At 40.6% G+C, this 144,179-nt stretch overlaps 5 protein-coding genes across 5 annotated transcripts; all 5 read left to right on the top strand.

The window, feature by feature from the left end:
- Positions 1 to 11,478: 11,478 nt before the first annotated feature.
- Positions 11,479 to 23,212, top strand: LOC311110141 (up-regulator of cell proliferation-like). The gene is made up of 4 exons (XM_084188701.1): positions 11,479 to 11,747; positions 13,176 to 13,445; positions 16,156 to 16,425; positions 18,469 to 23,212. The coding sequence occupies exons 2-4, from the start codon at positions 13,397 to 13,399 to the stop codon at positions 22,104 to 22,106; spliced, it is 3,957 nt and encodes a 1,318-aa protein (XP_084044827.1). The 5' UTR covers positions 11,479 to 11,747; positions 13,176 to 13,396; the 3' UTR covers positions 22,107 to 23,212.
- On the top strand, positions 22,897 to 25,010 carry LOC311110227 (interferon-induced very large GTPase 1-like; the record flags this gene model as incomplete). Its single annotated transcript, XM_084188764.1, has 2 exons — positions 22,897 to 22,926; positions 23,114 to 25,010. 2 exons carry the CDS (start codon positions 22,897 to 22,899, stop codon positions 23,618 to 23,620), a joined length of 537 nt encoding a protein of 178 aa, XP_084044890.1. The 3' UTR covers positions 23,621 to 25,010.
- Positions 25,011 to 58,882: 33,872 nt separating this feature from the next.
- On the top strand, positions 58,883 to 59,761 carry LOC311110225 (GTPase IMAP family member 9-like; the record flags this gene model as incomplete). The annotated part of the gene is made up of 1 exon (XM_084188763.1): positions 58,883 to 59,761. One exon carries the CDS (start codon positions 58,883 to 58,885, stop codon positions 59,666 to 59,668), a length of 786 nt encoding a protein of 261 aa, XP_084044889.1. The 3' UTR covers positions 59,669 to 59,761.
- A 5,529-nt stretch (positions 59,762 to 65,290) lies between these two features.
- On the top strand, positions 65,291 to 78,645 carry LOC311110224 (interferon-induced very large GTPase 1-like; the record flags this gene model as incomplete). Its single annotated transcript, XM_084188762.1, is given in 9 exon segments — positions 65,291 to 65,399; positions 67,506 to 67,558; positions 68,018 to 68,067; positions 68,069 to 68,243; positions 68,380 to 68,428; positions 68,653 to 68,919; positions 72,978 to 73,238; positions 74,012 to 75,633; positions 75,637 to 78,645. Coding segments are annotated over 9 exon segments (5,595 nt in total).
- Positions 68,179 to 128,585, top strand: LOC311110138 (interferon-induced very large GTPase 1-like). Its single transcript, XM_084188700.1, is given in 8 exon segments — positions 68,179 to 68,243; positions 113,448 to 113,490; positions 113,687 to 113,956; positions 114,080 to 114,346; positions 119,962 to 120,231; positions 122,417 to 125,178; positions 125,181 to 125,243; positions 125,247 to 128,585. Coding segments are annotated over 5 exon segments (5,145 nt in total). The 5' UTR covers positions 68,179 to 68,243; positions 113,448 to 113,490; positions 113,687 to 113,956; positions 114,080 to 114,156; the 3' UTR covers positions 127,107 to 128,585.
- Positions 128,586 to 144,179: the final 15,594 nt, after the last annotated feature.

Genomic DNA, 144,179 nt, shown 5'->3' with positions numbered 1-144,179 from the left:
TTCATGTGGTTCTCACGAAGCTCACATGCTAGATCCATGATGAAATATCTCCTGCTGACTGTCTTGTCAAGGCTCATGCAACATGTTGACGTTAATAGCAGCAGGTTGTAGAACACCGCAACAGGCCAGCGGCGAGTACCTCCTTTTACAGTCTTGCTATCTGGTCGAGTGCCAACCTATTGCATAAAACAAAATAGAATAGAAAAGGTTTGAATTATATATATATATATATATATATATATATATATATATATATATATATATATATATTAATAATAGTAATAATCGTAATAGTAATAACAATAAATGAATGTAATGTTTTATAATAAAAGGAGCTCATATTAGGTGCTTGGCAGATGGAAAGGCTATCTGTAAATAATAATTTACTGCATATATAATCTATTAGGCTATTGTTATCATATGGAAACATATTTATATATTATACATAATATTAGCATCAACATACATTATTGATTAATTCCATTTCACATACAGTACCAGTCAAAAGTTTGGACACACTTACTCATTCTCTGGAGTGGGAAAATAGAAATGACATTACATTGACTACATAGAACTAGAGTTATCATATGACTCTCAACTACACGATTTGATCAGTCAAATGTACCCTGAGGATTCAACCCTGTGGATCATTGACCTCAAGGAGAGGAATAAGAAGTTATATACCAGCTGGTGGGGGAAATGGGGCTGATACAGGATATATATCAGCATAACCTGGTTTGGCCTTTTGGCATATTAACTAACACTGGCGTGCCAGAAACACACTTTAGAGAACAGCCATGTTGATGACACTACGCTGTCATCTATAAAGATACGTAAATATCCTGCATAGCATGACATAAATGTGCTATAGACATGCTATGAATATATTTAATTAATCCTATAATGTGTGGTTGGGACCTTTTTATAACACATTCATGAAATGCTTAAAAATGTGTAATGAACACTTTACGGATATGTAGTCAAAATAAATTGTTACTAACTAATCATAATGGATGTGTCAGCATGGGATGTAAAGGTACAGTATCTTCCCTGATGATAAATATATGATGGTGAATTCCCCAGATCTCATAATGCAATTTGGTGATGAAATCAATAAACAGCTTTTATAATATCTGAATTCATGCTTTCTTCCATTCATATGAGTCATTATGTCAAGGAGTTGATCTGCCTCTGCTTGCTTTAACTTTATAAGTACTACAGTGTAAAACACTTGTTATTGTGGAGAGCATTAATAATCACAACATTATTTTCAATTATATATTTTTCATTTTTGGGGGGTGTGGCGTCAACAATTTAACAGAGGCGCAGTGCTGTTACTAAATTAATATAGTGGAAACTCTTAATTTTTGTTACATTACAAATCCAACTTCTGTTGTTTGACTTCTGATTTTAGCTTATTTCTTCCCATATCAAAAGGAATCACAAACTGGCCTTTTCTACTTTTCAACTACTATTGTTATTTTACTCCTATAATATAACTTGTATTTCTGGAGTTAAACTGTAACACAAATCATGTATTTTCCCTCAGTACTTCCTTTCCCACACCAGCTGACTGTTGACTCAGTGGACACCACATCAGCTGCTGTTAGCTGGAGCCAGCCACCAGGACTGGACCAAACCCAACATCATTACCAGATCTCCTACCACTGTCCAGGGACAGAACCACACATCACTACCACATCTTCACACAGCATCACTCTCTCTGACCTGCAAGGTGGTACTCAGTACTCTGTCACTGTCTGCACTGTGCTGGAAAATGGAAAGAAAAGTCAACTGGTATTAACAACCCTCACCACAGGTAAGGAAATAAAATACCTAAATATTATTTCTGGTGTGAAAGTTTATTAAGCTTTGACGAATTATCAAAATGACTAATGTAAATGAACTAATCATAATGGATGTGTCAGCATTGGATGTAAAGGTACAGTATCTTCCCTGATGAGAAATTTATGATGGTGAATTCCCCAGATCTCATCATGCAGTTTGGTGATGAAATCAATAAACAGCTTTTATATTATCTGATTTCATGCTTTCTTCCCTTCCTGTGAGTCATTAAGTCAAGGAGTTGATCTGCCTCTGCTTGCTTTAACTTTATAAGTACTACAGTGTAAAACACTTGTTATTGTGGAGAGGATTTATGATCAAAGCATTTTCATATTTTTATTGTGGGGGGAGTGGCGACAACAATTTAGAGCCTGTACTGTGCCATTGCTAAATGGATATTGCAGAAATTCTTCATTTATTATTACGTTAAGGATGGATCGAAATCTACAGAATGGTTACCTCGAGAAAAATTGTGTAGGGTCATGCTTTTCAATTTCAGTTAAGTGGAGGGTTTAGTATTTTTTTTAAATCTAGTCCAGGGGAGGGTTATGGAATTTGTAATTGATTACATTTCAATATTTCTCAGTGTTTTAGAATTAGTTGCTTATTAGGTTATATATCAATGTGTGGCCGATGCCACCCCTCATCTCTGATTCTCTGCTGGGTGCGCAATATCAAGTGTGCCGATAGGCTATTTCGTATGGTCTCCATCAAATGATCCATAGCCTATAGGCTATAAGCTACAAAGTGCATGCTCAGAGAAGCACAGAGCACCGTTATATTTCTAAGATAGCTACTGGGATGGTGTAAATAAAACTAGGCTGCATTACACACTGCAGTGGATATCCCAACCCTCACCCCATGTGCTGCCTAACCAAGGGCTGTGCTGTGTAGGAGAGTCAAAGGCTTCTTCTGATTTATTTTATTTTATTAGACCTAGTCCAAAAAAGTAGTAACTACCTGTTTGACAGACGAATATAGGCTATAGGCTGTGTCGTGACGTGACTTTCATTAATAGGGTGACTGTTATTTATCGAATCAACTAACTATGTTTAATTGTCACTTGATTAAATTAAGGGAGAGAAAGCTCTGTAGACTGTTGCTTCTCTGTATTCTGATCTTGGGCTTCTCACGTCGGACCATCACATTATAGTCATGACAGCTGCTATATCCATAGATATAGACCAACGGACATGGGACAATAATCGACAAGGACAATGGCAAATATATAATATACTAATCAGGGGGAATGGGAACCAGGTGTGTGTAATGAGACAAGAAAGTCCGGGGTTGGTGGTAATGAACCAGATCAGTGACGCCTAGAAGGCCGGTGACGTAGACCTCCAGAGCTGGTGAATGGAATCATTTTCATTCATATATATTTTTGGGCGCGTGGCGTCAACAATTTAGCAGGGACGCAGCACCGTTGCTAATGAAAAAAAACAAAAAACAAAGCTGTCTTGAATGCGTATGTCTTCACACACCTGAGTTAACACACCTTTGGCAGCCATTACAGCTGTGAATTTGAATATTAATCCTTTATATCCTAGTTTGTTAAATAGCCTGCCCTATATTTGTTAAATATGTTCAACACATTTTCCACATTGTTCTAATTGCATTGCTTTTTAACTCGGCTTTGTGCCTTTCATATTTATTTTGATCCTGACAAACTACCCATAACCTGATGCTGCCGCCACAATACTTGAAAATACAGAGGGTTTCACTCTGTTTTGTGTTGTATTGGATTTGTCCCTGTAGTTTGTAATCTAGGCCAAAAAGTGTATTTATTTTCTGTGTTGTCTTGCAGTATTACTTAACGGCCTTGTTGCAAACAGAATGGATGATTTGGAGTGCATCTTTTAACACACCTTCAATTCACTTTGTCGTACAAGCCAGTAAAAAAGACATTACAGACAAAATACTTTAGAATTTACATACATTTGAAACATTAAACTGTAGCGTGTGTTTGTGTGTGTTTGTATGTGTGCATCTACACTACACTTGCCTCGAAGCAAGCATAAAAGGCATTTTGCTTGTCTGGTAGGCTTGCGTCGCTGGGCAGCTTGCGGCTGGGTTTCCATTTGTAGTCCGTAATAGTTTGCATGCGCCAAACCCAGATGGTGAAGCGTGATTCATCCCTCTAGAGAATGCGTTTCCACTGCTCCAGAGTCCAATGAAGGTGAGCTTTACACCCCTCCAGCCGGCATTGCGCATGGTGATCTTAGAATTGTGTGCGGCTGTTCGGCCCTGGAAAACCATTTCATGAAGCTGACGTTGCTTCCAGAGGCAGTTTGGAACTCGGTAGTGTGTGTTGCATCCGAGGACAGACAGACGATTTTTACACGCTACAAGCTTCAGCACTCGGCGGTCCCGTTCTGTGAGCTTGTGCATAGAAGACATTTAGCTTGTCTGGTAGGCTCGCGTCACTGGGCAGTTCTCAGCTGGGTCTCCCTTTGTAATCCGTGATAGTTTGCAAGCCCTGCCACATCCGACGAGCGTCAGAGCCGGTGTAGTAGAATCAGATTTTAGTCCTGTATTGAGACTTTGCCTGTGATGGTTTGTCGGAGTGCATAGCGGGATTGAAAATACAGAGGGTTTCACTGCCGTTTTACAGCCCTCTAACCAATTGTACTATTATGTGTGTTTTTCCGCGTTATTTATAATTTATTTTGTACATAATGTTTCTGCCATCGTCTATTATAACCAAAAAGAGCTTCTGGATATCAGGACAGCGATTACTCACCTCGTATTGGACGAAGATTTTTTCTTCAACGAGGCGGCCGCGAAGGATATCATACAGACACCCGACAAGGCCCAAATCCCCGTCATTCGCATGAGGAAGAGACGGAGATATCGTGGACGTAGATCGGGGTGCCTTGTAAGGATCCGACGGCGAGCGAGTAAACTGCCTCTTCCATCAATCCTATTAGCCAATCTTCAATCATTGGATAACAAATTGGATGACCTAAGATTACGGTTATCCTACCAACGGGACATTAAAAACTGTAATATCTTATGTTTTACCGAGTCGTGTCTGAACAACGACATGGATAACATACAGCTAGCGGGCTATACGCTACATCGGCAGGATAGAACGGCTGACTCCGGTAAGACAAGGGGTGGCGGTCTGTGTATATTTGTAAACAACAGCTGGTGTACTGCTCCTTTATTTGTCTGTTTGTGGCCCGCCTGTTAGCTTGCACAATCATTGCCATTCTCCTTTGACCTTTCTCATCACCGAGCTGTTTTCGCCCACAGGAATGCCGCTGACTGGATGTTTTTTGTTTGTCGCACTTTCTCGGCAAACCCTAGACACTGTTGTGCATGAAAGCCCAGGAGGGTTTCTGAGATACTAGATCTGGCACAAACGATCAAACCATGTTTACAGTTGCTTAGGTCACTCGTTTTGCGTATTCTAATTTTCAATGGAACAGTGACTGAATGCCTCGATGCCTGTCTGCCTGCGTTACGTACAGTGCCTTTCTAAAGTACTCACAACCCTTTACTCTGTCCACATTTTGTTGTGTTATAGCCTGAATTTAAAATGGATCAAATTGAGATGTTTTGCCACTGATCTACACCATATAGTGAAGTTTTGTTTGTAGATCCTTTTTGAAATTATTGAAAAATGAAAGGCTGAAATGTCTTGAGTCCGTAACTATTCAACCCCTTTTTTATGGCAAGCCTAAATAAGTTCAGGAGTAAAAATGTTCTTAACAAATCACATAATTAGTTGCATGGACTCATTCTGTGTTCAATAATAGTGACTAACATGATTTTATAATGACTACCCCATTTCTGTATCCCACACATACAGTTATCTGTAAGGTCCCTCAATCGAGTAGTGCATTTTAATCACATATTCAACCACAAAGACCAGGGAGGTTTTCCAATGCCTTGCAAAGAAGAGCACTGATTGGTAGATGGGTAAACATATATAAAAAAGCAGCTGCTGAATATCCCTTTGAGAAAAGTTAAGTTATTAATTAGGCTTTGGATGGTGTATCAATAGAACCAGTCACTGCAAACATACAGGCGTCCTTCCTAACTCAGTTGCTGATTTTAAAACAGTTACAGGGTTTAATGGTTGTGATATGAGAACTGAGGATGGAACAACAACATTGTAGTTACTCCACAATACTAACCTAAATGACAGAGTGAAAAGAAGGAAGCCTGTACAGAATAAAAATATTCCAAAACATTCATCCTGTTTGCAACAAGGCACTTCAGTAATACTGCGAAAGAACTGGCAAAGAAATTAACTTTTGTCCTGAATATAAGTGTTATATTTGGGGCATATCTAACATAACACATCACTGAGTACCACTCTTCATATTTTCAAGCATGGTGGTGGCTGCATCATGTTATGGGTATGCTTGTCATCGACAAGGATTAGGGAGTTTTTTAGGATGAAAAGAAAGAGAATACAGCTAATCACGCAAAGTCCTACAGGAAAACCTGGTTCATTCTTCTTTCCAACAGACACTGGGAGATGAATTCATCTTTCAGCAGGACAACAACCTAAAACACAAGGCCAAATAAACACTGGAGTTGCTTACCCAGACGATATTGAATGTTCCTGAGTGGCCTAGTTACCGTTTTGTCTTAAATCGTCTTATAAATCTATGGCAAAAATTGAAAATGGCTTTCTAGCAATCATCAACAACAAACCTGACAGAGCTTAAGGAATTTTACAAATAAGAAATGGCAAATATTGTACAATCCAGGTGTGCAAAGCTCTTAGAGACTTACCCCAAAAGACTCAGTGCTGTAATCAGTGCCAAAGGTGTTTCTAACATGTATTTTCTCAGGGGGGAATATTTATCTAATCAAGATATATTATTCTTTTATTTTCATAAAGTTTCAATAAATGTTAGAATTTTTCTTCCACTTTGACATTACATAGTATTTTGTGTAGATCATTGTCCAAAAAATGACAATTAAATACATTTTAATCGCACTTTGAAACACAACAAAATGTGTAAAGTTCAAGGGGTGTGAATACTTTTTGAAGGTACGGTAGCAAGCCATGGCCACGTGACCTTATGTCTTTAGGAGCGATCCATTTTCGGGAACGGGGTGGTGTACCTAATAAACTGGCCACTGAGTGAATGTTGCTCCAAGAGTTTTGCAAAGTTGGTGGAATCTTATTCAACATGATTCACAGCTTTAACGTCTGCCAAATGTGCTTAAAGCAAGTAAGAATGCTGGTGTGTCATTTTTAGAAAATGTATATTATTTAAAATCAGTGGTGCAAAAAGTTCCCAATTGTCATACTTGATTAAAAGTAAATATACCTTAATAGAAAATGACTCAAGTAAAAGTACAGTGAGGAAAAAAAGTATTTAGTCAGCCACCAATTGTGCAAGTTCTCCCACTTAAAAAGATGAGAGAGGCCTGTAATTTTCATCATAGGTACACGTCAACTAAAACAGACAAATTGAGAAAAAAATATCCAGAAAATCACATTGTAGGATTTTTAATGAATTTATTTGCAAATTATGGTGGAAAATAAGTATTTGGTCACCTACAAACAAGCAAGATTTCTGGCTCTCACAGACCTGTAAATTCTTCTTTAAGAGGCTCCTCTGTCCTCCACTCGTTACCTGTATTAATGGCACATGTTTGAACTTGTTATCAGTATAAAAGACACCTGTCCACAACCTCAAACAGTCACACTCCAAACTCTACTATGGCCAAGACCAAAGAGCTGTCAAAGGACACCAGAAACAGAATTGTAGACCTGCACCAGGCTGGGAAGACTGAATCTGCAATAGGTAAGCAGCTTGGTTTGAAGAAATCAACTGTGGGAGCAATTGTTAGTAAATGGAAGACATACAAGACCACTGATAATCTCCCTCGATCTGGGGCTCCACGCAAGATCTCACCCCGTGGGGTCAAAATGATCACAAGAACGGTGAGCAAAAATCCCAGAACCACACGGGGGGACCTAGTGAATGACCTGCAGAGAGCTGGGACCAAAGTAACAAAGCCTACCATCAGTAACACACTACGCCGCCAGGGACTCAAATCCTGCAGTGCCAGACGTGTCCCCCTGCTTAAGCCAGTACATGTCCAGGCCCGTCTGAAGTTTGCTAGAGTGCATTTGGATGATCCAGAAGAGGATTGGGTGAATGTCATATGGTCAGATGAAACCAAAATAGAACTTTTTGGTAAAAACTCAACTTGTCGTGTTTGGAGGACAAAGAATGCTGAGTTGCATCCAAAGAACACCATACCTACTGTGAAGCATGGGGGTGGAAACATCATGCTTTGGGGCTGTTTTTCTGCAAAGGGACCAGGACGACTGATCCGTGTAAAGGAAAGAATGAATGGGGCCATGTATCGTGAGATTTTGAGTGAAAACCTCCTTCCATCAGCAAGGGCATTGAAGATGAAACGTGGCTGGGTCTTTCAGCATGACAATGATCCCAAACACACCGCCCGGACAACGAAGGAGTGGCTTCGTAAGAAGCATTTCAAGGTCCTGGAGTGGCTTAGCCAGTCTCCAGATCTCAACCCCATAGAAAATCTTTAAAGTCCGTGTTGCCCAGCGACAGCCCCAAAACATCACTGCTCTAGAGGAGATCTGCATGGAGGAATGGGCCAAAATACCAGCAACAGTGTGTGAAAACCTTGTGAAGACTTACAGAAAACGTTTGACCTGTGTCATTGCCAACAAAGGGTATATAACAAAGTATTGAGAAACTTTTGTTATTGACCAAATACTTATTTTCCACCATAATTTGCAAATAAATTCATTAAAAATCCTACAATGTGATATTCTGGATTTTCCTTTCTCATTTTGTCTGTTAGTTAAAGCTACAATGTGTAACTTTTTCGGCAACCTGACCAAATTCACATAGAAAAGTGAGTTATAGATCTTTCATTCCCATTGATAGCAAGTCTTAGAAGCAGTAGATCAATTCTATGTGTGCTATTTCATGGTTCCCATTCTGATGTTTAGTTTTTGCATCTTTTACTTTCGGTTTTGTACACCAGCTTCAAGAAGCTGAATATACAATATTTGTGGTCAATTAAAATATATTTCACAACGGTTTAGATGATACAATGATGCTCTACACAATGATTGCTTGTTTTGTCACATAAACTGAAATTAGGAAACTATTAGAATCAGTTCAACTGGTGGCTGGAATACTCGGTTACTGCAGATGGCGCATTTTGTGTCCCATGTCAAATGTGTTGGCTCCAATGCTAACGCAGACAAGGCCTTCACCCAAAGCTGGGTATTCTAACTGGAAGAATGCCATTGATAGTTTCAAATGATTTGATAGGCACGCATCAAGCAAAGAGCATTTGAAATACACTGCACTGTGGAAAGAAAAACTAGTTTGACGTGCTATGGGACCATCGGTGTCAACACTTGTTAATGATGATTAGCTGGCAAGAAATGGCATGAATTTGTTAATTGTGGATATTATTGAGTTCCTTGTTTCATACCAGCAACCACTGAGGGGGACATTGGAAATGATAGAGTCAAGATGGGAGGGTGGCAGTGGACTTTTATGATGGAATTTATTCTCCAAAAAGACAAGGAACTTGCCAAGCTGTTTAGCGCCATACCCCACAATGCAGCCTGGTCTCATAGACTAGACGTAACATAGTATATTTACTTTTGGAACACTCAAATTATTATAATATGTTACGTTTGGTATGGTTACATAAGACAGATGGTTATTTGTTTATTTTGTATATTTGGTCGGGGTGGATGGGTAGGCGTATAATGTGAAAGTCTAGCAACCCAAAGGTTGCGAGTTAGAATCTCATCATGAACAACTTTAGCATTTTAGCTAATTAGCAACTTTTCAACTACTTACTACTTTTTTGCTACTTTGCAACTACTTAGCATGATAGCTAACCCTTCCCATAACCCTAACCTTAACCCTACCCTAACCTTAACCCTAACCCCTAACCCTAAACCTAGCCTAGCTAATGTTAGCCAGATAGCTAATGGTAGCTGCCTAGCTAGAATTTGTAGCATACTGTATCATACATTTTGCTGAATCGTAACATATTGTAAGTTTTGATAATTCGTAACAACTGTACATCTAGCAAATTCGTAACACATAATGCGAATTGTAATTCATAACATACCATACAAAATGGGTGATGGACATCCAGAAATTAATACATACCATACTAAATGGGGTGTCTCAGATTTACATACAGAATAATATGAAATGCTCTGAGACCAGGTTGCACAATGACACATAGCTGCAACTCTAATGAAAAGGTAAGAAAAAATCTAGCTGGTTGGTTTTTATCTAAATGTTGGTGGTATAGTCAGTGTTGTCATTTCAGCAAAAACTAGGGTATGGAATGACAAAATAACTTCCTTAGCAGCTTCGGTTTTCAACGGCCTTGCTTAGTGTGTAGCGCGCTGTCCATGGCACTGATAGAGCACAGCAGAGATTTTGTTCCAAACTATCACTTCTTGGTCATAAGCACTCCATGGCCTCTGGATTTAAACTGATGTTTATTGTGGTATAAGCCTAAGTGTGATATAAGCCGAAATCAATATAATTCCAATGCAAAAACCCAAGCTGCATGTCTGTATGGTATATCATAAATATAGTCTATAGATACATTCTATGATGGTTTTCTTGGTAGCCTATTAGTTTTCATGGTTGTAAATGGAGCTGTACGTATTGGAAACTTGTTTATGGTAGGCTGACATTGCTTAATTGATTATGTGGGTCAAATTTGATCCACAGAAGTGTATTGTGCCATTTCACAAGGTGTTGCTGAACTCATGAGTGGCATGATTGTCCATGTTGAAGTGGACCTATAGGCATATTTATTTGGCTAAACAGCTTTGCTTGGCTGCATCTCACTGTAATAGGCTGTAGGCTATGTTTTGGCTCTTTGGATCTCCATTCACCTGTTGTTTTACTGCGTTTGTTTACTGTTAATGTAACTAGCCTGAATATAGATGGTGTCATGCCTTTATCGATCTGATATTAATGTTACTTTGCCTACTACTTGTTACCCCTGTTTTGTTCTGTTCCCACTCATTCGTTCATATTTGCAGTTGTGTTGGTATTCTAAGCCAAACTTTTCAGTATTTTTCTTTGCCTGCATGAATAACTAGGATACTACTTTCAGCATTTAGTTAGCATTATTTTGGTAAGACAGCTGTGTGTACACTGCATTCACATAGGCTGTTTGTAATAGGTGAATTACCCTATCTATCTGGCAGCCTGTATTCTTTACCAAAACAGCATTGCTGTAGGGCGCTGTCCGTTGTGCTGATACAGAACAGCAGAGATAGGATAAAGATTTCACAAGCACGCAATGATCGGAGAGTCTCGACATTTTAACTTTATGTTTATTGTGGTATAACGTGTTTATATAAGCAGAATTCAATATAATTCCAACGCAAGAACGCCCAAAAAACTTGGCCCCCACGTTGCAGCAGCAACTCTTCATATTTGTTACATTACAAATCCAACTTTTGTTGTGTGACTTATGTTTTTAGCATATTTCTTACCCATATCAAAAGGAATTGCAAGACGGCCTTTACTACTTTTCAACTACTATTCAACTTTTTCCTCCTGTAGTATATTTCTGGAGATAAACTGTAACCCTGACATTAATGTATTTTCCCTCAGTACTGGCTTCACCAGACCAGATTAATGTTGACTCAGTGGACACCACATCAGCTGCTGTTAGTTGGAGCCAGCCACCAGGATTAGACCAAACCCAACATCATTACCAGTTCTCCTACCACTGTCCAGGGACAAAACCACACATCATTACCACATCTTCACACAGTATCACTCTCTCTGACCTGAAACCTGGTACTGAATACTCTGTCACTGTCTGCACTGAGTTGGAAAATGGAAAGCAAAGTCAACTGGTGTCTACAACCCTCACCACATGTAAGTACCCTACTAGAGTATTATGTCTGTTGTCGAACTGATTAGTTATCAAAATCACTGTAATGTGCATTAAATAATCATAATGGATTTGTCAGCATGCAATGTAAAGGTACAGTATCTTCCCTGATGAGATATATACGATGGTGAATTCCCAGATCTCATCATGCTGTTAGGTGCTGAAATCAATCACTTTAATTTTTTATCATATTTGAATTTATGCTTTCCTCCATTCCTGTCATTATGTCAAGGAGTTGATCTGCCTCTGCTTGCTTAAAACTTTATCAGTAGTACAGTGTAAAACACTTATTGTGTAGAGGATTCCTAATCACACCACTCTTTTCATTTATGTTTAAGTAATAAGGCATGATAACCTGGGGACTATAGTGTGAATAACTCTTGACTAAGTGCTGTTCTTATGAGGGTGTCATTCATGATAATTCCTGGTTTCGAGGGTCTTATTGCTTTTATAAAACAGTTTCCAACATATGAAAAAATATTCACAATATGTTTTCTTTAAAAATATAATTCGTTACATCCTGTACATCTAGCAAATTCATGAAATATGAAGTGAATTGTTAGCATTATTTTGGTAAGACCGCTGTGTATTGTGCCATTTCACAAGGTGTTGCTGAACTCATGAGCGGCATGATTGTCCATGTTGAAGTGGGCCTAAAGGCGTATTTATTTGGCTAAACAGCTGTGTTTGGCTGCATCTCACTGTAATAGGCTGTAGGCTATGTTTTGGCTCTTTGGATCTCCGTTAACCTGTTGTTTACTGCGTTTGTTTACTGTTAATGTAACTAGCCTGAATATAGATTGTGTCATGCCTTTATCGATCTGATATTTATGTTACTTGGCCTACTACTTGTTACCCCTGTTTTGTTCTGTTCCCACTCATTCGTTCACATTTGCAGTTGGGTTGGTATTCTAAGCCAAACTTTTCAGTATTTTTCTTGCATTGCGTGAATAACTAGGATACTACTTTCAGCATTTAGTTAGCATTATTTTGGTAAGACAGCTGTGTTTACGGTGCATTCACATAGGCTGTTTGTAATAGGTGAATTACCCTATCTATCTTGCAGCCTGTATTCTTTACCAAAACAGCATTGCTGTAGGGCGCTGTCCATTGTGCTGATACAGAACAGCAGAGATAGGCTAAAGATTTCAAAAGCATGCATTGATCTCAGAGTCTCGACATTTTAACTTATTTTTGTGGTATAGCGTGATTATATAAGTAGAATTCAATATAATTCCAATGCCAGAAACTCTTTATTTTTGTTACGTTACAAATCCAATGTTTGTGTGACTTCTGTTTTTAGAATATTTCTAAGCCATAGAGGAATTGCAACCTGGCCTTTTCTACTTTTCAACTACTATTCAACCTTTTCCTCCTGTAGTTCATTTCTGGAGTTGTGTATTTTCCCTTAGTACTTCCTGCTCCAGACCAGCTGACTGTTGACTCAGTGGACACCACATCAGCTGCTGTTAGCTGGAGCCAGCCACCAGGATTAGACCAAACCCAACATCATTACCATATTTCCTACCACTGTCCAGGGACAGAACCACACATCACTACCACATCCTCACACAGCATCACTCTCTCTGACCTGCAAGGTGGTACACAGTACTCTGTCACTGTCTGCACTGTGATGGAAAATGGAAAGCAAAGTCAACTGGTGTCAACAACCCTCACCACAAGTAAGGAAATACCCTACTTAAGGATTATTTCTAATGTCAAATTTTTTCAAATCACTCTAATGGATTTGTCAGCATGCAATGTATAACTCTTGAAAATATAGTCTGGGCAAAAGCCAGTTGTTAGTTATCCTCCTTGCCTCTTCTTGTAAAGTTGTATTTTGAAGCACACTTTTTTTACAAGCCCCAGGTGTGTCTGGGTCTACTGCTGTTGACTTCTTTATCTTCTAGAAGTCCTGCTCACTGATGGCTGCATGGTGCATTGTCTTGTCCTTCCTCTAGTTATGCACGCTCAAGTTTTCAGCTTTTTTGTTTCACAAGAAAAAATATATTGCCTCTTCAAAGTGATAGGCATGTTGTGTAAATCAAATGATACAAACCCCCCCAAAAAAACAATTTTAATTCCAGGTTGTAAGGCAACAAAATATGAAAAATGACAAGGCGGGTGAATACTTTCGCAAGCCATTGTAGCTGTGGTTACATAACCCTTTATCTCCACCTGTGCGTGCCAGTTGGTTATTTTGGGATTTCCTCCCCCTCCCATATCCTGTTCCCACCATACTTTTAAATCCATGTCTCCCCAAATGTTAAAATTAATTATTTACATTTAAATTACATTTACGTCATTTAGCAGACGCTCTTATCCAGAGCGACTTACAAATTGGTGCATTCACCTTATAGCCAGTGGGATAACCACTTTACAATGTTTTTGTGTTTTTTTTTATTTTTATATTTTGTTTAATGTATTTATTTATTTATTTTTTGGGGGGGGGGACTCCTCCATGTTTTGTTTGTGTTTGTAGCAGCTGCACTGCGCTGGTCTATGAATTAATAGAATTCTGAGTGTTTACAGGTTTCCAAGGTGAATTATTAGTTTCATGTTCATTCTCTAGGCTAGCCTGCTATGGCACGGTGGAGATCACAAAATAATTGCAACAGTAGGCAGGTTTGCATTGACCCCATTGTCTTATGTCCGATGGCGTCACTCCTACGAGACGCTTGTCCCTCAATCGATCAGTGCAGGTAGAATCAACTCGCTATCTGACATGAGACAATGCGTTGATCCGTGTTTATTCTACAAAAGCAATGTCGCAAATGAAAACATTGCGACATGTGTAATGGAAACAGCTATAGGAAAAATGTTCTAAAGATCGACAACTTCTGTATCCGTTCGACGGGTGGATTTTTATTTTGTCTAACTTTCTTTATTGCAAAACATTCTAATTGAAACTGTGTTTTTGGGAAAAAATTATGATTGCAGAATAAATTTGAAGGTACATGATGTCATCGCATAACTATGAAGCACCGTCTACATTTAATTCTAAATGCTTACTGCTAAATCCATTTTTCTATAAAAATGTTTCTTTGCAGGACAAGGATTGTCTTAACTTTCAAGAATGCCTGAATTGCTTCACTTTGCTTTTCTGGTTGGATGGTTGCAAGTTTCAACATCCAATTATTTCAGATCTACGCTACAGGACTGCAATTTTCACTGATAGAAATCCTATTAAATTACTACTATTTCTATTGCTATTCTATGGTTTCACTATGGTATATAGACTGTGATAATTATTAGAAAATATTAGTCAATTCTTTCATTCTATCCATGCTGGCTTTAGTGGCCTACCTGAGACATGAAACAGATATGTCTAAAGGGCATACAATTCTTCAACCGATAACATTTTACCTAGCTTGATAAGCTAGCTAACATTGCTAATAATAAAGTCAGCTATATGCCTAACATTGACAATATGGTCAAACTAGCTACATTATACATATTGACAAGGTTGTAGTTGTCAAATGTTTTCTTTGTTGTCATCTTTTGGTTGAAAAGTGAAAAGGTCAGTGGTGAAACGTCACAACTCAGCAACTCGGGCAGTTTCCCCACTTGTAATTCCAACATGGAGGGTCATTCAAGTAAAACTTCCCAGTCGATACTAGGAATTTCCAATAACTATGATAGCATGGAAACATGGCATTATTCGTTTTTTACTACAATATTTTGTTTTATATGTGACGTCATTACGTAAAGCTGGTTTTATCAAGACAGGGTCGTTCAATGGAAACGCACCCTAGCAGGCACTTGTCACATCTATTTTCTATGCAAACTTTCTAAATGTCGTCAAAAAATCACTGGACAAGTTAATGGAAATGTAGATACTGTTGCACAGGTCGTAAAGGCAGACAAAAAGGTTTAGACAAACCCCAACTGTTACAAACCAAATCCTAGCACAGTAGCATGGGATTGTGGGGAATAATGCCACATTCACATAGTCGGAACTAGGAACCTCGGAGTTAAAATGAACGTGGAGCTTCCTATTGGTTGATTCATCTTTCTGCAACGAGTTAGCAAGTCGGAAATGTCCAAGTTTCCTACTTCCGACTAGCACATGAATGTGGCTTTACTCTCTGCTATCAACCAATCAGCATCCAGGATCCAAACCAGTTTTATAGTTATTTATTTTTGTTGTGGTGGCAACAATTTAGCAGTGTTGCAAACACTATTACTAAATGAATATAGCAGAAACCCTTAATTTTTGTTACACTACAAATACAACTTCTGTTGTGACTTCTGTTTTTAGCTTATTTCTTCCCATATCAAAAGGAATTGCAAGCTAACCTTTTCTACTTTTCAACTACTATTCTACTTTTCCTCCTGTAGTTTATTTCTGGAGTTAAACTGTAGCACTAACAGTAATGTATTTTCCTTTAGTACTGCCTGCTCCAGACCAGCTGAATGTTGACTCAGTGAAGAACACATCAGCTGCTGTTAGCTGGAGCCAGCCACCAGGATTGGACCAAACCCAACATCATTACCAGATCTCCTACCACTGTCCAGGGACAGAACCACATATCACTACCACATCTTCACACATCATCACTCTCTCTGACCTGCAGAGTGGTACTCAATACTCAGTCACTGTCTACACTGTGCTGAAGAATGGAATGCAAAGTCAACTGGTATCAACAACCCTCACCACAAGTAAGGAAGTACACTACTTAAGTATTGTCTGGGAAAAAAACTGGTTAAATCAACTATATTTCAACATAATTTGTCAATGTATTGTGACATGGAATCTACATGGAAAATACATTGGATTTGAAAACGTAATCAACAATGTTGTTTTCAGGAGAAAAATTATACCACAGGATTGTCATCATGGTAACCAAATTTCAACATAGAAAAACCTTTTGTAAAATATGTTGAATTTGTACCTTTTAAAACAATGTTGGATCTTCAATGTAATATCCACTATCAGAATAAATAAACAATCGGCTGGGCAGCACCTCCTACTGGAGAATTGATCTACCCTTTTGTTTCCCAGGGTTTTAACCTTCTTAGCTATGATATTTGTCATTGAACAAAACATAAAAGTAAAAAAAATAGGACTAAATCACATCAAACTTTATTTAAAGCGAATTTAACGTTTGATTCAGTCATGTTCTTTAACTTAGATTTTTGGTTGAGATGGAGACGTGAATCCAACACATCAATGATTAATTTGTAGACAAACTGGAATTAAACCCAGACAGTGGCACAGATGGAACTATCCAGGCAGAAGATAAATCACCTTGAAATGTTGCTATTTGATTGCGTTGACAACCAAACACAATTCCATATTCCTTTTGAAATACAATAAATAGCCTATTAACTTGACGTCTTTAACTCAACCAAAAACAAAAGTGAAAGGATGGGATTAAGCCATTTGTTCAAATGGAACTAGTTACGTCTCCTTTAAAGCTAGAATCCTTAACTGAAACAATAACAAAGCAGACCAGCCCGCCTCAGTTTAAGTAAAAAGCTGAGGGATGGGCCTGGAGAAATGTAACCACTCAAATTCATAGACAAAGCTATGTCTGCAAGGACTGACTATCCATGAAATCAACATTATAGACAATGTTTTGAGGCTATACAGAGTTTGTTTACATTTAAATTGCTTTCAAACACTGGAGTAAAACAAGCTAATATTTTGGGTTCTTATGTGGTACAACAGTTTAACTAAGCTTTTGATGCTTTTATAATGTGTATTCTTCAAAAATCAATGGGTATATATAATTACTTTAAATGTCCCAAAATGGATGTAGCAACTAAGGATTCTAGCTTTAATGTTGATGTTTGGTTGTGTTGTCAACCAAACACAATTCCATATTACTTTTGTAATACAGTAAATAGTGTAAAGTTATCTGACTGTAACGTTCAACCTTAAAATGAGTAACACATCCATGGCCACATGTTGAGGTTACTGTAACTATACATTTCTTCTTATGTAATCATATAAAGTCTGCATGTTTAAGATAGCATGAAAAGGACATCGCAGGTCTGTGGAGATCTTCACAATTGCTGTAATAATCTGGTAGAATCTCGAATGGCATTGATAACTTGCACCATATACTTTTAATGTAATCTCAACTGCAATTCAGGTCACTAGGTTAAGCTATTACATTTACATTTTAGTCATTTAGCAGACGCTCTTATCCAGAGCGACTTACAGTTAGCGAATACATATATATATATATTTTTATACTGCCCCCCCGTGGGAATCAAACCCACAACCCTGGCGTTGCAAACGCCATGCTCTATCAACTGAGCTACATCTCTGCCGGCCATTCCCTCCCCTATCCTGGATGACGCTGGGCCTTAGACCACTGCGCCACTGTTTTTGTGTTGAATAAATAAACAAAATATCTCACATTGTATTCCCATTGGAATTTGGTTGTGCTTTTAGATGGTTGAAAGCATAGTGATAACACATTGGGATATAAAGTACATTTTGGCTGTCTTTTTGAATGGGTGAATGTAGGTTGTAATCTCATTGATCAACGTCTCAACCAAATACTACCCAATTATCCATGTTGAAATGATGTTGTTTGCCCAGTGGGTAGTTATCAAAATGACTCTATGAACTAATCATAATGGATGTGTCAGCATGGGATGTAAAGGTACAGTATCTTCCCTGATGGGAAATATATGATGGTGAATTCACTGGATCTTTCCTATTTCCTAATCTATCCTTTCTATTTACAGAACCCTGTCTCATGGAGCTGTTGTCAAAGACTGGACTAGAAGATCATTATGAAAACAAGCTGACGTTAAGGACTGTCATTGAGATAAATGCTACTACTACATCCGATGAACCACTTACCACTATGCAGTCACTTCCAGGGGCCTTCCTTAAGAAATTAATGATGGCAAATGTGAATGCTAGGAGTGTCAAATGTATGTCCACTGACCAGGAAGTTTTCTATTATGGTGTAGCCAACCTGGACACTGACTCTGATACCAGCAATGTAATTCATCCACTGGACCTGATAACTGCCCTGTTTCTGTGCTCAGATGGTTTCCTGCAGCAGGAGATGGTCCAGAAAATGTCCATGTGTCAGTTTGCTGTTCCTCTCCTGCTGCCAAACTGTGACACAGAACAAAGCACGTTGATGCTGTGGGCCCTGAGGGACATAGTGAAGAAGTTTAGATCCTCTTCCCAAACAGCCACAAAAGCTTTCGTGGAGGAGAGAATAGTTCTCTCTGATGTTCCTATGGTGTCTTTTGTTAGGCTAGGAGAGAGCAGCTTGTCCAAGTCTCAGATTTTGAACAAGTTGCTTAGTAACCCTCAACAGTACCATGATACATTTGTTCATCATGATATGGAATGTGGCGATGTCCCTCGGCAAATCTCAGATGGTCTAGTTGAAATCAGCTGGTACTTTCCATCTGGGAACAGAAACATAGACATGTTCACTAAGCCTGTCGCTGTGGCCAATTTCAGAGGAGACGTCAGGTCCTTTGAAAAACAGTTCTCCTTTCTGTGTCAAACATCAGCTGCAGTTTATATTTTCATTGATGACTTCGAGGCAGATCTCAAGGTTTTGGAAGGAACAAGCACAAAAGCAGAGTTATTTCTGGTTGTCAACTCTCAGAGAAAAAAATTCAAGGTGGATACATTGAAGAAAATGATCGCACAATACAGTATCAAAGAAACAAATGTGATTTTGAAAAAGAAGCAGAATGATGCAGAATTTGTCAAAACCCTGCAGTCAACTGTGGGTGACATCATCAAAAAAAGTAAAAACAAATTGACAATTGAAAACATGGCTGCCGTGGCTCGTCAGTTTGGGATTCTGATTGATGAAGACGGTGAGTGTCAGAGTGCCAGGAAGATGGCAGATGAAATCACCAGGAACATCACAGACACAATTAAATTCAAAGATGAACAGCTACCCTTACAAGGCCAAATCTGGAAAGAGCTTTCCCAGTTAGAAAAAGAGAGGTGTAGGCTGAGCAAAGCAGGGGATCAAGAAATTGAACACTACAAGAGCTCTCTGAAGAAAAAGGAGGAGGAGTTGAGAAAGAAGCAACATAAATTTGACATGTCAGATGCAATGACAAGCTTCATTTTCGGAATGTCAAAATCAGGACCTGAGCGATCCTATTTCCTCAAGTGGATGCGGATAAATCTGGACAATCTGTCACGTCAGAACCTGTCTGGTTTGCGGGACCATTACAAACATCTTTGCCAACTTTCTCCGGAGAAAAAAGATGACATTAAAGATTTGGATAAGCAATTATCTGACTGTTCATTAGGTCTTGAACACTTCCTGCGTGAGTTGGGCCAGTTATATGAAGCTGCCTGCTCCCTCCCTGAAAGTAGCCCACAAAGAAAACAGATGGAGCACCTCTCTGGATTGTGTGCTCAGATGCTGTTGGATGGTTTCCCCGTTGAGCTTGTGGATGGAGATGCATCAAATATCCCTCTGAAATGGATATCAGCTGTACTGACTCAGCTTCATACTCTTGTCCAATCCAACAGCAAGATCCGGGTGGTCACAGTTTTAGGGGTCCAAAGCACTGGGAAGTCCACTCTCCTCAACACCATGTTTGGGGTCCAGTTTGCTGTCAGCAGTGGAAGATGCACCAGAGGGGCCTTCATGCTACTGATTAAAGTCAACAAAGAACTCAAGGAGGAACTGAAATGTGACTTCATCATCGTCATCGACACAGAGGGGTTGAAATCACCAGAGCTAGCTCAACTAGATGATAGCCATGAACATGACAATGAACTGGCCATGCTGGTCATAGGACTCAGTGATGTCACTATTATCAACATCGCCATGGAGAACTCCACAGAGATGAAAGACATTCTACAGATTGTTGTTCATGCTTTTATCAGGATGAAGGAAGTGGGGAAGAAGCCAGTATGTCATTTTGTGCACCAGAATGTGTCAGACATGTCTGCTCATGACAACAACATGAGAGACAGGAAGAAGTTGTTGGAACAGCTGAATGAAATGACCCAGGCATCAGCCAGAATGGAGAAGAAGGAGAATATCACCAAGTTCACTGACGTGATGGACTATGATCCAGACACAAGCAGCTGCTACATCCCAGGACTCTGGCATGGGACTCCCCCTATGGCTCCAGTCAATGCTGGCTACAGTGAGGTGGTGTACAGCTTCAAAAAGACCTTGATGGAAGATTTCAGAAAATGCCAGAGAAATGATGACTTGACACATTTCTGGAAGTGGACACAAAGTTTGTGGGAGGCAGTGAAATTTGAGAGATTCATCTTCAGTTTCAGAAACAGCTTGGTTGCAGATGCATACTCCAGATTATGCTCGGAGTACAATGGTTGGGAATGGGCCTTCCAGAGGGAGATGTATACATGGATGGTGTGTGCTGAAACTAAAATATACAATATTGGCATGACAAATCAAAATCCCCAGAGGTCCATAAAATATGTGCAAAAAGACTTGATGAGAGAAGCATCTGAGAAGCTTGCAAAGGGAGAAAAGGAAATCCAAGACAATCTAGTAAAATACTTTAAAAAGCAAGATGGCCATGTCAATCTGGTGGAAAAATACAAGCAGGACTTTGTGTGTAGTGCTAAAACACTGAGACGAGAGACAGAAAACACAGTGAAGAACAAACTGCAAGGAGCTGTTGAAATCAAAGAGGGAATGACAGAACTGAACAACATCAAGAGCTCTCAGACAAGTAAAATGGAAAAGAAGGTTTTGACTCTGCTGCAGAACTGTACACAGAACAAATCTGGTCTATCAGATGAGGCCCTCAGTGAAGAGTTTGAAAACATGTGGAGGAACACTCTGTCTGAGATTCACTTCAAAACACTCCCAAGAAGAGATGTGGCTCAAGATGCCTTCCTCATGTTACTTGATAATCTGTTAACGAGGGGGAGTCATGTCAAAAGTCTGTTGGTTGGAACCAGACTGGTGGATTGTGGGAGAAAAGCCTTTGTTTTGGAATCAGAGAGTTGGTGGCAGCAGGCTAAAAGCATAGCAAAGCACGTGGGTCGCGACCATCGCAGGAATAAACTACAAGACCTCTGTGATGACATCATAAAACAGTGTCAGGAGTTTATAACCCAGAGGGTGAAAAGCAAAACAGATTACCATGACACTCACATCAAAGAACTGCTTAGAATAATTGACAAAACATTGCTACAACACACACAAGTTAAAGCCAGTGAGGAATGTGAGGTTTCTCTGAAGCTACACATCTGCGGCAGAGCAGCCAGAGCGTTTCAGAAGATGCATGATGATTTCATTGAAGTCAATGACCCAAGGAAATGTCTGGAAAATTCTAAGAACAAGTACCTTACTGAGTTCAGAGACTTGTTTCATAACCGACCAGTGTCTAAAGAAAGCTAAGGACTTCACAAGCTCTGTCTAGAGCCAGCTGTACAGGATTATGTGACCAGATTGATTGGTCCTGATGTGGTTGAGGAAGTGAAGACCAGTAAAGTGTTAGCGGATTACAGCACCCGAGGAGCTTTCCAGTTCTCCATTTTGAAACAGCTCCTGGCTGATGAAGGATATGAGAAATATAGAGAGTACATTAACCATTATGAAAGGTTTGTGAAGGACTGGCTGTTTGACCAAATTGTCCAACGACTTTCAAAGGAGAACAGTCTTTAGAAACTAGAGATAAAACATCTGTCAGAGGTAGTCAAATTCATAATTGCTGCCATTTCAAATGTCAGCAATACAGCTATTGTAAATGATAAAGATATTCATTGACATTTTTTGCAATGCTCTTGGAGAGAAGCATTCTTAAATATGCAAACACATAACAGTTTGCTGAATACCTCACATAGTTTGTGGGAGAAATGAAGCAGTCACTGGCAGCTGAGTACTGTCGTATAAATATTTGACTGAAAAGTAGTCAATTTAAAGATATTTCTCAAGAGACCGGAGCTTGTGAATCCAAGAATTAGACTTTATTGCATAATAAAGCCGAGCTTGCTCCATGGAACAACTGTCTCTCTTTTGCTTAGAGATCTCTTATATAACACACAAATGCACAGTCATGTATACATAGCTTACAAAGCTACTCCCCTTAAGATCACTGATTAACTTCTTTAACTGCCACGCCACTATTATCTTTCAAAGTCCAACAACACATGTTGTTTACTCCAAAAGACCATGGGCGCTTTTCCATATGGCCTCTTCCCCTTATCTCATTATATTGGTGACGTGGCTCAGACACTTTTAAAAATAAAATGCATACATTCATTAAAGCATGTTTACACATTATATTGACTATATTCCTTATTTAAACATGCATCTGGACTTATAAAATGTCAATCATGTTTACTATATTTTATCTTTGACATTTCCCAACATTTTCCTTAATGATACATAAAATATTACCATAGTACGAAAACGGAGGAGACATCAAAGAAAGACTCAGATCTCTTCCATTCAAGCCTCACGATGAGATGTTCACCAGTCTGTTTGGCTGTGGGAAGCAATGTCCCTTCTGTGGTGTACCTTGTGAAGCAGGAGGGATAGAGCACAACAAACACCATTCCTCCATTCACCGTTCACCAGGTATCTGTGGTTATAGGGATACTTATTCACAGAAATTAGTAATTGAGATATGTTCATCTCTTGTGGTTAGTTGCAAAGCAACATTCTCCAATGCTGTGACTGGAGGAAAGTTTCACCCCTGCAAGGACTACCAGACATATTACCCTGACTGGATCATAACTGGTGATGCCAGCGTGGAGGCGTCAGACTACTGGAAGTATGTGATGGCCACATTCCATGAGAGAATCGCTAAAGAAGTAAATGCACTTCCTGCTGATATCCCAGGGGACTGGAAGGCATTAACACCTGATGATACAATGAGAAGCTTAAAAATGTCATTCAACATGAAATGAAGTACTATATAATGACTTGTTGACCAAAAACATGATTGACTTTTCATAGACTTAACAACCAGGAATGACATATCACAGAATCAACATATGTAGAGCCAGTTGTCTCAATAAAGTTTTTGAAATAATGTGCAGATCCTGCAATACCCAATGCAATTTTGAAAATAGAAAAATGCAGCATGAAAAATATATTTATTCTATATGCATTCAGAAACTATATGACATCTTAGCAATTCACAGATCTGATGTTCCATAATGAAATACATAGCTAACACTTTGAATTTGATGTAAAAGGAATAACATTTTCTAATAGATGTAGATGTAAGCAAAGCGCTTTAAGGAAATTCAGAAATCTTACAAATAAGAAAAGTCAAGGTGAACACCAACAGGTTAACCAACAGATTCACAGTGTTTTACTTGATAATGTCCATAAATAAACACAATACACAGGTCTAGTCTGACATTGTTCATTTAGTTTCAATTATAATAATTATAGTTCTGTATTTTACTTACCATCTAACCTATGGCTTGATATGCCTTGATCAAATATTAATGATTAGAAGGGACTGCATGGTTCAGTACGAAACAGTTGTTTTTTGTTTTTATTTTAATTGTGAAAAAAAATATTTTTTGTTTCACATTTATTATACTTTCACCAATTTACTTAATCAAAAATGATTACTTACTAAGTAGATTAAAAATGTTTTTATTGGACCACACCTTAATAGTGATTTGTTCAATGACGTGGCCAGTTTTGAAGGTATTTCCCAGCGTCAATCTATTCAATTATTATTTTATTTTTAATGATGTTGATAACAATGATTATATGATGATTTTATGTTTGTTGTTGATGATGATGATTTTCTTCTTGTTGATGATAATTGAATTTTTTTGTTAAAGATGATTACATTTGTGCTATTGATTATTACATTTGTGTAGTTCATGACAACAAGTATGGTGGTTATGATAATAATGTGAGATTGAGGGAATTACTTTTCAGCCAATAGTTGATATTGTTTATATTTTTTTCTGCAGTGAACACATAGTTTACAGACATATTGTGAAATAATGCAAATGATGAATACAATTAACAAAACATTATTTGGTTGAAAACATTATTTGGTTTAAAAACTTTATTTGGTTTAAAATCATTATTTGGTTCACTTGGAATCTGTTTTGGCTATACCATTTTAATCAGCTGTATACAAATAAAGGCACACAATGTGTGTATCAAGTATCTAAGAGTGAAGTGCTGATCTAGGACCAGGCAAACCCTGTCCATGTAGTCTTATTCAATGTGATCTAAAAGGCTAAACATATCCTAAATTAGTGCTCTTGCTCTGAGACGCTTTATACTTTCAGCCCATGTTAATAAAAAAACAAACAGAATTGACCACTAGATAGTGGTGTTGGTATGTCATCTGTGGTAATGTAAACAGACCAATTGCTTAAAAATCCCTTCTCTCCTTGTCTCCTCCCCTGAATCTGCACTGATTGGCAGATCAGTGAAGGAGAGGAGCGATTTCTAGACGACTGAGAAAGAGCCAAAGTGTATAAGGGTAGTGTTGTGTGTTGAATAAAATAAGTAGTCCTTGGTTCTATAGTTTTGAAGACCAACATTTCAACCTGTATATATTCTCAATTATTCTAATCCAATATATACCCAGTATGTATCCAGTATATTCTATATATTATATGCATACACTGTGTGAATCAGTAGAATGTTTATACTGTGTTGGAATCCTCACTCCTGTTCAGAAATCAGAAACCACGCTTAAAACGTCCGCAGCCAAGCTGACAGAGAAATTCCTCTACCTGCTCATTCTGGACCAGTGAATACACTGACCAAGACATTCTGAAACCTGAGTTGTTGACTAGATCGAACCATGTATTTTTAAGTAGCATGTCAGCGCTCTTAGTACCATGTTAACTCTCTGTTAAACATCATATTTGGGTATAGTAGTTTTCACCTGTCAACTCTATAATTATCAGTTGTAGTGACGGCCAAGGAACTTTCCCATGTCGACCAATCAAACGTATGGGCGGTTTTGGGCCCACCAATTGTGTGTGAGTTGGCAACATAAAATACCTGTAGACATTTAAGGTGTTTGTTGAAGTGCAACCCTTCCACCATGGCGTATTAAAATAATATTGGACCAGGAGAACCTGTCATAGATTCCTTGAGTCGTCTCATCACTCCTCTATTCATCTGAATTCAATATTTAATCTTCAATTTAATTTGCAATTATTGAAAAACAACCAAACAGAATCTGCACCACTTGTTTACTAGTTTAATTATCTTTAATAATCACATCTAGTCATCACACCAGTAGTGGTGCGTGGGTAAAATCACTGGGGAAGTCAGAAAAAAGCAATATTACAACCTATGTGTTGTGATAATTGCGTTGTTTGCTCTATAACGTGTTAGTTCATATGCCTTGACACCGTGATATACAGTAGAAGTCAGAAGTTGACATACACCTTAGCCAAATACATTTAAACTCAGTTTTTCACAATTCCTGATGTTTAATCCTAGTAAAAAATCCCTGTCTTAGGTCAGTTAGGATCACCACTTAATTTTAAGAATGTGAAATGTCAGAATAATATATTTATTTATTTCAGATTTTATTACTTTCATCATATTCCCAGTTGGTCAGAAGTTTACATACACTCAATTAGTATTTGGTAGCATTGCCTTTAAATTGTTTAACTTGGGTCAAACGTTTCGGGTAGCCTTCCACAAGCTTCCCACAATAAGTTGGGTGAATTTTGGCCCATTCCTCCTGACAGAGCTGGTGTAACTGAGTCAGGTTTGTAGGCCTTCTTGCTCGCACACGCTTTTTCAGTTCTGCCCACATATTTTCTATAGGATTGAGGTAAGGGCTTTGTGATGGCCACTCCAATACCTTGACTTTGTTGTCCTTAAGCCATTTTGCCACAAAGTTGGAAGTATGCTTGGGGTCATTGTCCATTTGGAAGACCAATTTGCGACCAAGCGTTAACTTCCTGACTGTTGTCTTGAGATGTTGCTTCAAAATATCCACATCATTTTCCTTCCTCATGATACCATCTATTTTGTGAAGTGCACCAGGCCCTCCTGCAGCAAAGCACCCCTACAGCATGATGCTGCCACCCCCATGCTTCACGGTTGGGATGGTGTTCTTCGGCTTGCAAGCAACCCCCCTTTTCTTCCAAACATAACGATGGTCATTATGGCCAAACAGTTATATTTTTGTTTCATCAGACCAGAGGACATTTCTCCAAAAAGTACGATCTTTGTCCCCATGTGCAGTTGCAAACCGTAGTCTGGCTTTCTTATGGCGGTTTTGGAGCAGTGGCTTCTTCCTTGCTGAGCGGCCTTTCAGGTTATGTCGATATAGGACTTGTTTTACTGTGGATATAGATACTTTTGTACCTGTTTCCTCCAGCATCTTCACAAGGTCCTTTGCTGTTGTTCTGGGATTGATTTGCACTTTTCGCACCAAAGTACGTTAATCTCTAGGAGACAGAATGCGTCTCTTTCCTGAGCGGTATGACGGCTGCGTGGTCCCATGGTGTTTATACTTGCGTACTATTGTTTGTACAAATGAACGTGGTACCTTCAGGCGTTTGGAAATTGCTCCCAAGGATGAACCAGACTTGTGGAGGTCTACAATTGTTTTTCTGAGGTCTTGGCTGATTTCTTTAGATTTTCCCATGATGTCAAGCAAAGAGGCACTGAGTTTGAAGGTAGGCCTTGAAATACATCCACAGGTACACCGCCAATTGACTCAAATGATGTCAATTAGCCTATCAGAAGCTTCTAAAGCCATGACATCATTATCTAGAATTTTCCAAGCTGTTTAAAGGCACAGTCAATTTAGTGTATGTAAACTTCTGACCCACTGGAATTGTGATACAGTGAATTATAAGTGAAATGATCTGTCTGTAAACAATTGTTGGAAAAATTACTTGTGTCATGCACAAAGTAGATGTCCTAACCGACTTGCCAAAACTATAGTTTGTTAACAAGAAATATGTGGAGTGGTTGAAAAACGGGTTTTAATGACTCCAGCCTAAGTGTATGTAAACTTCCGACTTCAACTGCATAGGCCTAAAGGCCGAGACAATAAGAAGACACAGTGGCAGAATAAATTCAACCACACCTTTGTTTAATCACAACCCCGGATAGCAACCTATGTCCGGTGATCACACAGATAACTAGGTTCAACACTATCATTCTTCTCCAGTTCTTCTAACAGATCAGTTATCTGGTGATAGTATAGTGATCTGACATCTACATTACTATAACAGGTCAGTTATCTGGTGATGGTATAGTGTTCTGACATCTACACTACTATAACAGGTCAGTTATCTGGTGATGGTATAGTGTTCTGACATCTACACTACTATAACAGGTCAGTTATCTGGTGATAGTATAGTGTTCTGACATCTACACTACTATAACAGGTCAGTTATCTGGTGATGGTATAGTGTTCTGACATCTACACTACTATAACAGGTCAGTTATCTGGTGATGGTATAGTGTTCTGACATCTACACTACTATAACAGGTCAGTTATCTGGTGATAGTATAGTGTTCTGACATCTACACTACTATAACAGGTCAGTTATCTGGTGATGGTATAGTGTTCGGACATCTACACTACTATAACAGGTCAGATATCTGGTGATAGTATAGTGTTCTGACATCTACACTACTATAACAGGTCAGTTATCTGGTGATAGTATAGTGTTCTGACATCTACACTACTATAACAGGTCAGTTATCTGGTGATAGTATAGTGTTCTGACATCTACACTACTATAACAGGTCAGTTATCTGGTGATAGTATAGTGTTCTGACATCTACACTACTATAACAGGTCAGTTATCTGGTGATAGTATAGTGTTCTGACATCTACACTACTATAACAGGTCAGTTATCTGGTGATAGTATAGTGTTCTGACATCTACACTACTATAGCGACTCATGTTTCGCCATCAGGTAGAAGACTATGTCCCCTCTCTCTTGTCAGTCTCACCAGAAGAAAGGAAGGAGAGAGCAGGGACCGTGAGAGGTCGACCCTCTGCTGCTATCTCCCTTCCTCCGCTGAGACAAATGCTGTATTCAAACCAACTGGGAACTCGGAAATCTCAGACTTCTGACTTCAGTGTGTTCAGGACAACTGCAAACTCTGAAAAAAACGAGATCCGACTGGGATAAATATTTTAAAAGGTCATCCAACTCGTTATTCAAGTCGGAAACTCTGGCATCTTTCTAGAGCTCCGACTTTCCGACCTGAAGATCACTGGCGTCATATTTGTACTTCTTTTTTTTCCGAGTTCCAAGTTGTCTTGAAAGCACCATGACCATCAGATGCAGGTACTATCAGTCCAGTAAAATAAAATAAACTAATAATTTAAATGTATGTTACACCAACTGATCTATTTTGTTATCAAAGCTCAAGTTTTAAAATATAATATGGTCTGAGAATAACAATATTGTCAGGCTAGGCATATAGCCAATATGCTGTGATGTATTAGGCCTACTGCACAAACCTCATTCCTACACAACTGTTTTTATTAGGTTAATGTTACATTTTTTAAGTAGGCCTAATGTTTAAAACAAATCTGAGCAGTAGATCTCGGTTTGCTTTTTGACTGCGAAAGTGATCTTGACTCAGAAAAGTTTGGTGACTGACCACAGCCGTAAAGTGTTGTGCAACCAAATTCAGGAGGAAACTGAAGAGCGGATGGCTTGACTGCGCTTTGCGAGTGTCGGCTCACTTCACCGAAGTGTTTTGACCGCATGCTTATAGATTAAATTAGGCTACCAGCCTTATTGCAATACATTTCCCTATAATTACCTAAACAACCAAAAAGCCTATTTATAGCTTAATGCTTGAATTCATGAAATATTTTGTGCAAGTTCCTAATCCTAATTAGAGCATATAGACAAACAATTTCGAAAATGATTAGGCTAATACGCTTTGTTTTAATTCATCATATTTGACAATCAACAAAGTAGCCTAAAATTGTGTTTATCAATTTGATATCATATGTGCTATGCAAAATGGATTGAGTATCTTTGAAAATGTTTTAAGAAGAACAGATGGGAAAGTCGTTTGTCCTGAATTTATAATAGGGCCTATAATAATTTATAATAAATATAAATTATTCTGGCCAACCTAAATGTATTTCCTGAATGACAGAGTCGCAGACGAAATTGAAAGAACACTACAGTCATAGAGTTAGATAGAGGACTCATCATGACTATAACTCATTCCAGCATGGATATTGCCATTGAGGGCTTCCACTATGCTTCTGCCATTTTAAAGTAGTCAATTAGGTAGGGTTTCCTCTAGGTTGTAGCCTCAGTGACGCTGCCCATGATGTCACAGACGCTGTAATGGCACAGATATAAAGATGAGTCCTCTATCTATCTCCATGGCTACAGTCTTTGAGCTCAGTCCTATGCTAAAGCGATTTGACGCAACACCGGATGAGAGAACTCTGGCGGTTTACGTAGGATTCATAGCCAGAAAGTGTCCCAGCGTTTAAGAAAAATTATGCTGAGGAGAATTTCTGTCCACTCATACAGAAGTAATAAAGACCTAGTTCACAAATGTTGTGAGAATTTATATACACTACCTGTCAAAAGTTTGGACACACCTACTCATTCAAGGGTTTTTCTTTATTTTTTACTATTATTTACATTGTAGAATAATAGTGAAGACATCAAAACTATGAAATAGCACATATGGAATCATGTAGTAACCCAAAAAAGTGTTAAACAAATCAAAATATATTTTATATTTGAGTTTCTTCAAATAGCCACCCTTTGCCTTGATAACAGCTTTGCACACTCTTGAAATACTCTCAACCAGCTTCATGAGGTAGTCACCTGGAATACATTTCAATTAACAGGTGTGCCTTCTTAAAAGTTAATTTGTGGAATTTCTTTCCTTCTTAATGCGTTTGAGCCAATTAGTTGTGTTGTGACAAGGTAGGGGGGGTATATAGAAGATAGCCCTATTTCGTAAAAGACCAAGTCCATATTATGACAAGAACAGCTCAAATAAGCAAAGAGAAACGACAGTCCATCATTACTTTAAGACATGAATGTCAGTCAATACGGAACATTTCAAGAACTTTAAAAGTTTATTCAAGTGCAGTCGCAAAAACCATCAAGCGCTATGATGAAACTGTCTCTCATGAGGACCGCCACAGGAATGGAAGACCAATAGTTCCACTGCTGCTGAGGATAAGTTCATTAGAGTTACCAGCCTCAGAAATTGCAGCCCAAATAAATGCTTCACAGAGTTCAAGTAACAGACACATCTCAACATCAACTGTTCAGAGGAGACTGTGTGAATTTTTTTTATATTTTTTTTAATTATTTTTATTTAACCTTTATTTAACCAGGTAAGCCAGTTGAGAACAAGTTCTCATTTACAACTGCGACCTGGCCAAGATAAAGCAAAGCAGTGCGATAAAAACAACAACACAGAGTTACATATGGGGTAAAAAACATAAAGTCAAAAATACAACAGAAAATATATATACAGTGTGTGCAAATGTAGCAAGTTATGGAGGTAAGGCAATAAATAGACTATAGTGCAAAATAATTACAATAGTATTAACACTGGAATGCTAGATGTGCAAGAGATTATGTGCAAATAGAGATACTGGGGTGCAAAAGAGCAAAATAAATAACAATATAGGGATGAGGTAGTTGGGTGGGCTAATTTCAGATGGGCTGTGTACAGGTGCAGTGATCGGTAAGGTGCTCTGACAACTGATGCTTAAAGTTAGTGAGGGAGATAAGAGTCTCCAGCTTCAGAGATTTTTGCAATTCGTTCCAGTCATTGGCAGCAGAGATCTGGAAGGAATGGCGGCCAAAGGAGGTGTTGGCTTTGGGAATGACCATTGAGATATACCTGCTGGAGCGCAGACTACGGGTGGGTGCTGCTATGGTGACCAATGAGCTAAGATAAGGCGGGGATTTGCCTAGCAGTGATTTATAGATGGCCTGGAGCCAGTGGGTTTGACGACGAACATGTAGTGAGGACCAGCCAACAAGAGCGTACAGGTCACAGTGGTGGGTAGCGTATGGGGCTTTGGAGACAAAACGGATGGCACTGTGATAGACTACATCCAATTTGCTGAGTAGAGTGTTGGAGGCTATTTTGTAAATGACATCGCCGAAGTCAAGGATCGGTAGGATAGTCAGTTTTACGAGGGCATGTTTGGCAGCATGAGTGAAGGAGGCTTTGTTGCGAAATAGGAAGCCAATTCTAGATTTAACTTTGGATTGGAGATTCTTTATGTGAGTCTGGAAGGAGAGTTTACAGTCTAACCAGACACCTAGGTATTTGTAGTTGTCCACATACTCTAGGTCAGACCCGTCAAGAGTGGTGATTCTAGTCGGGTGGGCGGGTGCCAGCAGCGTTCGATTGAAAAGCATGCATTTAGTTTTACTAGTGTTTAAGAGCAGTTGGAGGCTACTGAAGGAGTGTTGTATGGCATTGAAGCTCGTTTGGAGGTTTGTTAACACAGTGTCCAATGAAGGGCCAGATGTATACAAAATGGTGTCGTCTGCGTAGAGGTGGATCTGAGAGTCACCAGCAGCAAGAGCGACATCATTGATATACACGGAGAAAAGTGTCGGCCCAAGAATTGAACCCTGTGGCACCCCCATAGAGACTGCCATAGGTCCAGACAACAGGCCCTCCGATTTGATACACTGAACTCTATCTGAGAAGTAGTTGGTGAACCAGGCGAGGCAGTCATTTGAGAAACCAAGGCTATTTAGTCTGCCAATAAGAATGCGGTGGTTGACAGAGTCGAAAGCCTTGGCCAGGTCGATGAAGACGGCTGCACAGTACTGTCTATTATCAATTGCGGTTATAATATCGTTTAGGACCTTGAGTGTGGCTGAAGTGCACCCATGACCAGCTCGGAAACCGGATTGCATAGCGGAGAAGGTACGGTGGTATTCGAAATGGTCGGTGATCTGTTTGTTAACTTGGCTTTCAAACACTTTCGAAAGGCAGGGCAGGATGGATATAGGTCTGTAGCAGTTTGGATCTAGATTGTCACCCCCTTTGAAGAGGGGGATGACTGCGGCAGCTTTCCAATCTCTGGGGATCTCAGATGTTATGAAAGAGAGGTTGAACAGACTAGTAATAGGGGTTGCGACAATTTCGGCGGCTAGTTTTAGAAAGAAAGGGTCCAGATTGTCTAGCCCAGCTGATTTGTAGGGGTCCAGATTTTGCAGCTCTTTCAAAACGTCTGCTGTCTGAATTTGTGTGAAGGAGAAGCGGGGGGGGGGGGGGCATGGGCAAGTTTCAGCGGAGGGTGCAGAGTTGGTGGCCGGGGTAGTGGTAGCCAGATGGAAAGCATGGCCAGCTGTAGCAAAATGCTTGTTGAAATTCTTGATTATTGTAGATTTATCGGTGCTGATAGTGTTTCCTAGCCTCAGTGCAGTGGGCAACTGGGAGGAAGTACTCTTATTCTCCATGGACTTTACAGTGTCCCAAAACTTTTTGGAGTTAGTGCTACAGGATGCAAATTTCTGTTTGAAAAAGTTTGCCTTTGCTTTCCTGACTGCTTGTGTATATTGGTTCCTAACTTCCCTGAAAAGTTGCATATCGCGGGGGCTATTTGATGCTAATGCAGTACGCCACAGGATGTTTTTGTGCTGGTCAAGGGCAGTCAAGTCTGAGGAGAACCAGGGGCAATATCGGTTCTTAGTTCTGTATTTTTTGAATGGGGCATGTTTATTTAAGATTGAGAGGAAATTACTTTTAAGGAACAACCAGGCATCCTCTACTGACGGAATGAGATCTATATCCATCCAGGATACCTGGGCCAGGTCAATTAGGAAGGCCTGCTCGCTAAAGTGTTTTAGGGAGCGTTTGACAGTGATGAGGGGTGGTCGTTTGACCGCGGACCCGTTACGGACGCAGGCAATAAGGCAGTGATCGCTGAGATCCTGGTTGAAGACAGCTGAGGTGTATTTAGAGGGTATGTTAGTCAGGATGATATCTATGAGGGTACCCATGTTTACGGATTTAGGGTTGTACCTGGTAGGTTCGTTGATAATTTGCGTGAGGTTGAGGGCATCTAGTTTGGATTGTAGGATGGCCGGGGTATTAAGCATATCCCAATTTAGGTCACCAAGCAGTACGAACTCTGAGGATAAATGGGGGGCAATCAATTCACATATGGTGTCCAGGGCACATCTGGGGGCTGAGGGGGTTTCTGTAGCAAGCGGCAACAGTGAGAGACTTATTTCTGGAAAGGTGGATTTTTAGAAGTAGAAGCTCAAACTGTTTGGGCACAGACCTGGATAGTATGATAGAGCTCTGCAGGCTATCTCTACAGTAGATTGCAACTCCACCCCCTTTGGCAGTTCTATCTAGACGGAAAATGTTATAGTTGGGGATGGAAATTTCAGAATTTTTGGTGGCCTTCCTGAGCCAGGATTCAGACACTGCTAGAACATCAGGGTTGGCGGAGTGTGCTAACGCAGTGAATAACTCAAACTTAGGAAGTAGACTTCTGATGTTTACGTGCAAGAAACCAAGACTTTTGCGATTACAGAAGTCAGCAAATGATAGCGCCTGGGGAGTAGGAGTGATACTGAGGGCTGCAGGGCCTGGGTTAGCCTCTACATCACCAGAGGAACAGAGGAGGACTAGAATAAGGATACGGCTAAAGGCTTTAAGAACTGGTCTTCTAGAGCGTCGGGTACATAGAATAAAGGGGGCAGATTTCCGGGTGTTGTAGAAAAGATTCAGGGCATTATGTACAGACAAGGATATGGAATAAGGCCTTCATGGTCGAATTTCTGCAAAGAAACCACTGCTAAAGGACACCAATAATAAAAAGAGACCTGCTTGGGCCAAGAAACACGAGCAATGGACATTAGACCAGTGGAAATGTGTCCTTTGGTCTGGAGTCCAAATTGGACATTTCTGGTTCCAACCGCTGTGTCTTTGTGAGACGCGGTGTAGGTGAACGGATGATCTCTGCATTTGTATTTCTCAACATAACGCATGGAGGAGGAGGTGTTATGGTGTGGGGGTGCTTTGCTGGTGACACTGTCTGTGATTTATTTAGAATTCAAGGCACACTTAACCAGCATGGCTACCACAGCATTCTGCAGCGATACGTCATGCCATCTGGTTTGGGACTATCATTTGTTTTTCAACAGGACAATGACCCAACACACCTCCAGGCTGTGTAAGGGCTATTTTACCAAGGAGAGTGATGGAGTGCTGCATCATATGACCTGGCCTCACAATCCCCCAACCTCAACCCAATTGAGATGGTTTGGGATGAGTCTGGATGGCAGAGTGAAGGAAAAGCAGCCAACAAGTGCTCAGCATATGTGGGAACTCCTTCAAGACTGTTGGAAAAGCATTCCAGGTGAAGCTGGTTGAGCTAATGCCAAGAGTGTGCAAAGCTGTCATCAAGGCAAGGGGTGGCTATTTGAAGAATCTCAAATATAAAATATATTTTTATTTGTTTAACACTTTTTGGGTTACTACATGATTCCATATGTGTTATTTCATAGTTTTGATGTCTTCACTATTATTCTACAATGTAGAAAATAGTAAAAATAAAGAAAAACCCTTGAATGAGTAGGTGTGTCCAAACTTTTGACTGTTACTGTATATATATTTTTCCATGTCCTCTCATACAGGAGTAATAAAGGTCTAGTTCACAAATGTTGTGAATTTGTTATTATTTTATTATTATTATTTCTTTCATTTGGATTTATCGGGGGAGGGGGGGGGGGGCGCAGCACCCTCAGCACCCCTACTTCCTGTGGCTATGCAGAGTGTTGAAGCTGGTCTCCATCATATAAACAGATAGAGGACTCACCTTTGTATCCGATTCTGTATGCATCTGTGACAGCATGGGCAGCACCATGAGGCAATTTCCATTCTTCACATAGTCACCAGGAGGGATCAGCTAATGATGTTGGAAGTCCCATCCAGTTGGCTACATTAAAATGGTGGAAGCCCTCAATGGCTTTGCCCATGCTAACACAGACTTTTGGCCACTAGAGCCCTCTATCATTCTCTATGGTCTCCACTGCCTAGCTCATGCAGAAAAGCTGCTCAATGAACAAAGGAATATTTGGCAGAAAAGAGGGGCAGAACACTGAGAGTTACGTTAATGATCTCTATCTACATGGGAGATGTGAATTTCAGGCTATTACCAAGAGTCATGTCGTCAGGTAGAAGCCACATTAGCCTAGCCAAAGTGTGCTCTATTTGATGTAGAAATCTAAAATAAACTTGACATGAAATAAAACGTTTAATCATTTTGAGACTACAGGAAATAGGTTGACTGCTATGTTAAACAACTGCAGTAATGGTTGCTTTGGTTGTCAACAGTCTTGTGGCTATTGTCGTCTTTTGACCATAGAAAAACAGGGATATCTAAAGTCAGAGACGGTAGAGAAAGCGAGACACCCCACTCCCTCATTTATTTGGATCAGTACAGGGCCACTCGAGTGGACTACTTATTGCCCCCGCCCCACGGAGGGGCTGCTCCAGGGCGAGACTTCTCACTGGCAAATTCTTTCTTGTCTGGCGGTGCGGGGTGGGACAATAAGTAGATTAGAGTCAGCTGTTCCCTCTCTCACGTGAGCCAGATATTATGGAGGAATCGTGAGCATGCCAGAAATTATGGAGGAACCGTGAGCATGCCAGATATTATGGAGGAACCGTGAGCATGCCAGATATTATGGAGGAACCGTGAGCATGCCAGATATTATGGAGGAGTAGGGTGGTGAGTTTTTAGTAAGTGGGTTAGATGGTAGGGTATTTAAATAGTGGAGTAGGGTGGTGGGTTTTTAGTGAGTGGGTTAGATGGTAGGGTATTTAAATAGTGGAGTAGGGGGGTGGGTTTTTAATGCGTCTAGAATTAGATCGTTTTTGTTTATTTATTAATTTATTATGATTTCTTTATAAAAACAATTCAGGCAAAGTATAAAGGGAGTTATACTCCAGTCTAGTAGGTGGCAGTAATGCAACATTTATTGGATGCCAACCGCCGTTAAACCTCATCGAAGAAGAAGCTAAAATTGTCCCAGGTGATGCATGCCCAGATGCTCCTCCCCTCCTGCCTGTCTTCCTCACCTCACCTCAGTAACGTCACCTTAGGCTTCCATCTTTTTATTATAACCGTGCCAGTACATGCTCCAGGCTAGGCTACTCTGAATGCAGCAGGAAAATGGTAAATCAACATGTTTTTATAAAAGTGTCAGATTAAGATATATTTTGATGATTGGCAGGTAGGCTAATTCTTATTCAAACTGGGGATGACTTTAGGACTCACAATGTCATAACAATTGCAATTCCTCTCAGGTAATTTGAACTGGTAAAAATCAAATGGCCCAGATCTTGCATAATGAGAGATTGCGCACAAGGAAGTTCACAAAAAGGGTTTCATTTGTTCTTAGCATACATGAAACAATTGTCAAATTGTTATTTTATTTTCTCACTTCTTGCAAAAAGAACTACAGGCAAACTTTCTGGCAGCGTTCCAGGTAGTTTTTTTGCAGTTGTGATGCGAGTCTCAGAAGATTGCAATATAATAATATGTCACATGAATGAGTTTCCTGATTTAATACATACTTCTCCAGGCATTGTGAGATCTGATAATGTTCGTATGCAGAAAAAGACGATCTTTCTCTCAATATATTTGTAGGCCTAACCCCCTCACATTCAAATCTGGACCAGAGCCAGTTCCACTGCTTTTTAACAATTCTTCCCCTCTAATCAGGGACTGATTTAGACCTGGGTCACCAGGTAGCTGCCATCAATTATAAGATATAACAGAAAAACAGCAGCAGTCCTCGTAGGGTACAATTTGAATACCCCTGGTCCCTAACCAGTTGCTATAGCTACATGTGAGGTTAATAGCTGTGTACATAATCCTAATAGGCCTACCTCTAAATGGACTACATTTGAACATTGTATTATTTTGTGGTCCTCTGTAGCTCAGCTGGTAGAGCACGGCGCTTGTAACGCCAAGGTAGTGGGTTCGATCCCCGGGACCACCCATACACAAAAATGTATGCACGCATGACTGTAAGTCGCTTTGGATAAAAGCGTCTGCTAAATGGCATATTATTATTATTATATTATTATTATTATTTTAGGGCAGGGGTATTCAAATCTGAAATGGTGCTGGTTTTGTTCTACCTGATAATTGATTGCACCCACCTGGTGTCCCAGGTCTAAATCAGTCCCTGATAGAGAAAATTAGAAGAAGGCAAAGGCAGTGGAACAGGCTTCGAGGTCCAGATTTGAATTTGAGTGTTTTAGGGCATGAACTGGTATGGTCAGATTTAATTCATTTAGTTGACATTCATCCAAGGACACCATTACTTGCATTACACACCCTCACTGCAGAAACATTTTCTCATGTAATCATGTGACTTATAGTTAGAACATTCCTGTAACTGCACCCTGCTACAAGCAGGAAACAAGTGGACAAACCAGAAATATAACATATCTGTTTAATAGTAACCCTGGATGATGAATGTATGAACCATCTTGTCATCTTTTTGGAACATTCTAATCTTAAGGACATGAACTGACAGAACAGGTTTAAGCAGAGTACAGTGCTATTGTTTTCAGGAAGGTGTCTCCATGGTTATAGGAGGGACAGTAGGCAGACTAAGGACAAGGGAAGGGCAGCCACCTGAGGACAATATTCACCGTTCTCTTGCAGTTAAATATGGCCTAAAATGGCAGAGTTGTAGTCTGTCTATAAAAAAAGGTGCTCTACAATTGTTAACTATAATTTCATAAAAAATTATTGACAAGAAATGGATCAACTAAATCACATGATGATGGTGCACCTTTATAAGTAGTCTATCCTAAATCAACTGATTTATCATACTAGCCTAATACAGCAGCCATCAGCATCATATTATGAGAGTATTATTATAACTACTGTAGTCTATAGTGATCATTACTGGGAGTCCAGTCCATATACTGATAACTGATGCACTCAGTACTCCATTTCATGTTTTATTCATGCACTAGTTAGGGACAGAGCTAGTGAACAGCAACGGGAGATTCTCAGTTGCAAAAAAAGTCTGTCCTTTCCTCGACTCCTCCATCTATCTTTCCGCCATAACCCAGAAACAGATAAGCGGTCAGTGGTTGAGGAAAGTGTAAATTGGTAGGTGAACGGACGAGTTTGCTATCCCCTCCTCAAGGTATTTTTTTAAAAAGTTGAAGCTCATTTATTGCATTTCTATAAAAAAAATTAAAAACGTTAAAACGCTATTTGGAGAACAGCAAAAACAAGCCTAAATGACCCCAGCCATTATCACCTTTGATGCTGTAGGGTCATTCACCTTAGTCGATCTACAAACACATAGCCTAGCTATTCAATTGTAACGTTAAACCCCTGAAAGAGGGGAGATATGTGAAATGATTCACACTAACATGTATCATCATTGAAGAAACAAAAAACGTATTACATTTTTAGAACAACATTGTTTGCATTTTAATGTAGGCCTATAGGGAGGACAGGCCATGTGGAGATGTTCTTATTGAAATATTTTTTTTGTTTTTTTTTGTTCGTAAATTGTTTTATATATCGTACCAGTCAAAGGTTTGGACACACCTACTCATTCAAGGGTTTTTCTTTATTTTTACTATTTTCTGCATTGTAAAATAATAGTGAAGACATCATAACTATGAAATAACACATGGAATCATGTAGTAACCAAAAAAGTGTTAAACAAATCAAACATATTTCATTTTTGAGATTCTTCAAAGTAGCCACACCTTGCCTTGATGACAGCTTTGCACACTCTTGGCATTCTCTCAACCAGCTTCATGACGTAGTCACCTGGAATGCATTTCAATGAATAGGTGTGCCTTGTTAAATGTTAATTTGTGGAATTTCTTTCCTTCTTAATGCGTTTGAGCCAATCAGTTGTGTTGTGACAAGGTAGGGGTGGTATACAGAAGAAAACCCTATTTGGTAAAAGATCAAGTCCATATTATGGCAAGAATAGCTCAAATAAGCAAAGAGAAACTACAGTCCATTATTTCTTTAAGAGGTCAGTCAATCCGGAAAATGTCAAGAACTTTGAAAGTTTCTTCAAGTGCAGTCACAAAAACCATCAAGTGCTATTATGAAATTGGCTCTCATGAGAACCGCCACAGGAAAGGAAGAGACAATAACTGTCGTTTCTCTTTGCTTATTTGAGCTGTTCTTGCCATATTATGGACTTGATCTTTTACCAAATAGGGCTATCTTCTGTATACCACCCCTACCTTGTCACAACACAACTGATTGGCTCAAACACATTAAGAAGGAAAGAAATTCCACAAATTAACTTTTAACAAGGCACTCCTGTTCATTGAAATGCATTCCAGGTGAATACCTCATGAAGCTGGTTGAGAGAATGCCAAGAGTGTGCAAAGCTGTCATCAAGGCAAAGGGTGGCTATTTTAAGAATCTCAAATATAAAATATATTCTGATTTGTTTAACACTTTTTTGTTTACTACATGATTCAATGTGTGTTATTTCATAGTTTGGATGTCTTCACTATTGTTATACAATGTAGAAAATAGTAATAATAAAGAAAAACCCTTGAATGAGTAGGTGTCCAAACTTTTGAATGGTACTGTATATATAAATATTTGTTCCATGTCTGCTCATACAGGAGTAATAAAGGCCTGTGTAACATGTTATTATTTTATTATAATTTCTTAAATTTTGATTTATCTGGGGGTGCTGCAGGACCCTCAGCACCCCTACTTCTCGCGGCTATGCGTGTCTCCATCATATAGACAGATAGAGGACTCACCTTTGTATCCGTGTCTGTATAGCATCTGTGACAGCATGGGCAGCACCATTGAGGCAATTTCCATTCTTCACATAGTAGTCCATTTTCTTCTTCACGATTGGCTGATCCCTCCTGATGACCCGGTTGGACATGACTCCAACTGGGTCATCAGGAAGGATCAGCCAATGAAGTTGGAAGTCCCATCCAGTTGGCTACATTAAAATGGTGGAAGTCCTCAATGGCGTTGCCCATACTAACACAGCCTTTTGGCCACTAGAGCCCTCTATCATTCTCTATGGTCTCCACCGCCTAGCTCATGCAGAAAAGCTGCTCAATGAACAAAGGAATTTTTGGCAGAAAAGAAGGGCAGAACACTGAGAGTTACGTTAATGATCTCTATCTACATGGGAGATGTGAATTTCAGGCTATTACCAAGAGTCATGTCGTCAGGTAGAAGCCACATTAGTCTAGCCAAAGTGTGCTCTATTTGATGTATAAATCTAAAATAACCTTTACATGAAATAAAACCTTTAATCATTTTGAGACTCCAGGAAATAGGTTGACTGCTATGTTAAACAACTGCAGTAATGGCTGCTTTGGTTGTTGACAGTCTTGTGGCTATTGACGTCTTTTGACCATAGAAAAACAGGGATATCTAAAGTCAGAGACGGTAGAGAAAGCGAGACACCCCACTTTCTCATTTATTTGGATCAGTATGGGGCCACTCGAGTGGACTACTTATTGCCCCCGCCCCACGGAGGGGCTGCTCCAGGGCGAGACTTCTCACTGGCAAATTATTTATTGTCCGGCGGTGCGGGGTGGGACAATAAGTAGATTAGAGCCAGCTGTTCCCTCTCTCACGTGAGCCAGATATTATGGAGGAATCGTGAGCATGCCAGATATTATGGAGGATCCGTGAGCATGCCAGATATTATGGAGGAACCGTGAGAATGCCAGATATTATGGAGGAGTAGGGTGGTGGGTTTTTAGTGAGTGGGTTAGATGGTAGGGTATTTAAATAGTGGAGTAGGGTGGTGGGTTTTTAGTGAGTGTAGAGTTAAATTGTATTTGTTGATTAATTTATTTATTATGATTTCTTTATTTAAAAAAATCAAGCAAAGTATAATGGAGTTATACTCCAGTCTAGTAGGTGGCAGTATTGCAACATTTATTGGATGCCAACCGCCGTTAAACCTCATCGAAGAAGAAGCTAAAATTGTCCCAGGTGATGCATGCCCAGATGCTCCTCCCCTCCCCTCTCCTCCTGCCTGTCTTCCTCACCTTACCTGAGTAACGTCACCTTAGGCTTCCACCTTTTGATTATGACCGTGTCAGTACATGCTCCAGTCTAGGCTACTCTGAATGCAGCTGGAAAATGGTAAGTATACATGTTTTATAAAAGTGTCAGGTTAATATATGTTTTGTTGACTGGCAGGTAGGCTAATTCTTATTCAAACTGGCGAAGACTTTAGGACTCACAATGTCATAACAATTGCAATTCCTCTCAGGTATTTTGAACGGGTAAAAATCAAATGGCCCAGATCTCGCATAATGAGAGATTGCGCACAGGGAAGTTCACAAAAAGGGTTTAATTTGTTGTTAGCATACATGAAACAATTGTCAAATGTTCATTTCTTTTTCACTACTTAAAAAAAAATCTACAGGCAAACTATCTGGCAGCGTTCCAGGTAGTCTTTTTTGCAGTTGTGCTGCGAGTCTGATTGCAATATAATAATATGTCACATTAATGAGTTTCCTGACATGATACATACTTCTCCAGGCGTTGTGAGATCTGATAATGTTTGTATGCAGAAAAAGACGATCTTCCTCTCAATATAGTTGTAGGCCTAACCCCCTCACATTCAAATCTGGACCAGAGCCAGTTCCATTGATTTTTAACAATTAGCTGCCATCAATTATCAGGTAGAACAGAAAACCAGCAGCAGTCCTCGTAGGGTAAAATTTGAATACCCCTGGCCCCTAATCTGTTGCTATAGCTACATGTGAGGTTAATAGCTGTGTACATAATCCTAATAGGCCTACCTCTAAATGGACTACATTTGAAAATTTTCTTATTTTAGGGCAGGGGTATTCAAATCATAAAATGGTGCTGGTTTTGTTCTACCTGATGACTGATTGCACCCACCTGGTGTCCCAGGTCTAAATCAGTCCCTGATAGAGAAAATTAGAAGAAGACAAAAGCAGTGGAACAGGCTTCGAGGTCCAGATTTGAATTTGAGTGTTTTAGGGCATGAACTGGTATGGTCAGATTTAATTCATTTAGTTGACATTCATCCAAGGACACCTTTACTTGCATTACCAACCCTCACTGCAGAAAACCTTTCTCATGAAATCATGTGACTTATAGTTAGAACATTCCTGTAACTGCACTCTGCTACAAGCAGGAAACAAGTGGACAAACCAGAAATATAACATATCTGTTTGATAGTAACCCTGGATGAGGAATGTCTGAACCATCTTGTCATCTTTTTGACTAACCACATTGGAACATTCTAAACTTTTAAGACATGAACTGGCAGAACAGGTTTAAGCAAAGTACAGTGTTATTGTTTTCAGGAAGGTGTCTCCATTTTTTAATTTTATTTTTAATTTGACCTTTATTTAACTAGGCAAGTCAGTTAAGAACAAATTCTTATTTACAATGACGGCCTACACCGGCCAAACCCGGACGACGCTGGGCCAAAATCGTGATAGGAGGGACAGTAGGCAGACTAAGGACAACGGCAGGGCAGCAACCTGAGGACAATATTCACCATTCTCTTGCAGTTAATATCGCCTAAAATGGCAGAGTTGTAGTCTGTCAATTAAAAAAAAGGTGCTCTACAATTGTTAACTATAATTTCAAAAAAAATTATTGACAAGAAATGGATCAACTAAAGCACATGATGATGGTGCACCTTTATAAGTAGTCTATTATAAATCTACTGATTTATCATACTAGCCTAATACAGCAGCCATCAGCATTATATTATGAGAGTATTATTATAACTACTGTAGTCTATAGTGATCATTACTGAAAGTCCATGTTTTCATTATACTGATAACTACTGCAGTCTATAGTGATCATTACTGGAAGTTCAGTCCATGTTTTCATTATACTTATAACTACTGTAGTCTATAGTGATCATTACTGGAAGTCCAATCCATGTTTTCATTATACTGATAACTACTGTAGTCTATAGCAATCATTACTGTGATTCCAGTCCTTGTTTTCATTATACTGATAACTGATGCACTCAGTACTCCATGCCATGTTTTATTCATGCACTAGTTAAGTACAGAGCTAGTGAACAACAAAGGGAGATTCTCAATTGCAAAAAAAAGTCTGTCCTTTCCTCGACTCCTCCATCTACCTTTCCACCCTAACCCGGAAACCGATAAGCGGTCAGTGGTTGAGGAAAGTGTAAATTGGTAGTATTTAAAAAAAAAAAGTTGAAGCTCATTTATTGCATTTCTATGCAATTAAAAAAACTTGAAAAAGCTATTTGGAGAACGACAAAAACAAGCCTAAATGACCCCAGCCATTATCACCTTGGCTGCTGTAGGTTCATTCACCTTAGTCGATCTACTAACACATAGCCTAGCAATTCAATTGTAACGTTAAACCCCTGAAAGACGGGAGATATGTGAAATGATTCAAACTAGCATGTATCATCATTGAGGAAACAAAAACGTATTACATTTTTAGAACAACATTGGTTGCATTTTAATGTAGGCCTATATGGAGGATAGGCCATGTGGAGATGTTCTTATTGAAAAATATTTTTAGTTTTTTTGTTCGTAAATTGTTTGATAACATTAGTTCAGATTTTCTTAGGGGACCCACATGGGGCCCGACCCCAAGTTTGGGAATCACTGTACTAACCTCTCTGCTTGCTTCCGCTCTCTCTGCCTCCTTTGCTTCCTACTGCATGTATTGCAGCCTACCTCAGACGCACCACTGAGCTCCACCTATTCCATTCCAGCCATTACCACGAGCCCATTCTCCCCAATTAAGGTTCCACCAATCTCCTGTGATAGCAGCGTCACTAGACTAGTTGCCTGACAGTGTGTTTGTGAGATGCCCGAACAAAAGGCAATTTAAAAACTGTCCCGCAACTCCTGCCGTGTTTACAGACATCCCCCAAACAAACAAAAACCGACTCTCTTCGAATGAGTGCACAACTGGCAAATAGACGCGTATAGATATGTCAGTCAGTCAGGTGGCTACAGTGGGGAAAAAAAGTATAAAATACTTATTTTCCACCATCATTTGCAAATAAATTCATTAAAAATCCTACAATGTGATTTTCTGGATTTTTTTGTCTGTCATAGTTAACGTGTACCTATGATGAAAATTACAGGCCTCTCTCATCTTTTTAAGTGGGTGAACTTGCACAATTGGTGGCTGACTAAATACTTTTTTCCCCACTGTATATTCCCCTCTAGTCATGGACTGATTTAGAACTGGGTCACCAGGTAGCTGCCATCAATTATCAGGTAGAACAGAAAACCAACAGTAGTCCAGACCTTGTAGGGTAAGATTTGAATACCCCTGGCCCCTAATCAGTTGCTATAGCTACATGTGAGGTTAATAGCTGTGTACATCATCCTAACAGGCCTACCTCTTCATGGACTACCTTTGAACATTTTCTTATTTTAGGGCAGGGGTATTCAAATCTTGAAATGGTGCTGGTTTTGTTCTACCTGATGACTGATTGCACCCACCTGGTGTCCCAGGTCTAAATCAGTCCCTGATAGAGGGGAAGAATGGGGGGAAAAGCAAATTCATAAAAATAAAATGTACATAAGTATTCAGAACCTTTACTCAGTATTTTGTTGAAGCACCTTTGGCAACGATTACAGCCTTAAGTCTTCTTGGGAATGACGCTACAAGCTTGGCACACCTGTATTTGGAGTGTTTCTCGCATTCTTTTCTGCAGATCATCTCAAGCTCTGTCAGGTTGGATGGGGAGCGTCGCTGCACAGATATTTTCAGGTCTCTCCAGCTATGTTTGATCGGGTTCAAGTCCGGACTCTGGCTGGGCCAATCAAGGACATTCCGAGACTTGTCCCGAAGCCACTCATGCGTTGTCTTAGCTGTGTGCTTAGGGTCGTTGTCCTGTTGGAAGGTGAACCTTCGTCCCAATCTGAGGTCCTTAGCGCTCTGGAGCACGTTTTCATAGAGGATCTCTATGTTCCGTTAATCTTTCCCTCATTCCTGGCTAGTCTCCCAGTCCCTGCCACTGAAAAACATCCCCAGAGCATGATGATGCCACCACCATGCTTCACCATAGGGATGGTGCCAGGTTTCCTCCAGAAGTGACGCTTGGCATTCAGGCCAAAGAGTACAATCTTGGTTTCATCAGACCAGAGAATCTTGTTTCTTATGGTCTGAGAGTCTTTTAGGCGCCTTTTGGGAAACGCCAAGCGGTCGGTCATGTAACTTTTTACTGAGGAGTGGCTTCCGTCTGGCCACTACCATAAAGGCCTGATTGGTGGAGGGCTGCAGAGATGGTTGTCCTTCTTGAAGGTTCTCCCATCTCCACAGAGGAACTCTGGAGCTCTGTCAGAGGGACCATCTGGTTCTTTGTCACCTCCCTGACCAAGGCCCTTCTCCCCCGATTGCTCATTTTGGCCGGGGCGGCCAACTCTAGGAAGAGTCTTGGTGGTTCCAAACTTCTTCAATTTAAGAATGATGGAGGCCACTGTGTTCTTGGGGACCTTCAATGCTGCAGAAATGTTTTGGTACCCTTCATCCAGATCTGTGCCTCGACACAATCCTGTCTCGGAGCTCTACGGACAATTCCTTTGACCTCATGGCTTGGTTTTTGCTTTGACATGCACTGTCAACTGTGGGACCTTACATAGACAGGTGTGTGCCTTTCCAAATCATGTCCAATCAATTGAACTTACCACAGGTGGACTCCAATCCAGTTGTAGAATCATCTCAAGGACGATCAATGGAAACAGGATGCACCTGAGCTCAATTTCGAGTCTCATAGCGAAGGGTCTGAATACTTATGTAAATACGTTTGCAATCATTTCTAAAAACCTGTTTTCGCTTTGTCATTATGGGGTATTGTGTGTAGATTGATGAGGAAAACAAATTATTTAATACATTTTAGAATAAGACTGTAACATAACAAAATGTGGAAAAAGTCAAGGGGTCTGAATACTTTCCCGAATGCACTGTACATCAAAAACATTTTCAATTGGGCAAAAGTCGGTCCTTTCCTCGACTCCTCCGTCCTCCTTTCCTCCATGACCCAGAAACCGATAAGTGGTTGAATGGTTGAGTAGGCAAATAGAGGAGTTTGTTGGCAGAATTGTTTCTCCCAATGTATCTACTCTATGTATCCCCATAATGCTTTCAGTAAAGTCCAACAAACGATATCAGACGCCCAACGTCCATTCTTATAAACATAAGATAATATAACATGAAGAGGGACGTAACAATGTCCATTTTACCAAAGCATTTGTAACAGTGGTTATAACAGCAGTGTTTTGTGTCTAAAAGGTTGTGTCAATATCTGGGACTTTTGTAATTTACAGATTGATATGGAACCAGTCATCTTCAGGATTGTGAGGCCTCCTCTCTGAGAGTTACAATGAGTTATCATCAGGGGGCTGAGGGTGGAGCCATCCATAAAGAAAGACAGAAGGATGGGTCACCAAACAAGGATTTTGATGAGACCATGGACCCTCATATGAGGTAGTTGGGTGTCTGGGGTGTGTGTGTCCAACTGAACATGTGTAGCACTTTTCATGATATTAGTTACAGTATCAGGATGACTGTTCATTATATAGTAATTACTGGCATTATAAGCAATATACACTGCTCAAAAAAATAAAGACACTTTAACAACACAATGTAACTCCAAATCAATCACACTTCTGTGAAATCAAACTGTCCACTTAGGAAGCAACACTGATTGACAATACATTTCACATGCTGTTGTGCAAATGGAATAGACAACAGGTGGAAATTATAGGCAATTAGCAAGACACCACCAATAAAGAAGTGGTTCTGCAGATGGTGACCACAGACCACTTCTCAGTTCCTATGCTTCCTGGCTGATGTTTTGGTCACTTTTGAATGCTGGCGGTGCTTTCACTCTACTGGTAGCATGAGACGGAGTCTACAACCCACACAAGTGGCTCAGGTAGTGCAGCTCATCCAGGATGGCACATCAATGCGAGCTGTGGCAAGAAGGTTTGCTGTGTCTGTCAGCGTAGTGTCCAGAGCATGGAGGCGCTACCAGGAGACAGGCCAGTACATCAGGAGACGTGGAGGAGGTCGTAGGAGGGCAACAACCCAGCAGCAGGACTGCTACCTCCGCCTTTGTGAAAGGAGGAGCAGTAGGAGCACTGCCAGAGCCCTGCAAAATGACCTCCAGCAGGCCACAAATGTGCATGTGTCTGCTCAAACGGTCAGAAACAGACTCCATGAGGGTGGTATGAGGGCCCGACGTCCACAGGTGGGGGTTGTGCTTACAGCCCAACACCGTGCAGGACGTTTGGCATTTGCCAGAGAACACCAAGATTGGCAAATTCGCCACTGGCGCCCTGTGCTCTTCACAGATGAAAGCAGGTTCACACTGAGCACATGTGACAGACGTGACAGAGTCTGGAGACGCCATGGAGAACGTTCTGCTGCCTGCAACATCCTCCAGCATGACCGGTTTGGCGGTGGGTCAGTCATGGTGTGGGGTGGCATTTCTTTGGGGGGCCGCACAGCCCTCCATGTGCTCGCCAGAGGTAGCCTGACTGCCATTAGGTACCGAGATGAGATCCTCAGACCCCTTGTGAGACCATATGCTGGTGCGGTTGGCCCTGGGTTCCTCTTAATGCAAGACAATGCTAGACCTCATGTGGCTGGAGTGTGTCAGCAGTTCCTGCAAGAGGAAGGCATTGATGCTATGGACTGGCCTGCCCGTTCCCCAGACCTGAATCCAATTGAGCATATCTGGGACATCATGTCTCGCTCCATCCACCAACGTCACGTTGCACCACAGACTGTCCAGGAGTTGGCGGATGCTTTAGTCCAGGTCTGGGAGGAGATCCCTCAGGAGACCATCCGCCACCTTACCAGGAGCATGCCCAGGCGTTGTAGGGAGGTCATACAGGCACGTGGAGGCCACACACACTACTGAGCCTCATTTTGACTTGTTTTAAGGACATTACATCAAAGTTGGATCAGCCTGTAGTGTGGTTTTCCACTTTAATTTTGAGTGTGACTCCAAATCCAGACCTCCATGGGTTGTTAAATTTGATTTCCATTGATAATTTTTGTGTGATTTTGTTGTCAGCACATTCAACTATGTAAAGAAAAAAGTATTTAATAAGATTATTTCATTCATTCAGATCTAGGATGTGTTATTTTAGTGTTCTTTTTTGAGCGGTGTATAATAGATTCCATTTGAATTTTGTAGGTGGTGCATTGTTTTAATTTCAACTGTATGCTGTCTCCAGTCATAAAAAATGTGGAACTCAGTTTCCCCTAATTTAACCCCTGCAGTATCTCAGTTAGTTCCATTCAATTTCCATCAAATTAGTACTCCGTGTTCCCCATATCACTATAAGAGAGTTCTCAAAAGCTAAAGCTTGAATCTACTCTGTTCACAGTGTCCATGTGCGTAAAACAGACTTTCCTACACTCAGCTGTGAGTCCAATAGAACACTGGAGAGTGACGGAGATCTAAGGTGCTTCTAATTATTAATTGTTGTGTATCGTTTTGATTACCTCACAATTCACAGTTAAGTCTCAGTTCAATGTTTTATCAAATAGTTGTATTGAACATTTATTTTAATTTTTTATGTTCACAGCAGCAATTTGAAGCATCTCCAGCTACGTACAACTAGTCATATGTCTATGAGTGGCCAGTCAGTGAATTCAAGCATAGACCCAAGTGATGATGGAGACCAAAGCATGGATAAAAGGTAAACCAACAGAGCCTATGCATTATTACATGACGTTGTATGACGTGTACAGTGACTTCAGGAAGTATTCACACCCCTTCACTTTTTGAACATTTTGTTGTTACAAGGTAGGATTAAAATGGATTACTTTGTCATTTTGTTGTCAACAATCTACAAAAAAAAATACTACACAAAATAATGTTAAAGTGAATAAATTCTAACAGAATTTTCGTAAAATTATAAATAAAACACTAATATATCTTGATTGGATAAATAATTTATTCAAACCCCTGAGTCTATTGCACATTAAAATCACCTTTGGCAGCATTTACAGCTGTAAGTCTTTTTGGGTAAGTCGTATGTGTCACGATCGTTATAAGAAGCGGACCAAGGCGCAGCGTGATAAGCGTACATTATTTTATTAAGCACACACACCCAAACAAAAACAACAAAACGATACGTGAAGTCCTCGGTCATACAACACAAACCTTAACGGAACAAGATCCCACAACTAACTAGTGCCAATCGGCTACCTAAGTATGGTCCCCAATCAGAGACAATGAGCTACAGCTGCCTCTGATTGGGAACCAACCGGCCAACATAGAAAACACGATCTAGAATCTAAACATAGAAAACACAACATAGAACAAACACACCCTGACTCCCGTACGGACTCGGGAGAGCCGAAGGTCGAGAGCCGTGCATTCCTCCAAAACACAACCCCGCCAAGCCGCACTGCTTCTTCACACAATGCACGCTTAACCCGGAAGCCAGCCGCACCAATGTGTCTGCAGCTAGCACTGCGATGCAGTTCCTTAGACCGCTGCGCCACTCGGGAGGCCCTCACATCATGTGATTTTAACCAGTTATGAGTAGGCATTGCCTACTAATTGTCTACTAATTGGTTGATGATGTCATTGGAAACGCTTATCTTCTATCTTGTTTACTCTAAAACATAGAAAAACGCAATTTTCACATATGATGATGTTGGGGTGGTGCTGGAGAAGATGAATATGGAGTTGAACATTTTTGACTTTTCTCTTTAAACTGGCATAATATGGGCATGTTATGTTATGCAATAGTCATCACACTGGATGAATGATCAACTAGCGGCACACATCTCAATATGTTTAACAGCCATTTTGTCTGTGAAAAACTGTCGTTATATACCCTCAACGTTCACTGCAATATAGAATAACCAATTATTTTACCTCATATTTTAAGCTGGTATAATATGGGCCTCGTGTGGTATACAGTGGTCATCACACTGGATTAATGATCTACTAGTGGCACACAAAAAAATGTCTACCAGCCATTATTACAGTAAAACATTTTTACATAGGGTCTTCCAAATTCACTGTAATATAACTACTTATAACGATTATAAAGATAAAGAATATGGGAGCCAAGTAAATGGAGCTATTTAACACTTTTTTAATTGATAATATTTCTATTGAAATACAAAGAAAGACATATCTCACTTAGATCTTGCTGTGAGTGTGTGTGTGTGCGTGTGTACTGTGTTTGCTTTCACAATTGAACATTTGCTAAACAGCACCCCCGTTAGGCTAGCCTCACTCTACCCCTGATATCAAAGTTATCTTTGATAAGGCACGAAAATTAAATAAACGATTTGCTATCATTTTGATTATGGAAGATTGAATAAGTGTGCTTCAAACGTTTTGCTTGGAATGCTTTGTAGCTATGATCTTTATCTTTGCATGAGAGTGCACCTGCTCAGTTTCCCTAACAGAAAATACATCCGACTCAGTTCCCTACCAGAAAACACGCTATCGTAATGCACTGGTCACCAATTGATCAACCGGTCGATCTTTAAGGCATTCCTAGTCGACCACCAAACATTTCTGCAGAAAAGCCAACTATGAAGGCTTGCCCCTTTTTTTGTATTCGTGTTGCGCAGTTGACGGAAGGACCACTTGATTCAGACGCCCTGCGCACCGGGTAGGCAAAGTGTTCCCAATATGAACCTTTTCATTTGTCTGAAAATACAAACTCCGCCTACCCGGCGAACTGGGAGATCTGTGGCTAAATCAAGTGGGCCTACTGCTCAAATCACTGTGTCTACAGCTAACAGAAAAGTTTGATACTAGCCTACATGAGATTTCATAACTTTTCAAAACCATGACCAGAGAGACTGTCAAAGAATACTGCAAATAGCTAATTTTTTACGAGTCAGTTCATGTTAAAGTTTTTATTCAGCACTGTTTTTTCTCAACACTATTACAAAACATTAAACGCGCTTCTCCTTACTACCACTCGCGCTGCTGCTGCAATGAATGAGTAGCCAAGTGTATCGATACCCCTGCGCTTTGGCATTATCCTTAGCAGCTCGTCGTGTCTAGTTTGATATCGAGGAGTATTTCACTTTCTCTGGTCATAGGAATGCGGTGCGACTCGAGTTTCGCCATCAGGTGGAAGACTGTGTCCCATCTCTCTGGTCAGTCTCACCGGAGGAAAGGAAGGAGAGAGCAGGGACCGTGAGAGGAGGGTCCTCTGCTGCTATTTCCCTCCCTTCACTGAGACTAATGCCGTGTTCACAACAACTGTGAACTTGGAAATCTCTGACTTCCGACTTCAGTGCGTTCAAGACAACTGGGAACTCGGGAAAAAACGAGATCCAACTGGGAAAAATATTTTTTAGTGAGTGGGTTAGATGGTAGGGTATTTCAACAGTGGAGTAGGGTGGTGGGTTTTTAGTGAGTGGGTTAGATGGTAGGGTATTTAAATAGTGGAGTAGGGTGGTGGGTTTTTAGTGATTGGGTTAGATGGTAGGGTATTTAAATAGTGGAGTAGGGTGGTGGGTTTTTAGTGAGTGGGTTAGATGGTAGGGTATTTAAATAGTGGAGTAGGGTGGTGGGTTTTTAGTGAGTGGGTTGGATGGTATGGTATTTAAAAAGTGGAGTAGGGTGGTGGGTTTTTAGTGATTGGGTTAGATGGTAGGGTATTTAAATAGTGGAGTAGGGTGGTGGGTTTTTAGTGATTGGGTTAGATGGTAGGGTATTTAAATAGTGGAGTAGGGTGGTGGGTTTTTTGTGAGTGGGTTAGATGGTAGGGTATTTAAATAGTGGATTAGGGAGGTGGGTTTTTTGTGATTGGGTTAGATGGTAGGGTATTTAAATAATGGATTAGGGTGGTGGGTTTTTTGTGATTGGGTTAGATGGTAGAGTATTTAAATAGTGGATTAGGGTGGTGGGTTTTTTGTGATTGGGTTAGATGGTAGGGTATTTAAATAGTGGATTAGGGTGGTGGGTTTTTTGTGATTGGGTTAGATGGTAGGGTATTTAAATAGTGGATTAGGGTGGTGGGTTTTTTGTGATTGGGTTAGATGGTAGGGTATTTAAATAGTGGAGTAGGGGGTGTTTATATATATTTTTTTATTTTTTATTTTTATTATGATTTCAATTCAGGCAAAGTATAAAGGAGTTATACTCCAGTCTAGTAGGTGGCAGTATTGCAACATTTATTGGATGCCAACCACCGTTAAACCTCATCGAAGAAGAAGCTAAAATTGTCCCAGGTGATGCATGCCCAGATGCTCCTCCCCTCCCCTCTCCTCCTGCCAGTCTTCCTCACCTCCCCTCAGTAACGTCACCTTAGGCTTCCACCTTTTTATTATGACCGTGTCAGTACATGCTCAAGTCTAGGCTACTTTGAATGCAGCTGGAAAATGGTAAGTATACATGTTTTATAAAAGTGTCAGGTTAATATATGTTTTGATGACTGGCAGGTAGGCTAATTTTTATTCAAACTGGGGAAGACTTTAGGACTCACAATGTCATAACAATTGCTATTACTCTCAGGTATTTTGAACTGGTACAAATCAAATGGCCCAGATCTCGCATAATGAGAGATTGCGCACAGGGAAGTTCACAAAAAGGGTTTCATTTGTTCTTAGCATATATAAAAAAATTGTCAAATGTTCATTTATTTTTCACTACTTAAAGAAAAATCTAGAAGGCAAACTATCTGGCAGCGTTCCAGGTAGTCTTTTTTGCAGTTGTGCTGCGAGTCTGATTGCAATATAATAATATGTCACATTAATGAGTTTCCTGACATGATACATACTTCTCCAGGCTTTGTGGGATCTGATATTGTTCGTATGCAGAAAAAGACGATCTTTCTCTCAATATAGTTGTAGGCCTAACCCCCTCACATTCAAAACTGGACCAGAGCCAGTTCCACTGCTTTTTAACAATTCTTCCTCTCTAATCAGGGACTGGTTTAGACCTGGGTCACCAGGTTGCTGCCATCAATTATCAGGTAGAACAGAAAACCAGCAGCAGTCCTCATAGGGTAAAATGTGAATACCCCTGGCCCCTAATCAGTTGCTATAGCTACATGTGAGGTTAATAGCTATGTACATAATCCTAATAGGCCTACCTCCTCATGGACTACCTTAGAACATTGTATTATTTTAGGGCAGGGGTATTCAAATCTGAAATGGTGCTGGTTTTGTTCTACCTGATGACTGATTGCACCCACCTGGTGTCCCAGGTCTAAATCAGTCCCTGACAGAGAAAATTAGAAGAAGACAAAAGCAGTGGAACAGGCTTCGAGGTCCAGATTTGAATTTGAGTGTTTTGGGGCATGAACTGGTATGGTCAGATTTAATTCATTTAATTGACATTCATCCAAGGACACCTTTACTTGCATTACCCACCCTCACTGCAGAAACATTTTCTCACGTAATCATGTGACTTATAGTTAGAACATTCCTGTAACTGCGCCCTGCTACAAGCAGGAAACAAGTGGACAAATCAGAAAAATAACATATCTGTTTGATAGTAACCCTGGATGATGAATGTGTGAACCATCTTGTCATCTTTTTTGACTAACCACATTGGAACAATCTAATCTTTAAGGACATGAACTGGCAGAACAGGTTTAAACAAAGTACAGTGCCATTGTTTTCAGGAAGGTGTCTCCATGGAGATAGGAGGGACAGTAGGCAGACTAAGGGCAAGGGAAGGGCAGCCACCTGAGGATGATATTCACTGTTCTCTTGCACTTAAATATGGCCTAAAATGGCGGAGTTGTAGTCTGTCTATAAAAATAAATTGCTCTATAATTGTTAACTATAATTTCATAAAAAATGACTGACAAGAAAAGGATCAACTAAAGCACATGATGATGGTGCACCTTTATAAGTAGTCTATCCTAAATCAACTGATTTATCATACTAGCCTAATACAGCAGCCATCAGCATTATATTATGAGAGTATTATTATAACTACTGTAGTCTATAGTGATCATTACTGGGAGTCCAGTCCATATACTGATAACTGATGCACTCAGTACTCCATTTCATGTTTTATTCATGCACTAGTTAGGGACAGAGCTAGTGAACAGCAACGGGAGATTCTCAATTGCAAAAAAAGTCTGTCCTTTCCTCGACTCCTCCATCTACCTTTCCACCATAACCCAGATACCGATAAGCGGTCAGTGGTTGAGGAAAGTGTAAATTGGTAGGTGAACGGACGAGTTTGCTATCCCCTCCTCAAGGTATTTTAAAAAAAAGTTGAAGCTCATTTATTGCATTTCTATAAAAATTTAAAAAAAAACTTTAAAAAGCTATTTGGAGAACGACAAAAACAAGCCTAAATGACCCCAGCCATTATCACCTTGGCTGCTGTAGGGTCATTCACCTTAGTCGATCTACTAACACATAGCCTAGCTATTCAATTGTAACGTTAAACCCCTGAAAGAGGGGAGATATGTGAAATGATTCACACTGACGTAGCATCAGCGAGGAAAAAAACGTATTACATTTTTAGAACTGCATTGGTTGCATTTTAATGTAGGCCTATAGGGAGGACAGGACATGTGGAGATGTTCTTATTGAAATAGTTTTTTGTTTTTTTGTTCGTAAATTGTTCTATATATCGTACCAGTCAAAAGTTTGGATACACCTACTCATTCAAGGGTTTTTCTTTATTTTTACTATTTTCTACATTGTAAAATAATAGTGAAGACATCATAACTATGAAATAACACATGGAATCATGTAGTAACCAAAAAAGTGTTAAACAAATCAAAACATATTTCATTTTTGAGATTCTTCAAAGTAGCCACACCTTGCCTTGATGACAGCTTTGCACACTCTTGGCATTCTCTCAACCAGCTTCATGACATAGTCACCTGGAATGCATTTCAATGAATAGGTGTGCCTTGTTAAAAGTTAATTTGTGGAATTTCTTTCCTTCTTAATGCGTTTGAGCCAATCAGTTGTGTTGTGACAAGGTAGGGGTGGTATACAGAAGAAAACCCTATTTGGTAAAAGATCAAGTCCATATTATGGCAATAATAGCTCAAATAAGCAAAGTTAATGCATGTAGTTGGCTAGAAGAAGATAAACTAAAATTCACATTATGTGGAAGAGAGGAATATAATACATTGTTGTTTTATTGTATTTCTTTGTGTGTTTAGCATGTCGTTTTTTAGTGTGTTTAGCATAGTGTTTTAGTAGTTTTTTTGTGTGTTTAGCATAGTGTTTTATTAGTTTTTTAGTGTGTTTATCATTGTGTTTTATTAGTTTTTTAGTGTGTTTTGCCTGACTGTCTTGTACTACTAGGGGCAGTCCAGAGAGAGCAGAGTCTATTTCCTCTGGTGTTCTATCAATGAAGAGTGACCAATCCATGATATACCCTATACATTTCAAAGGAGGGGTCTCTCTACGAAACAAAGGGTGAGATTCTCCTTTGCGCCCAGCTGGAAATAAAACCCTATGACATATTAATGCTAACCTCATGAAATAAAATATGTGACTTAGGGTGAAACAAAAATACACGTCATGATAACAGATAGTTATAGGTAGGTTACCATGTGTATTATTATCAGGCCATTATGTGTTAAACTGAATAGATGAGGGTCTTTTGATCAATGTATTTGATAAATGTTATTTTCCAATTCCCAACCAGGCCAGGAGAGGTACCCTGTGATATCTGCTCTGAGGTCAAAGCTGTGAAGTTCTGTCAGACCTGCAGTGTGTCCTACTGTGAGACCCACATCAGACAGCACTATACAATAGCAGCACTGCAGAGACACACAGTGGTGGATGTGACTGGAGACCTGGTGCAGAAACTCTGTCAACATGACTACAGTCCTCTGGAGGTGTTCTGCAGGACAGACCAGATGCTGATCTGCAGTCAGTGTGCAGAGACAAAGCACAAAGGACATGATACCATCTTCCGTAAGATAAAGAAAACTGGAAGACAGGTAGCTCCTGGTTTGTTTTCATACTCTTCATTGCAGATGTACAGTATATGCTCGATAAAGATAAAGGTTTATGTGTCAAGAGCAAAATAACATGTTTCACAGAAATGATTGACTCTTTCTTTGGTTTTCACAGCATAAGAATTTTTATGGAGACCAACACACAACGCTGACCTCAGATGATGGTAGGTAACACGGAATAAACTGATCTAAACAATATTATTTAATTTAAATCTACATTTAAGAGGATACATTTAGTAAGATATTAATTGTTGTCCCTTAACTGCTGGGATGAATAATACACATTTGTGTTTGTAATTTTATTTTCAATAAAGTCTGTTTTTCTCTCTCATTATTCCTTCACCAGTGCTGCCCCCTCCTGGTGACATCCAGGTCCTGTTGCTGACGTCAGACTCAGTGTCTCTGAGCTGGAGTTCTCCTCAGGGAGTTAAAGTTAAAGGACCACAGACATTCAGAGTGACCTGGGTGTGTGACGGGGAAACAAGCTCAACAAAAGTGAAAAGTGGGCATCATCTTAAAATAAGCAGTCTCCAACCTGGTGAAAAGTACCAGTTCAACGTGGCTACAGAGGGAGAAGATGGAAGCCAAAGCAGATGTGTCTCAGCATCCCTATCCACAGGTAAAGAGTTTGGTTTTAGTCATGTTTTACTGACATACTTTGTTGTGTTTTAAGAGAGGTATTGTTATGGATCTTCTTAAAACAAATATTGTTTTATGTTCCAGTGGTCCCACCCAGAGACTTAAAAGTAGACAATTTGAAAGAGACCTCCTTCACTCTCCACTGGTCCAAGGCTGAAGGATTGGAGAATGTCCCACAGCGCTTCCTTATATCCTACTGCAGCCCAGGAACAGACCTCCATGCAGAGAATACTAAAGACTGCCACAAAACATTCTCAAACCTGCAACCTGGTACTGAGCACACCGTCAGCGTCTCAACTGTACTGAACAATGGGGAACAGAGTGAACCTGTCTCTACAACTATCTGCACTAGTAAGAGATCTCTCTCACCTTGTTACAGATCATCATCTCTTTACCAGTAACCAGAACAGACAGTTTGTCAGTGGTGGAAAAAGTACCCAATTGTCATACTTGAGTAAAAGTAAAGATACCTTAATAGAAAATGACTCAAGTAAAAGTCACCCAGTAACATACTATTTGAGTAAAAGTCTAAAAGTATTTGCTTTTAAATGTACTTAAATATCAAAAGTAAATGTAATTGCTAAAATATACTTAAGTATTAAAAGTAAAAGTATAAATATTTTAAAATTCCTTAAATTAAGCAAACCAGACTGCACCATTTTCATATATATTTTTTTTAACGGATGGCCAGGGGCACGCTCCAACACTCAGACATCATTTACAAATGAAGCATGTGTGTTTATTGAGTCTGCCAGATAAGAGGCAGTAGGGATGACCAGGAATGTTCTCCTGATAAGTGTGTGAATTGGAACATTTTTTGTTATATTACAAATCAACTTCTGTTATGGCTTCTGTTTTTAAATTCTTCCAACATCAAAATAAATTACAGACATGTTTATCCCTGGACTTATTCTACTTCTCCTCCTGTAATATATCTTCTGGAGTTAAACTGTAGCCCTGACAATAATATATTTTACTTTAATACTTCCTGCTCAGACCATCTGACTGTTGACTCAGTGGACACCACGTCAGCTACTGTTAGCTGGAGCCAGCCACCAGGATTGGACCAAACCCAACATCATTACCAGATCTCCTACCACTGTCCAGGGACAGAACCACACATCACTACCACATCTTCACACAGCATCACTCTCTCTGACCTGCAACCTGCTACTAAATACTCAGTCAATGTCTGCACTGTGTTGGAAAATGGAAAGGAAAGTCAGCTGGTGTCAACAACCCTCACCACAAGTAAGGAAGTACCCTACTATCACTGGTGTCATGTATTGAAAGTGTAGGCCTCCTTGTTTCTTAAATATTTCCACTGATTCATAATGTCAGCGTTAATTTGGACAAAGTTTATATTCTACCGACCGTAAATGTTAGTTGTTGCAGCCATGAAGCAGTGTGAAACTGAAAAAGCAGCTTATTGTATAGTTTAGTATGCTGGCACAAGCAAGGGAACCTCTGCTAAAATGAAGGTGATGTTTCAGTTTAATACTTTCCCCTCTGAAATGAAAAAGAATGAGACAGAACTAACAAACTACAACAGAACTCGGAGGAATCAAGGATGTTAGAGGTCTAACATGGGTGATGTCATCCATTCACAAAATTATTTTACTGAAAAATGCAGTTTGTCAATGTGATAACAGGAATTACATCCAGGTTAGACTCACGTCCTTGTAATCCAACAGAACATGAGGTCCGGATTGTGCTGGTGGGGAAGACTGGAGCTGGGAAGAGTGCAACAGGAAACACCATCCTGGGTAGAAATGCTTTTAAGTCAAAAATGTCTCCCTACTCTGTGACATCCAAGTGTGACAAGAACGGAGGAGAGGTGGATGGACAAAAGGTTGCGGTTATCGACACCCCACGCTTGTTTGACAGCTACTATACCCAACAGGAGACACTGACAGAAATCAAGAGGTGTATCTCTCTCTCTTCTCCTGGTCCCCATGTGTTCCTGGTTGTGATCCCGCTGATTAGATTCACACCTGAGGAGATGAAAACAATGGAGATCATTCAGACAACCTTTGGAAAACAGGAAGCAAACTACACAATGGTCCTCTTCACCCATGGAGATCGACTGGAGGGAACGTCAATTAAAGACTGTGTGGATGATTCTCCAAATCTTCAGCATTTCATAAAACAATGCCATGGGGGATATCATGTCTTCAACAACAGAGATCAGAATCCCTCCCAGGTCACTGAGCTGCTTGACAAGATAAAGAAGATGGTGAAGATGAATGGAGGAAGATACTACACCACTGAGATGTTACAAGAGGCTGAGAGAGAGAATAAAGAGAGAGAGATTGAAGAGAAGAAGAGGATGCTGAAAGAGAACAAAGAGCAGAGACTCAGAAAGAGGGAATGGTGGAACTGGAAACATGGAAGCTCCAGCCATTACCACTAGCCCGTCCTCCCCAATTAAGGTGCCACCAACCTCCTGTGGTACATGCAACATTTAAAGATGTTTTAAATAAAAATAGTTTCTAGGAAAATAAATGAATAAATAAATACAACTATTTGAATTAACATTTATTCTAATTCTAGTGAAACGTCAACATGATTATTATGTAATCAGACTATGGACCTATACTCTTAGACTCTTAATCAATCATTACAGAAATACTAAAATTGAATTAGTTAACTAATTAATAAAAGTATGTACAAACAAATAGAGGGCGATAGAGAGTGAAAAGTAAGGAGACCGAGGGAGAGAGAGAGATGAGAGAGTGAATGGTGTAGAAAGAGCAGGTTGAGAGAAAATCTATTCTCTAATTAATCTCTGTGACCAATCTCTATATCATAAACACATTGACTATAATGAATATTGGGTCTCTGTACCTCTTTGAAAGCATCTCTGAGCTCCTTCACTCCTATCATGTCTGCTGTCTCTGCCAACATTTTAGGATCCATCAGCTCCACAAAGTCCTCTGCCTTGAGGAACAAAGGAGTTATTACAACTGTCACAGGGATGACGAAAAGCTGATACGAATACTGTATAATCAGGGGCAACCCGTCTGTTTTGAGCCCCATATTTTTAGCAAAACAAAAAAATTAAGCTTGCCTGTTTTGCATGTTATTTTGGCATTAATACGTGTCACATATCAGTTTGCAAACAATGTAAAAAATATATAATTGAGTTAATAAAGCCACATACAAACATTGTCTCCTTTTTGTTTTTTTTATTTTCTTGAGTAAGACAGCTCCAAAATGCAGGTGTTTCAGCCTAGCTCAGGGCTTTCTGTGGTGGTGGGGCAAGCCAGCAGAGAATACGGAGTGTTGCGCCGTGATTGGCTCAGTGTTCTGTCACTCATGGGGACACTACGTCGCCGCCAAGTCTAAGGGTAGAGCTAGACAATTCAAGCCCCTTGGGTGCTGCCATAGAGTTAAATTAGAAGTGCCCATCCAAGAAGGCTCAAGGTCATTGGCCACAGATAAAATGATGTCAAATCACGTTATATCTACAGCTTTGATTGGACTGATCACGTCAACATTATACTTTCAAATCTTAGCTAGCAGTCATCATCATGAATCAAGTCGACAATCTACTTGCAAATCCTTTTTAATCCTTGTCATATGAAGAGAAATAACGAAGCGAAATTATAGATAGAACGTATCAGTGCTCATCGGCCATTGGACATAAACATTACACAACAAGTTGGAAATCGCAAATTCAACAATGAGTGGTTTGGAAGGAATAAGTGGCTAACTGCAAGCATTGCAAAGCAATCATTAGCCTGCTATTCAGTGGAGTGGCTGTGTGGTCCCAAGTCTAAGATTAAGGGTATATTTTCCTAATTTAAAATTATAAACATTCAACATTGGCCATGCTGTCAATGAAGCATGATTTGTGCCGCGCTCAGAACAACTGTTAACTCGGAACTGCAAAATCGGACTTTAGTGAGTTCAAGTGAACTGGGAACTCGGGAAAAACGAGCTACGACTTTTTGAACTTTCATCCAACTCGGAATTGTAAATCCGGAACTCGGGCCTCTTTCTAGAGCTACGATCTGAAGATCAATGACATCATCATGATTCAACCTTTTTTTTGAGTTCCTCACCATAAATCCAGAGAATGCCAGACTTTGATGACAAAGTTTGATGACAAAATCACGTGATGACGTCACAGCACAACAAGGTGAGTCCAGAAATGTCTTGTATGCTGCTCCATAAACGATGTAATATGCCAGGGATATATGTATACAGTAGCTAACAAAGTAATACTAAGTGTATGTTGTATAGTAAGTTGTTAGTAGCCCATGTGCCTCACCCTAATAATCTGGTCTATTTCACCTCTTAATTTTGCCTACTGTTCTGACTTGGTGGTGCACATGTAGCCTATAGCCTGTTTTAGAGAAATGTAATCAAATATTGTAAGAGCTTTCATTGTCTGCTTATATGCCCCCTTTATTTATCCTACGGTTCTGACTTGGTGTACAGGGAGAACACTGTAAGAACGGCCCATGTTCTGAATTCTGTCGCTGTACATTTCAAAAGTGCTAAACAAATAGGTATATTGACTTTGTCCATCCTAGCTCGCCCATTAATGTCTTAATCGAAATTAAGGATTGCCACTTATCCACTTGTCGTCCCCTTATGCCATAGTTTGTACATTTCAATGGTTAGTAGAAACCACATTTGTTTAACCAAGTCAGCCATATCAGCTATGTTTTTTTTTTTTTAAGGCAGTAAATAAGGCTGAATGAACTGTTTCGCTGCCAGACAAGGCTCTGCTGATAGCCAGGTAAAGCAGTGGTGAGGTGTTGGGACAGATTTATGTAGGCCCTAACAGTTTGTGGGCACCGTTTGTCACCGTTATAGTGCAATTCATGTATTGTTTAGTGTTGTGTTGTGTAGTGGCTTTGCTGGCATGCATCCCACAATTATAATTTTTTTGCCCCACCAAGATGTACAGTGGGGAAAAAAAGTATTTAGTCAGCCACCAATTGTGCAAGTTCTCCCACTTAAAAAGATGAGAGGCCTGTAATTTTCATCATAGGTCCACGTCAGCTATGACAGACAAATGGATATTTTTTTCTCCAGAAAATCACATTGTAGGATTTTTTATGAATTTATTTGCAAATTATGGGTGAAAATAAGTATTTGGTCAATAACAAAAGTTTCTCAATACTTTGTTATATACCCTTTGTTGGCAATGACACAGGTCAAACGTTTTCTGTAAGTCTTCACAAGGTTTTCACACACTGTTGCTGGTATTTTGGCCCATTCCTCCATGCAGATCTCCTCTAGAGCAGTGATGTTTTGGGGCTGTCGCTGGGCAACACGGACTTTCAACTCCCTCCAAAGATTTTCTATGGGGTTGAGATCTGGAGACTGGCTAGGCCACTCCAGGACCTTGAAATGCTTCTTACGAAGCCACTCCTTCGTTGCCCGGGCGGTGTGTTTGGGATCATTGTCATGCTGAAAGACCCAGCCATGTTTCATCTTCAATGCCCTTGCTGATGGAAGGAGTTTTTCACTCAAAATCTCATGATACATGGCCCCATTCTTTCCTTTACACGGATCAGTCGTCCTGGTCCTTTTGCAGAAAAACAGCCCCAAAGCATGATGTTTCCACCCCCATGCTTCACAGTAGGTATGGTGTTCTTTGGATGCAACTCAGCATTCTTTGTCCTCCAAACACGACGAGTTGAGTTTTTACCAAAAAGTTATATTTTGGTTTCATCTGACCATATGACATTCTCCCAATCCTCTTCTGGATCATCCAAATGCACTCTAGCAAACTTCAGACGGGCCTGGACATGTACTGGCTTAAGCAGGGGGACACGTCTCTGGTCTCTGCAGGTCATTCACTAGGTCCCCCTGTGTGGTTCTGGGATTTTTGCTCACCGTTCTTGTGATCATTTTGACCCCACGGGGTGAGATCTTGCGTGGAGCCCCAGATCTAGGGAGATTATCAGTGGTCTTGTATGTCTTCCATTTCCTAATAATTGCTCCCACAGTTGATTTCTTCAAACCAAGCTGCTTACCTATTGCAGATTAAGTCTTCCCAGCCTGTTGCAGGTCTACAATTTTGTTTCTGGTGTCCTTTGACAGCTCTTTGGTCTTGGCCAAAGTGGAGTTTGGAGTGTGACTGTTTGAGGTTGTGGACAGGTGTCTTTTATACTGATAACAAGTTCAAACAGGTGCCATTAATACAGGTAACGAGTGGAGGACAGAGGAGCCTCTTAAAGAAGAAGTTACAGGTCTGTGAGAGCCAGAAATCTTGCTTGTTTGTAGGTGACCAAATACTTATTTTCCACCATAATTTGCAAATAAATTCATTAAAAATCCTACAATGTGATTTTCTGGATATTTTTTTCTCAATTTGTCTGTCATAGTTGACGTGTACCTATGATGAAAATTACAGGCCTCTCTCATCTTTTTAAGTGGGAGAACTTGCACCATTGGTGGCTGACTAAATACTTTTTTCCCCCACTGTATATATACATATCTCTTTTAAATATATTTTCCTTTACAACAACACTAAGACTTCTAATTCCAGCGTATACATACTATATCAATTTTTATGGACACAATGTATTTTACAATATTAGCGGAATCTTTTTTTAATACCACACAAATGACAGAATGGACAGAGAGACAGGCCTAAGTGTTCATCTTATCATATTTCTCCAAATCACTGTCTTGTTTGCAACGAAACTCCCTGTTTGCAAATCATTAAATCTGAGACGTCATTAGGAATCTGAGCTTGGTACTTTCAAAAGTTAGGCCTACCTTTCCACCCCAGACAGAGTAGGCCTACCACCGCAAAAAAAATGTAAGCGCTTACTGCTGGCTACACTTCTTCAGTGGTTTAACCGAATGAGAGAAGGTCACAAGTGTTTGCCTAAAAGCTGTCTGGGTTTAAACGTCTTCTATTATACAGAAAGTGAATAGCTTTTTTCCATCAAAAAATAAAATAAAAGGCCTATGATATACCCTCTCATACCCCTTCAATTCCAGTCTTGGTTTTAACTTAAAGCTGCAATATGTAATAATGTGAGTTATAGATCTGTCATCTGTCATTCTCATTGAAAGCAAGTGTAAGAAGTGATATATGTTCTGTGTGTGCTATTTCTATGCTTCCCAATCATAAGTTCATTTTTTTGCATCTTTTACTTCTGGTTTTGTACACAAGCTTCTAACAGCTGAACATAAAATATGTTTGGTTTTGGAAAATATATTCCACAGCAGTATAGATGGTACAATGACTCTCTACACAAAGACTGGTTGTTTTGTCACATAAGCTAAAATTAGGCGAACTATTCAAATTTTAGCAACCAGGAAATGCCAGAGCGATTTCTGTATAACAGCCCTTCACTGACACTGAGGTAGGCTATTTAAAGAGTGCATGGTGGGTGTGGAGGAATTGACCCAATCCATGGATATAGCAGCCTATAGCCTAATTTCGTCTGTCAAACAGGTAGGCCTACCTCTTATTTTTTAAATAGGAAGATTTCTCATTCTAAAATACTGAGAAATATTAAACTTTCCTCCATTACAAATTACATGGACTAGATTTTAAAAAATACTAAACCCTCCCCTTGACTGAAATTGAAAACGCATGACCCTTCCCCATTTTCCTCTAGGTAACCATTCTGTACATTTCGTTCTGTCCCTTATAATCATAAGATAATACAACATGAAGAGGAACGTTACAGTGTATTGTAGTTTTTACCAATGCTTTTGTCACTAAGTGGTTTAGGCTGCAAAACAACGGAAACCCCCAGAGCAGGGCAGCAGGATTTATTGTGTCTAAAAGGTTGTATCAATATCTGGAATTTACTCCTCTTATTTACAGATTTTGATTTGATTTGATATGGGACCAGACCAGTCATCTTCAGGATTGTGAGGCCTCCTCTCAGAGAGTTATAATGAGTTATCATCAGATTGATATGGGACTAGACCAGTCATCTTCAGGATTATGAGGCCTCCTCTCAGAGAGTTGTAATGAGTTATCATCAGATTGATATGGGACCAGACCAGTCCTCTTCAGGATTGTGAGGCCTCCTCTCAGAGAGTTATAATGAGTTATCATCAGTGGGCTGAGGGTGGAGCCCTCACTAAAGAAAGACAGAGGGATGGGTCACCAAACAAGGATCTTGATGAGACCATGGACCCTGATATGAAGAGGGGTGAGTCTAATTAATCTGTAGCACTTCTCATTGTGTCTGTTTCCGTTGCAGTTATCAGGATGACAGTTTATTATATAGTAATTACTGGCATTATAAGCAAGGTATAGTAATACGTTACATTTTAGTTTTGTAGGTTTCAATTTCAACTGTATGCTGTCTCCAGTGATAAAATGGTGGAGCTCAGTTTCCCCCAATTTAACCCCTTCAGTATGCCTATGCACTGCAGTCTTTCATTTCCATTAAACTAATACTCTGTGTTTACCATATCACTATCAGAAAGTTCTCAAAAGCTAAAGCTGCAGTACGACTCTGGTGTGTTCATAGTGTCCATGTGCATAAAATAACATCTCCAACGCCCAGCTGTGAGTCCACTAGAACACTGGAGAGTGCAGGAGAACTAAGGTGCTTCTAATGATCATTTTTTGTTTATCTGATCATTTTTTCTTGATTACCTTATAATTCACAGCTGAGTCACAGCTAATAAAAATAAAAATAACATTGACATTTTGAAGAAAAATGTGAGTACCTTTTTCAAACTTTTCACAGCAATGTGAAGCGTCTACGGCTACATACTGCTAGCCATATGTCTATGAGTGACCAGAGTAAACAGTCAGTGAATTCAAGCAAAGACCCAAGTGGTGATGGAGACCAAACCAAGGAATGAAAGGTAAACCAACAACACATGCTGTTGACATAGTATGTATAACATGACACATGTTTCTGGTATGTTTGATTGAATTGTGGGACTTTCTTTTACTGCTTGCAGGATCCATCTGGAGAGACCATTGTCACCAACCCCCAGTTATCTATCCATGAAGAGTGACCAATCTATGGCTAACCCTCTTGTATTCAAGCAGGGAAACTTAACTCAAAGAAAGGAGTGAGATAATCCATTTTATTCATGGCATTTTATCCAATTTGATGTCATTAATAATTTATTTACTTTTGATCCTTGTACTAGGCTATATCTGATTATGTGCAGTGGTAAATCGCAGAGTAATCAGTCATTTTGTCACTTTCTTCTTCAAGTCTATTCTATTCCTATTCTTATTGAAGGAAAGGGTGTTGTTAGTTGTAACCACCGCTAGAGGTCCCACTCGCCTAGTTATGAGGTCACTTCTTGTGTTGTCTTGCGCTAGAAAGTTCAGACAGACAGTTTAGGCAGTTTAACTGCAAGCAAACTAACTTAGTAAATTACACATTTACAAATGTCCTAATTAAAGCCAATTTTAATATTTGTTTTAAGATTATGCCCCACAAATTAAGAGGTTAATGTTCTTGGAGTGTGTATATAACATTTTCATGTTTAAATAGATTTTTTAAAGTATGCTAGAATATAAAATTGACATATAGCCACAGATAAAACAATGAGCCAGATGTTTCACCGGATGTATAAATGTGAAGCATCTGGTTGGCGTTTCCACTCACTACCAAATATGGTGAGGAAGCCCAGTGGCCGACAGTGGGAGAAGATGGAGTGAGATGGATTTTGGACTAAGTTTTGTAGACTTTATCTTTTGACAAACTTTCTAAAAATTGCATTGTTTAGATTGATTGCAAGGGCGAATATAGTTATTGCACAAGTCCACTTCACAGAGTAGGCGTTCCCTAATGCAAATACATGCTAGAATGCGCCAATTAGATCTCGCTAGCTCGTGCTTGGCTCTACCCACCTCCTTGCTTGTTCTGCCCACTTTTTGCATCATTTACTGTACTTGCAGGGTCTATCTGGAGAGAGCAGAGTCACCAACCCCGAGTTGTCTATCAATGAAGAGTGACCAATCAATGGTTATCCCTATTATTAAGGAGGAGGCCTCTACTCAAAAAGAGAAGTGAGATTATATCTTCCTTTGATTAATCTAGTAAACAATTAATGTCAGAATATTGTAATATACTTGACAACAATTTTAAGGACATATGACAGAGACAAAGAGGGCCTAAACTTGTGATGACTATATCTACCACTCAGGTTAGCCTGTATTTGCAGAAAGGAAAGAATTAGGACTGGAAATGGAAATGCTAAAATGTTCAATAAATCTAACAAGATAATGTATTTAAAAAAAGAAACATATTTTAAGGTTTGTAATTGTGCGGTCTTCCACTTAGCATCGGGCCAGGAGAGATGGTCTGTGATGTCTGTGTGTCAAGGCGTGCTGAAGGTGGGTGTGGTGTAGGAATCATGCGCAGGACGCAGAGGCTCAGTCCAAAGGCTTTAGTGCAATATATATTATATATATACAACAGAAGCACAATAAGCCCGAAGGCAAAATGCACGACGCACACAGGCGACAAAACAAATGACGCACAAACATGTGCAAACAACCCTCTCAAAAACACTGGAGGGAAAATGTAGCTCCAAACACGAAACAGAAGCGCAATCACACACAAACACAGACACACACAACGAGAACTAAATAGAACACTAACGAGGACTAACTAGACACAGGTGTACAACATTAAGACCAAACCAAACGAACATGAAACATAGATCGGTGGCAGCTAGTACTCCGGGGACGACGACCGCCGAAGCCTGCCCGAACCAGGAGGAGGAGCAGCCTCGGCCGAAACCGTGACACTGTGAGGTCAAAGCTTTGAAGTCCTATCTGACCTGCAACCAGTCCTACTGTGGGACCCACGTTAAGAAGCACTACACAGCACTTAAACTACAGACACACCCTGGTGGAGGTGACTGGAGACCTGGAGGAGAGACTCTGTCAGGAGCACCACAGAGCTCTGGAGGTGTTCTGCAGGACAGACCAGAAGCTGATCTGCAGTCTGTGTGTAGTAACAGAACACAAAGGACATGATGTAGTCTATGATGAGATAAAACAAGCAGGAAGACAGGTGGCTACTCTGAAGATGCTCTTTAAAGAAAATATTGCATTTGATAATAATGATGTTCAGTCATACAAGCTTTTTCATTGTATGCTCTGCATAATTCTTACAAATTGTTGATTCTCACTTGTTTTCACTGCTCAAGACTTTTGATAGAGAGCAGTGTCAAAGACTAAGGCTGGCCTCAGTTGACGGTAGGTGTACAATCAAGAAATACATTACCCAAACAATGTATTTTGAGACCTTTACATTGTGTTCAACAACATACATACAATTTTTTAAGACCACTAAAAGAGGAAGATTAATTTGTTTAGATTAATCATTCTTATTCCATAATGCTTGTATGATTAGAATGTAGCTTTCTTTGAAGTGTGTTTCAGTGCAAGTAAAGTCATTTTCTCTTCCATTATTTCTTTAGAAGTGCTGCCCCCTCCTGGTGATATCCAGTTCCTGTCAGTGACAGACTCTGTGTCTCTGACCTGGGGTCCTCCTGAGGGACTGACCGGACCACAGAAGTTCAGAGTGACCTGGGGATGTGATGGAGAAGAGAGCAGCCTGAGGGTGGAATATGGGTGTAATGTTGAAATAGATGGACTCCAGCCTGGTAAAAAGTACCAGTTCAGTGTGGCTACTGAGGGAGAAGATGGCAGACAAAGCAGATGGGTCTCAGCATCTTTATTCACAAGTACAGTAACTTGAGTTTGTCTTTGGTTATTTGCTTCTAGGGATGTTGTTTTTTCATGTGATGTCCAAACAAGACATTAACAATAGGCCTGTCCTAGATTTCCTTTTCTCAAACAAATTCTATTTCTTCCTAGTTGTCCCAGCACCCAGGGACTTACACATCAAACATTCAACAGCGACCTCCTTCACTGTCAGTTGGTCCAAGGCTGAAGGAATGGAGAAAGTCCCACAGAGCTTCCTCATATCCTACTGCCGTCCAGGAACAGAGCCCTGTGCAGCCAGTACTGAGGACTCTTACAGAACTCTCTCTGGCATGATACCTTGTACTCATTACACCATCAGTGTCTCTACTGTGCTGAAGAATGGAAAACAGAGCAAACCTCTCTCTACAACCATCTGTACAAGTAAGGCCTCATACCAACTCATGTTACTTCTGGGGACGAAAGTGGCCAAATCTGAACTACTATAGAAATAATAATTTTTGTGAAGAAAAATGGTGTGCTTGTTTCAGCTGTCCAAAATTATTTTTATGGTTGTCTTAGTCCACAAAGTTTAGAATTGTAATTGTTAGAGCCTTGTGTTGGAAAATGTAGACTAGTGTAGTAGTAGTTGTGAGTAGTTACTAAGTAGTTGTGGGATCCTTTATTGCAGGGATGGGCAAATGGCGGTCCGCGGGCCAGGGCCTTTTGTTGGCCTGCGGACCAATGAAAATGTTTAAATTCAGTCGGGGTCTCAACTTACTGTTGACAGTTAGAATAATAGAATACACAAAGTGCCATTTCGAAATGTGGTTGTGCATCAGAAGTCACACAATTAGCCCATGTCACCCCAAAGATTGTTGATTGGTAAGTTTGTCTAGCGGCCGGCTATCTAAATTTGTAGACCGGGGTGGGGCCCATCGATCATCAGTAATCATATTAAAAACTGCGAACATTTGCCTCCACCCTATTGGCAAAATGAGTAGAAATGCATGAAATGAGTTACAAAATTGCTAAATCTTCTCTCCGCCCCATGACGAAATGTGTAGAACTTCAGCAAACTTGCTTTAAAACTGAAACATTTTCTCAACGCCCCATGGCAAAATGTGCAGAATAGCAGGAAATTTACTTTAAAACTAAAATGTCCTCTTTGCTGTCATGAGGGGGGCTGCTAAAATGTTCTGCTTGCAAGGTGGGGGTGGGTGGGGGGGGGGGGGGGGGGGGTGTAAGGATGTGAGTGCGCAGACCCACGAGCCACTGCAGCCCCTCATGATGAGTTCAGTTTTTTTGTGGCCCCCACCCCCCTGAAAGTTGCCCATCCCTGCTTTAGTGGAATAGTAACAGCAGAATGGAAGACATCGCTCAGTTGGGTCCCGTATAGCTCAGTTTGTAGACCATGGGTTGTGGGTTGGGGACCAGTACGATAAAAAAAAAGGTATGCACTCACTACTGTAAGTCGCTCTGTATAAGAGTGTCTGCTAAATGACTAAAATGCAACAAAAAAATTGACAAGTGATCAGCTACTATTAACTATATTAAACCATTTCCCTAGTTATCCCTTCCCCGGTAGGGCTGAATGTGGACTCAGTGGAAACCACATCAGCTGCTGTTAGCTGGAGCCAGCCACCAGGATTGGACCAAACCCAACATCATTACCGGATCTCCTACCACTGTCCAGGGACAGAACCACACATCACTACCATATCTTCACACAGTATCACTCTCTCTGACCTGCTACTGAATATTCAGTCACTGTCTACACTGTGCTGGAAAATCAGGAGCAAAGTCAACCTATCGCAAACATCTTTCACCACAAGTAAGTATTTTGAAAACATAACTCTTCTTTCATTTTCATTTCAAGCAGCTCTTTCTGCTACAGTGGGGAAAAAAAGTATTTAGTCAGTCACCAATTGTGCAAGTTCTCCCACTTAAAAAGATGAGAGAGGCCTGTAATTTTCATCATAGGTACACGTCAACTATGACAGACAAAATGAGAAAAAAAAATCAAGAAAATCACATTGTAGGATTTTTAACGAATTTATTTGCAAATTATGGGGGAAAATAAGTAATTGGTCAATAACAAAAGTTTCTCAATACTTTGTTATATACCCTTTGTTGGCAATGACACAGGTCAAACGATTTCTGTAAGTCTTCACAAGGTTTTCACACACTGTTGCTGGTATTTGGGCCCATTCCTCCATGCAGATCTCCTCTAGAGCAGTGATGTTTTGGGGATGTCGCTGGGCAACACGGACTTTCAACTCCCTCCAAAGATTTTCTATGGGGTTGAGATCTGGAGACTGGCTAGGCCACTCCAGGACCTTGAAATGCTTCTTACGAAGCCACTCCTTCGTTGCCCGGGCGGTGTGTTTGGGATCATTGTCATGCTGAAAGACCCAGCCACGTTTCATCTTCAATGCCCTTGCTGATGGAAGGAGGTTTTCACTCAAAATCTCACGATATATGGCCCCATTCATTCTTTCCTTTACACGGATCAGTCGTCCTGGTCCCTTTGCAGAAAAACAGCCCCAAAGCATGATGTTTCCACTCCCATGCTTCACAGTAGGTATGGTGTTCTTTGGATGCAACTCAGCATTCTTTGTCCTCCAAACACGACGAGTTCAGTTTTTACCAAAAAGTTCTATTTTGGTTACATCTGACCATATGACATTCTCCCAATCCTCTTCTGGATCATCCAAATGCACTCTAGCAAACTTCAGACGGGCCTGGACATGTACTGGCTTAAGCAGGGGGACACGTCTGGCACTGCAGGATTTGAGTCCCTGGCGGCGTAGTGTGTTAATGATGGTTTGCTTTGTTACTTTGGTCCCAGCTCTCTGCAGGTCATTCACTAGGTCCCCCCGTGTGGTTCTGGGATTTTTGCTCACCGTTCTTGTGATCATTTTGACCCCACGGGGTGAGATCTTGCGTGGAGCCCCAGATCGAGGGAGATTATCAGTGGTCTTGTTTGTCTTCCATTTCCTAATAATTGCTCTCACAGTTGATTTCTTCAAACCAAGCTGCTTACCTATTGCAGATTCAGTCTTCCCAGCCTGGTGCAGGTCTACAATTTTGTTTCTGGTGTCCTTTGACAGCTCTTTGGTCTTGGCCATAGTGGAGTTTGGAGTGTGACTGTTTGAGGTTGTGGACAGGTGTCTTTTATACTGATAACAAGTTCAAACAGGTGCCATTAATACAGGTAACGAGTGGAGGACAGAGGAGCCTCTTAAATAAGAAGTTACAGGTCTGTGAGAGCCAGAAATCTTGCTTGTTTGTAGGTGACCAAATACTTATTTTCCACCATAATTTGCAAATAAATTCATTAAAAATCCTACAATGTGATTTTCTGGATATTTTTTTCTCAATTTGTCTGTCATAGTTGACGTGTACCTATGATGAAAATGACAGGCCTCTCTCATCTTTTTAAGTGGGAGAACTTGCACAATTGGTGGCTGACTAAATACTTTTTTCCCCACTGTACATGTTCTGTATATTCAAATGCATTCCCAAAACATTCCATTTCCATTTCAAATATCTTAGAAATCCCAGCACCTGACATGCTGACAATGGCCGTAGGCCAGATGCAAACTACAACCCTCACCGTAAGATGGAGCAAGGCTCACGGAATGGACCGAACCCCACATGGCTTCCATACATCATACTGCAGCCCAGGAACAGATTCTGCAGCCCAGGGAATACGTACTGAAGACTGCCATTCAACACTCTCTGACCTACGACCTGGAACACTGTCAGTGTCTCAACTGTACTGAACAATGGGGAACACAGTGAACCTGTCTCTGCAACCATCTGTACAGGTAAGACACCTATTGCATCCAGCTGCACCTCGTCTGTGTACCAGTAACTAGAACTCACAATTTTGTAACGTTACCAAGCTGTGATGAAGGACAGGAGATAGTGAAGGTTTTTATTTTATTTCATATTTACCAATCCGACTGTTCATAATTTTCTTCCCAAGCAATTGCAAAGACATGCTTAGCCCTGGTGTTAATCTACTGTAATATATATTTGTAATCACATTGTAACACTGACAACAAAACATTTTGTAATGTCGTTCTCCCAGCTCCAGACCAGCTGACTATTGACTGGGTAAGCATCACATCAGCTGCTGTTAGCTGGAGCCAGCCACCAGGACTGGACCAAACCCAACATCATTACCAGATCTCCTACCACTGTCCAGGGACAGAACCACACATTACTACCACATCTTCACACAGCATCACTCTCTCTGACCTGCAATGTGGCACTCAGTACTCTGTCACTGTCGTCTCTGTGCTGGAAAATGGAAAGGAAAGTGAACAGGTGTTAACAACCTTTAAAACAAGTATGTTCTAAGTTAAGGCTTGTTCTTGAGTAGCGCTTTGCAACCAAAAAAAACACTTTAAAATTACAAATAATTACATCATACATTATTTAAACTATACCGCAGAACTTAGTTTATTATGCGTTGTTTAAAGTACTTAGGTCAAGCTAATTGGCTGGTCCCAGTAGTGACCCACTACATTGGTAGTTGTTTTTGAATACCCCCAAGACATGCTCACCTCCCCTGTTATTGGTAATGTTGAGAGATTAGCATGTCTTGGGGGTATGATCTTCGACCCTCATTAACTTTCTCACTCATCATTATTCACGATTCATTCAGGATGATCCGTAAACATGGTAGCATCCACATTATTAAAATCATTAATGTTTTTGTTTTTAATAATCCAATCCAACTCTGTTTTGTGTTATTTCTGTTGTTACACAGACCCTGCTCCTCCAGGCAATCTTGTTATATCCTACTATAGTGCGACCTCTGCCAAACTGATCTGGGATAGTCCTGATGGCATGAAGCACATCCAGCACCACTTCAGGGTGACTTGGTGTGACAATGCCAGTCCAAGGGAGTCCTTCACTACCAAAGAGCTCTGTGGAGATGTTACTGGTCTGACACCAGGGACGGAGTACACCATTACTGTATTCACCATTGATGAGAGAAATAAGGAGAGTGACCCAATCTGTACTACCCTACATACAAGTAAGTAATCAATTGCAGCTTCAAGATTAAATAAACTAGAATATTTTAGAAAACTGAAACATTTCCCTTTGTTATTGCAGAGCTCACTCTGAAACTTTCTATGCAGAAGTTGGGACTGACACAGGATTTTGAGGAGAAACTGTCGTTGAATGCCGTGCTTGCAATCGATAGCCTAACGTTAGGAAAGAACCATCCTCTAACTCCTCAATCTCTACCATGGTGTTTTCTGAAAGAACTGATGAGGATGAACGTGTCAGCAAGGGAGGTAAAGTACATCACCACTGATAAGGAGGATCATATGAAGGTTAACCCTCTAGACCTTATCACAGCCCTGTTTCTTAATTCAGATGGTTTCCTCCAGCAGGAGATTGCCCTTAAAATGTCCATGTGTCAGTTTGCTGTTCCTCTCCTGCTGCCCAACTGTGACACAGAACAAAGCACTTTGATGCTGTGGGCCTTGAGGGACATAGTGAAGAAGTTCAGTCCCTCTTCACAAGCAGACTCAAAGTCCTTCATGGAGGAGAGAATTGTGGATTCTGATATTCATATGGTGTCCTTTGTTAGGCTAGGAGAGAGTAGCTTGTCTACGTCTCAGATTTTGAATAAGTTGCTCAATAACCCTCAACAGTACCATGACACATTTGTTCATCATAATATGGAATGTGGTGATGTTCCTCGGCAAATCTCAGATGGTCTGGTTGAAATCAGCTGGTACTTTCCATGTGGGAACAGAAACATAGACATGTTCACTAAGCCTGTGGCTGTTGCTAATCTCAGAGGAGACATCAGGTCCTTTGAAAAACAGTTCTCCTTTCTGTGTCAAACATCCGCTGCAGTTTACATTTTCAGTGATGAATTAGAGGCAGATTCTGAGATTTTGGAAGGCAGAATCGCAAAAGCAGAGTTATTTCTGGTTGTCAACTCTCCAAGAAAAACATTCACAGAAGACACATTGAGAAAATTCAACACAGAATTCAGTATCAAGCCAACAAATGTGATTGTTAAGGAAAATAAAAATGATGTAGAATTTGTGAAAACCTTGCAGTCATCTGTCGGTGACATCACCGAAACAAGTCCTAAGAGATTGACAATTGAAAACATGGCTGACGTAGCTCGTCAGAGTGGGATTCTGGTTGATGAAGACGTCGATGAGTGTCAGAATGCCAGGAAGATAGCAGATGAAATCACTAGCAACATGAAAGACACAGTACAATTCAAAGACAAGCAACTACCCTTACAAGGGAAAGTCTGGAAAGATCTTTCCCAGTTGGAGAAAGAGAGATGTAGACTGAGAAAAGCAAGGGGTCAAGAAATTGAACACTACAAGAGCTCTCTGAAGAGAAAGGAGAAAGAACTGAGAGAGAAACAACAAATATTTGATACTAAAGAAGAAATGTCAAAGTTCATAACTGGCATGTCAAGTTCAAAAGCGAAGCGATCCTATTTCCTCAAATGGATGCGGATTAATTTGGACAATCTGTCACGGCAGAACTTGTCTGGTTTACGTGAGCGTTACAAAAAACTGGGCCAAAATCATCCAGAGCAAAAACACACAGCAAATTTGGATAGGCAAATATATGACTGTTCCTTGGGACTTGAACACATCCTTCGTGAGATGGGCCAGCTGTATGAATCATCATGCTTCCTCCCTGAAAGTAGCCTACAATGGAAAAAGATGGAGCACCTCCCTGGATTGTGTGCTTAGATGCTGTTGGATGGCTTTCCCATTGAGCTTGTGGACGGTGATACATCAAATATCCCTCTGAAATGGATATCAGCTGTTCTGACTCAGCTTCATACTCTAGTTCATTCCAACAGCAAGATCCGGGTGGTCTCAGTTTTAGGGGTCCAAGGCACTGGGAAGTCCACTCTCCTTAACACCATGTTTGGGGTCCAGTTTGCTGTCAGCAGTGGAAGATGCACCAGAGGGGCCTTCATGCTACTGATTAAAGTCAACAAAGAACTCAAGGAGGAGCTGAAATGTGACTTCATCATGATCATTGACACAGAGGGGTTGAAATCACTAGAGCTGGCTCAACTAGATGATAGCCATGAACATGACAATGAACTGGCCACACTGGTGATAGGACTCAGTGATGTTACGATTATCAATATTGCCATGGAGAATGCCACAGAGATGAAAGACATTCTGCAGATTGTTGTTCATGCCTTCCTCAGGATGAAGGGAGTGGGGAAGAAGCCGATATGCCATTTTGTGCACCAGAATGTGCCGGACATGTCTGCTTATGACAACAATATGAGGGACAGGAAGAAGTTGTTGGAACAGTTGAATGAAATTTCCCTGGCAGCAGCCAGAATGGAGAAGAAGGAGAATATCACCAAGTTCACTGACGTGATGGACTATGATCCAGACACAAGCAACTGCTACATCCCAGGACTCTGGCATGGGACTCCCCCTATGGCTCCAGTCAATGCTGGCTACAGTGAGGCTGTGTATGATTTCAAAAAGAGCTTGATGCAAGATTTAAGACAATGTCAGAGTAATGATGACATGACACATTTCCTGAAGTGGACACAAAGCTTGTGGGAGTCTGTGAAATATGAGAAATTCATCTTCAGTTTCAGAAACAGCTTGGTTGCAGATGCATACTCCAGATTATGCTCGGAGTACAATGGTTGGGAATGGGCCTTCCAGAGGGAGATGTATACATGGATGGTGGGTGCTGAAACTAAAATGTCAAATTTCTGCATAACAGATCAAAATCACCAAATGAGCATAAGAGATGTGCTGACGAACCAGATGACGGAAGCATCAAAGAAGCTGGCATTAGAAGAAAAAGAAATTCAACACAATGTTGTGAAATACTTTGAAAGGCAAGATGGCCATGTCAATCTGGTGGAAAATTACAGGGAAGGCTTTGTGGCCAGTGCCAAAACACTGAGACGAGAGACAGAAAACACAGTGAGTAAAACTCTACATTATGCTGTTGAGATCAAAGAGGGAATGGCCAAACTGGATGAAATCAAGAGTTCACAGGCAAATACACTAGAAAAGAAGGTGCTGGCTTTGCTACAGAACTGTAGACAGAAAAAAACAGATTTATCAGATCAGGCCCTCAGAGAAGAGTTTGAAAGCATGTGGAAGAAAACTCTATCTGAGATCACATTCAGAGGACTCCCAAGAAGAGATGTGGCTCAGGATGCCTTCCTGAAGTTACAAGATCATTTATCTGCTAGGCCGGGCTATGTCAATAGTATGTTGGTTAAAAACAATTTGGTGGATTGTGGTAGAAACCCCTTTGTTGTGGAGTCAGGGGATTGGTGGGGTATGGCTAAAGGTTTAATAAAGCACTGGGTTCCAGACCATCAAAGGACAAAAATGCAACAGTTTTGTGATGACATCATAACACAGTGTCAGGACTTTGTAACCCAGAAGGTGGAAAACAAAACAGATTACCATGATACTTACATCAAAGAGCTGCTGAACAAGATTGATGAAACATTGCAACAACACGTGAATGTTAAAGTCAGTGAGGAATGTGAGGTTTCTCTGAAGCTACACATCTGTGGCAGAGCAGCCAGAGAGTTCCAGAAGATGCATGATGATTTCATTGAAGTCAATGACCCAAGGAAGTGTCTAGAGCTGTCCAAGTACATCTACCAAGCTGACTTCATACTTTTGTTCCCTGACCGAGACCAGTGCCAAAAGAAAGCTGAGGATTTCACAAAGCTGTGTATACAGCCAGCTGTAAAGGAATATGTGACCAAATTTCTTGGTCCTGATGTGGTTGATTACATGAAGACAGGTAAAGGATCAGAGGATTACAGCACACGGATGCATTTCCAGTTCTCCATTTTGAAACAACTCCTGACAGATGGAAAATATGAGAAATATAAAGGGTACATACGCAATTATGAAAGCTTTGTGAAGGACTGGCTGTTTGACCAGATTGTCCAACAACTCTCAAAGGAAAGCAGACGAGAGAAATTGGAGAAGAAACATCTTCGAGAGATAGTCAAGATAATCACTGAAGCAATTTCAAACCTCAGATATACAACTCACACTGTAACTGACATGAAGACGTTCATTCAGAACATATGCCGTGCCCTTAGAGAGAAGCTTGTCTTTCCAAAGGATGCTCTGAATTCCATCATGACTCTGAGCTACTCTGCTAACATAGCACAGTTTGCTGACTACCTCACCATTTCTGTGGGAGAAATGGAACAGTCACTGGCAGCTGAGTACGACAAGGGAGGAGACATCAAAGAGAGACTCAGATCTCTGCCATTCAAGCCTCAGGACAAGATGTTCACTACTCTTTTTGGCTGTGGGAAAATATGTCCTTTCTGTTGCCCACCCTGTGAATCAGGGGGGAAGCAGCACGACAAACACTTTTCCTCCATTCACCGTTCAGAAGGTATCCGTGGTTGGAGGAGTACGTTTTCACAGAAATTAATGATTGACATATGTTCATCTCTTGTGGTTAGCAGCCAAAGCTTCTTTGTGCAGGAGACAGCTGCAGGACGGCAATATCACCCCTATAAGGACTACCAGACATATTACCCTGACTGGAACATAGATGGAGATAGCAGCATGGAGGCTGCAGACTACTGGAAGTATGTGATGGCTACATTCAATGAGACAATTGCTAAAGAGGATGGTGCATTTCCTGCTGATATCCCAGAGGACTGGAAGACATTAACACCTGATGATGCATTGAAGAGCTTAAAAATGTCATTCAACATGAGATAAAGTGAAAGACTACAACATCACTCTTCTTGACAAACATAAAATTGGCCAATTAAAAATGTCAGACATGACAACCATAAATAACTCACCTACAGTATGAATATGACGACATAACATAATCAAAAAGTCAAAAGCCAAGCTAGTCACTTCTACAAATAACTTTTTTAATTAATTGCAAATACCTCAATTCCAAAATGATTTCCCCTTGACCAAATAACCAAAACCCATCAGGGAAAAATGTGACGTTTGATGCTCAGGCACTTTTACCTTTGACATGCCTTGATTGGTTTGTTAACCCTTTCTTTGTGTTCTGCGACCCGGAAACAGTGTTTGAAATCACTAAAATTATATTTTACATAATTTTTCCAACATGACCCTTCATCTACTTTCCTAACTTGTAAACACCTAATAAAAAATACATTAAGAAAATTAGACTCAGTACTGGAATAGTGACATCCATGATGTTCTGGGTCAATTTGACCCCCGCAATTTGACCTTGACCTTGGTCTATATAACTTTTGATCGTTTCTTCCTAGAAACAAGCTGCTTTCTGCACAGGAATGGTATCCCTATGATTCTGAGAGGCTGAGCAACACTGATCTTTAGTCAATTGACCTTGACCTTTGTGTTAGCGACAAATGGTCTTCTGTGCAGTAAAGATCTATCCATGATGATCATGAGATAATAAGCATAAACATCCTGTTAAATTACTAGAGGGGCTATATCATAAACCCTCGAATTTCCAGAATGGGTTGAAAATGGCAGCCATATTGGTCAGGGAGAAACTCAAACCAGGCTAATTGGAATGAATGGCAGTAGAGGCATAATCCTGATTTGACTTCTGCAGGACAATAAAAGTAAGGCATGTGATATATCAGACATTGTGTAATAGAATTATTGGCAACCTTAAATATTGTCATAGAATTATAAATATCGTTTATATGGGTTTAATACCAATTTTCTGTATAAATAGCCTCTAATATATATGAAAACAGACCATACATAAAAAAATTAAAACGTTTTATTGGAAAGCTGTGAGTGCTATTACAGTATATGATACAATATCAGTACTTGTAAATGTACAGCTTGTCTAAATCATATCATCAACTGATTTCAGCCAGTGTATGGCTGTGGATTGACTGCAATGTTTGAATGGAATGTTGCCAAATGTGCAGTTAATCTGAAACATTTATGGAATCATTCCTCAAACTGGCTGGCTAGCTAGCTAACAAACATACAGTGCAGATAAATTCTTCAAATTCATTATTTTACACAATACTGTATCTTATCACTGGCAAACTGGTTGACCAACTTCCTGACCAAAATGTCTGACCTTCATCCCATCCTAAGACGGTTCATGTCTATTCTAGTATTCTAATTCCTATTGATATAAGTATGTTTTCCGTGTGATGTTCAGGGGCAGAGGGACAGTGATCTGACGTTTAGCAAAAAATGTCAGAAATGTCATAAAATGAAATAATTTGATGGATTTACAACTTTGGTACAGTAAACATGTGGTATACATTTTGAACAGTTGGGTCTATCAACCTTGGGGGAAAAAGCATATGAAATAGGTAATTGGAAGGTGAAAATCATATTTAGGATCTTACTGTTCTTACTGTACTTACTGTGCTTACTGTACTTACTGTGCTTACTGTACTTACTGTTGTTACTGTACTTACTGTACTTACTGATGTTACTGTACTTACTGTTGTTACTGTACTTACTGTTGTTACTGTACTTACTGTACTTACTGTACTTACTGTTGTTACTGTACTTACTGTGCTTACTGTTCTTACTGTACTTACTGTTCTTAATGTACGGGTCAAATTGGCCCTGAACATAAACGTGTAGGCCGAATCGAACATAAGGGAAGGGTTAAAGGAAGAAACTGTTCTTAGCAGTTCATCAAATAACACCTGTCACAATCATAGAAGGCTGTGAGGCTAGTGGCAGTAACACACAACAAAATGGAGGCTAAACTTGTAGGATATTGACCATCCCCCCCAAAAAACAAAGGCTCTCTTACCAGATAGTTGCAGATAAAAAGCTTTTATTATATTGGCATATCCATGTAGGAAAATTAAAACAAGGAAAACAAATCGGCATCAGTCAACACTTAGCAGTTTCACACAACCTTCATCGGGGCCTTGCAGCAAGGCTAGTGTTTGAGATGACATCACTGACTAACAGATACCTGCAGTATAGGATGGAAGGTGGAGTTATACCATATATACTCAATCAATCAAATGTATTTATGGGTATTCCAGCATGACAATGACCCAAAACACACGGCCAAGGCAAAAAAGGAGTGGCAAAAGAAGAAGCACATTAAGGTCCTGGAGTGGCCTAGCCAGTCTCCAGACCTTAATCCCATAGAAAATCTGAGGAGGGAGCTGAAGTTTCGAGTTGCCAAACGTCAGCCTTGAAACCTTAATGACTTGGAGAAGATCTGCAAAGAGGAGTGGGACAAAATCCCTCCTGAGATGTGTGCAAACCTGGTGGCCAACTACAAGAAATGTCTTATCTCTGTGATTGCCAACAAGGGTTTTGCCACCAAGTACTAAGTCATGTTTTGCAGAGGGGTCAAATACTTATTTCCCTCATTAAAATGCAAATCAATTTATAACATTTTTGACATGCGTTTTTCTGGATTTTTTTGTTGTTATTCTGTCTCTCACTGTTCAAATAAACCTAGCATTAAATTATAGACTAATCATGTCTTTGTCAGTGGGCAAATGTACAAAATCAGCAAGGGATCAAATACTTTTTTCCCTCACTGTATATATTTTGAAATATTTGTATAATACAGTAGGATGAATCCCCCCATCCCCCCCCCCCCCCCTCAATCTATCTTATATTATATAATCATACCATTGACCTTTTCTCTGTTTACAGACTTTGTTCAATTATTACGAAAGTATTTTACAATTAAATAATTAATCAATATTTGTTAATTGACTATATAGCGTAGCGCTATCAACAAAATGCATGAAAAGTGCTTTACAAACAAAGTTATTATTAGAATGTCATTTATGCAATTAAAATATACAATAACTATTGTTAGGGATTGTTTCTATAGCAATGAAAATAAGTTAGAGAAGTAGAGGAGGAGAGAAGGAGAGGAAGAGAGAAGGAGAGGAGGAGAGAAGGAGAGAATGAGAGAAGGACAGAATGAGAGAAGGAGAGGAGGAGAGAAGGAGAGGAGAGGAAGAGAGGAGGAGAGAAGGAGAGGAAGAGAGAAGGAGAGGAGGAGAGGAGAGGAAGAGAGGAGGAGAGAAGGAGAGGAAGAGAGAAGGAGAGGAGGAGAGAAGGAGAGGAAGAGAGAAGGAGAGGAGGAGAGGAAGAGAGAATGAGAGACGGAGAGAAGGAGATAAGGAGAGGAAGAGAGGAGAGGAAGAGAGAATGAGAGGCGGAGAGAAGGAGATAAGGAGAGGAGGAGAGAAGGAGATAAGGAGAGGAAGAGAGGAGAGGAAGAGGGGAGGAGAGAAGGAAAGGAGGAGAGAAGGAGAGAAGGAGAGGAGGAGAGGAAGAGAGGAGGAGAGAAAGAGAGGAGAGGAGGAGAGGAGAGGAGGAGAGAAGGAGAGGAAGAGAGGAGGAGAGAAGGAGAATAGGAGAGGAGAATAGGAGAGAAGGAGAGGAGAGGAGGAGAGAATGAGAGAGGGAGAGGAGGAGAGGAAGAGCAGGTTGAGAGAGTAAATAAGTTAACTGTTTTGATATTAAGTCATTCTACACCATCAACAGATTTAAACAGTCATGTTGACGCCATACATCTGAAAGCATCCCTTCACTCCTATCATGTCTGCTGTCTCTGCCAACATATTAGGTCTGACCCATCAGCTCCACAAAGTCCACATAGGTCACTCTGCCGCCACCTAGAGGGAAAATACCATTAACTGGAAGCAGAGAGGGATTAGTGAAGGAGAAGAATAATGAGTCAACTATTAACAGATAACATTTATGGTAGTACAAAGTCTCATGAACCCGACCTGTTTTGAAGGAACACATTTCATTCTCTACAGTTATAGAGCTCGGTTTACAGTCAATGTTAGCAGAGAACTTGCGTGGAAAGTTAATCTAGTCGGTCAAGAGGAAGGGGCACCGGGTGGGCTTCTCCCAGGTATGTATGGGATGAATAATTTGACATTAACATGAACTATATGTAGTTGATTGTTAAAGTGATTGTTACATGTACCACTAAAACTTAATGAAAGGTATTGCATCTTATTTATTGTTTCTGTGTCTCTACTATGTCTATTGTAATTAGGAAACGTTTTACTGTTGTTGATCAAACAGTTACTGTACTAACGTGGCATTGAAAGTGACCGTCAGTCTACCATCAAAATGGTTCCAGAGAAAATGGCAAAGATTGTTAAAGGGAAAATATACTGTGCATGTAGACAATTCAACTTGAAACTATTCAAGGAAGATTGATATGCTCTGGTGATTATTATATTGTTGATCATAATTTCATTTTCACCAAATGTATTTCAGTCCATCAAAACTATGACAACGTATGACTTGAGTCTGATTGTGACAATCATGTCAAACTGTTGTTGACAGAGCCTTATATTTAGAAATAATATTATTTGTTAATGTGTTCTTAAAATACTTTGACATATCATTGCTTTAACTAATCAGAACCATTGACAACAAGGTAACCTTGAAGGTGTACTTGCTTTCAGATGGCTTTATGATTATATGGTCAGGTACTATCAGGTACTGTACATTGTAATGTCAGTAATAGGAGTGTCTGTTATATATTTACAGACTGATGCTGTGCTGACTCATTCTTAGACCTTGTGATCACCAGGGTGATCTAGATGACATGGTCTAAACTGTGTAATAGCCTACATTTCCTCCACGTGACTCTAAATGCAGCAGGACATTGTCATGGTGATTTTACACATTCAAGTTCACAAAAATGGTATTACAATTAACATTAGGCCATAGCTTATATTTGCACTATGCCCATGTAGCACATGGGATTGTGTGAAACTCACTCCTCAAGCCTAAATTGTCCCCACTCACACAGCTGGAACGCCCTCTTGCTGTTGAGTAAATGGGTCAGGTGTTCATGAATTACCAGCCTAGGTTAATGAATCACTGTTCTCCATCAGATAAATATGGCCTAAAATGGCGGAGTGGTGATATTTAAGCAATAAGGCCCGAGGTACTGTATATGGCCAATATACCACAGATAAGGGCTGTTTTGAAACACGACACAAACAGTTACTGAGTTTAATGGCTGTGATATAAGAGAACTGAGGATGGATCAACAACATTGTAGTTACTCCACAATACTAACCTAAATGACAGAGGGAAAAGAAGGAAGCTGTACAGAATATAAATATTCCAAAACATAAATCCTGTAAAAATATATATACAGTGAGGGAAAAAAGTATTTGATCCCCTGCTGATTTTGTACGTTTGCCCACTGACAAAGACATGATCAGTCTATAATTTTAATGGTAGGTTTATTTGAACAGTGAGAGACAGAATAACAACAACAAAATCCAGAAAAACGCATGTCAAAAATGTTATAAATTGATTTTCATTTTAATGAGGGAAATAAGTATTTGACCCATCTGCAAAACATGACTTAGTACTTGGTGGCAAAACCCTTGTTGACAATCACAGAGGTCAGACGTTTCTTGTAGTTGGCCACCAGGTTTGCACACATCTCAGGAGGGATTTTGTCCCACTCCTCTTTGCAGATCTTCTCCAAGTCATTAAGGTTTCGAGCCTGACGTTTGGCAACTCAAATCTTCAGCTCCCTCCACAGATTTTCTATAGGATTAAGGTCTGGAGACTGGCTAGACCACTCCAGGACCTTAATGTGCTTCTTCTTGAGCCACTCCTTTGTTGCCTTGGCCGTGTGTTTTGGGTCATTGTCATGCTGGAATACCCATCCACGACCCATTTTCAATGCCCTGGCAGAGGGAAGGAGGTTCTCACCCAAGATTTGACGGTACATGGCGCCGTCCATCGTTCCTTTGATGCGGTGAAGTTGTCCTGTCCCCTTAGCAGAAAAACACCCCCAAAGCATAATGTTTCCACCTCCATGTTTGACGGTGGGGATGGTGTTCTTGGGGTCATAGGCAGCATTCCTCCTCCTCCAAACACGGCGAGTTGAGTTGATGCCAAAGAGCTCCATTTTGGTCTCATCTGACCACAAAACTTTCACCCAGTTCTCCTCTGAATCATTCAGATGTTCATTGGCAAACTTCAGACGGGCCTGTATATGTGCTTTCTTGAGCAGCGGGACCTTGCGGGCGCTGCAGGATTTCAGTCCTTCACGGCGTAGTGTGTTACCAATTGTTTTCTTGGTGACTATGGTCCCAGCTGCCTTGAGATCATTGACCAGATCCTCCCGTGTAGTTCTGGGCTGATTCCTCACCGTTCTCATGATCATTGCCACTCCACGAGTTGAGATCTTGCATGGAGCCCCAGGCCGAGGGAGATTGACAGTTCTTTTGTGTTTCTTCCATTTGCGAATAATCGCACCAACTGTTGTCACCTTCTCACCAAGCTGCTTGGCGATGGTCTTGTAGCCCATTCCAGCCTTGTGTAGGTCTACAATCTTGTCCCTGACATCCTTGGAGAGCTCTTTGGTCTTGGCCATGGTGGAGAGTTTGGAATCTGATTGATTGATTTCTTCTGTGGACAGGTGTCTTTTATACAGGTAACAAGCTGAGATTAGGAGCACTCCCTTTAAGAGTGTGCTCCTAAATTCAGCTCGTTACCTGTATAAAAGACACCTGGGAGCCATAAATCTTTCTGATTGAGAGGGGGTCAAATACTTATTTTCCTCATTAAAATGCAAGTCATTTTCTAACATTTTTTACATGCGTTTTTCTGGATTTTTTTGTTGTTATTCTGTCTCTCACTGTTCAAATAAACCTACCATTTAAAATTATAGACTGATCATTTCTTTGTCAGTGGGCAAACGTACAAAATCAGGGGATCAAATACTTTTTTCCCTCACTGTATATATTTCAGATAGATTGTAGATTCCATCAATGTAATTGTCTGCATCATTTCCAATCCCCCATATTTTTTTTGTATATATATATATATATATATATATATATATATATATATATATATATATATATATATATATATATATACAGTACCAGTCAAAAGTTTTAGAACACCTACTCATTCAAGGGTTTTTCTTATTTTTACTATTTTCTACATTGTAGAATAATAGTGAAGACATCAAACTATGAAATAACACATATGGAATCATGTAGTAAGCAAAAAAGTGTTAAACAAATCGAAATATATTTTATATTTTAGATTCTTCAAAGTAGCCACCCTTTGCCTTGATGACAGCTTTGCACACTCTTGGCATTCTCTCAACCAGCTTCACCTGGAATGCTTTTCCAACAGTCTTGAAGGAGTTCCCACATATACTGATCACTTGTTGGCTGCTTTTCCTTGACACTGCGGTCCAACTCATCCTAAACCATCTCAATTGGGTTGAGGTTGGGTGATTGTGGAGGCCAGGTCATCTGATACAGCACTCCATCACTCTCCTTATTGGTCAAATAGCCCTTACACAGCCTGGAGGTGTGTTGGGTCATTGTCCAGTTGAAAAACAAATAATAATCCCACTAAGCGCAAACCAGATGGGATGTATCGCTGCAGAATGCTGTGGTAGCCATGCTGGTTAACCGTGCCTTGAATTCTAAAGAAATCACTGACAGTGTCACCAGAAAAGCACCCACACACCATCACACCTCCTCCTCCATGCTTCACGGTGGGAACCACAAATGCGGAGATCATCCGTTCACCTACTCTGCGTCTCACAAAGGCACGGCGGTTGGAACCAACATTTTCAAATTTGGACTCATCAGAGCAAAGGACAGATTTCCACCAGTCTAATGTCCATTGCTAGTGTTTCTTGGCCCAAGTAAGTCTCTTCTTCTTATTGGTGTCCTTTGGTAGTGGGTTCTTTGCTGCAATTCGACCATGAAGGCCTGATTCACGCAGTCTCTTCTGAACAGATGTGTCTGTTACTTGAACTCTATGAAGCATTTATTTGGGCTACAATCTGAGGCTGGTAACTCTAATTAACTTATCCTCTGCAGCAGAGGGAACTCTGGGTCTTCCTTTCCTGTGGCGGTCCTCATGAGAGCCAGTTTCATCATAGCGCTTGTTAGTTTTTGCAACTGCACTTGAAGAAATGTCAAAGTTCTTGAAATTTTCCGGATTGACTGACCTCCATGTCTTAAAGTAATGATGGACTGTCGTTTCTCTTAGCTTATTTGAGCTGTTCTTGCCATAATATAGACTTGGTATTTTACCAAATAGGGCTATCTTCTGTATACCAACACTATCTTGTCACAACACAATTGATTGGCTCAAACTGATTGGCTCGCATTAAGACGGAAAAAAATTCCACAAATTAACTTTTAACAAGGCACACCTGTTAATTGAAATACGTTCCAGGTGACTACCTCATGAAGCTGGTTAAGAGAATGCCAAGAGTGTGCAAAGCTGTCATCAAGGCAAAGGGTGGATACTTTGAAGAATCTCAAATATAAAATATATTTTGATCTGTTTAACACTTTTTTGGGCACTATATGATTCCATGTGTGTTATTTCATAGTTTTGATGTCTTCACTATTATTCTACAATGTAGAAAATAGTAACAAAATAATGAAAAACCCTGGAATGAGCAGGTGTATCCAAACTTTTGACTGGTACTGTATATATAGATATAAATATATTTTTTGAATATATTTCCCTTTATTCTTCTCCCCTAACCCTACCACCCCTCTCCTAATTGGAGTAAACTAATGGACAACAACACTTAGGCTTCTACTTCCAGCTTATACATACTATATAAATGTACGGACACAATGTATTTTACAATAGTTATCTTTGCTTGTTTTTAATCCCGTCCTTCAGCTCCACTCAACCCCTCCCATCTATCTCTGAACACCATCCATTCTATTTGCCATACATTTTTCAACTGTGTTGTGATGTTTCACAGAAGTTCTGAACCTTTCTATTCTCATAGTTTCTACAAATTGTAAATTAAAGATAAAATGTTTTGCTAAAAGTATTATTATATTATATATCGATTGACTATGACTTTTCAGATCACCCAGTAGTGCTATATGCAGTAGTGTTGGCTCCAGGTAAATGTTGCACTTCTTCAACCATTCCTGGACCTGCGACCAAAAACATGGACAGTACAAAACAAATGGTCTAATGATTCTGTCTCTTTGTAGCAAAATCTGCAGAGCTGGAATGGTTGTATCACCCATATATAACATTATATTTGTTGCAAGAATTTTGTATAATAATTTACATTAAAAAAATTGAAGTTTTGAATCGGGCGTTGTTTTGCATAACAGTTCATAAACCATGTGCCATGGAATCGGTACATCGACAATCTTTTCCTAACTATTTTGCAATCTATATGGCACAGCTGTCCATTTTTGGTCCTTCAATGAAACTGGTATACTTTTTAATTTATCACAATTTTCTTTAGCCAATTTTGGTCTTTAATGCATTGCCGACAGACACTTTTTCAAGGGAGTAGTACACAGCGTTGTACGAGATCTTCAGTTTCTTGGCAATTTCTCACATGGAATAGCCTTCATTTCTCAGAACAAGAATAGACTGACCAGTTTCAGAATAAAGTTATTTGTTTCTGGCCATTTTGAGCCTGTAATTGAACCCACAATTGCTGATGCTCCAGATACTCAACTAGTCTCAAGAAGGCCAGTTGTATTGCTTCTTTAATCAGCACAACAGTTTTCAGCTGTGCTAACATAATTGCAAAAGGGTTTTCTAATGATCAATTAGCCTTTTAAAAAGATAAAGTTGGATTAGCAAACACAACGTGCCATTGGAACACAGGACTGATGGTTGCTGATAATGGGCCTCTGTACGCCTATGTAGATATTCCATTACAAATCAGCCGTTCAAATCACTGTTCAAATAAACCTACTATTAAAATTATAGACTGATAATTTCTTTGTCAGTGGGCAAACGTACAAAATCAGCAGGGGATCAAATACTTTTTTCCCTCACTGTAAGGCAATAAGTAGGCCATAGTGCAAAATATTTACAATTTTGTATTAACACTGGAATGATAGATGTGCAGAAGATGATGTGCAAATAGAGATACTGGGGTGCAAATGAGCAAAATAAATAACAATGTAAATAACAATATGGGGATGAGGTAGTTGGGTGGGCTAATTTCAGATGGGCTGTGTACAGGTGCAGTGATCGGTAAGGTGCTCTGACAACTGATGCTTAAAGTTAGTGAGGAAGATAAGAGTCTCCAGCTTCAGAGATTTTGCAGGTTGGTTCCAGTCATTGGCATCAGAGAACTGGAAGGAATGGCGGACAAAGGAGGTGTTGGCTTTGGGGATGACCAGTGAGATATACCTGCTGGAATGCATACTACGGGTGGGTGTATGGTGACCAATGATCTAAGATAAGGCGAGGATTTGCCTAGAAGTGATTTATAGATTACCTGGAGCCAGTAGGTTTGGCAACGAATATGTAGTGAGGGCCAGTCAAGGAGAGCGTACAGGTCACAATGGTAGGTAGTATATGGGGCTTTGGTGACAAAACGGATGGCACTGTGATAGACTACATCCAATTTGCTGAGTAGAGTGTTGGAAGCTATTTTGTAAATTACATCGCTGAAGTCAAGGATCGGTAGGATAGTCAGTTTTACGAGGGCATGTTTAGCAGCATGAGTGAAGGAGGCTTTGTTGCGAAATAGGAAGCCGATTCTAGATCTAATTTTGGATTGGAGATGCTTAATGTGAGTCTGGAAGGAGAGTTTACAGTCTAACCAGACACCTAGGTATTTGTAGTTGTCCACATATTCTAAGTCAGACCCGCCGAGAGTAGCATGGGCAAGTTGCAGCGGAGGGTGCAGAGCTGGTGGCCGGGGTAGGGGTAGCCAGGTGGAAAGCATGGCCAGCCGTAGCAAAATGCTTATTGAATTTCTCGATTCTCGTAGATTTATCGGTGGTGACAGTGTTTCCTAGCCTCAGTGCAGTGGGTAGCTGGGAGGAGGTGCTCTTATTCTCCATGGACTTTACAGTGTCCCAAAACTTTTTGGAGTTAGTGCTACAGGATGCACATTTCTGTTTGAAAAAGCTAGCCTTTGCTTTCCTAACTGATTGTGTATATTGGTTCCTGACTTCCCTGAAAAGTTGCATATTGCGGGGGCTGTTCGATGCTAATGCAGTACGCCACAGGATGTTTTTGTGCTGGTCAAGGGCAGTCAAGTCTGGGGTGAACCAGGGGCTATATCTGTTCTTAGTTCTCAATTTTTTGAATGGGCCATGCTTATTTAAGATGGAGAGGAAAGCACTTTGAAGAACATCCAAGCATCCTCTACTGACAGAATGAGGTCAATATCCATCCAGGATACCCGGGCCAGGTCAATTAGAAAGGCCTGCTTGCTGAAGTGTTTTAGGGAGCGTTTGACAGTGATGAGGGTGGTCGTTTGACCGGGGACCCATTACGGACGTAGGCAATGAGGCAGTGATCACTGAGATCCTGGTTGAAGACAGTGGAGGTGTATTTAGAGGTTAAATTAGTCAGGATGATATCTATGAGGGTGCCCATGTTTTTGGATTTAGGGTTGTACCTGGTAGGTTCCTTGATAATTTGTGTGAGATTGAGGGCATCTAGTTTAGATTGTAGGACGGCCGGGGTGTTAAGCATATCTCAGTTTAGGTCACCAACAAGCAGTACGAACTCTGAGGATAGATGGAGGGCAAGCAATTCACATATGGTGTCCAGGGCACAACTGGGGGCTGAGGGGGGTCTGTAGCAAGCGGCAACAGTGAGAGACTTATTTCTGGAAAGGTGGATTTTTAGAAGTGGAAGCTCAAACTGTTTGGGCACAGACCTGGATAGTATGATAGAGCTCTGCAGGCTATCTCTACAGTAGATTGCAACTCCGCCTCCTTTGGCAGTTCTATCTAGACGGAAAATGTTGTAGTTCGGAATGGAAATTTCTGAATTTTTGGTGGCCTTCCTAAGCCAAGATTCAGACACTGCTAGAACATCAGGGTTGGCAGAGTGTGCTAACGCAGTGAATAACTCAAACTTGGGGAGGAGACTTCTGATGTTAACATGCAAGAAACCAAGGCTTTTACGGTTACAGATGTCAACAAATGATAGCGCCTGGGGGATAGGAGTGATACTGGGGGCTACAGGGCCTGGGTTAACCTCTACATCACCAGAGGAACAGAGGAGGAATAGAATAAGGATATGGCTAAAGGCTTTAAGAACTGGTCTTCTAGTGCGTTGGGTACAGAGAAAGGGGGCAGAATAGATTCAGGGCGTTGTAGACAGACAAGGATATGAAAGGATATGAGTACAGTGGAGGTACACCTAAGCATTGGGTAACTATGAAAGAGATAGCATCACTGGAGGTACCGATTGAGCCGGTCTCCGCGTGTATGGGGGGTGGGACAAAGGAGCTCTCTGAGGCTGGTTGAGCTGAACTTGGGGCTCTACAGTGAAATTGTATAATAAGAACGAACCCAAACAGCAATAGGCTAGGCATATTGACATGGGGAGAGAGGCATAACGCAATCACAGGTGTCAGAGGTGGGACAAAGTCATTGTTATGCAAGTCACAAGTAAGTCTCAAGTCTTTGCCCTCGAGTCCCGAGTCAAGTCGAGTCAAAGATGAGGCAAGTCCCAAGTCGAGTCAAAAGTCAAAGCCATCAAGTCTCAAGTCGAGTCCAAAGTCCTACCATTTTAGTTTCGAGTCATTTCAAGTCCTCTTACCACAGAAATAAAATGTATACAAATCATGTATGTCTGTAAGATTTGTATTTATTTAAACCTTTTTATACAATAACATTAATCAAATACAGCAAAAAACATAACATTTAATTTTCACAAAAAAAATGCTTGTATTTGAACAGCATATTGCACTAGAACAATGCAGAGAGAGAGAGAGAGAGAGAGAGAGAGAGAGAGAGAGAGAGAGAGAGAGAGAGAGAGAGAGAGAGAGAGAGAGAGAGAGAGAGAGAGAGAGAGAGAGAGAGAGAGAGAGAGAGAGAGAGAGAGAGAGAGAGAGAGAGAGAGAGAGAGAAAATGGTTTACGGGGAAGGACAAACACCAAAGCTCTGGAAGTAAAAACAGTGTGGGAACCTGCACTGCAAATGAACAGATCTTACTCCATGTGAAACTCCTACCACAGGAGAGAGAGAGCTGTGTGGACAGGTGATGAGCAGAGAGTGAGTGTGTGTGCGCGCATGCGTGCTGTGGACAGGTGGAGGGAGGCCCCTATACTGCATTGCATTTGCAAAAGATCAAATTGGCCAAAAGTCTGTCAGTCATTTGTGCACGATGGGGACGCAGAATGATGCCACCATGGCTGAAAACTCGCTCCACTGGAGCACTAGAAGCAGGCACTGCCAAGACTCGGATGGCTACTTGAAAGAGTGAAGGAAGAGTCTTACTGTTCAGTGCCCAGAACAAAAGGGCATTCTGTCCTTCTGCCATGTCAATGTAGTGACTTAGCTGTACTGCTGGTGGGGTCCCAACATCCCTTTTCTGCCTCTTATGGTATGCAGCAAACAGCCCTTCTCCTTCCATGTCCTCTAGTTCTTCTTCAGCAGGCACCGGCACAGGCTGCTCTGTCTCTGCAGCATCTTGCAGGATCAATTCTAAAAATAAAAATAAAAACGTGTCACAACAGCAGAAACAAAAGAGCCCTTATTTCTGATGTTGATGATACTGTTCAAGACTGAAATTTTTTATTATTGTTAAAGTCAGATTAATATCACATTAGATCCTATATCAGATTAAGATCAAATTATTGTACGTTGCATTTAAGTTGCATTGCAAGTCAATAATATTTACCTTTAACTCGTTGTGCCACCTCTGCCTTGATGTCACGGTTGACCAGCACATGGGGCTCAATCCACAGCAGACAAAAGGCTGGATCCAAGGCAGCTGCTTTCAGGTAGACTGTGTCTGAAAAGGGGACAGTGATCCCTTCTTGAGACTGGGCCATTTTTACATTAATGAAGATCCCAAGAAATCTTTTTTTCAGGGATGCCTGCAGACCTCTGACCAGGCCACTCAGGAAACGAACTTGAGGCTTCAGCTTCTCAAGATGGTGATTGAGGGACAAGATGGATGGAACAACTGCACTGATTGTAATGACTTTCTCCCCCTGTGTCAAATCAGTTGCTTCTCCGAACGGTTTTAAGATGTCCACCAACTCCTTCAGCAGATTCCACTCTCGTGGTGTGAATGACAGTTCTTTATGCCCGGCCTTCTCAAGAACTGCGCAGAGCTTTTGCTGATCACAATGAAGGACTGCTTTTACCTGCCGCAGTGTGGAATTCCACCTCGTGCTCACTGCAGCAGGGATGCCTCTGTGCTCCCCAAATTCACCATCGAAGATGTCTTTAAACGTTGTGCTTGTGTGGAGCAGGGAGCTAAGTTTTGATAACTTGGAGAGAGAAGGACATGCCGCTTTTGTTTCTTTCAAACCGTCTCCCACAACCAGCTGCAATGTGTGTGCAAAACACTGCAGGCGCTGTTTCTTTGCCATAGCAGCATCGACGGTTTGCTGGTCTTCTTGGGTTAAGTCATGCCATAGCTCAGGATCATCAAGATTATCTCCAGCATCTTCATCTTCCTCCTGTTCGCTGGGGAAGCAGACTGTAAATGCCTTGCGCATGTTAGCAGCATTGTCACTAATTATATAGTCCAATTTAGCTTTGATGTTGTATTCATCACATATTGCCTCAAATTGGTCACAGATTCGCTCTGCTGTGTGAGAGCCTTTGAAGCGGTTGCAGGCCAAGAGATTAGTCTTTAGCTGTACCCTCTCTGCATCTCGCTCCATCCAGTGCACAGTGACACCAAGGAATCCCCTCATCTTTCGATCAGACCAAATGTCCACAGTGACTGAAACATGGTCAGTGTTGCTCAATTGAGTTTTTAACTTTGACCGTCTCTCCTCAGCAAGGCTCTCTGTTTTTGTGGTCAGCGTTCGGCGACATACTGGGGTATACTTGCTGTCCAGCACAGCCAGAAAGTGACGAAAGCTCTTATTTTCCACAATAGACAGAGGGAAATTGCAATCAATAATCAAGTCAGACAGTATCGCATTGGAGATGGCCTTCTGCTGTGGGTGGGTCAGGCTGTAACGCCCTACACGAGTGTCAAGGAATTGTGAGATTGAAGGCTGTTGTGGTTCATCTACGATGATTTTGTTCATCTGGTATTCTTCATACCTGTAACAGAGAAGAATATGAAACAGATGTCAGAAAATCCTTTACAGCCACACATGTTGTATTTGAAACTACTCTTTACTCATATCAATGTTGTTGTGTTAATATTCATTGCCTATTGTACACTACGGTTTACGATAATACATTTCAGTGTCAGTGTATGCAATATTAAGAATATTTTCACTGCTTCAAAATTCATAAGAAAGCCCTTTCCCTCAAGAAACTGAAGTCATATGCTTTATAGCAGTGGTTTTCAAAGTGGGGACGGGGACCCTTGGGTGCCGCGAGGGGGTTCTAGGGGGGCCATGGCAAGTTGGCATGAAAAGTATAGAAAAACAAAATAATTGAATAAATTAAATAACTAAAGTAAACCAAATTAAACCAAAAATAAGCTAAACAATATTCCCATTAGTTAAGAACTGCACTATAATAATCTATTGCATCTCTGAACATTACTACTATAATCGTTATTATTTTATTATATACTGTATATATCCCAGTGGTGCGCTGCCTCACAGACCTACTGTAGACTACGGTAGCACTCTGTCCATGCGCTGTCTGCTGTTTGGGCATGATATGAAAAGGGAAGGCTAATGGTGGATCTACTGTGACTGTGTTATCATTTTCCTCTTTACAATGTATACGTCTTACTATGTTTCCTGTTGTACTTGGATGGGTTTAGGGATGCACCAACTACATCCGAGTTGTGAAAGGGGGTGCATTCATTGTTTAATTGTGATATTTTGTCTTCAGCGACAGTTCAGCTTAGTTGTGATTAACCAAAATTACATAAACGACCTCAATGAGGCAGCACACCAGCAACTCTGAAACTGAATTCTAAAACGCTTAACGTGAAAAACGCTTAACGTTGCTTAATGCTTAATATACTAAGACAGTAATATTATAAGACCAAACTCTGCAAATATCATATTAATAAAGCATACTATGTACAAAACATCAGATGAGCCCAGAATACATAGTAGCCTACATAAGACATGTTAAGCCTTTTCTTATAATGGTTTTCTATGGGAGGAAAACACTTAACGTGTTGTTAAACGTGTTTGCGTTCATATTCTGGCCTCATCTGATGTTTTGTACATTTAGTATACTTTATTAATATGATATTTATAGTTTGGTCTTTTAATATTACTGTCTCAGTATATTAAGACACGTTAAGCCTTTTCTTATAATAGTTTTCTATGGGAGGAAAACGCAACGTGTTATTAAACGTGTTTGCGTTCATATTCTGGGCTCATCTGATGTTTTGTACATAGTATACTTTATTAATATGATATTTACAGAGTTTGGTCTTTTAATAACACTGTCTTAGTACATTAAAGAACGTTAAGCGTTTTTCACGAAAGCGTTTTAGAATGTCCATATAATAGCAGTTCAAAAATCCATATTTTTGTAAGCATGAACCAGCAAGGGAGATGTGCGTTTGTCTCGTTGATACAGTAAATATGCAGCAGCTAGCTAGTAAGTTACGGTACATCCGATAAGGTGCGTAGCATTCGTTCAAAACTTACCTTTCTTTGTGCAACTTCAGGTGTCGAACAAAGTTGGACGTTGTGGCAGCTCCGTCTGTAATCTTCGATCCGCATGTTTTGCAGATTGCAACTCGTTTTTTGTCGACTACCTCGTAATTTTTATAGCCAAACCAAACTATCTTCGGTATCATTTTGACAACTGGCGCGTTGTTGCTTGATGTGCTTCATTGGTTGTCTTGCAATGTGCCTGCTTAGATGCTGTCGAATTAAAACAACGTGGGACTACAGTGATTGGATAACGTGCAGGCAGCGCGCGCTCTCTGTATGCATACAGGTGGATGGTGCACATTTTTTTCACAGATGCAGATAAACGGAGAGCGGCGCGGCCGTGTGAAATTTTTTTTCCCCAGTTTTCATGGGAAGTAGCAAGTCTTCTCGAGTCATAAGGCGCAAGTCCAAGTGAAGTCACGAGTCATTGATGTTAAAGTCCAAGTCGAGTTGCAAGTCTTTGTACATTTTGTCGAGTCGAGTCTGAAGTCATCAAATTCATGACTCGAGTCTGACTCGAGTCCAAGTCACATGACTCGAGTCCACACCTCTGACAGGTGTTATTCGAGAGGGCTAAGACAACAACTGGTAATGGCGACGAAAGTTTGGGCTGAGGCTAAACAGATTAACAGGATGGGGTGCCGTGTAAAGGAACAGTCCAGCAGGCATTAGCTGTGTAGCCAATAATAATAATATGCCATTTAGCAGACGCTTTTATCCAAAGCGACTTACAGTCATGTGTGCATACATTTTTACATATGGGTGGTCCGGGGGATCGAACCCACTACCCTGGCGTTACAAGCACCATGCTCTACCAATTGAGCTACAGAGGACCATAAGGTCCAGTGAACAGCACTATGTAAGTCCGGGAGCAGATCGTAGGCTGCTAAAGCACAGGCGAGCAGGAGGCACGGCTGTTGATTGTGCGTGCTAGCGGGCCGGGGCTAGCAGATGTTGAAACCACATCAGACGTAGTGTATGTGTCGCTCAGGTGGGTGTCTAGGGTAAATGGTTGGGGACCATTCAATCATGATAGGACAAGAAATAACTCAACTATATCATTTATTTTAAAATGTAAATCCCATATCTGCACAAAATTGAAAGCTCTCTCACACAACCCCTGCTCGCAGACACCAATGGGCTCTGGTATTCGCAACCATTTCCTTTTTCACTCACTTAACTCCACACTTTTCAAAACACAAAAACACACACCCCACCTTCCATCACAATACATCCGCACATACTGTACTTTCTAGGTGCTCTGTTTGTGTCACGGTTTACTAAGCCAGAACCCAGAAGCAGACCAGGACAAGGTGAGTTGAAACGAAGGTGAGTATTTCTTTCACAGATTCAAAAAAACGATGTAGAATAATCCAGGGGACAGAGCGGACGGCGGAGATGAGTTGGTGGAGGTGCAGTGGTAGATCCAAGAATGGCTCGGCAGCCGCCGACAACCAGGCAGGGTTGGGTGAAGGTTCCTGGAGATTGACTGCAGATAGAAACAAAACGGAGGTAAGTACACGGCAAGCCAACAAGGTGCAAAACAACAAAACTAACGCTAGAAACTCCAAGGCTGATACACTGACAAACATACTGTTCATGGCTAACGATCCGGCAGGGAATGGATGTCAGGTCAGGGCTTAAGAAGGGTGATGATCAGGACCAGGTGTGCAGACCGCTGATGAGATGCATGTGCGGTTAATCGGGAGATCTCCCGCCTAGCAACGTCGCCCGGCAACCAGGCCGGGAGCGTTCACGAACCCTCAGGAAACTGGAGATTCCGAGCAGAAAAATGGCAACACAGGCAGGAACCGACTCAGGATGCAGGGTTCATGACAGTACCCCCCCTCCGACGAACGCCACCGGGCAGACTACCCGGAGCGCCAGGATGGAGGCGGTAGAAGTCACGAAGGAGGTCAGCATCCAGGATCTGGCGCCGAGGAATCCAACTCCTCTCTTCAGGACCATACCCCTCTCAGTCCACGAGATACTGGAAACCCCGGCCCCGCCGTCTGGAATCCATAATGCGGCGCACCATGTAGGCAGGACCACCTCCGATCATCCGAGGGGGAGGAGGAGGAGGCGGAGGGGGTAACAGAGGACTGAGGAGAACAGGCTTGAGGCAGGAGACATGAAAGGTGGGATGGACTCTGAGCGTTCTAGGTAACTTGAGTCGAACCGCCACAGGATTGATCACCTTCTCCACCACAAACGGACCAATGAACTTCGGTGACAGTTTCTTAGACTCAGTCCGCAGAGGAAGATCCTGTGTGGCCAACCAGACCCTATCTCCGATGGTATAGGTGGGGGCGGGAATCCGGCGACGATTCGCCTGGAGCTGATACCGGTCAGAAACTCTAAGGAGGGCCTTTCTGGCCCGATGCCAGGTCCGGTGGCAACGACGAATGTGGGCCTGAACAGAGGGCACTGAGAGATCCTTCTCCTGAGATGGAAACAAGGGAGGTTAGTAGCCATACAGGCACTGGAAGGGAGACATCCCAGTGGCAGATGTAGGGAGAGTATTGGGGGCATACTCAACCCAAGGCAACTGAGAGACCCAGGAGGTGGGGTTGGAGGAGACAAGGCAGCGTAGCGTGGATTCCGTCTTCTGGTTGGCTCTCTCCGCCTGACCATTAGATTGGGGGTGAAAACCAGATGTGAGACTGACTGTAGCTCCAATGGCCAAACAGAAAGACTTCCAGACAGCAGAGGTAAACTGAGAGCCACGGTCGGAAACTATGTCACTGGGCAACCCGTGGACCCTAAAAACCTCCCTAACCAGGATCTCGGACGTCTCAGAGGCCGAGGGAAGCTTGGAAATGGGCACAAAGTGGGCGAACTTGCTGAATCTGTCCACGATAGTCAGAATGACCGTGTTCCCCTCAGAAGAGGGCAACCCAGTGACAAAGTCCAGGGCCAGATGCGACCATGGTCGCCGGGGAATAGGGAGGGGGTGAAGTAGTCCAGAGCTGGGCCGGTTGGCACTCTTATTCTGCGCACACACTGGACAGGCAGCAACAAACCTCCGAGTATCTTCTCCCATGGCCGGCCACCAAAATCGTCTGCGAAGTAACGCCATCGTCCGGGCCACGCCAGGGCGACAAGCCATCTTGCTGGCGTGGGACCATTGGAGGACAGCAGAACGAACCGACTCAGGCACAAACAAACGACCGGGTGGACCGTTACCGGGACCGGGCTGCGTCCGAAGGGCCGCCATAACCTCCTCCTCAATCCTCCACATGACTGCTCCCACGACACAGTTCCGGGGAAGAATCGTCTCGGTCTTGGCCCCACTCTCCTCCGTCTTGGAGAACATCCGGGACAAGGCGTCCGCCTTGCCGTTCTTAGACCCAGGTCGGAACGTCAGGGAAAAATTAAAGCGTCCGAAAAACAAAGCCCACCTGGCCTGACGGGAGTTGAGACGTCTAGTCGATTGCACGTAAGCAAGATTCTTGTGGTCGGTCCAGACAATAAACGGTTGCTCCGCCCCCTCCAACCAGTGGCGCCACTCCTCCAAGGCAAGCTTCACCGCGAGAAGCTCCCGGTTACCCACATCGTAGTTCCTCTCCGCAGACGAAAGATGACGAGAGTAGTAGGCGCAGGGATGGAGTTTCCCGTCAGTGGAGCATCGCTGGGACAGGATGGCGCCAACCCCCACATCAGACGCATCCACTTCCACGACGAACTGACGGGCCGTGTCAGGTTGAGAGAGAATCGGTGCGTTGGTGAATCGCCTCTTCAAATCCAGGAACGCTCGGTCCGCCTCAGGGTTCCAACTGAAGGTCCTGGTACTGGAAGTCAGGGCAGTTAAAGGAGCGGCCACACGGCTGTAATCCCGGATGAATCTGCGATAGAAATTCGCAAACCCCAGAAACCTCTGGAGCTGCAATCTCGTACCGGGCTGGGCCCATTCCAGAACGGCCCTAACCTTCTCCTGGTCCATCCTGATCTCTCCCCTGGAGATGATGTACCCGAGGAAGGATGTAGTGTGGCCGTGAAATTCGCACTTCTCGGCCTTCACGAACAGGCGATTCTCCAACAATCGCTGCAGAACCTGCCTGACATGCTGGACGTGGCTGGAAGGTTCCTTCGAGAAGATAAGAATGTCATCCAGGTAAACAAACACAAAGAGACTGATCATATCTCTCAGGACGTCATTCACCATACTCTGGAACACTGCTGGAGCATTGGTCAGTCCAAACGGCATCACCTGATACTCGAAGTGACCCATCGGTGTATTGAAACCCGTCAACCACTCGTCCCCCTCTCTGATCCGGACCAGGTGATACGCATTGCGTAGGTCTAGCTTGGTGAACACAGTAGCACCCTGTAAGGAGTCGAAGGCAGAGCTCATCAAGGGCAGGGGATACTTGTTCTTGACCGTGATATCATTCAACCCCCGATAATCAATACACGGTCGAAGAGAGCCATCCTTCTTACCCACAAAGAAGAATCCTGCCCCCAGGGGTGATGATGAGGGACGAATGAGACCAGCCGCTAGGGACTCCTTGATGTAGGTCTCCAAAGCCTCACGTTCAGGTCGGGAGATGCTGTATAACCGTCCCTTGGGATAGACAGCTCCAGGGAACAGGTTTATGGCACAGTCATATGGTCGGTGGGGAGGGAGTGACAGAGCCCTCTGCTTACTGAACACTTCCCCCAAATCGTGATATGTCTCGGGAACCAGGGACAAATCTGGGGGTCTAGCCTAAATCACCTGACTGGGAACAGAATGGGAACAGGCAGTCTTGAGGCAGTTAGCATGACACTCAAGGCTCCAACTAGTTACCTTGCCAGTCACCCAATCGAACGTGGGATTGTGTTCTTTCAGCCAGGGGTATCCAAGGACCAGAGGAACATGGGAAGAAGGCAGAATGAAGAATGAGATCACCTCAGAATGATTCCCTGACAACAGCATCTTAACCGGTTCAGTCCTCATCGTGATACGTGCCAGACTACTGCCGTTCAGAGTGGTAGCTTCAATGGCTTCCGGTAATCGCTCCTTGGAAAGCCCCAGCTGTTCCACCACTTCGGCATCAATAAAGCTTCCATCGGCACATGAATCGACGAAAGCGTTAATCGCTAGACTCTGATTCCTGTTCATGAGGGTAGCCGGGAAACGGGGTCTGACAGAGGTATTGAGAGGTTGATACTGGCTCGCTAAAAGTCCTCCCAACTTTAGCGAGCCGAGCAGTTTGACGACCGCCGGGAACAAGTGGACGGGCCCCATTGCTTCTCCCTCCTTCTCTCTCGAACTCGGTTATCCACCCGAATAGACAAGGCTACCAAGCTGTCCAGGTCACTAGGCTCCGGATAGGAGATCAACTCATCCTTGAGCTGCTCCGACAGCCCCTGGTAAAAGACCGCTTGCAGAGACTCCTCATTCCACCCACTCTCCACAGCCAAAGTCCTGAACTCGATCACGAAGTCGGCAACGCTGCGAGTTCCTTGGCGAAGCGAAAACAGGCGCCTAGCTGCGTCCATACCTCGAACGGGATGGTCAAATAGCTTCCTCATCTCGGCCGTGAACTCCTGGTATGAGGCCATGCAGGTGTCCTGTTGTTCCCAAACAGCTGAAGCACACTCCAGAGCTCGACCACGCAGCAACTCAATGACAAAGGCTATCCTAGCCTTGTCTGTGGCATAAGAGTGGGGCTGTAGATCGAACACTAATCCACACTGCATAAGGAAAGAACGGCATCTTCCCAACTCCCCCTCAGGAAGGGCACAGCTCCAGAAGCGGCAGGCGAGATGGGTGAAACCGGTTGTGGATTCTTCACCGGCAAACTGAGCTGAGCCTGGACCTTCGTCAGACTGGTAGAAAAGTTCCGAACGGACAAAGCGATCTCCTGTAGCGCCGTGCTATGTTGTCCCAACATCTTCTCCTGATGGGTAATGGCATGGCGAACAGAGTCCAGGTCCGCTGGGTTCATTTCTGGCCGTATCGTTCTGTCACGGTTTACTAAGCCAGAACCCAGAAGCAGACCAGGACAAGGTGAGCTGAAACGAAGGTGAGTATTTATTTCACAGATTCAAAAAAACGATGTAGAATAATCCAGGGGACAGAGCGGACGGCGGAGATGAGTTGGTGGAGGTGCAGTGGTAGATCCAAGAATGGCTCGGCAGCCGCCGACAACCAGGCAGGGTTGGGTGAAGGTTCCTGGAGATTGACTGCAGATAGAAACAAAACGGAGGTAAGTACACGGCAAGCCAACAAGGTGCAAAACAACAAAACTAACGCTAGAAACTCCAAGGCTGATACACTGACAAACATACTGTTCATGGCTAACGATCCGGCAGGGAATGGATGTCAGGTCAGGGCTTAAGAAGAGTGATGATCAGGACCAGGTGTGCAGACCGCTGATGAGATGCAGGTGCGGTTAATCGGGAGATCTCCCGCCTAGCAACGTCGCCCGGCAACCAGGCCGGGAGCGTTCACGAACCCTCAGGAAACTGGAGATTCCGAGCAGAAAAATGGCAACACAGGCAGGAACCGACTCAGGATGCAGGGTTCATGACAGTTTGCTGTGTTTTTAACTGTGTTGATTCTGAGTACTGTTGTGTTCCAGTTCCTTATATTTGAAGATAATTATCCTTCTAATGCTTTCTTATCTATTTATAAAATACTATAAAAAGAAAGCTGAATACTAATTATTTTACAACATTCCCTGTCTTGAATGGTACAGTGTAGTTGTAGTTTATTTCTTTATCAATTGTAGTATTTTATTGTTTTCCTATATATATTTTTTTCATTACAATCCCTACCATAGACAGTATGGGTGTTCCATTATTCGACTCCTCTATGGGAACTTTGTAATATTTAGAATAGCCATGGAGTGGTCTTGGTGTCTCGGAACATTTGGTTATCAAGATACAGTCGAGAGCTACACATTTCCCTTTTAATCTATTCTCCTTAAAGTTGGGTACATAACTTTGTGCCGTTCTGCAATTTCTTTCGGGAACTGATCATGAATTCCTATTTTCGTGCCAGCGAGTCTTTCACACAGGCCTTAAACCATTATTTTATCTTTAAATAATGCAAATGTGCTAACGATTGGGCGCTCATATCTCTGTCCTAAACGGATTACACGTTCGAGTTGGATTTTGTTGACAACATCGCCTGGGATCTTTATCGCTGTATGAAATAATTATTTCACCACGATTTCAGGACTTTTTCCTTCTTTTTATTGGATAACAGATTTTCTCTCATAGATCTAGTCTGTATATCAATTAAGGCTTCTCTCAGAAACATGTTCTCCTTTTCAAGTTCATTAACGTCCGTTTCGGTCGTATTGACTGCACCTTTTAGCTTGTCTGTTTCTTTCTCCATTGTCGTAACTTTTTCGTCACTCATCTTGAGGCTCGCCTTCATCTCCTTTATATCTTTACTGACTAATTCAAGTTTATCATTTATCGACTTCAACAAATCGGTTTCCACCCTTACCATTCCGGGTGGTGAAAAACATAAATCGTCTGGAGTCACGTTTTCTTTTGGGGATTGGTTCTCCATGTTTACTCTCTGTCATGTTTGGTTGTTGTTTGTTTTGGTAATATTAGTCGATACATTTGTCTTATAATTTGTTTTGTGTAGTTATCCAGATTGAAGGTTATTACCCCCGAGTATGTGGAATGAAGTGCTAATATACAGTACCAGTCAAAAGCTTGGACATTGTTTTTTACTTTGTAGAATAATAGTGAAGACATCAAAACTATGGGGGTATAAAGAAGATAGCCCTATTTGGTAAAATACCAAGTCCATATTATGCCAAGAACAGCTCAAATAAGCTAAGCTAAGAGAAACGACAGTCCATCATTACTTTAAGACATGAAGGTCAGTCAATACGGAAATTGTCATGAACTTTGAAAGTTATTTCAAGTGCAGTCGCAAAAACCATCAAACTGGCTCTCATGAGGACCGCCACAGGAATGGAAGTCCCAAATGAATCCCAAAGGAATGGAAGCTGGTTGAGAGAATGCCAAGAGTGTGCAAAGCTGTCATCAAGGCAACGGATGACTATTTGAAGAATCTCAAATATAACATTTTATTTTCATTTGTTTAACACTTTTTTGGTTACTACATGATTCCATGTGTGTTATTTCATAGTTTTGATGTCTTCACTATTATTCTACAATGTAAAAAAATTTAAAAATAAAGAAAAACCTTTGAATGAGTAGCTGTGTCCAAACTTTTGACTGGTACTGTATAGTCGAAGTTACAGATATTGAATATTAGGTTTTTATCTTGAGGCGATCTTCATCGCTGTGTTCAGTCCGCCATCTTGGTCTGCCGCTCTTACATGACAGGGCCTGTTTTAAACATGCATCCTGTTTCCAACAAGACACTTAAGTAATACTGCAAAAAATGTTGCTAGGAAATACACTTTTTGTTATGAATACAAAGCGTTATGTTTGAGGCAAATCCAACACAACACATCACTGAGTACCATTCTTCAAATTTTCAAACATTGTTGTGGCTGCATCATGTTATGGGTATGGTTGTCATCGACAAGGACTAGGGAGTTTTTTTGGGATAAAAAGAAACGGAATACAGCTAAGCACAGGCAAAATCTTAGAAGAAAACCTGTTTCAGTCTGGTTTCCAACAGACACTGTGAGACGAATTCACCTTTCAGCAGGACAATTCTTGAGTGGGCTAGTTACAGTTTTGACTTAAATCGGCTTGCAAATCTATGGCAAGACTTGAAAATGTCTGTCTAGCACAGGAGGCTGGTGGCACCTTAATTGGGGAGAACAGGCTTGTGGTAATGTCTGGAGCGGAATAAGTGGAATGTTATCAAATACATCAAACACATGGTTTTCATGTGTTTGATGCCATTCTATTTGCTCCATTCAGGCCATTATTATGATCAACAACCAAATCAAAATAATAATGATAAAATATTGTACAATTCAGGTGTGCAAAGCTCTTAGAGACTATCCCCAAAAGACTCATAGCTGTAATTGCTGCCAAAGCTGTTTCTAACATGTATTGACTCAGGGGGGTGAATACTTATCTAATGAAGATATATGTGTTTTATTTTTCATAAATTTTTTAAAGATGTTAGAATTTTTCTACCACTTTGACATTACGGAGTATTTTATGTAGATCGTTGACCTAAAATGGAAATTGAATCCTTTTTAATACTACTTTGTAACACAACGAAATGGGGAAAAAGTTCAGGGGTGTGTATACTTTCTGAAGGCGCTGTAGGCTGTCTAAAACAAATTAAACTACAAATGTTATGGGATGCATTTTCTCCATTGTTTTTTTATGGTAGGCCACTCTGGTAGGCCTACATTATGATCAAATAGCCACAGTAGCCTACTTGGCCACTGTTAAAACTGTAACTTAAAGCGGGTACATCCTCAGTGTTCACAGTAAACGCACACCGGAAGTTACACAGAATTTTCACAACGTTCAAGTTTGCACTCAGCAGACCTGAAAATTGCTCAGTGCCGAAAAAATGAGAGGGAACATTGGTTAAGAGATCTAATGTTCATAGTGCAACTGCAGAAAAACATTAACGATTAACGATTAAATGGGTCAGGTGTTACTAGCTACTTGTGAGGTTAATGAATCACTGTTCTCCGTCAGATAAATGGTCTAAAATGGTGGAGTGCTGTATACTACAGTCTATAAACTGTGTGAAACAAATTCAACTCTACAATTGTTGACTATAATTTCATTAGAAATGACTGACAAGAAAAGGATCAACTAAATCACATGATGATGGTGCACCTTTACAAGTAGTCTATCCTAAATCAACCGATTTATCACACTAGCCTAATACAGCAGCCATCAGCATTATATTATGAGAGTATTGAGGCAGTGTGGACAGATACCACGATTTGTTAAGACACTCTTATTTATGTGTGTAGTGTAGCCTACTAGTGAACATTACTGTAGTCCAGTCCATGGTTTCATTATACTGATAACTACTGTAGTGTAGTCTACTAGTGAACATTACTGAGAGTCCAGTCCATGGTTTCATTATATTGATAACTACTGTAGTGTAGTCTACTAGTGAACATTACCTAAGTCCAGTTCATGTTTTCATTATACTGATAACTACTAGTGAACATTACTGCTAGTCCAGTCCATGTTTTCATTACACTGATAACGGATGGACTAAGGACTCCATTCCATGTTTTATTTATGCACTAGTTCGTCTACAGAGTTAGTGAACAACAATGCACAGTATCTATGTATCCCCACAATGCTTCATGAGCTATAGAGGCTATGTAGTTGTGAATATCTACCTTTTCCCCAGTAAAAATATCAACATAAACTGTAAAAAGAATGTAGAAAGTAAACATGTACCTCAATATTTACAGAGGGATTGTTCACATTGATACACTTTGATTCAGTAAAGGATATTCAATGACACTGTACCAGAGAAGACTGGTGGGAGGTGCTATAGGAGGATGGACTCATTGTAATGAATGGAATGGTATCAAACACATCAAACGTATGGAAACCACATGTTTGACTCCATTCCACGAATTCCATTCCAGCCATTGCAATGAGACCATCCTCCTATAGCTCATCCCACCAGGCTCCTCTGCACTGTACAGTTCTATGAAAATATACCATGACACGGGAGGGCTTCAGAGGTGTAAAGCAGAGGGCTTTAAAATATATATATATATTTTGAGATGGGCTTAAAATGGAACTTGTCAACTGTTATTTAGCCATGTACAATTAAAATAGGTTCAGAACGGGGCAGCACAGCTGGTCCTTAAATGTAAACTGAGATAATTGATTATTTGCATGTCAATCTCTCCTGGCTCAAAGTGGAGGAGAGATTGACTTCATCACTACTTATTTTTGTAAGAAGTATTAACATGTTGAATGCACTGAGCTGTCTGTTCAAACTAAAAATCGCAGCCCCTCCACCCCCAAACGACTTCCCGTGGCTATGGTCTCTGTACATCTGAAAGCGTCCCTTCACTCCTTTAATTTCTGCTGTCTCTGCTATAACGTCTCAGGACCCATCAGCTCTACAAAGTCCTCTGTCGCCACCTAGAGGAACAAATGAGTAATTACAACTATCACAGGAACTCCAGAAAGTTGATAGAATACTGTATAATGTTTTCTGATTTATGTTTGTTTGTATTTTCACTGCATTTAATAACTACGAGCTGAAGACACATTCCCACATTATCAAATCATTTGAATGGACAAATAATATTTTCTTTATAGAGTTTGCGGCGTATGCCAATGCTAAGATGTGTCGTGTTATTTCCAGATGTTTTTAATTAATTTGACCCTATCAATATTTGGCACCACAAACATTTCAAAAATTAGAACTACATATTCTGCCTCTTAGAAAACATAGACCTGTTGTGTTTTTTTAAAGCGAGTTGTTTGTCGAAGTTCTTTCCTCTTAGAAAGTGAGAGTAAATTCGACAACTTTTCTCTCTTTTTGTGGCTACACCCAGGTTTTTTCGACTTGCAAGACAGCAGGAGAAATGGTAGGTTAATATTTTTATTATGAAAGTCAGGTGTTAGATTCTTTGGGAGGCGATTCTTATTCAACTCAACGAAACTGTCTTATAATAAAGGCCCGATTTTTCAACTTCTTTCTAATACATGGCAAGTACAGAAATCTAGTACCCCGCTAGGCCCACTACCATAATGGCGGAGTTCGCACAGCTACCTGACGCTGAGATTTAAGCTATTTAGCAGGTATAATAATATATTTATCCTAAAATAAGAGATAGACAATCGTGTGTATTGTATTTCTGCTATATCGTCTTAGTACCCATCAGCTCTACAAAGTCCTCTGTCTCCACCAAGAGGAACAAAGGAGTGATTACAACTATCACAGGAACGCCAAAAAGTTGATACCAATACTGTATAATGTTTTCGGATCTATGCTTGTTTGTATTTTCACTGCATTTAATAACTACGAGCTGAAGACACATTCCCACATTATCAAATCACTTGAATGGACAAATAATATTTTCTTTATAGAGTTTGCGGCGTATGCCAATGCTAAGATGTGTCGTGTTATTTCCAGATGTTTTTAATTAATTTGACCCTATCAATATTTGACACCACAAACGTTTCAAATATTAGAACTACATATTCTGCCTCTTAGAAAACGTAGACCTGTTGTGTTTTTTTTAAAGCGGGAGTTGTTTTGTCGAAGTGCTTTCCTGTTAGAAAGTGAGAGTAAATTCGACAACCTTTCTCTATTTCTATGGCTACACCCAGGTTTTTTCGACTTGCAAGACAGCAGGAGAAATGGTAGGTTAATATTTTTATTATGAAAGTCAGGTGTTAGATTCTTTGGGAGTCGATTCTTATTCTACTCAACGAAACTTTCTTATAATAAAGGCCCGATTTTTCAACTTCTTTCTAATACATGGCAAGTACAAAAATCTAGTACCCCGCTAGGCCCACTGGCATAATGGTGAGTGCGCACAAGGAAGACCACGAAACGTGTTCTCTTTTACACAGCTACCTGACGCTGAGAGTTAAGATATTTAGCAGATATATTATTATATTTATCCTAAAATAAGAGATGCGTATGAGGAAAGAAATAATTGTGTGTATTGTATACATACAGTGTATTTCTTCCTAACTTTGATAGGCGGTCATAGGCCTAATTGAGTCCTGTTACATTTTTACAGTTGTGTCAGAATACCCATACTTGCGTTCTAAATAGTAGGCATTTAGGTATGCGAAAATATAACGTTTTATATGTGACATTTGGAAAATCGACTAAGCTTTAAGTGCCAGGATGTTATACTAATTTCGGCTATAATTCGCTGCACACTGTTGAGGAAGGACGCACTGTACCCAAATGAACGGTGAGTCTAGTATGTTGATATTTGTTGTTACTGCATAAATTTTTACGATTAGTAATACACATTATGTCGTTTTAGTAAGTATTTCGGATACGACCTATGACTCCCAGCCAACCTTGACAAAATGGATTCATTAAAACTTAGCCACTTTGGTTTTGCGTTGGGCCATAGAGATATACAGCAGAGGCAGCTTTATTGATGCTATCTCCTTTTTGAAGTAGTACACTGGCTGATCCCTCCCGATGACCAGACTGGACACAACAGGGTCACCAGGAAGGATAAGCCAATGAAGGTGGAAGCCCCACACAGTTGAATACGTTGAAATGGTGGAACCGCTGCTCATGCTAATACAGCCTTTTGGCCACTAGAGGCCTCTATCATTCTCTATGGTGGGGCAGGTTGGGGCAAGAAGGAATACAGTTTGTCAGAATTGACCAGGATAGACTTTTCCTAGCATGTTAGGAGAAATACTCCGCAGGTTAGTATAATTAACGTAGTAGGTTGGGAAAATTAGGTTCAAGTTAAGTAAAGGGTTAGGGTTAACTAAAATACAAAAACAAACTTTTAACGTCAATTTGACAAACTGTGCACCATCTAGCCATGCCCAGGTTGGGGTGGATTGGTGTCCTGCCTAGGCATAATACAATTTCCTAAAAGAGGACTGACACGAAAAAGACAACTAAATAACATAATTACATATTCACTATGTAATTATGCTACATTGCTAGGTTAAATCTTTTTTTATTGTTTTATAATAATAATAATTTAAACAAAAAAACATTCAGCCTTTACTGCTTTTCACAATTGTATTCGGCACAAAATGCTTTACAGAATATCATTATAATGTCAATTTAAATCCCCAGCACAGTAGGCCTACTCTGCTTTTGTGTTTAAACGTTTTAATATAATGGTATTTACTCTTCTTATTTACAGATTGATATGGGACCAGACCAGTCCTCTTCAGGATTGTGAGGCCTCCTCTCTGAGAGTTATAATGAGTTATCATCAGGGGGCTAAGGGTGGAGCCATCCCTAAAGACAGACAGAAGGATGGGTCACCAAACAAGGATCTTGATGAGACCATGGACCCTGATATGAAGAGGTGTGTGTGTTTGTGTGCGCGCGCACAACTGCTTGTTGAAGACTTTTAGATCTGTATCCTATTTAAAAGTAATGCATTTTTAGAAGGATACTGAGTTACTGCATAGTACATTTAACAGAAAATATGAAAGATTTGGTAAGTGTAAATGACTGAGGACAAACCAAGTCCAAAGGTAGTTCACTTCTATAATGCTGCATGTGATTTGAGTATTTACTAAATGTGCATGTCTTTCTTGTATTATTTGCAGTGTCCATCCAGAGATAGCCGAGTCTGTTTCCGCTGGTTGTTTATCAATGAAGAGTGGTACATCAATGGTTCACTCTCTTCATGTCAAAGAGGGGGCCTCTTCACAAAGAAAAGGGTGAGTTTCTACATGTTACCAGGAAATGTAGAACCATCTCTATAATGAAGTGATAATGCCAGAGGCTACGGTAGGATATGAGGAAGCGCTGTGGGACTGAAGTTTTTAATGAAAATATGTAAATCATTATTTGAATATGTTGGTAACCCATCTCTATAATTAAGTGATAATGCCAGAGAAGCCGGTGTTTGGAGGATATATTGGCATGGATGTTGTTAGGCACGAACACCGGCTTTGAGGGCATTATCACTTTTATACAATGGGTTACCAACATATTCAAATAATGATTTACATATTTTCATTAAAAACTTTATTTTGATGAATTTATTCATACTATTTCATCCTTCCACAAGATATAGTCCCGACACAAATCTAGGGTTGCTACCCAAACCGGCTGGTCGTTCGTTCTATCGGTTCGGTTGCCAGAGACGCGACCCAGTCGTTCAGTCTTTTTGTTCTGTATCTATAGACGGACCCAGTCGTTCAGTCTTTTTGTTCTGTATCTATAGACGCGACCCAGTCATTCAGTCTTTTTGTTCTGTATCTATGGACGCGACCCAGTCGTTCAGTCTTTTTATTCTGTATCTATGGACGCGACCCAGTCGTTCAGTCTTTTTGTTCTGTATCTATAGACGCGACCCAGTCATTCAGTCTTTTTGTTCTGTATCTATAGACATGACCCAGTCGTTCGTTCTAAATGTTCCATTGCCATACTGTCTGGCAACGCTTTTATCCCTTGCTTGCTAGCTAGCCAACTACAGCTAATTTACAGGTAAGTCAAACAGTGCAGCCAGAATAACAACGGTATTTGCATTTGTTTAAGCTGTTTTCTAGAGACATTTATTCGGATAAATCCATAACAATGAGCTAATGAGGCGCGATTTCGCCTGGCATAGAGAATGTGCTCTCTCGTCAGGACACTGTTGTTCAGAGGAGCTAGCCAACAACACAGCTACAGTAACACAATCACTTCAAACTGAAGCTGGAAAGACTGCAAACTAGCTGCACTTCGTTTCATTTGACCTTTTATCAATTGACATTTCTTTGTATATATCCATAAAAATGATGCCAGCTGATTCATGATTTCGACTGGCTGAGAAACCCTGCCTGTCTGTCTCGTACCGACTCCCGACACGTTCATTGCTATGGGACAGCTGGAGATCGAATTTGAATATTGAAACAATGTTGCAAATATCAGAGACAGACAGCAAGGTTTATCTAAATCTCCGCTGTTGAAAACTAAATGTTAGTCTAAAAGAAATGTGAGATAATGTCTAGATGCTTTTTATAGTGGAGATCAAGTGTATAAAGTGCCTGGCTGGGCTGATGAGACAGTGGATTGCGCAGTCAGATGGAACAGAGTAAATAGGCTTTTTAACATCATAGATTTAGCCGGTGGTAACTTGTGGAATAGACACCGGCTGGAATGCAGTTTTTACCAATCAGCATTCAGGATTAGACCCACCCGTTGTATAATTTAGTAATAACCACCTATAAGTGTAATTCTTCAGTTATCACATGGTTTACATTTTCATGTTAATGTTGCAGTGCAGAATAAACTTCACAGAAAATATTCTGTTCATCAATATATTTGATAAAGGATCAGAATAATTTTACGTCTGTAGAAATGAGTTAAACTAAAATTATGAATTCTGACTCAATATTCAATGTTGTATTATGTTGTATGACTTGTGCTGCTTGCAGGTCCCAACCAGAGATGGCAGAGTCTGTTTCATCTGGTTTTTTATCAATAAAGAGTGACCAATCCATGGATCAACCTTTTCATTTCAAAGGGTAATATTTTACATAGTCCTTTGAGCCTATGTCATAATAATAACATTTTCTTAATTATTTGTGACTTAAGGTGAGACAAAAATGCACATAACGATATGATGAGTAGGTTACCATGATAACAGATAGTTATAAGTAGGTTACCATGATAACAGATAGTTATAGGTAGGTTACCATTATAACAGATAGTTATAGGTAGGTTATATTAAAATATAATAATATTATCAGGCCATTATGTGTTAAACTGAATGGGTCAGGTTCTTTTGATCAATGTATTTGATAAATGTTATTTTCCAATTCCCAACCAGGCCAGGAGAGGTACCCTGTGATATCTGCTCTGAGGTCCAAGCTTTGAAGTTCTGTCTGACCTGCACTCAGTCCTAATGTGAGACCCACGTTAGGAAGCACTACACATTACCTAAACTACAGACACACACCCTGGTGGAGGTGACTGGAGACCTGGAGGAGAGACTCTGTCAGGAGCACCACAGAGATCTGGAGGTGTTCTGCAGGACAGACCAGATGCTGATCTGCTTGGAGTGTTCAGTGACAGCACAAAGGTCATGACCTGATCATTGAAGAGATAAAACAAACTGGAAGACAGGTAGTTGATCCCCCACCTCATTATACCCAAAAGTATGTGGACACCCTTTCAAATTAGTGTATTCGGCTATTTCAGCCACACCCGTTGCTGACAGGTGTATAAAATCGAGCACACAGCCATGCAATCTCCATAGACAAACATTGACAGTAGAATGGCCTTACTGAAGAGCTCAGTGACTTTCAACGTGGCACCGTCATAGGATGCCACCTTTCCAACAAGTTAGTTCGTCAAATTTCTGCCCTGCTAGAGCTGCCCCGGTCAACTGTAAGTGCTGTTATTGTGAAGTGGAAACGTCTAGGAGTAACAACGGCTCAACCGCGAAGCGGTAGGCCACACAAGCTTACAGAACGGGACCGCCGAGTGCTGAAGTGCGTAGAGCGTAAAAGTCGTCTGTCCTCAGTTGCAACACTCACTATCGAGTTCCAAACTAACTCTGGAAGCAACGCCAGCACAAGAACTGTTCGTCTGGAGCTTCATGAAATGAGTTTCCATGGCAGAGCAGCCACACACAAGCCTAAGATCACCATGTGCAATGTCAAGCGTCGGCTGGAGTGGTGTAAAGCTCACCGCCATTGGACTCTGGAGCAGTGGAAGTGCATTCTCTGGAGTGATGAATCACGCTTCACCATCTTGCAGTCCAAAAGACGAATCTGGGTTTGACGGATGCCAGGAGAACACTACCTGCCCGAATGCATAGTGCCAACTGTAAAGTTTTGTGGAGGAGGAATAATGGTCTGGGGCTGTTTGTCATGGTTCGGGCTAGGCCCCTTAGTTCCACTGAAGGGAAATCTTAACGCTACAGCATACAATGACATTCTAGACGATTCTGTGCTTCCAACTTTGTGGCAACAGTTTGGGGATGGCCATTTCCTGTTTCAGCATGACAATGCTCCCGTTCACAAAGCGAGGTCCATGCAGAAATGGTTTGTCGAGATCGGTGTGGAGGAACGTGACTGGCCTGCACAGAGCCCTGACCTCAACTCCATCGAACACCTTTGGGATGAATTGGAACGCAGACTGCGAGCCAGGACTAATCGCCCAACATAAGTGCCTGACCTCACTAATGCCCTTGTGGCTGAATGGAAGCAAGTCCCCGCAGCAATGTTCCAGCATCTAGAGGAAACTCCATATTAAATCACATGATTTTGGAATTAGATGTTCGACGAGCAGGTGTCCACATACTATTGACAATGTAGTGTACTTATTACAGAAGATTTGCTAATACTGTTAATTCAAGTTCATGCTACAAGCTTTGTCATTGCTTGTTTTGCAACATAAACATTTAGTTTTTTTTCAATGAAAAGATTGTTTCTTACTCTGTTTCCACTGCTCAAGACTTTTGATGGAGAGCAACGCCAAAGGCCAGAGTCAGTCGACGGTAAGTGCATGTACAATCAATAATTAATTAACCCAAAAGTTGTTCTTTGAGATCTTTAGTGATAGCTCATAACTTGTGAACAATGATGTACATAACGTTTGTAAAAAAGTATTTAAGATATAATTTGTTACTCCTATTCTGATATAAGTAAATTAGTATGCATTTGTGGTTCCAATTAAGTCCGTTTTTTCTCCAGTGCTGCCTCCTCCTGGGAAGATCCAGGTCCTGTCAGTGAGATCAGACTCTGTGTCTCTGAGCTGGGGTTCTCCTGAGGGGCTGAAGGCACCACACAAGTTCAGAGTGACCTGGGGCTGTGACCTGGGGGAAACGGATTCATCAAAAGTGAAAGGCGGGTATCATCTTAAAATAAGCAGTCTCCAACCTGGTGAAAAGTACCAGTTCAACGTGGCTACAGAAGGAGAAGATGGAAGACAAAGCAGATGTGTCTCAGCATCTGTAACCACAGGTAGAGAGTTTGGTTTTAGTCATGTTTTACTGACATACTTTGTTGTGTTTTAAGAGCGATATTGTTATGGACTCATCTGTCATGGAAAGATCTTCTTACAACAAATCTTGATTTTTGTTCCAGTGGTTCCACCCAGAGACTTAAAGGTAGACCATTTGAACGATACCTCCTTCACTCTCCACTGGTCCAAGGCTGAAGGAATGGAAAAAGTCCCACAGCGCTTCCTCATATCCTACTGCAGCCCAAGAACAGACCTCCATGCAGAGAATACTAAAGACTGCCACAAAACATTCTCAAACCTGCAGCCTGGTACTGAGTACACCGTCAGCGTCTCAACTGTACTGAACAATGGGGAACAGAGTGAACCTGTCTCTACAACAATCTGCACTAGTAAGAGATCTCCTCACCTTATTACAGTTCATCATCTCTACCAGAACAGACATTTTGCTATATTACAAATCAACTTCTATAGTGACTTTTGTTTTTAGCTTATTTCTTCCCACATTATAAGTGATTGCAAAGACATGTTTATCTATAGAGTTATTCACACTATAGTCCCTGGGTTCTCATGCATTATTACTTAAACATAAATGAAAAGAATGGTGTGATTAGAAATCCTCTACACAATAAGTGTTTTACACTGTACTACTGATAAAGTTAAGCAAGCAGAGGCAGATCAACTCCTTGACATAATGACTAACAGGAATGGAGGAAAGCATGAATTCAAATTTTTTTTGGATTTCATGTAATGGACATACACAAAATAGTCCAAATTGGTGAAGTAAAATTTAAAAAATAACTTGTTTAAAAAATAAATAAAAAATCAATAACGGAAAAGTGGTGCGTGCATAAGTATTCACCCCCTTTGTTATGAAGCCACTAAATAAGATCTGGTGCAACCAATTACCTTCAGAAGTCACATAATTAGTTAAATAAATTTCACCTGTGTGCAAGTATCACATGATCTGTCACATGATCTCAGTATATATACACCTGTTCTGAAAGGCCCCAGAGTCTGCAACACCACTAAGCAAGGGGCACCACCAAGCAAGAGGCACCATGAAGACCAAGGAGCTTTCCAAACAGGTCAGGGACCCATTTGTGGAGAAGTACAGATCAGGGTTGGGTTATAAAAAAATATCTGAAACTTTGAACATCCCACGGAGCACCATTAAATCCATTATAAAAAAATGGAAAGAATATAGCACCACAACAAACCTGCCAAGCAAACACGTTTGATGTTCGCCAAAAGGCATGTGGGAGACTCCCCAAACATATGGAAGAAGGTACTCTGGTCAGATTAGACTAAAATGTAGCTTTTTGGCCATGAAGGAATACGCTATGTCTGGGGCAAACCCAACACCTCTCATCACCCTGAGAACACCATCCCCACAGTGAAGCATGGTGGTGGCAGCATCATGCTGTGGGGATGTTTTTCATCGGCAGGGACTGGGAAACTGGTCAGAATTGAAGGAATGATGGATGGCACTAAATACAGGGAAATTCTTGAGGGAAACCTGTTTCAGTCTTCCAGAGATTTGAGACTGGGATGGAGGTTCACCTTCCAGCAGGACAATGACCCTAAGCATACTGCTAAAGCAACACTTGAGTGGTTTAAGGGGAAACATTTAAACGTCTTGGAATGGCCTAGTCAAAGCCCAGACCTCAATCCAATTGAGAGTCTGTGGTATGACTTAAAGATTGCTGTACACCAGCGGAACCCATCCAACTTGAAGGAGCTGGAGCAGTTTTCCCTTGAAGAATGGGCAAAAATCCCAGTGGCTAGATGTGCCAAGCTTATAGAGACATACCCTAAGAGACTTGCAGCTGTAATTGCTGCAAAAGGTGGCTCTACAAAGTATTTACTTTGGGGGGGGGGTGAATAGTTATGTACGCTCAAGTGTTCTGTTTTTTTGTTTCAGAATAAATAATATATTGCATCTTCAAAGTGGTAGGCATGTTGTGTAAATCAAATTATACATACCCCCCAAAAAATCCATTTTAATTCCAGGTTGTAAGGCAACAAAATAGGAAAAACGTCAAGGCGGGTGAATTATTTCGCAAGCCACTGTAGCCGTGGTTACATACATAACCCTTTATCTCCACCTGTGCGTGCCAGTTGGTTATTTTGGGATTTCCTCCCCCTCCCATATCCTGTTCCCACCATACTTTTAAATCCATGTCTCCCCAAATGTTAAAATGAATTATGAACTCCTCCATGTTTTGTTTGTGTTTGTAGTAGCCGCACTGCGCTGGTCTATGTATTAATAGAATTCTGAGTATTTACATGTTTCCAAGGTGAATTATTAGTTTCATGTTCATTCCCTAGGCTGGCCTACTACGGCACGGTGGAGATCACAAAAAAAATTCAACAGTAGGCAGGTTTGCATTGACCCCATTGTCTTATGTCAGATGGCGTCACTCCTACGGGATGCTCGTCCCTCAATCGATCAGTGCAGGTAGAATCAAGTCGCTATCTGACATGAGAAAATGCATTGTTCTGTGTTTATTCTACAAAAGCAATGTCGCAAATGAAAACATAGCGACATGTGTAATGGAATCAGCTATAGGAAACATGTTCTAAAGATAGACAACTTCTGTATCCGTTCGACGGGTGGATTTTTATTTTGTCTAACTTTCTTTATTGCAAAACATTCTAATTGAAACTGTGTTTTTGGGAAAAAAATAATGATTGCAGAATACATTTGAAGGTACGCGGGGCACGTGATGTCATCGCATAATTATAAAGCACCGTCTACATTTAATTCTAAATGCTTACTGCTAAATCCATTTTTCTATAAAAATGTTTCTTTGCAGGACAAGGATTGTCTTAACTTTCAAGAATGACAGAATTGCTTCACTTTGCTTTTCTGGTTGGCTGGTTGCAAGTTTCAACATCCAATTATTTCAGATCTACGCTACAGGACTGCAATTTTCACTGATAGAAATCCTATTAAATTACTACTATTTCTATTGCTATTCTATGGTTTCACCATGGTATAGACTGTGATAATTATTAGAAAATATTAGTAAATTCTTGCATTCTATCCATGCTGGCTTTAGCGGGCTACCTGAGACATGAAACAGATATGTCGAAAGGGCATACAATTCTTCAACCAATAACATTTTACCTAGCTTGATAAGCTAGCTAACGTTGCTAATAATAAAGTCAGCTATATGCCTAACGTTGACAATTTGGTCAAACTAGCTACATTATCCATATGATAAGGTTGTAGTTGTCAATTTTTTTCTTTGTTGTCATCTTTTGGTTGAAAAGTTAAAAGGTCAGTGGTGAAACGTCACAACTCAGCAACTCGGGCAGTTTCCCCACTTGGAATTCCAACATGGAGGGTCATTCAAGTAAAACTTCCCAGCATGGGAACACGGCATTATTCGTTTTTCGCTAAACTATTTTGTTTTATGTGTGACGTCATTTCGTCAAGCTGGATATATCAACACAGGGTCGTTCAATGGAAACACACCCTAGCAGGCACATGTCACATCTATTTTCTATGCAAACTTTCTAAATGTCGTTAAAAAAATCACTGGACAAGTTCATGGAAATGTAGATACTGTTGCACAGGTCGTAAAGACAGACAAAAAGGTTTAGACCAGGGGTGTCAAACTCATTTTAGCTCAGGGGCCACATGGAGGAAAATCTATTCCCAAGTGGGCCGGACCGGAAAAATCATGGTATGTATAACTTAAAAACAACAACTTCAGATTGTTTTCTTTGTTTTAATACGATCAACATACAACATAAAGCTGGAGCCTGAGGACAGTGTGTCCAAAATAGTACAAGCACAACATCACTATTAATCATAAAACACGTCAAGTTTATTTGAAAATTCTAATGAAAAAGAACACACAAACACACAATGCCTCAGTGATTAACAGAACTGTTTCACAGATCACAGAACTATATCAGGGTGTCATTTCTCAGGCAGAAATGTAGATAAAAATAATGAAATCCTGTTCCCCAAACAAGTGCAAGAACCACAGAGTCAAGAATAGGTTAAATATACAAATAAAATCAATTACACACTTTTACAAATTTTTCAGACAGGGGAAGTGAGCTGCATCACCACCGGCAAGTTGCGTCTCCCACAATGACGGCTTCAACTTGAAAGAACGTATGCTGTCATAATACTGCGTGACAACTTTGTTGCGCCCTTGCAGCTGTTTGTTCAAGTTATTCAGGTGCTCTGTAACATCCACCATAAATGCAAGGTCCTGCATCCATTCTGCGGAATGAAATTCTAACACTGGTTTGCCCTTTTCTTCCATGAACTGTTCAATTTCTTCTCGTAAATCAAAGAAACGCCTCAGCACAGCACCTCGGCTTAACCATCTTACCTCAGTGTGGTATGGCAGGCCATAGATGTGGTCTTTCTCTCTGAGAAGGCTGTCAAACTGACGGTGATTCAGGCTTCTGGATCGGATGAAATTAACAGTTTGGATGACCACCTTCATGACGTTATCCATCTTTTAATGACTTGCAACACAAAGCCTGGTGCAAAATACAGTGAAAAGTCAAAAAATCACGTCCTCCATTTGCAGATTGCACTTTCTCTCTGAACTTTGTCACAACGCCTGCTTTTTTCCCGATCATTGAGGGCGCACCATCTGTAGCCAGGCTGACAGCGCGGGACCAGTCCACTCCGACCCTGTCCAGCGTGCCGACGAGTGCGGTAAAAATATCAGCTGCTGTCGTTGTATCTGTCATCGGCACCAACTCCACGAACTCCTCGGTGACGGTCAATGTGTCATCAACTCCGCGGATGAAAATGGCCAGTTGTGCAACATCTGTAATGTCCGTGCTTTCATCAATTGCAACCGAAAACGCAATAAATTACTTTACTTTTTGCTTCAACTGGCTGTCCAAATCCACTGAAAGATCGTAAATCCTGTCTGCAACTGTGTTTCTTGTCAGGCTGATATTTACAAAAGCCTGACGCTTTTCAGGGCACACAATCTCCGCTGACTTCATCATGCATGTTTTTACAAATTCACCCTCACTAAATGGTTTTGAAGCCACTGCGATTTCATTAGCAATGAGGTAGCTAGCTTTCACTGCAGCATCACTGATGTCTCGGCTGTGAGTAAACACAGACTGCTGTTTCTTCAGACCCACCAACAGTTCATTCACCTTCTCTCTTCTCCGCTGTCCTTGAAAGTTGTCATATTTGTCGGCATGAAGACTCACATAGTGGCGACGAAGGTTATATTCTTTCAGCACTGCAACATGCTGTGAACACACCAAACATACAGCTTTCCCATTCAATTCCGTGAATAAATAGGAGGATGACCATTTTTCTTGGAACACTCTGCACTCTGCGTCCACTTTTCTCTTTTTTGACAGAGACATATTGGGGCAATGAGGGTGCCAAAGCACATAATGTTAAAAGTAGAAGCCGTAATAAATATCGCGGGCAAAACAAAGTAGCTCATTGGCTGCACGTGCTTGACCTACTTGCTCTGCCCCGGTATAAACAGTTTGCTTGCTTAACACAATTGCTATTGCGCCATCCAGTGGACGCAATTGGAACAGCAGTTTATTTTATTGAAAAATTGCAGCGCATTTTTATACTTTACAAAATCATCTCGCGGGCCGGATTAAACCCGTTTGCGGGCCTGATCCGGCCCGCGGGCCGGACGTTTGACACCCCTGGTTTAGACAAACCCCCAACTGTTGCAAACCAAATCCTAGCCCAGTAGCAAGGGGAAATAATAATTTCTAGATGCTTTTTTCCAGGGAAGATTAAGTTTATGAATTGACTGTCCAGGATGTTGGACAGTGGCTGCAAATTGATCATTCAAATGGAACTGTTAAAAGGCATTACCCCGGGATTGTGGGAAATAATGCCACATTCACATGCTAGTCGGAACTAGGAACCTCAGAGTTAAAAAGAAAATAGAGCTTCCTATTGGTTGATTCATCTTTCCTCCTGTAGCATATTTCTGGAGATAAACTGTAACCCTGACATTAATGTATTTTCCTTTAGTACTGCCTGCACCAGACCAGCTGACTGTTGACTCAGTGGACACCACATCAGCTGCTGTTAGCTGGAGCCAGCCACCAGGATTAGACCAAACCCAACATTATTACCAGATCTCCTACCGCTGTCCAGGGACAGAACCACACATCACTACCACATCTTCACACAGCATCACTCTCTCTGACCTGCAAGGTGGTACTCAGTACTCTGTCACTGTCTGCACTATGCTGAAGAATGGAAAGCGAAGTCAACTGGTGTCAACAACCCTCACCACAAGTAAGGAAGTACACTACTTAAGTATTGTCTGGGCAAAATACTGGTTTAATCAACTGTATTTAAACATAATTTGTCAATGTATTGTGACATGGAATCTACATGGAAAATACATTGGATTTGAAAAAAGTTATCAACAATCTGTTATTTTGAGGAAAAAAACTATACCACAGGATTGTCATCATGGTAACCAAATTTCAACATAGATAACCCTTTTGTAAAATATGTTGAATTTGTACCTTTTAAAACAACGTCGGATGTAATCTTCAATGTAATATCCACTATCAGAATAAATAAACAATCGGCTGGGCAGCACCTCCTACTGGAGAATTGATCTACCCTTTTGTCTCCCAGGGTTTTAACCTTCTTCCCTGTGATATTTGTCACTGACCAAAAAATAGAAGTAAAAAAACAGGACTAAATCTTATCAAACTCTATTTAAAGTGAATTTAACGTTTGATTTAGTCATGTACTTTAACTTAGATTTCTGGTTGAGATGGAGACGTGAATCCAACATATCAATTATTAATTTGTAGACAAACTGGAATTAAAGCCAGACAGTGGCACAGATGGAACTATCCAGGAAGAAGATAAATCACCTTGAAATGTTGCTATTTGATTGCATTGACAACCAAACACAATTCAATATTCCTTTTGAAATACAATAAATAGCCTATTAACTTGACGTCTTTAACTCTACCAAAAACAAAAGTTAAAGGATGGGATTAAGTCATTTGTTCAAATGGAACAAGTTACGTCTCCTTTAAAGCTAGAATCCTTAACTGAAAAAATAACAAAGCAGACCAGCCCGCCTCAGTTTAAGTAAAAAGCTGAGGGATGGGCCTGGAGAAATGTAACCATTCAAATTCATAGACAAAGCTATGGATGCAAGGACTGACCATCCATGACATCAACATTATAGACAATGTTTTGAGGCTATACAGAGTTTGTTTACATTTAAATTGCTTTCAAACACTGGAGTAAAACAAGCTTATATTTTAGATATTATGGGGTGCAACAGTTTAACTAAGCTTTTGATGCTTTTATAATGTGTATTCTTCAAAAATCAATGGGTATATATAATTACTTTAAAAGTCCCAAAATGGATGTAGCAACTAAGGATTCTAGCTTTAATGTTGATATTTGGTTGCGTTGTCAACCAAACACAATTCAATATTACTTTTGTAATACAGTAAATAGCCTAAAATTATCTTAATGTAACGTTCAACCTTAAAATGAGTAACACATTCATGGCCACACCTCCCGAGTGGCGCAGTGGTCTAAGGCACTGCATCGCAGTGCTAGCTGTGCCACTAGAGATCCTGGTTCGAATCCAGGCTCTGTCGTAGCCGGCTGCGACCGGGAGACCCATGGCACAATTGGCCCAGCGTCGTCCAGGGTAGGGGAGGGAATGGCCGGCAGGGATGTAGCTCAGTTGGTATAGCATGGCGTTTGCAACGCCAGGGTTGTGGGTTCGATTCCCACGGGGGGCCAGTATGAAAAAAATAAAAAAAATAAAAAATAATGTATGCACTCACTAACTGTAAGTCGCTCTGGATAAGAGCGTCTGCTAAATGACTAAAATGTAAATGTAATGTTGAGGTTACTGTAACTATACATTTCTTCTTATGTAATCATATAAAGTCTGCATGTTTAAGATAGCATGCAAAGGTCATCGCAGGTCTGTGGAGATCTTCACAATTGCTGTAATAATCTAGTAGAATCTCGAATGGCATTGATCACTTGCACCATGTACTTTTAATGTAATCTCAACTGCAATTCAGGTCATTAGGTTCGGCTATTAGAGAAGCACAGTGATAAGTAACACATTGAATAAATAAACAAAATATCTGACATTGTATTCCCATTGGAGTTTGGTTGTGCTTTTAGATGGTTGAAAGCATAGTGATAACACATTGGGATATAAACTACATTTTGGCTGTCTTTTTGAGTGGGTGAATATAGGTTGTAATCTCATTGATCAACGTCTCACCCAAATACTACCCAATTATCCATGTTGAAATGATGTGGTTTGCCCAGTGGGTAGTTATCAAAATGAATCTATGAACTAATCATAAAGCATGTGTCAGCATGGGATGTAAAGGTACAGTATCTTCCCTGATGATAAATATATGATGGTGATTTCCCTGGATCTTTCCTATTTCCTGATCTTCCTTTCTATTTACAGAACCCTGTCTCATGGAGCTGTTGTCAAAGACTGGACTAGAAGATCATTATGAAAACAAGCTGACGTTAAGTACTGTCCTTGAGATAAATGATAATACTACATCAGATGAACCACTTACCACTATGCAGTCACTTCCAGGGGCCTTCCTTAAGAAATTAATGATGGCAAATGTGAATGCTAGGAGTGTAAAATGTATGTCTACTGACCAGGAAGTTTTCTATTATGGTGTAGACAACCTGGACACTGACTCTGATACCAGCAATGTAATTCATCCACTGGACCTGATAACTGCCCTGTTTCTGTGCTCAGATGGTTTCCTGCAGCAGGAGATGGTCCAGAAAATGTCCATGTGTCAGTTTGCTGTTCCTCTCCTGCTGCCAAACTGTGACAAAAAACAAAGCACTTTGATGCTGTGGGCCTTGAGGGACATAGTGAAGAAGTTTAGATCCTCTTCACAAACGGCCACAAATGCTTTCGTGGAGGAGAGAATAGTTCTCTCTGATATTCCTATGGTGTCTTTTGTTAGGCTAGGAGAGAGCAGCTTGTCCAAGTCTCAGATTTTGAACAAGTTGCTTAGTAACCCTCAACAGTACCATGATACATTTGTTCATCATGATATGGAATGTGGCGATGTCCCTCGGCAAATCTCAGATGGTCTAGTTGAAATCAGCTGGTACTTTCCATGTGGGAACAGAAACATAGACATGTTCACTAAGCCTGTGGCTGTTGCCAATCTCAGAGGAGACATCAGGTCCTTTGAAACACAGTTCTCCTTTCTGTGTCAAACATCAGCTGCAGTTTACATTTTCATTGACGACTTTGAGGCAGATCTCAAGGTTTTGGAAGGAAAAAGCACAAAAGCAGAGTTATTTCTGGTTGTCAACTCTCAGAGAAAAACATTCAAGGTGGACACATTGAAGAAAATGATTACACAATACAGTATCAAAGAAACAAATGTGATTGTGAAAAAGAAGCAGAATGATGCAGAATTTGTCAAAACCCTGCAGTCATCTGTGGGTGACATCATCGAAAAAAGTAAAAACAGATTGACAATTGAAAACATGGCTGACGTGGCTCATCAGTTTGGGATTCTGGTTGATGAAGACAGTGATGCGTGTCAGAGTGCCAGGACGATGGCATATGAAATCACCAGGAACATCACAGACACCATTAAATTCAAAGATGAACAGCTACCCTTACAAGGGCAAATCTGGAAAGAGCTTTCCCAGTTGGAAAAGGAGAGGTGTAGGCTGAGAAAAGCAGGGGATGCAGACATTGAACAATACAAGAGCCCTCTGAAGAAAAAGGAGGAGGAATTGAGAAAGAAGCTAAATCAATTTGAAATGTCAGATGCAATGGCAAGCTTCATTTCAGGATTGTCAAGTTCAGGAGCTGAGCGATCCTATTTCCTCAAATGGATGCGCATAAATCTGGACAATCTGTCACTGCAGAACCTGTCTGCTTTGCGGGACCGGTACAAAGATCTCTGCCAACATTCTCCGGAGAAAAAAGACAACATTAAAGATTTGGATAAGCAATTATCTGACTGTTCCTTAGGACTTGAACACTTCCTGCGTGAGTTGGGCCAGTTTTATGAAGCTGCCTGCTCCCTCCCTGAAGGTAGCCTACAAAGGGAACAGATGGAGCATCTCCTTGGTTTGTGTGCTCAGATGCTGTTGGATGGCTCCCCTGTTGAGCTTGTGGATGGAGATGCATCAAATATCCCTCTAAAATGGATATCAGCTGTACTGACTCAGCTTCATACTCTTGTCCAATCCAACAGCAAGATCCGGGTGGTCACAGTTTTAGGGGTCCAAAGCACTGGGAAGTCCACTCTCCTCAACACCATGTTTGGGGTCCAGTTTGCTGTCAGCAGTGGAAGATGCACCAGAGGGGCCTTCATGCTACTGATTAAAGTCAACAAAGAACTCAAGGAGGAACTGAAATGTGACTTCATCATGATCATTGACACAGAGGGGTTGAAATCACCAGAGCTGGCTCAACTCGATGATAGCTATGAACATGACAATGAATTGGCCACACTGGTGATAGGACTCAGTGATGTCACTATTATCAACATCGCCATGGAGAACTCCACAGAGATGAAAGACATTCTACAGATTGTTGTTCATGCTTTTATCAGGATGAAGGAAGTGGGGAAGAAGCCAGTGTGTCATTTTGTGCACCAGAATGTCTCAGACATGTCTGCTCATGACAACAACATGAGGGACAGGAAGAAGTTGTTGGAACAGTTGAATGAAATGACCCTGGCAGCAGCCAGAATGGAGAAGAAGGAGAATATCTCCAAGTTCACTGACGTGATGGAGTATGATCCAGACACAAGCAGCTGCTACATCCCAGGACTCTGGCATGGGACTCCCCCGATGGCTCCAGTCAATGCTGGCTACAGTGAGGCTGTGTATGACTTCAAGAAGAGCTTGATGGAGGATTTCAGACAATGCCGAAAAAATTATGTCTTGACGCATTTCATGAAGTGGACACAAAGCTTGTGGGAGTCTGTTAAATTTGAGAACTTCATCTTCAGTTTCAGAAACAGCTTGGTTGCAGATGCATACTCCAGATTATGCACTGAGTACAGTGATTTGGAATGGGCCTTCCAGAAAGACATGTACAACTGGATGATTGGTGCTGAAACCAACATTTCTAATTTTGACATGACAGTTCTTAATCGCCAGATCTCCATAAGAGATATGCTTAATGACCTGATGAGGGAAGCATCGGAGAAGCTGTCAGTGGGGGAAAAAAGGAAATCCAAAACAATCTAATTACATACTTTAAAAAGCAAGATGGCCATGTCAATCTGGTGTAAAAATACAGGGAAGGCTTTGTGGCCAGTGCTAAAACACTGAGACGAGAGACAGAAAACACAGTGAATAACACTCTACATGGAGCTGTTGAAATCAAAGAGGGAATGGCCAAACTGGATGACATAAAAAGTTCACAGGCAAATACAATGGAGAAGAAGGTACTGGCTTTGCTGCAGACCTGTAGACAGAACAAATCTGATTTATCAGAACAGGACCTCATAGAAGAGTTTGAAAGAATGTGGAAGGAAACTCTGTCTGAGATCAAATTCAGAGGACTCACAAGAAGAGATGTTGCTCAGGATGCCTTCAACATTTTACATGACCATTTCTCTACAAGGCCGGGTTATGTCAAAAGTATGTTGGTTGGAAACAGCTTGGTTGATTGTGGGAAGATACCGTTTGTTGTAGAGTCAGGTAATTGGTGGAAGAAGACTAAAGGCTTTGTCAGGCACTGGAATAGAGATAGTGACCATTACAGGATGAAACTACAAAAGTTGTGTGATGACATCATAACACATTGTCAGGACTTGATAACCCAGAAGGTGAGAAGCAGAACAGATTACCATGACACTGACATCAAAGAGCTGCTGAACAACATTGATGAAACATTGCAACAAAACAAGAAACGTAAAGTTAGTGAAGAATGTGAAGAATGTGAGGTTAAACTGAAGTTGCACATCTGTGGCATAGCAGCGATAACATTTCAAAAGAAGCATGATGATTTAATTGCAGTCAATGACCCCCGAAAATGTCTGGAACAGTCTAAGGAAAAGTACCTTACTGACTTCATAGACTTATTTCATAACAAAGACCAGTGCCTTAAGAAAGCTGAGGAGTTCACAAAGCTCTTACGGCCAGCTGTACAGGACTATGTGACCAAAATGATTGGTCCTGATATAGTTGATGAAATGAAGACAGGTAAAGGGTCAGAGACTTACAGCACACGGATGCGTTTCCAATTCTCCATTTTAGAACAGCTCCTAATGGATGGGAAATATGAGAAATACAGAGAATACATCAAGCATTATGAAAGGTTTGTGAAGGACTGGCTGTTTGACCAGATTGTCGAACAACTCTCAAAGGACAGCAGACTGGAGAAATTGGAGAATAAACATCTTTTAGAGATAGTCGAGATAATCACTGATACAATTTCTAACATCAGAAAAACACATAGCACTATAAAAGATATCAATACTTTCATTCAGAAAATGTGTTGTGCCCTTGGAGAGAAGCTTGTCTTCCCCAAGGATGATCTGGATTTGATCATGACTCTGAACTACTCTGAAAATACAGAACAGTTTGCTGACTACCTAATAGATTATGTGGGAGAATTGGAGCAGTCACTGGCAGCTGTGTACGATAAGGGAGGAGGCATCAAAGAGAGACTCAGATCTCTGCCATTCATGCCTCAGGACAAGATGTTCACCAGTCTGTTTGGCTGTGGAGAGGTATGCCCCTTCTGCCATGCACCCTGTGAAGCAGGGGGGAAGGAGCATGCCAAACACTTTACCTCCATTCACCGTCCAAACGGGCTCAGCGCTTGGAGGGGTAGAGTGACAAAGGTGCTAGTTATTGACATATGTTCATCTCTTGTGATAAGTGGCCGTTCATTTTACATATCCTCAACAGCAAAAGAATCTTATCCCTACAAGGACTACCAGACATATTACCCTAACTGGGTCATAACTGGAGATTCCAGCGTTGAGGCGTCAGACTACTGGAAGTATGTGATGGCTACATTCAATGAGAGAATTGCTACAGACACAGATGCACTCCCTGCTGATATCCCAGAGGACTGGAAGGCATTAACATTTGATGATGCAATGAAGAGCTTGAAGGGCTCATTCAACATGAAAGACTAGTATTAAACTAGCTATAAGAAGTCTCTAGTTGTCGACATGACAACCATTCAAAGATGTCAGACTTGACAACCAGAATTAACTCTCATGACATGGATATATCACAGAATCAAAATATGTGAAATAATGTACAGATCTGTCAATACCCAATGCAATTCTGAAAAGAACAACTGCAGCAAGACAAGTCATAGTTACGGATACATTGATAAATTATATAAAAACTTGGCAATTTACAGATCTGATGTTCCATAATGAAATAGCTAACACTTTGAGTTTTATGGGAAAGGAATACAATATAGTCAAGTAATAAATAAATAAATAATGACGTCAATGTAATTAAAGCATTTTAACATGATTCAGAAATCACACAAAAGGCAAGAAAAGTAAACGTGAACACAACAGGTTAACCAACAGATTCAGAGTTTTACTTGATAATGTCCATAGATAAACACAATACACAGGTAACTAATTGTTTATTTCTTTTAAATTATAATAATTAAATTTCTCTCATTTACTTTACCATCTAACCTATGGCTTGATATGCCTTAATCACAGATTATGAAGAGACTGCATCATTCAGTGGTAAACGGTTGGCTTGGATTTAGTTTCTCTTATTTTACCTTTTACATGTTCATCTTAATGTACTTTTTATTTAATGAATATGCATTTGTTGTTTCATATACAGGTATTACACATTCATGGGTCTTTTAAATAATTTACTTCAACAAGAATGATTACTAAGTAGACTTCAAATATAATGTTTTTAATTGATCGCACCTTCAAATAGTGATTTGTTCAATGACTTCATTGCTTTGAACACATTAGTTTCGATAAGGTGTAATTCCTAATCAGTGACCATCAGTAATGTAACTTAATTAATACTCTTCAGGTGTGCTTGATGTATACAGTATGTTTTGAAGTAATGCTCAGTGACCATCAGTAATGTAACTTCATTAATAATCTTCAGGTATGCTTGGTGTATACAGTATGTTTTGAAGTACTGCACTCTGTTTGTTTTGAATGCTAATGATTATGATGATGATGTTTGTTGATAATGGTGATTATACATTTGGCGGTTGATAAAGATTATATTGTTGATTTTCTTTTTGGTGTTGATAATGATGTTTTTTTGTTGTTGATGATGGTGATTTTGTTTTTGTAGTTGATGATGGGGGATTTTATTTTTGGAGTTAAGGATGTGGGATTGAACTCTCTAGAGCCTGCAGTGAACGGCTTTCAGTTGGCCAAACTATCACCATGATGAGAACAAAAAAAAGTTTAGTTGTACTGTTCAAATATATTGATATTGTTTATGATCTCTTACAAATGTTATTTTGCCTGCTGTGAAAACACACATACATTGTACTTTGCAGACATATTGTGAAATCATGCAAATTGTTGAAATTGAAAGTAAAAATGCCTTTCCGTTGTGTACTATCTTGTTGATAGAAATAATGATTAAAAACGAATCAATTAAAAACATTATTTGGTGTCATGAAATACTGTCCAGCAATAGAACACCAGTATTGCTTGTTCACTTGAAATCTGTTGTAGACAGTTTTAATCAAATATTAGACAAATAAAGGCACATAATGTGCATATCTAGGGGCCATATGTATCAAATAAAATGTTATTTGTCACATGCACCGAATACAACAGGTGTAGACCTTACAGTGAAATGCTTACTTACAAGCCAACATATATATATATTTGTTTAATGCAAATAGGGCGGCGCACAATTAGCCAGCGTCGTCCAGGGTAGGGGAGGGAATGGCCGGCAGGGATGTAGCTCAGTTGGTAGAGCATGGCGTTTGCAACGCCAGGGTTGTGGGTTCGATTCCCACGGGGGGCCAGTATGAAAATGTATTCCCTCACTTAACTGTAAGTCGCTCTGGATAAGAGCGTCTGCTAAATGACTAAAATGTAAAATGGGTAGCCATTTGATTAGCTGTTCAGGAGTTTTATGGCGTGGGGGTAGAAGCTGTTAAGAAGCCTTTTGGACCTAGACTTGGCTCTCTGGTACCGCTTGCCATGCGGTAGCATAGAGAACAGTCCATGACTAGGGTGGCTGGAGTCTTTGACAATTTTAGGGCCTTCCTCTGACACCGCCTGGTATAGAGGTCCTGGATGGCAGGAAGCTTGGCCCCAGTGATGTACTGGGCCGTACGCACTACCCTCTGTAGTGCCTTGCGGTAGGAGGCCGAGCAGTTGCCATACCAGACAGTGATGCAACCAGTCAGGATGCTCTCGATGGTGCAGCTGTATAACTTTTTGAGGATCTGAGGACCCATGCCAAATCTTTTCAGACTCCTGAGGGGGAATAGGTTTTGTCGTGCACTCTTCACAACTGTCTTGGTGTGTTCGGACCATGATAGTTTGTTGGTGATGTGGACACCAAGGAACTTGAAGCTCTCAACCTGTTCCACTATAGCCCCGTCGGTGAGAATGGGGGCGTGCTCGGTCCTCTTCTTTTTCTTGTAGTCCACAATCATCTCCTTTGTCTTGATCACGTTGAGGGAGAGGTTGTTATCCTGGCACTACACGGCCAGGTCTCTGACCTCCTCCCTATAGGCTGTCTCATCGTAGTCGGTGATCAGGCCTACCACTGTTGAGTCGTCGGCAAACTTAATGATGGTGTTGGAGTCGTGCCTGGCCATGCAGTCATGGGTGAACAGGGAGTACAGGAGGGGACTGAGCACGCACCCCTTAGGGGCCCCCGTGATGAGGATCCGCATGGCAGATGTGTTGTTACCTACCCTTACCACCTGGGGGAGGCCCGTCAGGAAGTCCAGGATCCAGTTGCAGAGGAAGGTGTTTAGTCCCAGGGTCCTTAGCTTAGTGATGAACTTTGAGGGCACTATGATGTTGAACGCTGAGCTGTAGTCAATGAATAGCATTCGCACGTACAGTAAGTGTTCCTTTTGACCATGTAGGAAAGGGCAGTGTGTAGTGCAATAGAGATTGCATCATCTGTGGATCTGTTGGGGCGGTATGCAAATTGGAATGGGTCTAGGGTTCTGGGATAATGGTGTTGATGTGAGCCATGACCAGCCTTTCAAAGCACTTCATGGCTACAGACGTGAGTGCTACGGGTCGGTAGTCATTTAGGCAGGTGACCTTAGTGTTCTTAGGCACAGGGACTATGGTGGTCTGCTTGAAACATGTTGGTATTACAAACTAAGGGACAGGTTGAAAATGTCAGTGAAGACACTTGCCAGTTGGTCAGCGAATGCTCTGAGTACACGTCCTGGTAATCCGTCTGGCCCTGCGGCCTTGTGAATGTTGACCTGTTTAAACGTCTTACTCACATCGACCACGGAGAGCGTGATCACACAGTCGTCCGGAACAGCTGATGCTCTCATGCATGATTCAGTGTTGCTTGCCTCGAAGCGAGCATAGAAGTAATTTAGCTCGTCTGGTAGGCTTGTGTCACTGGGCAGCTCGCGGCTGTGCTTCCCTTTGTAGTCTGTAATAGTTTGCAAGCCCTGCCACATCCGATGAGCGTCAGAGCCTGTGTAGTACGATTCAATCTTAGTCCTGTATTGACGCTTTGCCTGTTTGATGGTTCGTCAGAGGGCATATCGGGATATAAGCGTCCGGGTTAGAGTCCCGCTCCTTGAAAGTGGCAGCTCTACCCTTTAGCTCGATGCGGATGTTGCCTGTAATCCATGGCTTCTGGTTGGGGTATGTACATACGGTCACTGTGGGAACGACGTCATCGATGCACTTATTGATGAAGCCAGTGACTGATGTGGTGTTCTCCTCAATGCCATCGGAAGAATCCCGGAACATATTCCAGTCTGTGCTACCAAACAGTGCTGTAGCTTAGCATCTGCGTCATCTGACCACTTCTGTGTTGACCGAGTCACTGGTGCTTCCTGCTTTAGTTTTTGCTTGTAAGCAGGAATCAGGAGGATAGAGTTATGGTCAGATTTGCCAAATGGAGGGCGAGGGAGAGCTTTGTACGCGTCTCTGTGTGTGGAGTAAAGGTGGTCTAGAGTTTTTTTTTTTTTCCTCCGGTTGCACATTTAACATGCTGGTAGAAATGAAGTTAAACAGATTTAAGTTTCCCTGCATTAAAGTCCCCGGCCACTAGGAGCGCCACCTCTGGATGAGCGTTTTCCTGTTTGCTTATGGCCTTATACATTTCATTGAGTGTGGTCTTAGTGCCAGCATCGGTTTGTGATGGTAAATAGACAGCTGCGAAAAATATAGATGAAAACTCTCTTGGTAAATAGTGTGGTCTACAGCATATCATGAGATAATCTACCTCAGGTGCGAAAAACCTTGAGACTTTATTAATATTAGATTTCATGCACCAGCTGTTGTTTACAATATATTTGGGCCTTGTCGGGTGTCTGAAGAAAAGTATTATTGTCCGACTCGTTAAATAAAAAATATTCTTCCAGTACGAGGTGAGTATTCGGGTTCCTGATATCCAGAAGCTCTTTTCGATCATAAGAGACGATGGCAGAAACATTATGTACAAAATAAGTTACAAATAACGCGAAAAAACACACAATAGCACAATTGGTTAGGAACCTGTAAAACGGCAGCCATTCTCAAGCGTCTCAGAGTAGGACTGCTGATCTAGGATCAGGTCCTCCCTGTCCATGTAGTCCGATTTAATGTGATCTAAAAGGCTAAACTGATCCTAAATCAGCAATGTTACTCTGAGATGCTTGATATATTATTAGGTCCCTGGTGATCATAAACACCAGAATTGACCAATAGATTATGTTGGTATAGCATCTTTGGAAATGTGACCACAACCAACTGCTTAAAAAATCCCTCGTCTCCTCCCCTTCAACTGCTTGGAAAATACTTCATAGGTGAAAACAATATGGTGGAAGGAAGCTCATCATTAGGCTGGCTTAGCTTTTCACCTGGTCACTTCTTTCAGATCAGTGAAGGAGGACACATTTTTTAGATGACTGAGAAAGAGCCCAAGTGTATGAAGTTAGTGTGGCTGTGCTGTGTTGTTGAATTAAATAAGTAGTCCTTGGTTTAATAATTAAAGCTACATTCTGGGATTTGACAAACAACAGCGTCCCTGCCACTTGTTCTACTACTAGTTCAACTCTCTTTAATCTCAACTAGTCATCACACATCTCTGGGCTCAACACCGTCATTGTTCTCCAGTTCTTCTGACATCTACACTACTATAACAGGTCAGTTATCTGGTGATGGTATAGTGTTCTGACATGACTCTTCCTAGAGCTGGCTGCCGGGCCAAACTGAAATTAATTAGCGACATTTTCTAAAAACCTGTTTTTGCGTTGTCATTATGGGGTATTGTGTGTAGATTGATGAGGGGGGAAAAACAATTGAATCCATTTTAGAATAAGGCTGTAACGTAACAAAATGTGGAAAAAGTCAAGGGGTCCAAATACACTGCATATTTCCTGAACTTTCTTATATCTGTTAAACGCCTTTGTAAAGTACTTAAGTAAAACTTTAAAGTACTACTTACGTTTTTTTTTTTAGGTATCTTTACTATTTGTATTTCTAACTAGTTTTACTTCACTACATTCCTAAAGAAAATAATGTACTTTTTACTCTACATTTTCACTGACACCCAAAAGTACTCGTTACATTTACAATGTTCAGCAGGACAGGAAAATTGTCCAATTCACTCACTTATTAAGAGAACATCCCTGGTCATCCCTAATGCCTCTGATCTGGCAGACTCACTAAACACAAATGCTTAGTTTGTAAATGTTACGAACCCCGTGGCTTAAAAGTCTAGGGCGGATGGAAAAGAGACCCGTAACATAACTCATGCGAATTAGAATATTGCCAGGGAACAGTGAGAACAAAAAAATACACTGACAACCAAAAAGCTACCGTCAATCACAAAAATGTTTATTATAAACACATGGTAAAGGTTTGGGGAAAGGGGGCTGAGCAGGACCCAAGGAATGAAACAATGTAATAAAAAAAACTAAACTGATCTTGCCTGCCTCAAGTACCGCTAAGCTTACTACACAAAAATACAGTGGGTGGTCCGCTCAGGTCTAACTAGTGTTTTTAGACAAAGTTGTCCTACGGGTAGTGTATGCCCAAGGGCGACTTGCTAAAACTCCCCTTTTCCCAGCAACAAACAAACAACATAGTTACCATATGGAGTAAACAGCAAATGAGTGCGTACACAAAAACCAAGTTACCACTGTATCCATACTCACAAAGGAAAAGAGTCTCTGTCAGAAAACACAACTGACTGGCTTTTAAAGCAAGGGGATGTGTGATGTGATTAGGTATGAAAACCAGAAACAGGTGGTGCAATCAGGAGAAGTGGCCACTGCTTGGTCCACCTCAGCAATCAGCAGATGAACTGATGACTGACAGGTGGGACACACCAACGACCTCCAATCAGGAACACAAAGGACACCTGTGATTAGGGCAGAAGGAGAGGAAAAACACAAAACACACCAACAGGATACCTGTATCCGTAACAGTAAATTATGTCTGAGTGATGGAGTATGCCCCTGGCTGTCTGTAAATAAAAAAAACAAGAGGATTGTGATGTCCGATTTGCTTATTATAAGCAATTTGAAATTATTTATACTTTTACTTTTGATAATTAAGTATATTTAAAACCAAATACTTTTAGACTTTTACTAAAGTAGTTTTTTCTGGGTGACTTTCACTTTTACTTGAGTCATTTTCTATTAAGGTATATTTACTTTTACTCAAGTATGACAATTGAGTACCTTTTCCACGACTGCTCCTAGATATAGGACACACTTCAAAACCTCATTCCTTATGATTTTTTTGTTTTGTTTGTTTTTTGTCATTTATGAATGTGTTATTCAATGCGTTTCTATGGGCTATAGTAGTAAATGCCAAATTCAATATTTTATCAAATAATTGTTTTAATACTTAAAGGGGTCATAAAATTCCAACTTAAATAGCTAAATGATCCATAGGCTTAAACACACAAATGTTTCAACTGGGAATTGGGTCTGAGATAAAAAAAGAAAGATGATTCTTGTCTACTTCACCCATATTTTTGCTTAGAAGTGGTGCAGTTATGGTAGTTGGCTACACTGCTACATTGAAAATAGTAATTAACTAGTAAAATCACTACCAAGATTTCAACTAGTTGAACTACATGTGGTTCACTACTCCAACACTGCCAACACACGCACTTTCTCATTTCATAAGTAGAATGAACACGTGGTCCATATACAATGGCTGTCATTTAAATGTATTAATAACTGTAAAAACGTACAAATGAAAACAGTATGTGGTTAAATTGTTATTTGCGCACCATAATGTTAAATGTTGATATTTCAACCACAGCATATTAGACCACAGTTCCACTCCCCTGAACGTTAGACAAACTCCACATAGCTCTTGTCTCTTTAAAGACATTAAATACTTATTTCAATTTAGTTACAAATAGAAACAAAAACAGGTTAACTCTCACATGGATAATCAATACAACTCCATTAGACATGGTCTACAGCACGACACAATATAGGCAACTTTTGAGCCGATATGCACAGCGCCTATGAATGCAATTTCTGAACGTCGGAGAAAACGCATTTGAAAGACGTTGTCACGGCTGTATAGCGCTCCACGCTATAACACGCCTTGCATTGAATCCCAGTATGTAGCCCTTTACACTCGTACCCATATATGGGTTTAAAATGGCAGATTTGGACACTAAGTGCCTAAATTGGAACGTAGTGGCTGTAAAGTAACATGCTATACATGTCAGAGCTCAGGGTCTCCACTTCACAGTTCTGTATGGGTTTTGACAGACAGCTGTTCTGAACTTGTGCACTGCATGCCACAAGAAGTTGACCCCATCCCTCCAGGTAATTGGGCAACTTTGAAAATGTTTTGTTGTCTGAGTGAGAGAAATGCTGTTTTTGAAATTGTTTTTGTGTATTTTGAAAGATGAAACGTTGAGGATTATAATAAATACCTCTATGTCATACAAGCAAGCCAAAAACTTGAGTCCAAATCTGCACTTCACATTTTCATATCATAAAAATCATGTAGTATAGTGTCAACGTTTATGATCACTATGTTTGATGTACAGTTACAAGATGACATGGCGTTATACCCCGAGTTGTTCTGAACAGAATGAGTATTGTATAGTGAAGAAGGTTTGACGCAGACTACGCATCTGAATGCACTCATGACTCCATTATATGCGCACCAAAATACAATGTTTCTCTGCATTGCCTTAATGAAAGCCTAACACTGTAAGATAGTATTTTATAATTTAGCTAGTCATGTTGGCAATTGTTAACATATAGACTAATATGTTATAAATTGTGTTCTTACACTGGTACAGTCATGCCCTATGAGAGATGTACAACTGCGCATGTGCGCAAATAAAGAAAGGGCATTCCCCCGTTCTGGTTGAAACACCAACGATGAACATGTGTGTTTATTCCTCCGTTAAGTAAGCCGGTATTCCTGTCCTGAAGTTGACAGCACCAACAGCAATTGAACAAACTTTCAAATTATGCCCACCTGGCACAGATTGTGATTTATAATGGGCTGTTTTTGAATTGCGTAAGCAAGAACAACAACAACAGTAATTATGTGATTGCTGTGTTCCAAACAAAACGACAAGTTTGCTTGCTATAGTTCCTCAATGGCACAGCTAGGAGAGCTCAGAAAAGCACCTTATATTTGTCTCCTTTAGTCTAATTTCTCCATAATCTGCAAACTGTTCCCTTTTGATTGTTACCATGGTTATGCATAGGAGTTCCATATTTCATTTATATGTAACATTTCATTTAGCTATATCCATATAGACCAATTCCCACGAGTGTTATGGGTTAACTGTGGTTTAATGATCTTAAGTCTGCATTTAACAACACACCATTTTCATCTAAGTTTTTTGTAAATAATACATTTAATAAGTTTTTACTTTCATTCTATTGTATGTAACGTTTGTGCATTCTACTTATTAAATGGGATTGTTTTGGGGGGGTGTTGAACCATTTCCCCTTTCAGTCTTATGTACCATTTCCAAGATTGGCTTTTTGTATATTTGATAAAAGTACAGACTCAAAGCTTCAAAATGTTATATCATACACTGCAGTTGGGGAAACATGAGGAAGTTATGCTTATTTAATATGTGATTAACTTGTTATTCCACCTTGTAGACAACTACCAGAACATCTATATCATGTGATTAAAGATGTACAGTGAGGGAAAAAAGTATTTGATCCCCTGCTGATTTTGTACGTTTGCCCACTGACAAAGACATGATCAGTCTATAATTTTAATGGTAGGTTTATTTGAACAGTGAGAGACAGAATAACAAACAAAAAATCCAGAAAAATGCATGTCAAAAATGTTATAAATTGATTTGCATTTTAATGAGGGAAATAAGTATTTGACCCCTCTGCAAAACATGACTTAGTACTTGGAGGTCAGACGTTTCTTGTAGTTGGCCACCAGGTTTTCACACATCTCAGGAGGGATTTTGTTCCACTCCAAGTCATTAAGGTTTCGAGGCTGACGTTTGGCAACTCGAACCTTCAGCTCCCTCCACAGATTTTCTATGGGATTAAGGTCTGGAGACTGGCTAGGCCACTCCAGGACCTTAATGTGCTTCTTCTTGAGCCACTCCTTTGTTGCCTTGGCCGTGTGTTTTGGGTCATTGTCATGCTGGAATACCCATCCACGACCCATTTTCAATGCCCTGGCTGAGGGAAGGAGGTTCTCACCCAAGATTTGACCGTACATGGCCCCGTCCATCGTCCCTTTGATGCGATAAAGTTGTCCTATCCCCTTAGCAGAAAAACACCCCCAAAGCTTAATGTTTACACCTCCATGTTTGACGGTGGGGATGGTGTTCTTGGGGTCATAGGCAGCATTCCTCCTCCTCCAAACACGGCGAGTTGAGTTGATGCCAAAGAGCTCCATTTTGATCTCATCTGACCACTACACTTTCACCCAGTTCTCCTCTGAATCATTCAGATGTTCATTGGCAAACTTCAGACGGCCCTGTATATGTGCTTTCTTTTGCAGGGGGACCTTGGAGGCGCTGCAGGATTTCAGTCCTTCACGGCGTAGTGTGTTACCAATTGTTTTCTTGGTGACTATGGTCCCAGCTGCTTTGAGATCATTGACAAGATCCTCCCATGTAGTTCTGGGCTGATTCTTCACCGTTCTCATGATCATTGCAACTCCACGAGGTGAGATCTTGCATGGAGCCCCAGGCCGAGGGAGATTGACAGTTATTTTGTGTTTCTTCCATTTGCGAATAATCGCACCAACTTTTGTCACCTTCTCACCAAGCTGCTTGGCGATGGTCTTGTAGCCCATTCCAGCCTTGTGTAGGTCTACAATATTGCCCCTGACATCCTTGGAGAGCTCTTTGGTCTTGGCCATGGTGGAGAGTTTGGAATCTGATTGATTGATTGCTTCTGTGGACAGGTGTCTTTTATACAGGTAACAAACTGAGATTTGGAGCACTCCCTTTAAGAGTGTGCTCCTAATCTCAGCTCGTTACCTGTATAAAAGACACCTGGGAGCCAGAAATCTTTCTGATTGAGAGGGGGTCAAATACTTATTTCCCTCATTAAAATGCAAATCAATTTATAAAAAATTTTACATGCGTTTTTCTGGATTTTTTTGTTGTTATTTTGTCTCTCACTGTTCAATTAAATCTACCATTAAAATTATAGACTGATCATTTCTTTGTCAGTGGGCAAACGTACAAAATCAGCAGGGGATCAAATACTTTTTTCCCTCACTGTATGTATGCTGTACTACTAAGTGTTTTAATGTACTAATACTATAGTAACACCAGTGTTTCACTTCTAAATGGTGTCAGTTATAAGTCTTGAGTTAATAAGTATTCAAGCCCTTTGTTATGGCAAGCCTAAATACGTTCAGGAGTAAACATTTGCTTAACAAGTCACATAAGTTGCATGGACTCATCAGTGTGCAATAATAGTGTTTAACATGATTTTTGAATGACTACCTCATCTCTGTATCCCACATACAATTATCTGTAAGGTCCCTCAGTCGAGCAGTGAATTTCAAACACATATTCAACCACAAAGACTAGGGAGGTATTCCAATGCCTCGCAAAGAAGGGCACCTATTGGTAGATGGGTAAAATAAATAAAAAAGCAGACATTGAATATCCGTTTGAGCATGGTAAAGCTATTAATTGCACTTTGGATGGTGTATCAGTACACACAGTCACTACAAAGATACAGGCGTCCTTCCTAACTCAGTTGCAAGAGAGGAAGTAAACCGCTCAGGGATTTCACCATGAGGCCAATGGTGACTTAAAACAGTTACAGAGTTTAATGGTTATGATAACTAACCATAATGACAGAGTGAAAAGAAGGAAGCCTGTACAGAATACAAAATATTCCAAAACATGCATCCTGTTTGTAACAAGGCACGAAAGTAATACTGCTAAAAATGTGGCAAAGAAATGTACTTTGTGTCCTCAATACAAAGCGTTATGTTTGGGGCAAATCCAACGCATCACATCGCTGAGTACCACTCTTCTTATTTTTAAGCATGGTGGTGGCTGCATTATGTTATGGGTATGCTTGTCATCTGCAAGGACTAGTGAGTTTTTTTATGATTATGATTATGATACAAATAAATGGAATAGAGCAAAGCACAAGGAAAAATCCTAGAGGAAAACCTGGCTCAGTCTGCTTTCCACAGAACACTGGGAGATTAATTTACCTTTCAGCAGGACAATAAGTCCAAATATATTTATAGTTGCTTACCAAGATGACATCAAATGTTCCTGAGTGGACTAGTTAGTTTAGACTTAAATCGGCATGAAAATCTATGGCAAGACATGAAATGAAAATGGCTGTCTAGCAATGATCAACAACCAACTTGACAGAGGTTGAAGAATTTGTTAAATATATATTTTTAAATATTGTCCAATCCAGGTGTGCAAAGCTCTTAGAGACTTAACTAGAAAGACTCACAGCTGTAATTGCTGCCAAAGGGGATTCTAACATGTATTGACTCAGGGGTGAAAATACTTACGTTATTTCGATATTTCTGTCTTTCATTTTCAATAATATATTAGCATATATTTCTCAAAACATGTTTTCACTTTGTCATTATGGGGTATTGTGTGTACATTGTTGAGGATTTTTGTTTAATTTAATCGATTTTAAATTCAGGCTGTAACATAACAAAATGTGGAAAAAGGGATATGAATACTTTCTGAAGGCACAACTGTGTTTGGTATCATAGCACTACAATCACTGAGCTGTTTGCATATACTGATTATTGCTGCAAGGACTCATTCATATAAACACAATGACACAACTATACAGTACGGGAGAGAAAAGTGGATTACATCTTTGTCAAAGATACACAATGTAAAGAATGACTCCTGATTCATTTTCAAAATCTCAGCATTCTTTTATTGTAGAAAAATTGATGCAGCATATTTCGATTAAACAAACAAAGATGTACACAATTTATCATTAACAATTGTTTATAGGAAAAGAAATGAACACATAAAAAATAAATACAACTCATTGAATGAACATTATTTTTAATTGTGGTGATTCTTCCCAAATAAACTACAATAAGTATGAACACAGAGAGGGAATGGAAAGTAAAAGGATGGAGGGAGAGAGAGAGGTGAAAGAGAGAGGGAGAAAGGTGTAGAAAGAGCAGGTTGAGAGAAAATAACTTCTCTATTTTAATCTCTGTGACCAATCTCTTTATATCATAAACGCATCGAATTTAATGATTATTGAGTCTCTGTACTGCTTTGAAATCATCCATGAGCTCCTTCACTCTTATCATGTCTGCTTTTTGACAACATTTAGGACCATCAGATCCACAAAGACCTCTGCTTTCACCTAGAGGAACAAAGGAGGGATTACAACTGTCACAGGGTTGACAAAAAGCTAATAAGAACACTGTATGTTTTCTGGTCTGTTTGTTTGTATGTTAACAGCATTTAACCACGAGTTGAAGACATTTCAACTTGATCAAATATTTTAATGGAGAATAAATATTTAAAATAAAGTTTGCGGCATATACATTTACATTTACATTTTAGTCATTTAGCAGACGCTCTTATCCAGAGCGACTTACAGTTAGTGAATACATATTTTTTATACTGGCATATACCAATATTTATCAGATGTGTTGTTATTTCCAGATGTTTTTAATTAATTTGACTCCATCAATGTTTGACACCACACAAATGACAAATATCAGAACTACATACTCTGCCTCTTAGAAAACGTAGACCTGTTTTTGTTCTTTCCTGTAAGAAACTGAAAGTAAATTCGACAACTATTTTATGTGGCTTCACCAGAGGCTTCTCGACAGCAGGAGAAATGGTAGGTTAATATTTTTATTAAATAAGTCAGGTGTAAGATTCTTTAGGAGTCAATTCTTATTTATCCCAACAAAACGTGAACATAATAAGTCCCGGTTTTCAACTTCTCTTTCTAATAAATGGCAGGTAAAAATATCAAATACCCAACTAGGCCAACTACGGCGGAGTGCGCACAAGGAAGTCTACGAAAGGTGTTGTCTTTTACACAGCGATCTGACGCTGACATGTAATCTATTAAGCTGATATATGTATCCTAAAATAATACATGCAGTGTATTTCTTCCAAACTTTTATAGGCGGTCATGTCATTGAGTGCGATATAGGCCTAATTGAGTTAAGTTACATTTTACAGTGTCGGTGTCCCTATACCCATACTTGCGTTTAATTAGTAGGCATTTTAGGTATGCGAAAATAGGGCGTTTTTTATATTATGTGACATTTAGAAAATAATGTAAGATTTTGAAAATTGAGTGCTTTAAATGCCAACAATTTTTTTTATTATTATTGCAACAATAATAACAATATTACACATCAATACAATGACAAAATAAAAATAATAAAACACCCCCCCAAAAAATAAAAAATAAAATAAAATAACAATAAGAATAATTCATGACATAATTTATATGTGGCAAGACAATGAGGCATTCATATTTGCCATTTCGGCTTTGGTAGAATTCGCTCCACACTTAAGGAAGATAATCGTCTTTACAGACTCCGGTTTTTGACAGATGGTTATCAGCTGAGGGGATGCAGTGTACTTACTGCATTAATTTTTTACTAAACAGTACTTTCTAAATAGTATTTAGTACGATTAGTAGACTGTGTAGTTTTAGTAAGTAGTGGGCAATGCAGATTTAAGACATGGCCTAATATGGAACGCCGTTTGGGTCTTTGCGTGTCAAAAAAGATACACATCAAATAACACTATTTGACGTGTCAAATAAGCTTTTTGACCAATCAGGACCAGAATATGACTGCACATCACATAATAATTTAAGGCGTTCATTAATTTTTTACGAAGTTATTACACATAGATTACACTATCACTCATATTTCATATGTCACAACGATTCATCGATATGTATGCTATGATACTGGTCATAAAAAAAGCTAGCTAGCTGATGGATGCAAACAATGTTCTTCCACAAAAACATAGCAAAACGAAATAATCTGTTTCAGTTGCTATAGTTAACTAGCTAACTACCTAGCTAGGTGACATCTTCTAAAATAACCCTAATTTATAATACAGTTATTATTTGATTGATGGTGGTCGGACCCATCTAAGTGAAGCTAGCCACAATAAAGATTAGCCACAATAGTGGACTTTAAAGTTAGCTTTCAAAATAAAAGTATGTAATTGACAGTGATGCAAATGAATACAGTTAGTAGAATTATGGTATAATTGAATAGATCATGCTAAACGAGGTTGGAATGTTGCTATATAAAATCAACAAAAGACAATAATTTGTTAATTTGAGAATAATCACACTGGATGTATTAGACTTTAGAATGGCATTGTGGGCATACGTATTTCACTGTCTGTAGCTCAGCTGGTAGAGCACGGCGCCCGTAACGCCAGGGTAGTGGGTTCGATCCCCGGGACCACCCATACACAAAAAACAAACAAAACCCCCCAAAAAATGTATGCACGCATGACTGTAAGTCGCTTTGGATAAAAGCGTCTGCTAAATGGCATATTATTATTATTATTACTGTAAAGCCTTACCTATGGATTGTGGATCAATGTCATAGGGTATTAGTCCACTCAGTGACACCCAGAGAACATTAGCGCCGTAGCTCTTATTGCAGGACTCTGAAAAAACTGAATCGAGCCACATTTATTGTCAACCTACTATGTGTATTGAACACTATTCCAGAGGAAAAACAATACAATGTGGATGTTTTGGAGTCTAATAACTCTGAGGAGGACGTTGGGAAAAAAGCTATTGGGTACTGAATAGACTGATACCCCATTTTATTGATCTCCAATCCTTAGGTAAAGCTGTACAGTGCGATATGGATGTCAATATGCACAATAGGCTGACTGGGGAGGTGATTTCACACGGTCACAGTCCTGCGATAAGAGCTACAACGCTAATATTTGCGTAAACTCTTCACAGTTGTGTTCTGTGGGTGTCACCAAGTAGACTGATACCCCATTTCATTGCTCCACATTCCAACCTTGTTAAACATTATCTCGTCTAAATATGCCATGATTCCACCAATTGTAAACTTCTGCATCACTTTCAAGGAGGGACTTTTATTTTGAAGGCGAGCCGCAAATTCCACTATTGTGGCTAATCCTTATTGTGGTTAGCTTCACAACACATTACCGGGTCCGGTCGAGCCCCGGCTTCACTCCCCAGTTGAGGCTAGCTGGCTGCTTATAATATAACGTTTGCTTTTGGCAATATAACGTTAGCTTTTGGCAACTGGCTAGCTATTTATTTTCATGAACTGAAGTTCAATTTCAATAGGCGAACAACAAGTGGCTACCTAGCTAATACTTACTCACAAGGATTCCTAAATCATTGCTAATAATGGTCATTGTTTTCAGGCTGGTTGCATTGGTGTTAGCTAGGTACCAAGCTAAAGCTAGCTAGCTACCCCAGAAGTTGCGGTCGAACAAATAATGGCTAATTACCAACGCGGTATTGTAAACACATCGTTCGTGGCCGGTGTGTTCTTGTTTGCAGACTTTCTTCTTTTTTTTACAGATTTGACAGTGCTGCTGATAGTGGTTGTGGCGCTTGGCCTAAACGTGCAAATTCTGCACACAACATTCTATAATGGAATTGTGTTATTTGACGTGTCAAATTAACAGCTTATTTAACGCGTCAAATAGTGTTATTTTGACGTGTATGTTTTTTGAAACGCAAAGACCCAAACGGCGTTCCATAGCGTAAAAACACAGCCACTTTGGGTCTAAGTTGGGACCATGGAGATTGATAGAGGACTCATCTTTGTATCTATTCCATTTAGCATCTCTGTTTGGGCTAGAAGGGATACAGTTTCCAGAAATGACCAGGAATGACTTTTCGTAGCAGGTAGGTTAGGAGAAATTATGCAGCAAGTTAGGATATTTAACGTAGAAGGTTAGGATAATTAGGTCAAGGTTAGGAACGGGTTAGGGTTAACTTGAACGCAAAAGGAAATTAATTTATGATGTCAATTAGACATAAACTGTATCCCGTCTAGCCATGACCAGGTTAGGTCGAATTGGTGTCCAGCCTGCATCATTTCTACAATGCGGTGCGTTTTCTGTCTCCAGGAAATATCACTTCTTATTTAGTTTAAAATGTGGAAAAGCTTTAAATATAAGGTCCGGTGTCCTTAAATCCACAAAAATATGGATCTTGAAAGGGAATTTTATGTATTTTAAACACATTTCTTCAGTGGATGTAGGTGTTTTTGTCATGTCCCCGGTTTTCCATCAACTTCCACAATAACTAGAAGCCATAAAATATTTCTTCATTATTTTATAGTCCTAGTTAAATTCTCTCATCAATAATGTTTATTTTTATTTAAATGATTTATATTATTGTATTAATTATTATTGTATTTAAGATGTTCTGTGTGTCCCTGATATCACTTTCCAACCTGTTAGTTTGTTGTAAATCTCCATTTAAGAAAACAACCTTTTCCTACAGTGACACCACATTCAGGAAGTGGCATAATTTCTTTGGTGGAAAAACAATGGTCTAAAGCTACAGAAATACTGTTTTATGATGTTTATCTGTATGTCCC

Source organism: Coregonus lavaretus (assembly GCF_964263955.1).
Source record: "Coregonus lavaretus genome assembly, contig: SUPER_35_unloc_2, whole genome shotgun sequence".
In the NCBI taxonomy this organism is placed as follows: Eukaryota; Metazoa; Chordata; class Actinopteri; order Salmoniformes; family Salmonidae; genus Coregonus; species Coregonus lavaretus.
Note: the sequence above shows the minus strand (reverse complement) of the source record. Positions and strands in the feature narration are given on the sequence as shown.

Excerpts from the sequence above, each read along its gene's own strand:
- LOC311110141 (XM_084188701.1), top strand. The coding sequence starts at position 13,397 with ATGGAAAATGGAAAGCAAAGTCAACTGGTGTCAACAACCCTCACCACA. Across the intron at positions 13,446-16,155 it reads GTCAACAACCCTCACCACAA|TACTGCCTGCTCCAGACCAG; the intron begins GTAAGGAAATAC and ends ATTTTCCTTTAG. Across the intron at positions 16,426-18,468 it reads ATCAACAACCCTCACCACAA|AACCCTGTCTCATGGAGCTG; the intron begins GTAAGGAAGTAC and ends TTCTATTTACAG.